Raw genomic sequence first — 109442 nt, 5'->3', positions numbered from 1 at the left:
TTTTGATAAGATGTCACCCATTCAGTTAAAGGTAGGTCTTAATCCTTTTACTGGACTTCTCTGTTAAGAGAATAAAAAGGCAGAAAACAAAGAGAGAGCCCAGAGCTGGCACAGAATGCTGAGTGTTTGGACAGATGGACACACAAAATGCACTGGTAAATGCTATGCTAAGATATGAAATCCAGAGTTTGCCCTGGAGAAGTTAAGAGAGGACTCAACAATGCTTAGAGAAGAAAAATACCCAAGGAGAGGTCAGAACAACCCACAGCAATTGAGAAGGCCATTTTGGGAACCAACCCAGGAGAGAAGGGCCAACAGAAGTTGCTATGTGCCTTCCCACATGACAGTGAAACCCCTGACACAAGTGGCCTATTTTGAGTGAAGGCATCCTTTTGTTGATGCCTTAATTTGGACATACCTTAGAACTGTAAATTTGTAACTTAATAAATCCCCTTTCTAAAAGCCAACCCATTTCTGGTATACTGCCTTCCGACAGCATTAGCAAACCAAACACAAGTATCAGCCTTTCTACTGCTTTGGGGCCACTGCCTGGGAAAGGAGGTGGCCCTTGTAGAGAGGGTGTCTCCAGCAGTCTCCATGCCGTGGGGGATGTAGAACCACAGGGGACTCTGATGAAGGTGCTTGAGGCCATGGACCCTTCCCTTACCAGCAAGAGAGCATTGGCCTCTGCCTGTGACACTCCAAGTGCTGGGGAGCTCACTGCTTCCTAGGTGGCTTGTTGTTATGGTACATCTCCCTGACCCTGACTTGGGGATGATACACCTGTATTATCCCATCTTATCCATTTAGGCTTCTCTCAGTCCCAGGTATATTTCTCTAGGGCTCTCAAGCTCAGGCCCCAGGGTCCAGGCCTTTTCTCAGAAATAGGCTCATGGTTACTCTTGGCTGAATCTTCATGGTCCTGACTCATTGGAGCGTTTAGTCCTGCTCCAGGCTATCAATAGACCATCTACCTGGGACATGCTCTTTTAGTTGCAAGGAATATGAGGGGAAGCAGCACCTGGCCGGACAAGGCCAAAGAGGTGTCTGGAGGCCCTATGTCCTCTTGCCCCCTCTCCTAAGCCTGGTATGGGCACAGGGCCTGGCTGGGTATGAGGTCACTGATAGGCTTCCCAGGGATGGCTCTCAGACGCCCTGTCCTCCTCCCATGTCTCCCCCCCCCTCCCCAAATCCTTTCCTTTTGCCCCTGGCCCTTCATGCAATAAATATTTCATGCAATAAAAAGCAGTGTCCAGACTTCACCCAAACAGTGAGAGCTCCATGAGGCTCCACGCAAACATTGTCATTTAGGGGCAGCTAGTTCCAGAGGAAGCCACCAGCAGGGCTCCAAGCACTGGGTCCCAGAGCACCATGGCTGCGCTATTCCAGGTTGAGATCGGATACACAGATTCTTCTCTAAGTGCTAGTAGAGCTTGAAAAATCAGGGATGGGAAGATACACCTACCTTGAGTTTGCTCTGTGGCTGCAAGTGGTAGTAAATAACCTCAGTGAGACAGTACCTGGGAGCAAAATGTTCCCCTGGATTTAGCACTTGCCAGAGCCTGGTGATGTGGCAGGAGGAAGAAGACCAAAGGAAGCCCAGAAGAAAGCCTGTCACTGTGCTCACAGCCTCCTCACTAGCATCAGGCCTTCTTCCAAATATTTCAGACCCAGCTCCAGCACCTTCTCCATGAAGACTTCCTTGATTTTTCCCCCATGATTTATTGACCGTTCGCACCTTTATTTACTCTGTCATTCATTTATTCATTTTATTTGCTAGCTTGATCATTCAGCAGAACTTCTTCCTTCTCCCTCAACTCAAGCCCCTGGGCAAGTTACTTAATTATACTGGGCCTCTGCTCCCTCATCTGTGAAACAATGCCTCATAGGGGAGGTTCTGAGGTGAAAAGAGATAATTCTTACAAAGCACATAGAACAGTGCCTGGCTCAATAATGTCAGCTCGCATCCCAAAGCCTTTCCCCATACCACTCACCACCTCCCCTGGGTCCCCTAACGACCTTGTGCCTGCCTCCTCCTCCTTTTCAAAGGAGCTTTCCTCCTCTTTTTGACTTCACCTCTGGTCTCGAAGCAACTTACTAAGAAGTCTCATTGGAGTTATGTTTGCTCAGAGCTCTTTGTACTCGGAGCGTGTAAAGTCTCCCTGGGCTGGAAGCTGGGGAGTCGGTCTACGCAGCTGCGCAGTCAGGCCTCCGGAAAGCTCGGCCACCAGCGACCCGGAGCGAGTCACGAGCAGCCACTACACGCCTAAGGCGTTGGGACTCTGGCCACAGAGCGGCTGCACGCTGTGGGCGGGGCTACAGTAGTGCAGTCCGGAAGCACCAACGAGCCGCAGCGGCGGCCTCCCGGCGTGTTAGAGAGGACACGGGCGGGATATCCGAAAGGACGCGTTTCCTGCTCTTCTACCTCCGCGGTGACAGCTGAAGGCTGGTGCGGTGGGGAGTCTTCTTTCTGGAGGCGCTCTGTGGCCTGTTTGTGGGTCTGTGCAACTTCGTATCATGGCGATGTGTGTCGTGCAGTTTGCGGAGCTATCAGTAAGCGAGTGGATCCGGGCCTAGGGAAGGAGGTGTAGCGAAAGCTGCCATCTTCCCTCCCGTGACCCTTATTGAGGCCCACGCCTCTGGAGTTCTCATCAAAGGCGTGGGCCGTAGGATGCTCCCGGCAGGAGCATCATGTCCTTATTCCTTCAACGTTTTTTGGCCGTCCTTTTAGGCGCACCTCATTCGCACATTCCATGGTGGACAGGGCTATAGGTTAACTTCCCCTCTGGGCAGGGCTCAGGTGGGTCTCTGGTCCCATCCGGTGCCATGTCTTCTCATTCCACTGATGGTTCAGAATTTTGGCAGAGCAACTGGGCCCTTACGTGATGGTTCTGTTTGCTTGCTCTGGTTCCTAGTTTGGGATTCTTCTCTTTGCATTCTGTAGTCCGAGTGCACCGGCTATCCCTTGAGTTTTTTTCCCCGCTTTTTCCAACTCGGATGGATGCCACTCCTTCCCTCTGCCTCACTTCCAGAAGTCAATAGCAATACAATTGAAATGAAGATGCGGGAAAGAAATTATTTCACTCTTACTCTAGATTAAAAAAAATTAACAACAAATGAACATAAACATTAACATATGATCATTCCTTCGTACATATATAATCATAATATAATTCATAATATCATCACATAGTTGCATATTCATCATTTCTTAGAACATCTGCATCAATTCAGAAAAAGAAATAAAACAAAAACAGAAAAAAAAGATTATACATACCAAACCCCTTACCCCTCACTTTCATTGATCACTAGTATTTCAAACTAAATTTATTTTAACATTCGTTTCCCCTATTATTTTTATTCCATATGTTCTACTCGTCCGTTGACAAGGTGGATAAAAGGAGCATCAGACACAAGGTTTTTAAAATTTTTTTTAATTTAATTTATTTTTTAACTTTTTTATTAATTAAAAAAATTAACAAACAAAACACTGATATCATTCCATTCTACATATACAATCAGTAATTCTTAATATCATCACATAGTTGCATATTCATTTCTTAGAACATTTGCATCGATTTAGAAAAAGAAATAAAAAGACAACAGAAAAAGAAATAAAACGATAACAAAGAAAAAAAAAGATTATACATACCATACCCCTTACCCCTCGCTTTCATTTACCACTAGCATTTCAAACTAAATTTATTTTAACATTCATTCCCCCTATTATTTATTTTTATTCCATATGTTCTACTCATCCATTGACAAGGTAGATAAAAGGAGCATCAGACATAAGGTTTTTACAATCACACAGTCACATTGTGAAAGCTATATGATTATTCAGTCATCATCAAGAAACATGGCTACTGGAACACAGCTCTACATTTTCAGGCAGTTCCCTCCAGCCTCTCCATTACATCTTGAATAACAAGGTGGTTTCTTCTTAATGCGTAAGAATAAGTTCCAGGATAACCTCTCGACTGTGAATCTCTCAGCCAGTGACACTATGTCTCATTTCACTCTTCCCCTTTTTGTCAAGAAGGTTTTCTCAATCCCTTGATGCTGAGTCTCAGCTCATTCTAGGGTTTTTCTCAATCCCTTGATGCTAAGTCTCAGCTCATTCTAGGATTTCTGTCCCACGTTGCCAGGAAGGTCCACACCCCTGGGAGTCATGTCCCATGTAGACAGGGGCAGGGTGGTGAGTTTGCTTGTTGTGTTGGCTGGAGAGAGAGACCACATCTGAGCAACAAAAGAGGCTCTCTTGGGGGTGACTCTTAAGTCTAATTTTAAGTAGGCTTGACCTATCCTTTGTGGGGTTAAGTTTCATATGAACAAACCCCAAGACTGGGGGCTCAGCCTATAGCTTTGGTTGTCCACACTGCTTGTGAGAATATCAGGAATTCAACTTGGGGAAGTTCAATTTCTCCCCATTCTCACCATTCCCGAAAGGGGACTTTGCAAACACTTTCCCACTCTCTGATCAAATCACTCTAGGATTCATCGGGGCATCACTCTTGACAAACCAACAAAATCTCATGTCCTACCCAAGATTACAAGTACTTATGGTGTTCAATCAAGCTATCTACATAAGTTATATTAGGAAATGCACTAGTCAAAATATAAATTTTGTACCAAATAAACATTTTCTACTTTAGTCTTACACATAAGTTGAAATTTTAAAATATTAATTACCATCTATTTTCAGCACCCTGCAGTAATGCCATTCCTTTGTTCTTCCTCATACAAAAACATTTTTTAAATTTGTGCGTTTAGTCACTATCATTATACACTCTAGGCATTCCTAGATTATACCATCTCAGTCTTTATTGTCTATCTTTCTTTGTGATTTCATTTATGCCCCCAGCCCTCCTCCCTCTATCATTCTCACATTCAGCTTCATTCAGTGTTTTAACATAATTGTATTACAGTTAGGTAGTATTGTGCTGTCCATTTCTAGGTTTTTATATTTAATCCTGTTGCACAATCTATATCCCTTCAGGTCCAATTACCCAATATCTTACCCTATTTCTATCTCCTGATGGTCCCTGCTACCAATGAAATATTCCAAGTTTATTCACCAATGTCAATTCACATCAGTGAGACCATACAGTATTTGTCCTTCTGTTTCTGGCCAATCTCACTCAGCATAATGTCCTCAAGGTCCATTCTTGTTGTTACATACTTCATAACTTTATTCTGTCTTACAGCTGCATAATATTCCATCGTTTGTATATGCCACAGTTTGTTTAGCCACCCGTCTGTTGATGGACATTTTGGCTGTTTCCATCTCTTGGTAACTGTAAATAATGCTGCTATAAACATTGGTGTGCAGATGTCCGTTTGTGTCCTTGCCCTCATGTCCTTTGAGTAGAGACTGCATATAGATGGGTCCTGTTTTTTAATCCATTCTGCCAGTCTATGTCTTTTGATTGGGGGGTTTAATCCATTAACATTTAGTGTTATTACTGCACGGGTAGTACTTTCTTCTACCATTTTGCCTTTTGAATTTTTTATGTCATGTCTAATTTTCCTTCTTTTTACCTTTACTCATAGTCTTCCTTTCTACACTCTTCTTCACACCTCTTTCTTCTCTCTTTTTGTATCTGTCTCTAGTGCTTTCTTTAGTATTTCTTGCAGAGCTGGTCTCTTAGTCACAAATTCTCTCAGTGATTTTTTGTCTGAAAATGTTTTAATTTCTCCCTCATTTTTGAAGGACAATTTTGCTGGATATAGAATTTTTGTTTGACAGTTTTTCTCTTTTAATAATTTAAATATATCATCCCACTGTCTTCTCGCCTCCATGGTTTCTGCTGAGAGATCTATGCATAGCCTTATTGGGCTTCCCTTGTATGTGATGGATTGCTTTTCTCTTGCTGCTTTCAAGATTCTCTCTTTCTCTTTGATCTCTGACATTCTGATTAGTAAATGTCTTGGAGTACATCTATTTGGATCTATTCTCTTTGGGGTACACTGCACTTCTTGGATCTGTAATTTTATGTCACTCATGAGAGTTTGGAAATTTTCAGTGATACTTTCCTCCATTAGTTTTTCTCCTCCTTTTCCCTTCCCTTCTCCTTCTGGGACACCCACAACATGTATATTCATGCGCTTCATATTGTCTTTCAATTCCCTGAGTCCCTGCTCATATTTTTCCATTTTTTCTCCCTATATTTTCTTTTTCTTATTGGATTTCAGATGTTCCGTCCTCCAGTTCACTAATCCTATGTTCTGCCTCTCAAAATCTACCATTGTAGGTTTCCATTGTTTTTTTTCATCTCTTCTACCATGCCTTTCATTCCCATAAGTTCTGTGATTTGTTTTTTTCAGACTTTCTATTTCTTCTTTTTGTTCATTCCTTGCCTTCTTTTTATCCTCTCTCAATTCATTGATTTATTTTTTGATAAGGTTTTCCATGTCTGTTCATATATTCTGAATTAATTGTTTCAGCTCCTGTATGTCATTTTAATTGTTGGTTTGTTCCTTTGACTGGGCCATATCTTCAGTTTTCCTAGTGTGATTTGTTATTTTTTGCTGGCATCTAGGCATTTAATTACCTTAATTAGTTTATTCTGGAGATTGCTTTCAGTTCTTTTACCTAGGGTTTTCTTGCTGGATGAATTTGTCATCTATCTGTTCTTTGACATTCAGTTCAGCTTTATCTGGACCTCTAGCTTAGGTTTTGTTTAGCAGAGGAGAATTTTTCAGTTCTTGTTTCTTGCCCTGCTTGTATGGCGCCTTCCCCCCCTCCCCCACACTTAGGAGGGTGTACTTAAGTATATTATATGAAAAATCCCAGCCGGATTTTCCCAGACCAAACTGGCCTCCTATCAGGAGGAAAGAGTCACCTGCATTAGTTTTCCCTGAGGGTGAGACCCAGCAGGTTGAAAGACTTTCCTGTGAAATCTCTGGGTTCTGTTTTTCTTGTCCTGCCCAGTATGTGGTGCTTGTCTGCCTGCAGGTCCCACCCGCATAAGATGATGCGGTACCAATAACTTTGGCAGACTCTCCCTGCTGATGACAGACAGAGGAGAGGTTGTAGGCTGGTTTTAATGGCTTCAAATTATGCAGCCCTGGTGTCTGAATTCCTTGAGGGAGGGATTCCACCTGAGTTGGGCTTCACCCCTCCCCTGGGGAAGGCACAGGCTCCAGAGAAGCCCTCAAACGAGCTTGTTTCTGCCTATGCCTGGGGCAGTTGCAGCCTGAGAAGCCCTGCCACTGTATGCAAAAGCAGTCAAGCCTTTGTAGAAACACAGCCACAAAAACCTATGTTTCCTTTTTTTTCTTTTTTCTTTTTCCGTCAGCCCTGCCCCCTTGGTGCCAGGCAAAAATGAGCCACCTCTGCTTTGACCAGGTTCACCTGAGCTGGGGGCCTATTTTTAGTAGTCAGAATTTGCTAATTAATTCCACAATTGGCGATTGGTTGGGCTCAGCCCCTGCTGCTGGGAAGCAGCCTGTGGGGGAGGGGCACCAGCTGCCACAACTTGGGGAACCCATGGTTCTGGGGGGGCTCACAGCTGGTCCAGACTGGGGTATGCTGTGTGTCCGGTTACTGACGTGGCCCGCAGGAGCTGTTTTGTATTGTTTCTGGTCATTTAGTAGTTGATCTGAAGGATGAACTAAAATGCACACATTGCTAAGCCACCATCTTGGCCTGGAACTCACTTTTTAGCATATTAACCTGTTTTAGTTTCTTCAAAACATTTATCAATATTTGAAATTATCTCATATCTATGTTTATCTTATTAAGGGTCTGTCTCCTTCATTGGTGTTCTGTTAATTGACACTCTGAAATAAAAAGCCCTGATTTTTTTGCTTGCCAAAAAATAAATCTCCCTTTCCAATTTCAAGCTACCAGAATGAGATCACAAAGGAGAGTTTGGAAAAGATGTACATATAACTGGTTTTCCTAAGCCAGTATGAGCTGATGGTATATCACCAAGCTCCTTAAAAGCAAGGACTAAGTCTCAGTCATTGCTGTATTCTCGAGACCTGGCATGTTGCCTGGCAAATAGTATGCTCTCTATAAATATTTTTTGAATGAAGGAATCATTCTGTATTTCCGTCTTCCTGAGTACTGTTATAAGCATTCAGTGTGGTCTCATTTTACAGATGAAGACATTCGAGCCCAGAGGAGAGAAGAGCTAGCTCTTCCATGGGCACATGTATACTAAGTGGACAGATCCAGGAATTGAATACAGCCAGTTTATTTATGTAAGACTGACTGCTGAGTAGGTCACAGGAATGTAAAGTAAGAGAAACTGAGGCTATGGAGATTAAGTTGTAGTGCACAGTTCCATGATCCATATCAATAAATCATTTATGGTTGAAGTTACTATCTTAGGCACTGTGTGGGAGACAAAGGTGGATTTAAAAAATTGTTCTTCTGATCAAGATGGCAGAGTGAGATGCTTCAGGGTTCATTTTGCCACAGAAACTTTGAAGAATCAGCAAGCACTTAGTAGAAACATCTTTCTCAACTTCAGAAAACAGTTAAAGGGCTGCAGTAACAGGGTGAGTACCAAATCAAGAAAAAGGCTAATAAGAAGCAGTAGATCCCTTTCCACCCTGGCTGGCCAGTGAGGGGTCACCTCACTGGCTCAGCACGGAGCCAGCCATGGTCCCAGTGCAGATCCATGGTCCTGATTCCAGAGGGAGCAGAAAGTGGCTCTTATGTACTTACTGGGAGCATGTATATCTGACCCAATCTCTCTGGTGGAAGTCTGAGGGACTGAAACAGAACACTAGTAAATATACTTACTGCTCCAGAAGTTGCCCTATGTATAAAAATCAGCTTACTAAATTTTCCTCCAGAATATTGTGGGAGAGCAGTCAAATAGTTGCCTCAGGTATTACTGGCTCTGGCATAGACTACAGTGACTAGTAGTCTAAGAAAACCATTTGTCTGGGAAGAGGGTACTCTCATATCTGTATAAGAAATTCCTAGGGCCATAAACACATGCCCAAGGCAATATGCAGATGCAGAAAGGATCAGGAAACTCTTACATTAAAGCCTTGAACTATTCTCTAAACTCATTTTATGCTTAAGCTCTAAGGAGAGAACTTGCATAGGTCAATATGCAATGACTGGGAAAGTGGTTGTGCAGGTTTGAAAGGATGTATGTACCCTAGAAAAGCCATGTTTTAATCGTAATACCATTTTGTAAAGCCAGCTATTTCTTCTAATCCCTATTCAGTACTGTGTGTTGGAAACTTTAATTATATTATCTCCATGTAGATGTGACTCAATCAGTGTGGGTATTAAACCTGATTAGCTGGAGATGTGTTGCCACCCTTTCTAGGTTGGTCCTTATTGGTTTACTGGAATCATTTAAAAGAAGAAGCACTTTGGAGAAAGCTAGAGAACAATAAGAGAGAAAGCCAGGAGATTCAGAGAGAGCAGAGAAGAATGACAGAGGCACAAGAAAGCCACAACAGAGAATGCTGCTGAACCACAAAGCAGAGAATCCACCAGCCAGTGACTTTTGGAGATGAAGAAGGAAAACACCTGCCAGGGAGCTGGAAAGGAAGATAGCAAATGACACCGTGTTTGCCATGTGCCCTTCCAGCCAAGAGAGAAACCCTGGCTTTGTTCGCCACATGCCTTTCCACTTAAGAGATAAACCCTGAACTTCATCGACCTTCTTGAATCAAGGTATCTTTTTCTGAATGCCTTAGATTGGAAATTTCTTATAGACTTCTTTAACTGAGACATTTCCACAGCCTAAAAACTGTTGACTTACAACTTACTAAATTCCCCCTTTAAAAAGTCATTCCATTTCTGGTATATTGCATTCTGGTAGTTAGCAAACTAGAACAGGGGTGTTTTCTTTTATCCTCTTCTTCCTCCTCTTTCTTCTTATGGCTACCTCTTAACATTCATGATCAACTCTGTCATAGCATAAGCTGCATGAACGGTTAAGGAACAGATGCCTCATAGTCTAAATTTCAGAAATAATACATTAAAATATCAAGATGTCCAGATTTCAACAAAAGATTGCAAAACATACAGGAAACAGGAAGTGGCGCTCATGGCAAAGGAGAATATTAAAGCATTAGAAACCATCAATGAAGAGAATGAGCCCCAGAACATTCCAGGTGAAGACTTTAAAAAATGGTCCTATATATGTTCAAAGAGCTACAGAAAAATGTAGACAAAAAACTACAGCAAGTCACGAAAACAATAGTTGAACACAAAGATAATAGCAGTAGAGAGGTGGAGATTATGAAAAGGAACCAAACAGAGCTGAAGACCATAGTAACAGAAATTAAAAATTCCCTAGAGTTCAACAGCAGACTGGAGATGGAAGAAGAAAGAATCAGAGAAGATTCTTGAAGATAAGACAATCAAAATCATCCAGTCTAAAGAGCAGAAGGTTAAAGAAAGAATAAAAGTGAACAGAGCCTGAGGAACCTGTAGGTCACCATCAGTGGTACCAGTATGTGCAGTATATGCATTGTAGGAGTCCCGGAAGGAGAAGAAAGGGAAAGAGAGGATATTCAAAGAAATAATGGCAGAAAACTTCCCAAATTAAAGGAAAGACTTTCATATATACATCCAAGATGCTTAAGAAACTCCAACCAGAATAAACCCAAATAGATCCACACCATGATGTATTATAATCAAATTGTCTAATACCAGAGATAAAAAGAGAATTCTTATAGCTCCACAGGAGAAGTAATGTATCACATACAAGGGAGCCTCAATATGATTAAGTGCCAATTTCTCATCAGAAACCATGGAAACAAGATGGCGGTGGGAAGACATAGTTAAAGCACAGAAAGCAAAAAATTGCCAACCAAGAATCCCATAACCAACAAAACTACATTTTGAAAATGAGGGAAAAATTAAACTTTCCAGTATAAAAGCCGAGGGACTTTGTCACCACTAGACTGGCCCTACAAGAGATGCTAAACAGAGTTCTGCAGGTTGAAAAGAAAGTATACTAGACACAGATTGAAGACACATAAAGAAATATCTCTAGTGAGGTTGATGACATGGGCAAGCTCATGGAGACAGAAATTCAAGTACAGGTTGCCATAGGCAGGGGACAAGTGGGATGGGGAGTTAATGCATAATGGGTGTGGGATTTCTGTTTGGGGAAATGGAAAAGTTTTAGTAATGGAAGGTGGTGAAGGTACTGTGATACTGTGAGTGTGATTAATTCCATTGAATGGTATGCTTGGGAATGGTTGAGATGGTAATGTTTCTGTTGCATATATGTTCCCATTCAAAAAAAAAAAAAAAGGAAGAGCAATTGAAGAGACAGTGACAATTAAATGTAGCACATGATCCTGGATGAGATCTAAGAATGAAGGAGAAAAGGCTAAAAGGGGTATTATTGGGACATATGAAGAAAATTGGAATACAGACAGTAAGCTTTATATCAATGTTAAATGTCTTGAATTTGATAAGTACACTTAAGGTGGCTATGTAAATGAATATCCTTGTTCTTAGGAAATGTATATAGCAATATTAGGTGTTCAAGGAATATGATGTGGACAACCTACACTTGAAGAGTTCGGAAAATTGTTTGATAGATGTACAGAATCATGGATAGATAGATGGATTAATTGATTGAAGTGTAGATAGAATGATACAGCAAATGTGGCAAAATGTTAAAAATGGTGGATCTGGGATTTTGAGGGCATGGGGTATGTTGGAGTACTCTTATGGGATTTGTGTTATTTTGTAACTGTCCTATAATTTTGAAAGTATTTAAAAATTAAAAAGCTCAAAACAAAATTTAAAAAAGATCTTGGTTTAAGCAGCCCATATTCTATAGAGAAAATGAAATAAGTACTTAAATATAAAATGCACAATGTTAAAAAAGATATGACCCAAAATGCCAGAGATTCTCACAGATTAGTGTCACATTCTGTTGGGGGCAAAGGAACAGAGTTAGAAAAGGTTTTATGAAAAATGAGGCATTTGAGGTGGGCTTAGAAGGATATATAGGGCAGGTTGTAGATGGAAAGGTAAGGTGCTTTAAACAAGGGGCCAGGTTGATGGCCTCACCAATGTAGATCTCTAGCAGTTAGATGCAAGCCTGGTAGTCTGACAGCAGGGCAGATGGCAGGGGCCGGGCTTTCAGTGGTTTGATCAGTGTGTGACAGGAACCTGGCTTGTCAATGGAGCACAAGACAGAATCCCAGTGCACATCACTGGGACTGAGCTGACCTGCGACGGCCGAGGCTGGCTCTAGATTCATGTCCAGCTGAACAGCCAGTAAGTGGAGCAGTATTTCTGGAACAAAGACAAGAGGAACAAAGAAGTGCAAGGGAGAGCACTGTGGCTCACAAAATGGGTGGGACGGGGCATGGAAGTGGGGAGGAAGGGGGCCTTTGACTTGGAGACCATGGCTGGGGCCCCTCCCGAGCACACCCACCCCTAGATTCGAGGCTCTGCTGGCCTACAAGTCCTCCTCCACCCAACCAAAGACCTTCTTCATCTCCGCCAGGAAGCCCCCACAATCACTGAGGAGTGGCTTTCCTTCTTGATGTAGGGGATCACTCACTGCAGCACCACCCCTGCGAGGCGGGTGATGAGGAACATCATCTTCAGGGCATTGTTCGAGAACATGTTTCATACATGAACACGTAGGTGCTGGTCTGGAAGACAGACTTGGGGTGCTGGTTGGCATTACTGTCAGATGTCTCAGGGGAAGGCATTGGGTTCCTTCACAGACATGCCTGGGGCCGCCTTGGCTGTGTTAGCAGGAGGAATTTGATCTGCTTTGCCTAGCTGTGGTTGCTCAGCTAGGCTGTTGCAGGGGCCTTTTGTTTCTATGTAATCAGAAAAGAAATAACAGTATCAAAGTGAAAACTAAGACCTTGAGAAGAATCAATGTTGATGACCCCCTAATAACATTGGCTGGGATAAAGGTGCTGCAGAGATTCAGTGGTGATTTTCCACAGGGTGTGTGGACTTGCTGCATGAGATTTCTTCCCTGCTATATCTCCAGAGATTCACATCCATCTTAAGTTTCCTGAAAAGCTTTTATGAATAGAAAATACAACGTGTGTGATATTTATATTGGTTATTATAAATTAAGTGCACCTTCTGAAACAAATTAACATGAATTCAGATAGTAGAAACTAGTTTTCTATGGCCTTATTTTTTCTTTTAGTAAATTATGTTAATAAACATACAACATAAAATTTCCCATTTGAACCACTCCCACGCATACAATTCAGTGGCATTAATCACATTCACAATGTTGTGCAACCATTACCACTATCCATTACCCAGGATAAACCTTCCATCACCATCAACACTGGACACATTATGCACTGACTCTCCATTCTCTCTGCCCCCTTCCCCTGGTAACCTGTACTCTACTGTCTGTCTCTGTGAATTTGCATTCCAGTTATATGTGGAATCATGCAAGATTCCTCCTTTGTATCTGGGTTATTTCACTCCATATGATGTTCTCGAGGTTTGTGCATGTTGTAGCAGGTATTAGAAATTCATTCTTTTTTTTAACAGCTGAATGATAATCCATTGTATGTATATATCATATTTGTTTACCCATTTATCTGTTGATGGAAACTTACTTCCACCCTTTGGGTACTGTGAATAAAGCTGCTATGAATATTGATGTACAAATATTTGTCTGGGTCCTCGCTTTCAGTTCTTTTGAGTATGTCCCTAGAAGTGGGATTGCCAGGTCATGGGGTAGTTTTATGGTTAACCTTTTTTGGAATGACCTATTTCCCACAGTGGCTGCCCCATGTTACAGTCTCACCAGCATCTTATGTGGGTTCCTACTTGTCAGCACTTGTTATTTTTGTTTGTTTTAAAATAATAACCATGGTAGTGGGTGTCAGTATCTCATTGTGGTTTTGATTTGCATTTTGTGAATTGCTAATGATGTTGAGCCTCTTTTAGTGTGCTTATTGGCCATTGTGGTAGTTAGGTTCAGGTGTCAACTTGGCCAGGTAACGGTGCCTAGTTCTGTTGCTGCTGACCTGAGCCAATGGCATGTGAAGCTCATCTGTTGCTGATTACATCTGCAGTTGGCTAGGAGGCGTGCCAGCTGCAAGGAAGGATGTTTGACGTAATTAGCTAGTGCTTAAATGAGAGAGCACAATGTAGCACAGCCCAAGCAGCTCGGTATTCCTCATCTCAGCACTCGCAGCTCAGCCCAGGCCTTTAGAGATGCAGAAAGAAATCACCCAGGGAAAGTTGTTGGAACTTTCACCCTGTGCCTTCCCGTGTAACAAAGAACCTCAGTTGAAAGTTAGCGGCCTTTCCTCTGAAGAACTATACGTTTTTAACTAAATAGATCCCATTTTTTTAAAGTCAGTCCATCTCTGGTGTGTTGCAGCCTGGCAGCTTTGGCAGATTAAAACAGCCATTTGTGTGTATCTTATTTGGAGAAATGTCAGTTCACATCTTTTGCCCATTTTTATTGTGTTTTTATTGTTGAGTAGTGAATGCTCTTTATAAATTCTTGAAATAAACCATTATTAGATAGATGGTTTCCAAATAGTTTCTACCATTCTGCTGGTCACCTTTTCACTTCGTTGATAATGTCTTTTGATGTACAAAAGTTTTTAACTTTAGTGAAGTCCTGTTTATCAATTTTTTTGTTGTTGTTGCTCATGCTTTTGGTGTAAAGTCTAAGAATCCATTGCCTATTTCAAGATTCTGAAGATACTTCCCTATGTTTTCTTCCAAGTATTTTTGGTTTAAGCTTTTGTATTTAGGTTATTGATCTATTTTGAGTTAAACTTTTTGTAAGGTTTGAGGTAGGGATCCACTTTCATTCTTTTGCATATGAGTATTCATTTGTCCAGCACCACTTGTTGAATAGACTAATCTTTCTCTATTACATGTACTTGGCATCCATACTGAAAATCAATTCTTCCTAAATGTGAGTTTTTTCTGAACTCTTAATTTTATTCTATTGGTCTATATCTGTCCATGTTCCAGTGCCACACTATTTTGATTAGTATGGCTTTATAATAAATGTTCAAGTAGTATGATGTTTGCAACATGTTCTCAAGCATTGTTGCGCAAAAGGTGACGTGATATTTGTGGTCACTTAATTATAGGTTCAGATTTGCAGATAACAGAGACTTCAGTGATATAAAAACAGATTTATTAGGAAAGTAGTTAAAAGAAAGTAATTAAAAGAGCTTTCAAAAATAAGGCACAGTTACATCAACAGATAAAATGGCACCAACACCTGAAGAGGAATGCTGGGAAGTCTTGGAAACAGCATTCCATATCTCATTAGTAAAAATCCACAGCAGGGCATTCTTTTCCCAGTTAAGATTCTGATGATGCTCTCTCATTCTCATAAGATTCTCCTTTCTCCTCCTTCTTTTTTCTACTATTTGCATACAGTTTTTATGATATCATTACACACAGTGGCCAAATTTCAGTTAGCTTATATGACTGGGCCTAGTTTCGTCCTCTGGGAAGTGGCTAGCGACCAATAGGAGCTTCCTGGGACCTAAATATCTTTATCAAAGTATCCTCCTACTGGGAGAACAGCCAGTCCTCCCAGCTAGAATGCACATTTCAAGTTTCTTACCTTGTTTCTTACCAAGGTCACACAATAGCAACATCAGTTGCACACAATGACAACATCAGTCAAACAGAACAGGCTCTACAAATTAATCTTTTCCTTGCAAAAGTTCAGAAAATAGTTAGCTAGCTAGATAGATAGATGAAAGGAAGAAAGAAAGGGTAAAGGTGGCAAAATAATAAAATTGGTGGATCTGCACATCTGGGCATTAGGGGTGTGTTGGAATTCTCTGTATGGGATTCATATTATTTTTGCAACTGTCCTGTAAGTTTGAAATCATTTCAAAATAAAGTAGAATCAAGTTTTGTTCATTTCTAATTCTTGAAATATGTTTCTTAAAATCTTCTTACGAATCTTAGTATAAAGTCCAAACTCCATTAACAACAAGCACAAAACGAAAACAAAAATCCATAGTGACTTAGCACATCCCACTCACAGGATGGCTATTATTTTAAAAGTGGAAAATAAGTGTTGGAGAGGATGCAGAGAAATTGGAACAGTAGTGCACTGTTGGTGGGAATGTAAAATAATGCAGCCACTGTGGAAAGCAGTATTATTAGAAGTTTCTCAAAAAGTTAAATATATAATTACCATCTGACCTGGCAAATCCAGTTCTAAGTTTTTACCCACAGGAATTGAAAGCAGATTCTCCAGCAGATACTTGTACATTATTGTTTATATCAGCATTATTCACAATAGTCAAAAGGTGGAAACACCCTAAAGCAGATTCTCCAGCAGATACTTGTACATTATTGTTTATATCAGCATTATTCACAATAGTCAAAAGGTGGAAACACCCTAAGTGTCCATCAATAGATGAATGGATAACATGTGGCACATGCATACAATAGATTATTATTCATGAATAAGAAGGAATAAACTTTTGAGACATGCTATAACATGGGTGAATCTTGAAAACATGCTGGGTGAAATAAGCAGGGCACATAGGAACAAATACTGTATGGTTTTTCTTATATGACGTATCTAGTAATAACCAATTTGTAGGGCCAGAGGTTATGAGGATATGGGAAAGAAGTGATAGGGGAGTTGTTGCTTGGTGGGTATTGAGAGTTTTTAAATTTTGGAAATTAAAAAATACAGTTAGATGGGTGTGCAAATGTCTGTTCGAGTTTCTGCTTTCAATTTCTTTTCGGTGTATGCCTGGAGGTGAAATTGGTGGGTCATATGGTATTTCTACACTTAACTTTCTGAACTGAGTTTCTGCTAGGCTGTTTTCTGCAGCGGCTGCACCATTTTAATTCCTCCCAAAAGTTAATGAATGCTACTATTTCTCCATGTCCTTGCCAGAGCTCGTTATTTTCTGTTACTTTGGTGGCCATTCTGGTGGGTGTGAAATGATATCTCGTGGTTTTGTTTTGCATTTCCCTGATGGCTAATGATGTTGACAGCTTTTCATGTGCTTATTGGCCATCTGTATATTTTTTTTGAAGAAATTCAATTAAAGTCTTTTGCCCATTAAAAAAAAAAGTTTTTAAGAGGAAATCCCCTTAATCACAATATCTTTCATGACCTGGGTAAGGAGCATAGTCAGTGGATGGATATTCCAATTATCGTAAAGCCAGTATAGCATGGTTTGCATATAAACCATATCAACCATTTTGTCTGAGAGAATTTCTTTGGTATTTCTATAAGGAGAAGGAAATACCCTTTCTCAGGGTCAATAAATTTCACAATGGATCTTATCTATTCTATCAGTCTAGCTGTCGCCCTAGGAATATCCTGCTATGTATTTGGGTCATGTGTAGCCTTCTGTGATTGTTTGGAAGTGAGCTGTGGGTCCTGCATTGACCCAGACATATTCTTTCATTCTGTAGCATTCAAAACCACAGTTACTGCCCTAAGCTAGTCATTCTCAGAATCCATTTTAGTAAAGCTCCTTCAGGAAGATTCATTCTCAGAATCCATTTTAGTAAAGCTCCTTCAGGAAGTTGATGATACTGTTCTACAAAATAAGACAACTCCTTCACAAAATAACCCCATGTTTTCAGTAGTTTCTTGGTTTTGTCCTTTCCCAACTTGAACTATCTTTTTGGTGACCAGAGATTGTATAGATGTTATTTGTTGTCACAGCATAATTTTTTCCTTTGGTAGAGGCCCTGAAGTTAGTGGCTGTAGCTCAGATGGGCTGAAATCTGAGCATGTTCCAGCATCAGTGCTGCTTCCAAACTGTTTTTAACTTTCATATTAGTTATTACAGATAACAACAACTTCTCTATGGTTGTATTGTATGTTTAACTCATTCCTTATTTTTTTGCATTTCCTTATATATCCAGTGAGCCAACTCCTTGGGAGTTGGATCTACCATTTCTAAACTCCATTGATAATTTTTTTCTCTTGTAACTGAATTGCAAGACATCTGCAGTTCCATACATGGTGACTACATAATCATCCAGGAATCAAAAGCTAGTCAGCCCCCTTCCTCCTAGCCTTCCTTTTCCCAAACCATATGTTTCAGTGAGTCAGGGCCAGGCCAATGAATCTCACTTCTGACACCAACTGCAAAGTTCAGAATCCCCAAGATCACCCTCACTTCTGACCAACTGCAAGTCTGAGGTTTCCCAAGACCATCCTTAAATTTAATAATTCACTAAAAGTCATCACAGAACTCACTGAAAGCTGTTATATTCTTGGTTACAGTTTATCACAATGTAAAGATAAAGATTAAAATTACCAGAAAGAAAAGGTATACAATTTAGAGTCCACAAAGTTCCAAGCAGGAGATTCTAGTGGTCATCTTCCAGTGGAGTCATATACAGCACCAACTTCTCCCAGTAACAGCGTGTCACAAATATGCATGGAGTTTTGCAACCAGGTATTCTGGTTTGTTAGAGCTGCTGGAATGCAATATACCAAACATGGAATGACTTTTTATTTATTTATTTATTTTTAGGTGCATGATCTGGGAATTGAACCCGGGTCTCCCACATGGAAGGCGAGCATAGAATGGCTTTCTAAAAAGGAATTTATTATAAGTTTATATTCTAAGGCCATAAAATGTTCCAAAGGTATCCAGAGAAAGATTTCTTGACTCAAGAAAGGGCCAATGACGTTCAGAGTTTCTCTGTCAGCTGGAAAGGTAAATGGCAATATCTGATATCTTTCTGCTTCTCATTTCAAATGGCTTCCCCAGGGGCTTTTTCTTTCTTCATCTCCAAAGGTTTCTGGCTGTGTGGAACCTGAAGCTTTTTCCAAAATGGCTCTCCCTTAAAGGATTACAGTAAGCAACCCCACCTTGAATGGGTAGAGACGCATCTCCATGGAAACCACCTAATCAGAAGGTCCCACCCATAACTGCATGGGTCACATCTCCATGGAAGCAACTTAATTAAAAAGATCCCACCCAACAATATTGGTTAAAGAGCGTGGCTTTGCTGGGTGTACACAACAATTTCAAATCAGCACACAAGGTAAGCTCAGTCAAGCTTGTTTGCAGAGTTTTTATTGGAGCACAATCACTTAGACCTGGTTAAATGTCCATACAGCTGTCACATTCTTCAGCTCCTCTAGAGGTCAAGATGGTACCACATGGTCCAAAACAGCCACCATAAATCAGATTGTTAACATAGACTATCTGGTATGATCCAAGGCTCACAGGCAAACAAAAACAGCATTATCACACATGAATTTCCAAGGTTTTAGAAGTTACATGGCAGGGGCTGAGGGCAAAGATCAGATCTCTCTTTGGCTAAGTGTAATTCTTTACTGCATGTGTCAGTACTTAAAATTATTTGCATACATGTTTATTGACTTTATTGTTTTATACATCTCCTCTCAATTATTTAGAATGTAGGCTCTTTGAGGGTAGGGGGTCAAATTTGTTTACTACTTTATCTCCAGTACCATGTTCAGTGTCTAGTCCTACCCTGATTAAAATATAGGCTAGTGCAAAAACATTGGATTAAACAAATGTTATTATGGAACAATTTAAACATGTATAGAAGTAGTAGTAGTAGTTTAATAAACCTCCATGTATCCCTTCATCTGGCTTCAGTCTTTATGAATCTTCTGTCTTCTATAATCCCACCCAGTCTTATTTCCCACATTTTTAAAATTTTTTTTAAAATTTTTTTATATTTATTAATTAAACTTAAAAACAAATGAACGAAAACGTTCTCAACATATGATCATTACATTCTACATATATAATCAGTAATTCAAAATATCATCACATAGTTGCATATTCATCCTCATGATCATTTCTTAGAACATTTGAATCAATTCAGTTAAAGAAATAAAAAAGACAACAGAAAAAGAAATAAAACGAAAACAGAAAAAAAAAGATTATATATATCATACCCCTTACCCCTCGCTTTCACTGATCACTAGCATTTCAAACTAAGTTTATTTTAACATTTGTTCCCCCTATTATTTATTTTTATTCCATATGTTCTACTCATTTGTTGACAAGGTAGATAAAAGGAGCATCAGACACAAGGTTTTCACAATCACACAGTCACATTGTGAAAGCTATATCATTATTCAATCATCCTCAAGAAACATGGCTACTGGAGCACAGCTCTACATTTTCAGGCAGTTCCCTCCAGGCTCTCCATTACATCTTGAAGAACAAGGTGATATCTACTTAATGCATAAGAATAACCTCCAGGATAACCTCTCCACTCTGTTTGGAATCTCTCAGCCATTGACACTTTGTCTCATCTCACTCTTCCCCCTTTGGTCGAGAAGGAAAAAACATGTTCTTAATTGTAATCCATTCTTTTGGATGTGAACCTTCCTGATGAGGTGACTTCAATTAAGATTGACCCAGCTGAATCAGGATGGGTCTTAGTCCTATTACTGGGTCCTTTTAGAGAAGGTCACAGAGAAAGAAGACACGAGGAGCCAGAAGCCAGAAGCTTGGTTCAAAATGGCCGATGATGTTCAGGGTTCCTCTCTCAACTGAAAAGGCACAGGGTGAACATAGCAATGTCTGCTAGCTTTCTCCCCAGGCTTCTCGGCTCATGAAGCAACTCTGGGGGCATTTTCCTTCTGCATCTCCAAAAGTCTCTGGCTTTGTGGGCTCTCCCCACATTTTAAAGTAGTCTCCATATCATTACCTAGAAATATTTCAGTAAAGAACACAATGTTAAATACAGACATCATTAATGAATTTTATTCAAAAGGGACAAAGTTGTACCCTAGTTCTAGGGGTATTGCCTGTAATAATAACTCATTTATTATAATAATATATAAGAATGTAAATAATAACTCATTATTGAAAATGAGTTACAAGTGGACTGTGGCATGATTAAGCATAAAATTTTGTTGGGTTAAGCCATTGAGATTTTGTAGTTGTTATAGTAGGTAGTCTATTTTATCTGAAAGTATCTTGACTTTTTATGCCCATTCTGTATATTGTGAAGGATCAGGAAGTGTGATCATGGAACATAATTAGCTTCTCAAGAATCCATACCAGACAGTTTAAATTTTGGAAAGCAGGGATTGCTTTATTCATCTTTGTATCCCAACAGTGCTTCAGTCAGTAACTGGCTGAGAGTAGGTGACAGGTAAATATAATGTGAATGAGTGAAAGGGTAGTTTTGAGTGCTGTATGTGTCAGGAGAGGAGGAAACGAGTGAGGAGTCCTAGCAGTCAAGAAATGACGTGGATCTTGAATGGAACCTAATAGGATCAATAGAACTCAGCACATGCTTGAGGAAATTAAAAGATGAATCTTGTATGAATTAGGTTGAAGTATAGTTCTTATTATGGAGATCCTAAATACTGGCTAAGTTATGTGGCAAAGGATTTGTTTCACATATTGGAGTAACAATGAGGTGCTCCTAATAACGTGAAATGAAGAAGAAGAACTCAACCTACTAGACTGAAAAAAAAAATAAAACGTTTGATAATATCAAGCTTTGGCATGCATATAGCAACCATCACTTATATACTGCTGATAAGAATGTAAATTTTACAATGACTTTGAAAATAATTTGTCATTATAATATAAACCTGAAGGTGCATATACTAAGACCTAGCATCCTAAAGGAAACTCTCACACAAATTCACTAGGAGACATGTAAAGGGTTCATAATAACACTATTTGCCAGGTAGGTTGTTTGGCTGCAATGATATCTTTCCCTATACTCGTGCTCTTTTGTGAGGGATGGTGTCTATTAACCTACCCTTTGAATCCAGGCCAACCACATTACTTGTTTGACCAGGAAAAGTGGCAGAAGGGATATGCCAGTTCTGAACCTAATGTTCAAGAGGCTTTGCCCACTTGTGCTCTCTTGAGAACTTGCCTATCTGCCTCATAATTAGGCAAGTTCTCTTGAGAACTTGCCTGTCTGCTAGCTTGTGGGAAGATGAGAGGCTGTATGTGAGAGCCGAACTAGTCCAGTTCCAGTTGAGGCCCCCGAAGTATGAGTAAGGACGACCAAGATCAGTAAATCCAACCCATAGCTGACTGAAGATACATGAAGGAGCCTAGCCAAGACCAGAACTACTCCTTAAATCCAGCCTGAATTGTGCGAATTTTGAGCTAAATAGACAGTTATTTCAAGCCAGTTTGTTTTGTGGTGGTTTGTTATACAGCACTGTAACAATAGAAAACCAGTTACATTAAATATTTTGTATCATATTTAAACAGTGGGACACTATTTAGCAGGTAAAATGAATGAACTACCCTTTATGCATTGTTTTAGTTTACCAAAGCTGATGAAATGCAATATATCAGAAATGGCTTGGCTTTTACAATGGGGGATGTATTAACTTAGAAGTTTACATTCCAAGGCTGTGAAAATATCCAAATCAAGGCATAAATAGGATGATAGCTGGACTCTGAAGACTAGCTACTAGCAAGCTTGGGTTCATCTGTTAGATAGCAAGGCACATGGAGGCTCTGGAGGCTGCCTGCATTCCTTGCCTTGTGGCCATATCACTCTGATCTCCACTTTCATAGTCACATCTCTGACTCTCCCCTCCTGCCTCCCTCTTTTAAGAACCCTTGTGATGACACTGGGCACACCCGGATAATCCAGGAAAACCTTCCCATCTAAGGATCCTTTACTTAATCACATAGAGTTCCTTCTGCCATCTATGGTAACATATTCACAGGTTTGGGGGATTAGGAGGTAGATATCTTCAGGGTCCATTATTCCTACACAGGGAGGCTGCATTTCCCAAGGAAGCACAATAGAGCTTTGGAGCACTAATGATGGAAACTTCAGCCTCCAGACCTGCCAGTGAGGGCAATCTCCTGAGCAAGCAAGACCTCCTGAGCCCAAATCACAACTGCCTTCTGTGCCCCTCTCAGGTAGCTCCTTTTAGTAACTACTGGGTGGGGTAGAGCAGAGGCCAAGATTGAGATGGGACAAGGGACAAGGCACCATGCCTGGAATCCAAAGACCTGGGTTTCAAATGCAGCTTGGTCAGTGACTCATTGTGTGACCTTGGAAAAGTTCCTTTGCTCCCAGGTTAAATGGGGCTGACAGCTCCTTCCTGGTTTGCCTTACAGGATTACCACAGTGGGGGTGAAAATGCCCAGTTGATGTAATGTGCATATGAGGTGCGCTGGTTGCTGTCATTGTTGATATTATTGATGAAAGTAATGGGAGGGGTTGGTGGCCTCAGAAGCTGGAAGGAACTGGAAAGATTTCCAGAGTGAAAGATCAGGGAGCTGGAAGCTCTGAGAGGGAGGGGGACAGAACGTTTCAGGTGGAGATAGCTCTTCAAAAGGGGCCTGACCTAGGTTGGTACATGCTGATCCTGCCCTCTGGCTTTGATCAAATCAATCAGACTCGGCTGTTTGCTAAAGTGAAAGTTTGGTCCAGGTCATGGTCAAGCTCAGTGCTGACAGTCCAGAAAAGGCAGGAGTCCAAATATCACCCCCCTGATTAATACACCCTAAATTATGACCAAGTGCAGAACCCCCTCCCCAGCAGCTCACAGACTCCCATCACCAGCCACATGTTGGGAGTGTCCTTATTGTTGCCCAGGAAAGGGAGGGGCTCAGGGACAGGAGAACCTCGATGCTCAGGAGGGGAATGGAGGAGCAAGAGAGAAGGGTGTGGTGCCAAGTTTCTGAGACCAGATAAGGGAAGAGCTGAGCCCTAGACAAAGCCACCCAGGCTGAGATCTCATGGTGAGACAAGACATGTGTGTTATTTTCATCAACATCTGGCCCAGATGCCATTTGACAGGAGCCCAAGTATGGGGCAGAGGCTTATGGAGTGGAAGGATTCTAGGACTCCTCTGGGAGAGGGTCCACCTCTAAAGTGTTGGATATTTCCATCAGTGTCATGGATACTAGAGGGTCAGCTGAGGGCCTGAGTCAATGTCTCCTTCCAAATTCTACCTAAAAAAAAGACAAAACTTCTACCAGGAAGGACTGGGGGAAATATTTGCAATAAATATGAAAAAAAGTCAAAATACTTACCATATAAAGACCCTATAAAATGAGAGTGCCACCCCATTAAAGCAATATAAAATTCACAGAAAAAAATTCAGTTAGGCATTGAACATATGAAAAAGTTCAACCTCACTTGAATAAAAAAATAAAAAAATAAAATTTAGAGATACAGGGCAGAGTTGATTGCATTTCTCGGTTATACCAGCTGTATTAGCTATGGTTCTTTAAAGAAACAGAATCAGCAGGAAATATCTGCAGATATAAAATTTATAAAAGTGCGTCACATAACCATGGGAATGTAGAGTCCAAAATCCGTAGGGTAGGCTGTGAAGCTGACGACTCCAATGGAGGGTCTGGATGAACTCCACAGGAGAGGCTGCAGGCCAAAGCAGGAAGAGAACCTATCTCTTCTGAATCCTCCTTAATATGTAGAATGGAATGATTTCTAAATGTTTTGTTTGTTATTTTTTTTAATTAATTAAAAAAAAGGGTTTCCAGTGATTAGATTAAGCAGCATCCCTCATTGCAGAAGACACTCCCCTTGGCTAATTACAAATGGAATCAGCTGTGGATGCAGCCGATGTGAACATGATTTAATTCTATGAAATGTCATCATAGTAATAGGCCAGCACTTGCCCAACCAGACAAATGGTTACCACCACCTGGCCAAGTTGACACATGAACCTGACCATGACACCGCCCATTGTCATCCTTGGGCCACAGACCCATCTCTGGTGTGGATGATTATCTGCTTGTACCACTTACTCCATGATCTCCTTCCTCTCACCACTCTAACCAATCCCCTCCCCAATGGTGAACATTTTAAAGTATCAGACAGGAAGAGGATAGATTATACTTCCTGATTGTGACAGACTTATGCCTGGTTCGTGTGATGTTCTCTTTTAAAAATTAATCCTTTTAAATAACTACCCAAGAAGCCATGCCCTCTGAGGAAACTAGGCCATTGACAGTAACCTACCCCATCTCTGTGGCCCATCCGTACCCCATGCCTCTGGCTTCTTCTGTCCAAGTAGCACCGTCTTAAATCCTGTTCTTGTCATTCTGCTGCTTTCCCTTTCATCTGTTTGTACTCCTTCTGAGTATATTTTTTGGTTTCATTTGTCTTAACTTTATTTACAAAGTTTCACATTGCACATATTCTTATGTGACTTGGAGATATGTGGACAGATGCAGGAGGCATTGAGGTAGAGACTGACTGGTTGGAAGTGAGGGGAGGAAGGGAGGAATCTGGGACGTGTCCCATGTTTTAGTCTTAGGTGAATGAGGAGTCAGTGGTACCATCTGCTTAGACAGACCCAGGAGAGGAGAGGCTGATGGGAGGATGGTGGACCCAGTTCCAAGCAATAATGTAAGCTAACATTTATTAGGTGCTTACTCTGTGCTAGGTAATCTTCATAGAGCTTGAAGTGCTGTACATGTATTGTCAGTAGTAAGAACCTCATGAGAACCCTACAACAGTGACACTATTATTATTCTCATTTGAAAGATGAGGAAACTGAGACATGGAAAGACTTAGTATGTTCTGAGTCTATTAACATGATGGATCATACTCCTTGCAACAAATGTAGAAATAAAGTATAAAATATTTTAAGAAATATTAATACACAGCTGAACTTGAAAGCAAGGGAAATCCCAACTTAATAGAAGTTAAAAGAACTGAAGGCCAGAGTGGACCCCTGGAGATTCATAGATAAAAGAAGCCCTCCTGAAGGTAAGCTCTTTATTTAAAAAAGTAATTATAAGCTTCACAAGGAAGAAGACATTATGTCTTTTTAAATGACGAGAAAGTAACTAAATAAGCAGAAGGATGATAAAATATTGGATACTATGCACAACTTATCCATGACTTGCCATGTCTGTCCTGCCAAACTCAGCCTAGAGCCTGGCACAGTTTCCTCAGGAGGAAACTTCTAGGTGAATGGAGCAAAGGGTAAGAGGACAGATGGGGTGAATGTAAGCTCCATGAGGGAAGGGACTTCACCATATGTAAAATCTTGCCCTCCTGTGCTTAGCCAGTGCCTGGCATATAGATAGTGCTCAGTAAATCATTTTTCAAGTAATGGTTAGGTGGATGGAGCATTGAGCAGGTGGTCAATTCTTCTCCTCCCCTGCAGTTCAGGTGGTTGGATAACTGCACATGTGTCTTGAGCAGGACTGTCCTTGGATGTTGTCCTCTCATTCTGTGCCTCCTATGCCACCTCTCTCCTTACCCTGGCCACCATATCTCTCAGCTCTGGTGCCTTAGTCCTCTCCTTTCATGACCCTAGATTCTCCACTCCCAGGAAGGACTGTTGAGCTCCCTTGGACCTCTAGGAAACCTCTACTTCTGGATCCAAAAGTGACAGTTTGTTTCATGTCAGGAAAGAGAGTTTTGATTTTACAGCGCCTGAAATTTTGCCCCACAAAGGACATCATCAGTCCTGCCTTCATGCCAGCTGGGCTGGTGAGACTCATCTTGAGCTGGATAAACAGGGTTTAGTGACTGAGAGTCTCTGCCTTTGTGCCCTTGTCTCACAGAATAGGGTGGGGAAATGTATGTCATGCAAGAGACACTTGGTAGGGCTTGTCAGCACTGGCAGATTGTGTGTATGTGTGTATGTGTATGTCTGTAAGTCTGCGGGCATGTGTCCATGTTGCTGTATGGGCTGTGCATAGTACGGATGTATAATGGTTAGGTTCTAGTGTCACCTTGACCAGGTGATGGTGCCCAGTTGTCTGATTAGGCAAGCACTGGCCTAACTTTTGCTGCAAGGATATTTCGTGGTTCCTTGATAAACCAGAAAGCTGATTTATTGAATCTTCAGTCAGTTGAGCAGCTGTGTCTGATTACATCTATAATCAACTAAGGGTGTGCCTTTCACAAGCAAGAGAATCCAGTCAGGTAGATAAGATCCAATTAGTTGAAGACTTCTGAGAGAAGAGAGAATTTTCACTCTTTCTCCAGCCTGTGGAGTTCTTCAAGACTCTTCATTGGAATTGCCAGCGTCACAGCCTGCCCTATGGATTTTGTTGTCATGGTTGTATGAGACACTTTTATAAATCTCATATTTGCAGATACCTCCGGTTGGTTCTGTTTCTCTAGAGAACCCTGATTAATACAATATGGTTATGGATGTAGATGTGATATGAATATGTCACTGTGTCCCTGTGGTCTGGGTATGTGCTGCAGGTTTTCTATTTGTTCCTATGTGTAAGCTCTCTATAAACAGACAGGTATACGATAAGAAGTGTCATGAGGCTCGTGCCCAAATGGAAGGGGGAAAGCTGATCACAGGTTGCCCACTGGTCTCTCTCATTGTCCTAGGTGTCATAAACTGTAGCTGACCACAGGGAGGACTTTGACCTCAGTGCTGTTTGCAAGAAAGCAAGCTTGTTACTGGTCAGGGTATGAACTGAATGTGAGCTTTCACTGCCCAGGCCAGGACAGAGAACTTCACCTACGCTTACCTCCCAGCCTGGACTTTGGTCTGTCCCACTCTCCTCTCTCTCTCTCTCTCTCTTTTATTAAAGAAGTTGTGGGTTTACAGAAAGAACAGGCATCAAATACAGTGTTCCCATATACCACCCTATTATTTATACCTTGCGTTGGTGTAGTATGTTTGTTACAATTGATGAAAGTGCATTTTTATAATTATACTATTATGGTTCACTATTGCATTGAGTAGTTCATTGGATTTCTTTAAAATTTTACTGTAGAAGCACATATACCCCACTGCCTCTTAGTCTGCCCAAAAGTCTGTCAAAGCCTGGCTCCCTCTCTGCGCTCCTAAACTTATCTCTAGGGATCTGGAAAGCCCTTTGAATTCCTTTGGCCATAGGGCTCTGAAACAAGGTGTGATTTTCCCCAGGCTGATGCACAGAGAAGTGCAGGAATGGCTTTGCCTGTGAGCAGGGCTGCTGCCTGACCTCATTCCGTGAAACATGATCATAGATGTGATCAGACATAGCTGCAATCAACTGACCGAAAGAAAATATCTCTTTTCTTTACCAGATGCCTGAAATCACACTACTGGAGGGTCATCCCTGATCTTGCTATGTTATAAGGTATCCTGAGAGGGCACACATTTGGTGGGCTTTCCTTGGAGGCCCTGATGAGGAAAATAGTGACAGGGAGAACAAATTTGGAGCCGAAATGAGGAATGGGGGCAGGACTGCTGGGTGAGGGCAGATAGAAACAAAACGCATCATTGTTCATTGTTCATTGTGCTGGTTTGAAAGTGTTATGTACCCAAGAACAGCCATGTTATTTTAATCTAATCTTGTGGGTGCAAATCTTTTGTGGGTGGGAGTTTTTTATTAGGTTGGTTCCATGGAGATGTCACCCACTCAATTTAAGGCGGGTTTTAATTCTTTTACTGGAGTCCTCTACTTAAAGAATAAAAGGCAGAAAACAGAGAGAGAGTTCAGAGCTGACATAGAAAGCTGAGTGTTTGGATGCTTGGAGACAGAAAATGCTCTGGGAAATGCTATGTTAAGATATAAGATCTAGAGTTTGGCCTGAAGAAACTAAGAGAGGACTCATTGATGCTTAGAGAGGGAAAATGCCCCAGGAGAGGTCAGAACGACCCGCAGCAGCTGAGAAGGTCATTTTGGGAACCAACCCAGGAGAGAAGGGCCAACAGAAGTTGCCATGTGCCTTCCCATGTGATAGTGAAACCCCTGACTCGAGCGGCCTATTTTTTTTTTAATTTTTTATTAATTAAAAAAAAATACAAGAAACACAAACATTCCCAACACATACACTCAGCAATTCACAATATCATCACATAGTTGCATATTCATCATCATGATCATTTCCCAGAACATTAGCATCAAAAAAATGTTTTTTTGAAAAAGACAACAGAAAAATATAACAAACAGAAAAAAAAATTTTACAGGCCATACCCCTTACTGATCCCTTTCATTGATCACTAGCATTTCAAACTAAATCCACTTTAACATTTGTTCCCCCTATTATTTATTTTTGTTCCATATGTTCCTCTCATCTGTTGACAAGGTAGATAAAAGGAGCATCAGACACAAGGTTTTCACAATCACACAGTCACATTGTGAAAGCTGTATCATTATACAATCATCATCAAGAAACATGGCTACTGGAACACAGCTCTACATTTTCAGGCAGTTCCCTCCAGCCTCTCCATTACATCTTGGATAACAAGGTGATATCTACTTAATGCATAAGAATAACCTCCAGGATAACCTCTCGACTCTGTTTGGAATCTCTCAGCCATTGACACTTTGTCTCATTTCCCTCTTCCCCCTTTTGGTCGAGAAGGTGTTCTCAATTCCTTGATGCTGGGTCTCAGCTCATTCTAGAGTTTTTATCGATCCCTTGATGCTGAGTCTCAGCTCATTCCAGGATTTCTGTCCCACGCTGCCAGGAAGATCCACACTCCTGGTAGTCATGTCCCACGTAGTCAGGGGGAGGGTGGTGAGTCTGCTTGCTGTGTTGGCTGGAGAGACAGGCCACATCTGAGCAACAAAAGAGGTTCTCTTGGGGGTGACTCTTAGGCTTCATTTTAAGTAGGCTTGACCTATCCCCTGTGGGGTTAAGTTTCATATGAACAAACCCCAAGACTGGGGGCTCAGCCTATAGCTTTGGTTGTCCACACTGCTTGTGAGAATATCAAGAATTCAACTTGGGGAAGTTAAGTTTTCCCCCATTCTCACCATTCCCCGAAGAGGACTTTGCAAATACTTTTCCACTCACTGATCAAATCACTCTGGGATTCATCAGGGCATCACCTGGACAAACCAACAAAATCTCATGTCCTATACAAAGTTCCATGTACTTAAGGTATTCAATCAACTATCTACATAAATTATATTAGGAGATGCACTAGTCAAAGTATAGATTTGTACCAAACATTTTTTGGCGAGCGGCCTATTTTGACAGAAGTATTCTTTTGTTGATGCCTGAATTTGGACATACCTTAGAACTGTAAATTTGTAACTTAATAAATCCCCTTTCTAAAAGCCAACCCATTTCTGGTAAATTGCCCTCCGACAGCGTTAGCAAACCAAACACAAGAATTAGCCTTTCTACTGCTTTGGGGCCCCTGCCTGGGAAAGGAGGTGGCCCTTGTAGACAGGGTGTCTCCAGCAGTCCCCATGCCACGGGGGACATAGAACCACAGGGGACTTTGATGAAGGGACTTGAGGCCATGGACCCTTCCCTTGCCAGTAAGTGAGCATTGGCCTCTGCCTGTGACACTCCAAATGCTGGGGAGCTCACTGCTGCCTGGGTGGCTTGTTGTTATGGTACAGCTTCCTGACCCTGACAGGGGATGATACACCTGTATTCTCCCACCTAATCCATTAAGGCTTCGTTCAGTCCCAGATAAATTCCTCTGGGGCTCTCAAGCTCAGGTCATAGGGTCCAGGCTGTTCCTCGGAGATAGGCTCATGGTCACTTTTGGCTGAAACCTCTTGGTCCTGACACGGTGGAGGCAGGCCTTTAGTCCTGCTCCAGCCTATCCATTAACCATTCTCCTGGCACATGCTTTTTAGGTGCAGAGAATATGAGGGAAGTAGCACCTGGGTGGGGCAAGGCCAAGGAGGTGTCTGGAGGCCCCATGTCCTCTTGCCCCCTCTCCTAAGCCTAGTCAGGGCACAGGGCCTGGCTGGGTGTGAGGTCGTTGGTTGACTTCCCAGGGATGGCTCTCAGACTCTTTGTCCTCCTCCCATGCCCCCACCTCCCCACCCACAAATCTTTTCCTTTTGCCCCCCCTCATGCAATAGGATGAGATGTCCTGGCTTCTCCCAACTAGTGAGAGTTCCATGAGTCTCTAGGCAAACATTGTCATTTAGGGGCAGCTAGATCCAGGGGAAGGCAAGCCCTAGCCCAGGGTCACATTGCTAATGAGGACAGACTCCTGCTCACAGCTCAGACCCCTGCCCACTGTGATAGTCTAAGATCCTGGCAAATCTCAGGGCAAAACAGGCAGCCTCAGGAGAAAGGAAAGTGCAGTTAGAGATGTGAGGTACAGGTAGAAAACAGAAACCCCACTGGGTGGTCCTTGCCTGGGAGTAGGGTCTTCCCTACTGCCTGGGCCTCTCTTCTCCAGGACCTTCCACCAGTGACCTCAATCATTCTCCCTTGTGTCCCAGCTCCTGCCAGGGCCCTGCCATTGGCAGTCTGCAGCTTGGCCAGCAGCATCTTATTCCCCTCTCTCAGCCCTGGTAAGCCTGCTAGCCATGGGAATTATCTCCATTTCATTTGCTGGAAAGCGGAGGCCAGAGGAAGGGGAAGGAAATGATTTGAGGACATGAAGAAAGTTAGCTGAGACTGAGAAGCAGGTTTTTATACTTAATCTACATTTAGGGGATTGGGGGTCAGAGATGAATGAGTAAGATACCAAGCCCTAGTGGACTTCAGTCTGGAGCCAGGGGCAGAGGAGGAAACCAGAATAGAGAAGGCCAGCAGCACATAAAAGAGGTGTTGTGATGCAAACAATGGTGGAGGAACCTAAGGGGACAGAGGCCATTTCTGGCAAGAGGACAGAATGTGTGAGATCCAAGAAGGCTTCCAGGTGTAGCCAGCACCAGGGTTGGTAGGAAAAGCAATGCCCCTCCTTTAGGGATGGCTCCATTACAAAAAGTTGGCAAAACTGCATTATACTGGAATGAGCAACTAGGAGGCAGATTGTGGCAAAGCATAAATGTCAGATGTGTGAGGGACGATGGGGGAACTGGGAGAGTAAAAGAGTGATAATCAGAGGTGCTTTGGGGAAAAGACCTATGGAATCTGTGAATAATGGGGTCAAGGTTGGTAGAAGTTGGAGTGGAAAGAAATGTGGAGGTCTGAGCTATGAGAATGGTGGTGGGAATGGGCAGGAGAGGACACATTTTGAAGGCATCACAGGGGATGGAGCTGACTGGGCTGACTGTAAGTGGGTGAGAGAGGGAGGAGAGGAGGGTGACTTCAAGTATCTGCCTTGGGGTAGAGGGTGTAAGGGAATGACCTGAGCAGAGAGAGGCAGGAAAATCAGAAGTGGATTGTTCAGGCAGAGCTGGGAGACAGCACTGAGCTCTGCGGTGGTTGTTGAAACCAAGGGAAGGGTTGAGGCCACCCCGAGGTGGGGTTCAGAGAGGAGATGAAGGTGCTGAGGAAGGACCTGGAATAACTCCTACCTCAAAGGCAGTGTTTCCCTGAACCCTGCTCCACTACAGCAGTCTCTAGTCACATGGGACTAGTGAGGGCTTGGGATGTGGCCATTCTGAACTGAGAACTGCTGCAAGTGCAAAGTACATACAGATTTTGAAGACAGTACAAAAAAAGGAATGTAACATATTTCATTGATATTCTTTATATTGATTACGTTGAAATAATATTTTTGATATATTGGGTTAAATGAAATATATGATAGAAATGAAATTTCCCTCTTTCTTTTTATTTTTTAAACTGTATGTACTAGGAAATTTAAAATTATACAGGTGGTTTGCCCTGTAGGTGGACAACACTACTCTACACCATGAATTCTATAAAATGTGGAACAATGTGGTGGAGGGGGGTTGTGAAGAGGGGTGGGAAGGGCAGAGGCTAACACTTGTAAAATGCTGTGTTATGCATGGAATAGTTATTGTACTACAGGAATCCTTAAGGTAGGTGTCATATCTCACGCTAATTTGCCAACAAATATTCCCCCCTTCCACTGGATTTCCTATAAAAGGAGGATTCTGCCAAACTCACTGTGACAGATGGTGCTTCAAAGAGAGAATGATAATTCTATGAGATGATTAGGAAGTGAGAGAGTGAGAAGTACAGCCAGGACAGAAGTAGGGGTATCCCAGGACCAGACAGAGGATTGGCCAGTGGGGCTAGGGCTGCAGAGGGGTGATCTCACTCAGTAGGCTTCAAGCGGTAGCGGAAGTGTATGTCATGGCTAGGCTGGGTGGTGCCAAAACCCCAGCGCAAGGGGTTGATGGGGGGCACAGGTGTGTCAGGGTCCACCAGCTCCATGTCAAAGTATGTGACCATAAGCAGGACAAAGAGCTTCATCTCGCTGAGGGCAAAGAACCTCCCAGGGCAGATGGAGACGCCAGAACCCCAAGGCATGTTGTAGTGGTGGATTTTCTTCCCTACTTTGTAGAAGTCCACTTTGCGGCTGCCATCAGGTTTGAGGAAGCGATTGTACTTGAAAGCAGTGGGCTCGGGGTGGATTTCAGGGTCCATGTGCACCGAGAGGTAGGGAAAGAGGGCCAGCTTGTCTCCATGTCGGAGCAGGTACTCCTGCCCACTGGCCATCTTCAAGACTTGGTCACCATGGACCACCCTGAGAAGGGTGGGTGAAGCTGCTAGGCGCAGAGTCTCCTCCATCACGCTGTCTAGCACTGGAGTGTGTTGTAGGACACTTAACTCAAAATGGAAGGACTTCCCAGCCTGCAGGTGGCCCTCACTTAAGATCTTAGTGGCCTCCTCCTTCACAGCCTGCATGGCTTCTGGGTTCTTCAGGAGGAACAAGAGGGCCCAGAAAGAGGCAGGCCCCGTGTTCCCCTGGGAGGCCCAGAGCATCATGAAGTTGAACTTGTCCTGCATGGCCGGGACCACTCCCTGCTCCTTCAGATGCTGAAGCATGTAGCACATCCAGGCACTTATGCCATCCTTCTCCAGGTTATGCTCCACAGACAGGGTCTTGTGGAAGTAACGCTGGAGCCAGCGAACTTCTAGCCATTCCCGGGGCCACAGCAAGGAGTAGACAAACCTGGGGAATAGGAGGTCAAACTTGCGGAACTCCATGAATATCTTCTCTGCTAGTAGCAGGTCCTGTTCCTTGTCCTTTGTGTAGCCGAACAAACTCAGATAACCAGCCTTGAACAAAGTATTGTAGCAGAAGTGAAAGAGGCCATCCTCACGCCAGCTACTGGCACCTGGGCTCCACCTGTTGGACCCCAACATTATCAAGGACAGGCTGTCCAGCATGGCTTTGTTGAGATCCTTCAAGCCATTCCCCATCAGGTACTTGGTGCTGGCTGAGTGTAGCATCTGGTAGTCATTCTGCCCTGAGTCGTACCCAAATACCTTTAGTACTAGTTCCCTGGCATACTGTTCGAAGTCTAGTTTTTTCTGCACATCCTTGATGATGGGTCCAAAGGAGAGGGGGTCCATAAGAAAGGTGAAGTACTGGCCACCCAGCTGCACTGTGAACACATCCCCGTGTTTCGCCCGCATGCGCTTCAGGAATTCAAACATATTCTTCCGGAAAGCAGGAGCGTGGCCCAGCCAAGGTATGGTGCCCTTGTCCAAAGGAGGTTCCTGGGGTCTGCGTTGCCGGAGCAGCCCCGGCAGAAATAGGTACCCCACGATGGCCACCAGCAGGGCTCCAAGCACTGGGCCCCAGAGCACCATGGCTGTGCTGTTCCAGGCTGAGATCAGACACACAGATTGTTTTCTGTGTGCCAGTAGAGCTTGACAAATCAGGGATGGAAAAAATATGCGTACCTGGACTTTGCCCTCTGGCTGCAAGTGGTAGTAAACAACCTCAGTGAGACAGTACCTGGGAGCAAAATCTGGATTTTTTTGCTCCCTGGGAGCCCCTGGATTTAGCACTTGCCAGAGCCTAGTGATGTGTCAGGAGGAAGAGGCCTAAGAGGAAGCCAAGAGGAAAGTCTGTCACTGTGCTCACAGCCTCCTCACCAGCATCAGGCCTTGTTCTGAACATTTCAAACTCAGCTACAGCACCTTCTCCATGAAGCCTCCTACTCCTCTTCCCCCATGACTTACTGACCAGTCACACCTTTATTTACTATCTCATTCATTTGTTCATTATATTTGCTAGCTTATTCAGCAGAACTTCTTCCTTCTTTCTCAACTCAAGCCCCTGGGCAAGGTGCTTAACCACACTGTGCCTCTGCTCCCTCATCTGTGAAATAGTGCTTCATAGATGCTGTTTTGAGGTGAAAAGAGATAATTACTGCAAAGCCTATAGAAAAGTGCTCTTATAGAAAAAGCTCAATAAATGTCAGCTTGTATCCCAAAGCCTTTCCCCATATCACTCAGCACCTCTCCTGGGTCCCCTAACATCCTTGTGCCTGCCTTCCCCAAGGAGCTTTCCTCCTCTTTTTGACCTCACCTCTGCTCTCAAAGCCACTTACTGAGGAGCCTTATTGGAACCACATTTGCTATCAGCTCTTTAAACTAGGAGGGCATACAGTCTATGTTATGTGTGCAGTGAATGTATGTCCTTCCACAGGGACTTTCGAAATCCTAACTCAGAGGAGTGGCACCCATACTGGGGCTTTAGGCTCTGAAAAGACTGAGCTGATGGAGGCAAGCCAATTTGATCTATAGGTACAGTATGAAAGAATCCAGCTGAGGAGGCCCGCAGATCTTGGCGGACTGAGGATCCTCCAAACAGAGGCTCAGATCTCAGAACCTGTGCTTCTCTCCAAGAGTCGTTTCCTCTACCACTGCCTATTTGGCTTGCTGTACATTTCTCTAACAAGAAGAACTGGTTGGTGAAGAATCCTGGAATTATGAAACATCAGAGACATTAGCGTCTCAAACTAATCACTTAGAGAGGAACTGAGGCTCAGTGCAGGGAAGACTTTCTGTAACGTCTTCTCTCACTTGGGGAACAGAGGTGAGCTAGTAATCTTCTGTGAAGTGTCAGGTCAGACTCCTGACAGGAGGTCCAAGGAGAAAACTGTGCTATTGACCCCAAGGCTTCAGTCAGTCAGTCTAGGCCATTGTTGCATAGGTGAATGCATTAGTGTCCTAGGGCTTCCCTAATAAACTACCACATCTGGCTAGCTGAAAACACAGAAATTTATTGTCTCACAGTTCTGGAGGATAGAAGTCCAACATCAAGTAGACTTCTGTTTTGAGGTGAAAAGATAATTACTGCAAAGCCTATAGAACTTGATGTTGAGATGCTCCATCTGAAGTCTCTAGTGAAGAATCTATTCCATACCTCTAGTTTCTGGTGGTTCCAGGAGTTCCTTGATTTGGGGCAGCATAACTCCAGTCTGCCTCCATCTTCAATGGCCACCTTCTCTCTGTCTTTTTCTGTCTCTTCTCTTCTTATGAGCATGTGAGTCATAGTGCATTAGATCACCCCTACTCCAGTGTAGCTTCATCTCTACTGTTCATCCTTTGCAACAATTCTGCTCCTAAATAAGGTCAATTCTGAGATACTGGGTGTTAGGACTACAAAATAATTATTTTGAGGGGTTACAATTCTACCCATAACAGTGAGGTTATTCAATTAGTTCTGATAACCCTCAAGTTACTCTTTAACATCCCACAACCTGCAAACAAGGACTTTGCCTCTTCAGCCCATCATAATATTTTATATCCTTTTTTCTTTTCCATCATAATATTTGACAGACCCTCCTCAGTAAGCTCCGCTTGTGCTGCTCCCCTTGGCAGAGAGCTTGAAACATCAACACTGCCTCCAGGAAGACCTCTTTGATTGTGCAGAATAACCACAACAAGTACTCAGTATCATCTCCTCTCCTCAGCCTTAGAATCCACACTCAGAAACTGTGGGTCAAATCCAATGAGGTGAACTTTGTCCCCCAGGTTTCAATGCCATCCCCCAGGATGGCAGCAACATTTTCCATTCATTCTCACCTTTGTTCATTCATTTGTACCCACTCAATAGTTCCTTCCTTCTCTCCTTGGAGTAGCCTCATCTATTCATTCAACAGACACTCTACACCAGAAACTTTAGTAGGAGCTGGGAATAAAGCCATGAATAAGATAGATATGGTCCCTGCCATCTGGAGTTTATGGTCTAACAGAGGGCAAAAGATGTTAAATCATTGCAGGAAGGAAACACACAATCACAATTGTGTTAAGAGCTGCAAAAAAACAGAGCTCTGAGGAAGCCGGGATTTAGGAAAACCATACTGATTACGTGGTAATTGAGCGGAGGCCTGAAGGAAGGCGACAAGGCCATCTCAATATATGTTGTGCATGGGGTGATGTTGGCACGGAAGGGGGTGAGAATTCTCAAGGCATGAGGTGGGCGTGTTTGATGCCGGGATAGGGTGGGGGATGCACCCTGGGGGTTAACGTGGCTAAAGCGATCTAATGAGAGAAGGGTCTTCGCCGGGTGCGGGCCCGGTAGGCCAGGTGCGAACTCAGGCTTTTACTTATTAGGTTGTACCGATTCCCTCCCAAGCCAGCCTGTCCAGCTACAGCTGTCACCCAGTTCAGCCCACCTGGGCCACTCAGGGGCAGCCGGAGGGGCGGGCAGCAGATAGAGATTCTCCCTCGGGTATAGCTGGGGAGTCGGTCCACGCAGCTGCGCAGTCAGGCCTCCGGAAAGGTCGGCCATAAGCGACCGAGAGCGAACCGCGAGAGCCCACTGCACGCTTAAGGCGTTGGGACTCTGGCCACAGAGCGGCTGCAGGCTGTGGGCGGGGCTACAGTACTGCAGTCCGGAAGCACCAACGAGGCGCAGCGGCGGCCTCCCGGCGTGTTAGAGAGGACACAGGCGGGATATCCGAAAGGACGCGTTTCCGGCTCTTCTACCTCCGCAGTGACAGAAGAAGGCTGGTGCGGTGGGGAGTCTTCTTTCTGGAGGCGCCACCTGTTTGTGGGTCTGCGCAACTTCGTATCATGGCGATGTGTGTCTTGCAGTTTGCGGAGCTATCAGTAAGCGAGTGGATCCGGGCCTAGGGAAGGAGGTGCCGAGGAAGCTGCCATCTTCCCTCCCGCCACCGTGTTTCCCAACACTTTTGCTGGGCGTGACCCCTTTTGAGGCCCACGCCTCTGGAGTTCTCATCAGAGGCGTGAGCCGTAGGATGCCCTTGGCAGGAGCATCATGTCCTTATTCCTTCATCGTTTTTTGGCGGTCCTTTTAGGCGCATCTCATTCGCACATTCCATGGTGGACAGGGCTGTAGGTTAACTTCCCCCTCTGGGCAGGGCTCAAGCAAGTCTCTGGTCTCATCCGGTGCCATGTCTTCTCATTCCACTGATGGTTCAGAATTTTGGCAGAGCAACTGGGCCCTTACCTGATGGTTCTATTTGCTTGCTCTGGTTCCTAGTTTGGGACTCTTCTCTTTGCATTCTGTAGTCCGAGTGCACCGGCTATCCCCTGAGTTTTTTCCCCCGCTTTTTCCAACTCTGATGAGATTGGCTGCTCTCCCAGTGTGTGCCAGTCCTGTCCTCTGCCTCACTTCCAGAAGTCAATAGCAATACTATTGAAATGAAGATACGGGAAAGAAATTATTTCACTCTTACTCTAGATCAGATAACAGTCATTTAAGTAAGGGCTGGGCTTATTTATGACTCCAATTTCCTTCCTAGCTTGCCAGTTTTCTTTTATTCCAGGAGAAGGAAACCCCTCCATGGCAACTGGGTTATAGACAGTCTGGCTCCAAATGAACTATGTTACTCCAAGCCTGCATCACATTTAACGGGTGACTTTGAAGCCAGTGTAGGATAGAAAGGGCAAACTGAGTTCTTGTCTCAACTCCACCAATTTAGAACTTTATTTGGGACAGTTCATTTCACTTCTTGAGCCTTGCTGTTCTGATATGTCAAAACAGGAGGCTGAACTTGAGAGATTTGCCAGCAGTGGGATGCTATTATAAATATATTGGGCTGTGCATTCATTAGGAGACTAAGATTTGAGGGGATTTAGAGAGAGAGGATGGAGGGGTAGGATGGGAGCTTGGAATGGTTGACATTGAGCTCCTCACCTCTGCATTACTCTATCCAGACCTCCCCATTGCCACCAAGACCATCACTGTTCTTAGAGCTACCTTATTTTACCATGAGCCAAGTGTTTATGCTAAATGCTTTATAAGTAGTATGACATTTAATCCTCATACCTACCTGGGTTGGGAGTCCCCCAGACCATCTTCACTTTGATAGATTCACTAGAGAAAATCATGGGACTAGGCATATAGCTGTACTCATGGTTTAGATTTATTACAGCCACGTAGTAAGGATACCTAGCCAGATCATAAGGGAAAAAGACAAGGCAGAGTCTGGAGGAATCCATGTGCAGTCTTACTAATGTTCTCTTCCTTTTACGCTTCTCCCAGCAATTGCAGCACAGAAATATTACAGTGCTTCTGCCCATTAAAGTGTCAGTACCCAAATGTTTTATTGGAGACTGGTCATATAGGCACACTCTGTTTAGCACGTACCAAAATTTCAGACTCCCAGAAGGAAAGCATGTGTTCAGCATTAATCATATTACTTGCACAACTAGTCTAGAAACAGTAAACTACCCTTATCTGTTATCTATTGACTGAGAACACTCCAAGAGGCAAGTTCCCAGATGCCAGCCAAGAGCCAATCACGCAAGGAAGACTTTCTAAGTATAATAGTTTTAGGCCTGTTAAATTTCCCTTTTATGCACGCAACTCTCATTTCACAGAGAAGACCATCAAGACTTCAAGGGGTTAGTAACTTGCCCTGAGTTTTACACTTAGCAAGTGTCAGAGAGAATTTCTCACAGTCTGCTTACTTCAGAAGTTGAGTTTTTCTCTATTCTCTGTACCATCCTGTCTGTACCAGAGTCTGGCTCAAGTCCTTTGTACTTGCTGTTTTTAATGCTTGAAATGTCTTTTCCTTATCTCCTTGTATAACTGGTTTTTTTCATCATTCAGGTCTCAGCTCAAATTTCACCTTACTAGAAAGGCCCTCCCTGACAACCCCATGCAAAGTAACGTGGTCTTCCTTAAGCCAGTTTGTAGCACATTAACCTATTTTATTTCTTCAAAACATTTATCAGTATTTGAAATTATCTCATATCTATGTTTATCTTATTAAGGGTCTGTCTCCTTCACTGGTGTTCTGTTAATTGACACTCTGAAATAAAAAGCCCTGATTTTTTGGCTTGCCAAAAAATAAATCTCTCTCTCCAATTTCAGGCTACCAGAATGAGATCACAAAGGAGAGTTTGGAAAAGATGTACATATAACTGGTTTTCCTAAGCCAGTATGAGCTGATGGTATATCACCAAGCTCCTTAAAACCAAGGACTAAGTCTCAGTCATTGCTGTATTCTCGAGACCCGGCATGTTGCCTGGCAAATAGTATGCTCTCTATAAATATTTTTTGAATGAAGGAATCATTCTGTATTTCTGTCTTTCTCAGTACTGTTATAAGCATTCAGTGTGGTCTTATTTTAAGATGAGAACACTGGGGCCCCCAGAATATAAGAGCTCTTCCATGGGCACATGTATACTAAGTGGGCAGATCCAGGAATTGAATACAGCCAGTTCATTTATGTAAGACTGACTGCTGAGTAGGTCACAGGAATGTAAAGTAAGAGAAACTGAGGCTAGGGAGATACATTGTGATTCTCAGTTCCATGATCCATATCAAGAAATCACTTACTGTGCAAGTTACTATTTTAGGCACTTTGGGGGAGACAAAGGTGGATTTAAAAAATTGTTCTTCTGATCAAGATGGCAGAGTGAGATGCTTCAGGGTTCGTTTTGCCACAAGCTTTGAAGAACCAGCAAGCACAAGCAGAAACATCTTTCTCAACTTCAGAAAACAGTTAAAGGGCTGCAGTAACAGGGTGAGTACCAAATGAAGAAAAAGGCTAACACAAGCAGTAGATCCCTTGTCACCCTGGCTGACCAGTGAGGGGTCACCTCACTGGCTTAGCATGGAGCCAGACATGCTCCCAGCGCAGATCCATGGTCCTGGTTCCAGAGGGAGCAGAGAGTGGCTCTCATGTACTTACTGGGAGCATGTATATCTGACCCAGTCTCTCTGGTGGAAGTCTGAGGGACTGAAACAGGACACTAGTATATATACTCACTGCTCTAGAAGTTGCGCTATGAATAAAAAGCAGTTACTAAGCTTTCCTACAGAATACTGTGGGACAGCAGTAAAGAGGTTGCCTGGGGGATTACTGGCTCTGGACATAGAGCATAGTGACTGGTACTCTTAAGAAAACTGTTTGCTAGGGAAGGTGGTACCTTCACATCTGTGTATAGGACATTCCTAGGGCCAGAAGTGCATACACAAAGCAATATGCAGCTGCAGAAAGGATCAGGAAACTCTTACACTGAAGCCTTGAACTATTCTCTAAACTCACTGTATGGTTAAGGTCTAAGGAGTGTACTTGCATAGGTCAATATGCAAAGACTGGGAAAGGGGTGTTTTTTTTTTCTTCCTCTTCCTCCTCCTGCTTCTTCTGGCTAGCTCTTAGCATTCAAGGATAACTGTGTCATAATATAAGCTGGATACAGGTTTAAGGAATAGATGCCTCAGAGCCTAATTTCCAGAAATAATACATTAAAATATCAAGATGTCCAGGTTTCAACAAAAGATTACAAAACATACAGGAAACAGGAAGTGTTGCTCAAGGTAAAGAAGAAGATTAAAGCATTGGAAGCCATCAATGAAGAGAATGAGACCTAGAGCATTCCACATAAAGACTTAAAAATGGTACTAAATATGTTCAAAGATCTAAGTGACAATGTGAACAAAGAACTAAAGTAAGTCATGAAAATGATAGTTGAACACAAAGATAAAAGCATTAGAGAGATGAAATTATGAAAGGGAAGTGAACAGAATTGAAGACCACAGTAACAGAAATTAAAAATTCCCTAGAGTTCAACAGGAGACTGGAGGTGGAAGAAGGAAGAATCAGAGAAGATTCTTGAAGATAAGACAATCAAAATCATCCAGTCTGAGAAGCAGAAATGGAAAGAATGAATAAAATTGAACAGAGCCTGAGGAACCTGTAGGTCACCATCAATGGTACCAATATAGACAGTATGCGCATTGTAGGAGTCCGAGAATGAGAAGAAAAGGACAGAGAAGATATTCAAAGAAATAATGGCAGAAAACTTCCCAAATTTAAGGAAAGACTTTCATAAATATATCCAAGATGCTTAAGAAACTCTGAACAGAATAAACCCAAATAGATCCACTCTATGATATATTATAATCAAATTGTCTAACACCAGAGATAAAAAGAGAATTCTTAAAGCTCCATGAGAGAAGTAATGTGTCACATGCAAGGGAGCCTCAATATGATTAAGTGCTGATTTCTCATTAGAAACCATGGAAACAAGATGGCAGTGGGAAGACATAGTTAAAGGGCAGAAAGCAAAAAATTGCCAACCAAGAATCCCATATCCAACAAAACTACGTTTTGAAAATGAGGGAAAAATTAAACATTCCAATATAAAAGCTGAGGGACTTTGTCACTCAACGTCACTAGACCGGCCCTACAAGAGATGATAAACAGAGTTCTGCAGGTTGAAAAGAAAGGATACTAGACATAGATCGAAGACATATAAAGAAATATCTCAAGTGAGGGTAATGACATGGGCAAGCTCATGGAGACAGAAATTCAAGTACAGGTTGCCAGAGGCAGGGGACAAGGGGGATGGGGAGTTATGCATAATGGGTGTGGGATTTCTGTTTGGGGAAATGGAAAAGATTTAGTAATTGAAGGTGGTGAAGGTACTGTAATATTGTGAGTGTGATTAATTCCATTGAATGGTATGCTTGGGAATGGTTGAGATGGGAATGTTTCTGTTGCATATATGTTCCCATTAGAAAAAAAAAAAAGGAAGAGCAACTAAAGAGACAGTGACAATTAAATGTAATACATGGTCCTGGATGAGATCTAAGAATGAAGGAGAAAAGGCTGAAAGGGGCATTATTGGGACATATGAAGAAAATTGGAATATAGACAGTAAGCTTTGTATCAATATTAAATGTCTTGAATTTGATAACTACACTTAAAGTGGCTGTGTAAATGAATACCCTTGTTCTTAGGAGATGTATATAGCAATATTAGATGTTCAAGGAACAGGATGTGTACAACCTACATTGAAGAGTACAGAAAATTGATTGATGGATAGTAAGAATGATACAGCAAATGTGGCAAAATGTTAAAAATGGTGGATCTGGGATTTTGAGGGCATGGGGTATGTTGGAGTACTCTTATGGGGTTTGTAACTGTCCTAAAATTTTGAAAGTATTTAAAAATTAAAAAGCTCAAAACAAAAATTAAAAAGGTATTGCTTTAAGGAGCCCATAATCCATAGAGAAAATGAAATAAGTACTTAAATATCAAAAAACACAATGTTAAAAAAGGTGCAGCCCAAATGCCAGAGATTCTCATTGATCAGTGTCACATCCTATTGGGGACAAAGGAAACAGTTAGAAAGGGGTTTATAAAAAATGAGGCATTTAAGATGGGCTAGGAAGTATATATAGGGTCATGTTGTGGATGGAAAAGTAAGGTACTTTAAACAAGAGGCCATGTTGATGGCTGCACCAGTGTAGGTGTCTAGGCAGTCAGATGCAGGCTCAGTGGTCTGACAGCAGGGCAGATGGCAGTGGCCGGGCTTTCGGTGGTTTGATCAATGTGTGACAGGAACCTGGCTTGTCAATAGAGTACAAGATGGAATCCCAGTGCACATGGGTGGGACTGAGCTGGCCTGAGAGGGCTGTGACTGGCTCTAGATCCAGGTCCAGCTGCAACAGCCAGGAAGTGGAGCACTATTTCTGGAACAAAGACAAGAGGAACAAAGAAGTGCAAGGGAGAGCACTGTGGCTGACAAAATGGGTGGGGCGGGGCATGGAAATGGGAGGGAGGGAGACTTCTCGGCAGAGACCAGGGCAGGGGCCCCTCCCAAGCACACCCACCCCCAGACCCAAGGATCTCCTAGCCTACAACTCTTCCTCCACCCAACCAAAGACCTTCATCTCGGCCAGGAAGCCCCTGTGGTCACTGAGGAGGGGCTCTCCTTCCTGATGGAGGGGATCACTCACTGCAGCACTGCCTCCGTGAGGTGGTTGATGAGGAACATCACCTTCAGGGCGTTCTTGGAGAGTATGTTCTCATTCATGAACATGTAGGAGCTGGTCTGGAAGATAGCCTTGGGGTGCCCATGAGTATTGCTCTCACATGTCTCGGGGGAAGGAACTGGGTTCTTTCACAGACGTGCCTAGGGCCGTCTGAGCTGTGTCAGCAGGAGGAACTTGATCTGCTTTGCCTGGCTGTGCTTGCTCAGCTAGGCTGTCTCAGGGGCCTTTTTCTTTCTTTCTTTCTTTTTAAGGTGTAATCAAAATGAAATAGCATCAAAGTGAAAACTCGACCTTGGGAAGAATCAATGTCGATAGGTCCCTAACAGCATTGGCTGGGGTAAGGGTGCTGCAGAGGTTCAGTGGTGATCCTCCACAGGGTGAGTGGACTTCCTACGTGAGATTTCCTGCTGTATTTCCAGAGAGTCACTCATCATCTTACGTTTCCTGAAAAGCCTTTATGAATAGAAAATACAATGGTCATCAGTGTGTGTGACATTTATATTGGTTACTATAAGTTTATTAAATGCGCCTTCTGAGGCAAATTAACATGAATTCAGATAGAAGAAACTAATTTTCTATGGCCTTATCATTTTTTCTTTTAGTAAATTGTGTTAACAAACATACGACATAAAATTTCCCGTTTGAACCACTCCCACGCATACAATTCAGTGGCATTAATCACATTCACAATGTTGTGCAACTGTCATCCTGTATAAACCTCCCATCGCCATAAACACTCAACACATTATGCATGAACTCTCCCTTCTCTCTGCCCCTTCCTGTGGTGACCTGTACCCTACTGTCTGTCTCTGTGAATTTGCACATTCTATTTGCATGTGAAATCATGCAAGATTTGTCCTTTTGTGTCTGGGTTATTTCACTCCATATGATGTTCTCCAGGTTTGTGCACGTTGTAACAGGTATTAGAAGTTCATTTTTTTTTTAAAGCTGAATGATAGTCCATTGTATATATATATCACATTTGTTTACCCCTTTATCTGTTGCTGGATACTTGGGTAGCTTCCACCATTTGGGTATTGTGAATAAATCTGCTATGAATATTGATATACAAATATTTGTTTGAATCCTTGCTTTCAGTTCTTTTGAGTATATACCTAGAAGTGGGATTGTCAGATACAGATATACAGGTAGCTGTATGATTGACCTTTTGGGGTTTGTGAAATGAAGATTTCAACCTACTAGCTTGAAAAAAAAATAAAATGTTTGATAATATCAAGCTTTGGCATGGATATAGCAACTGTCACTTATATACTGCTGATTAGAATGTACATTTTACATTGACTTTGAAAATAATTTGCCACTATAATATAAACCTGAAGGTGCATATACTAAGACCTAACATCCTAAAGGAAACTCTTACACAAGTTCACTAGGAGACATGTAGAAGAAGGTTCATAACAACACTATTTGCCAGGTAAGTTGTTTGGCTACAATGATTTCTTTCCCTATACTCATGCTCTTTTGTGAGAGATGGTGTCTATTAACCTACCCTTTGAATCCAGACCAAGCATATGACTTGTTTAACCAATAAATTGGCAGAAGGGATATGCCAGTTCTGAACCTAATGTTCAAGAGGCTTTGCCCACTTCTGCTCTCTTGAAAACTTGCCCATCTGCCACGTAATTAGTGTTCTGCTAGCTTGTGGGAAGATGAGAGGCCATATGTGAGAGCTGAACTAGTCCAGTTTCAGTGAAGGCTACAGAAGTGTGAGTAAGGACAACCAAGATCAGCAAACCCAACCCACAGCTGACTGAAGATATCTGAAGGAGCATAGCCAAGACCAGAAAAACTACCCCCTAAATCCAGCCTAAATTGTGTGAATTGTGAGCTAAATAAACAGTTGTTTCAAGCCACACTGTTTTATGGTGGTTTGTTACATTGCACTGTGACAATAGAAAACCACAGTTACATTAAATATTTTGCATCATATTAAAACAGTGGAATACTATTTAGCAGGTAAAATGAATAAACTACTGTTAATGCATTGTTTTAGTTTACCAAAGCTTATGAAATACAATTTATCAGAAATGGCTTGGCTTTTACAATGGGGAATATTAACTTACAAGTTTACATTCTGAGGCTGTGCAAATGTCCAAATCAAGGCATAAACAGGATGATACCTGGACTTCTGAGGACTGGCTACTGGCAAGCTGGGCTCCTCTGTCAGACAGCAAGGTACATGGAGACATCTGGTCCTTCTTTCCTGGGTTTCATTGCTTTCATCTTCTGGCTTCAGTGCTTACTCTCTGTGTTCTGTATGTCGTCTTTAAGTTTCTGTCCGTCTTAGCTTCTCTGGGCCCTTCTTGTCTTTCATCCGTTTATAAAGGACTCCAGAAAGAGGATTAAGACCCACCTTGAATGAGGTGAGTCACATCACAATTGAAGTAACCTAACCAAAGTTCCCACTCAGAATAAGTCTGCACCACAGGAATGGATTAAAAGAACATGATCTTTTCTGGGGTACATACAGCTTCAAGCCATCACTTGCATCAACCAAGAATAATTTTCAGATATAATGTTGAGGGACAAAACAAGTTTTGGAAAAATATATAACATAAATAGGTACATATAATGAAAATATAGAAAACAATGTATTTTTTAGGGATTTATACATAGGTGGTCGTGCTAGGTTAAGTAACTACCAGCCTCTTAGGAAAACCAGTAGTGACCATTCTACGTTAAAAGTAGGAGGTGTAAACAGTTTATTTGCATTTGCAGAGGCAAGGGTCCAACCCTTATCCAGAAGTCAGAACCCCCAAGCTATCCTATCCTTGGCTTATATTGTTTTGTGTTGCTTGGGGCCAGGTGTTTTACTAAAGCTAGAATTTGCATTTATAATTATCTGTTGACTACTAACTAATGCACAGGTCATTAGGGTTATATAATCCTATGTTGTCTATATACTGTTTCATAAATTGCATGTTCAAAAATGGAGGAAAGTCTCTACCTCTGGGTGTGTCTTTACTATGGCTAATGGCAGGGGTCACCTTATGGACATTTTTGGGGTTTCTGTCCCTGTGCTTGCAACTGCTTGACCAGAGAAGCAGGATGCAGTTAACCGCAAGTGCAGATTGTTTTCCATTACCTCAAACAGAAACTCCATACCAATTAAGCATTAACTTTCCATTCCTCACCCTGACCTGGCTCCCTAGTAACCTATATTCTAGCTGCTAACTCTATCAATTGCATATTCTAATTATTTCATATCAGTATGATTATACAGTATTTGTTTTTTTGTGTCTGGCTTATTTCACTCAACATTATTCATTCAAGGTTCATCCATGTTGTAGTATGCATCAGAGCTTCATTCGTTTTTATCGCCAAATAATATTCCCTTGTATGTATATACCACATTTTATTATCTATTCATCTGGATTGGATAATGGCTTACTTCCGCTTTTTGGCAATTGTGAATAATACCACTAGGAACACTGGCATGAAAATATCTGTTCAATCCCCTGCTTTCAATTCTTTTATATATATATAATATACATACATATATATATATATATGGGATTGCTGGGACATAGGTAATTCTATATTTAACTTTCTGAGGAGCTGCCTGTCTTCCACAGTGGCTGTACCATTTTACATACCCACTAACAATGAACCAGCATTCCTATTTCTCTATATCCTCTCTAGCACTTGTTAAATTGAACTGTAGCTAATCTGAGTTGTGGTAGATTGCCTTGTGATACTTCAGTAACACAAGAGGATAGGATGAGCTTTATGATTTTTATGAGACCATCTCCCATTCTCCTCTCTATCTCCTGTGGGAGGCTGTCATGAGGCAGTTTTTCATCACCTCCCAGGTTCTGATGAGGTATGAGTCTTTCTGCCCTGGCCCTCTCAGAATACGGGTGCAGAGTGTATTATGGCTTAGCAGCAGTCTGGAATTGGCTCCTAAACTAAGCAGTGGGGTATCCTACAACCTCACATTGCAGTCAGCCAAACCCTTTGTTTTGATGTTGTACTTTTTTTGGTGTACAGGAAAAGGACCTGGGGAGCTGGTACATTTGACTACTTTTCCTTTCGTTGTCTATATAAATAACAAATCATATGAATCTAAAAGTGGCTCATTGTATCCTTACTGGCCAAATCAGTCAGGCCTTGGCCTTGGCCTTGTTTGTGTTGTATGCTTGATAGAATAATAGTGGAAACAGTAAAAATGTGGGTAACTATAAGACTCTCTATCCGTTTTCTAAAAGTTTTGAACCAGAACACGGATCAGAGCTATAAGAGCCCTTCCTTCTGGTGGACTGAGACCTAAAATCTGGCATGTTCTGGGCTTTTTGTGTTAGAGGCGTCAAGGACGTAATCTCCCCTCTGAGAATGTAAAACCTAGTAAAGGGAGGCAGGGAGAGCCAACTGAAATCAGTGCTGCCATATATCAGTATCCATCCACACAAAGGCAGCAGGGACAGGAGAAAGAGACGGTCAGTGGAAGAAGGAGCACCGGGAAAGGCCGTCCCCGGGCGGTAGGTGTTTTGGAGAAATCTGGACCACGCTCCCCTTCCTCCTTTTCTGCCGGGTCGGGAGGGAGTATCACAGAGACGCGGCGGCCTCCACGCTGCTAGAGAAGCCGGAGCCGCGAGTGCAGCGGCCTCCGCCTCCCGGGCGCGGGGGTCTGGCATGCGCGTAGCACCGGGAGCTGGGCGTGGGGCTGGCTAGGCTGGTCGGGCTGACAGGGCGTGGAGCCTAGGTCTGGCTTGGGTGGGTCCCGTGCGCAGGTTGTGCTATTTCAAATCTTCCCCGGTCCGAAGGTTTCTTTCCCCACCCGGAACATGATACGGCGTTCCTTCGCTTCCCCGCAGGGAGGCCCGGCATGACCGCCGCGGCCCTGGCAAGTTGGGCCCGCCTTGACCTTGCCCTCGAGCTGCTTCGGGGACAACCCGCGCCAGCCCGGGCACGCCGGGTGAGTGCGGGGTAGGCGCCTCAAAGCGGGCTCGCCCCTGCCCCGGGCTTTAGGCCCAGATCAGGGGCGTAGAGGGGGTAGTGCTGCGTGCGGTAGGGAGGTCGGGTACAGCCCATAGGGAGGGTACAGAGTGGGTTCAGTACTTCCAGATGTAAGCCGGCAGGGGACGCACACGTGCAGCTACACCAGTATGAGCCAAATGTTGGGGCAGAGATGTTCACAGGGCGCTAGGACAGAATTTCAGTGAGGCTAGTTTTACCGAGCAGGTTATGTTTAAGGTGGGTTTTAAGATGAACAGGAGTTTGCAGGAACGGAATCTTCAGGCTGGAGGAACTGCATGTTCAGGAGCACTGAGCTGATGAGGAAAGGGTTTGGCTTCCTAACAGAATGGTGAGAGGCTAGGGATTGGGAGTGGTAGTGGCAGATGATCCTGGGTAGGTAAGCTGCATCCCTGCCTGATGAATAGAATTGTCTACGTGCAGAGAAATTTGGACTTTATTGCAGGCAAAGATGAGCCAGCTGAAGCCTTTGAGCCCTGCAGTAGAGGAACAAATCTCTGGGGACTTTATGTGGGGCAAGGGCTAAAGGGAAGTGGATCAGAATCAGCACCTCCTTTGTACAGAGACAGCTTGAAAGCCACAGAGAGCTGTAAGTTAGCCCTGGTTAGGAAGAGGGTGAGAGAGGAAGGAAAGAACGTGAAGCAGCAGGCTCCCAAAGACATGTAAAAAAGGGGACGTTGAGTTTGGGGCATGAGGAAGAAAGAGTGGGGTGGGATGTTTTTGAGGTGTGTTGGGCACATGGGGTGCAGAAAGTAAAGTCAGAGTTAGGATCTAACCTATTGAGTACTATTCCCAGGACAATCTGAGTGTTCTTAGCTGCCTTTTTGGCTGGTGGCAATGACTGGGAGGTAAAGAAAAGGAAGGGTTCTACATAGGGACAGGAAATGGCAGGAGTGAGGACAGAAGATAGTGTGGCATCATAGATAAGAGCCAGGGAGTCAAACAGGCCTGAGTTCTGTCTCAGTTCTGAACCTGAGGAAATTCATCTCTCTGAGCCTGGGATTCCTCTTCTGTAAAACAGATCTAATACCCTCCTTACGAGGTATGTATGCAAAGTAATATATGTAATGTATATGCAAAGTGATTGACACAGGCTCAATAAATGGTAGTTGCTCTTGTTATCAAGGGTTGATGACCTCTGAAGGAGGACATATTGTGAAGAAGGGAGAGGGTCTAGAAAACAGGCAGTTATTTTGGGTATTGAGATGGAAAGAGAAGACTTTTGCAGAGACTCATGAAAAAGATGAGAGGATATTTGCTAGATAAAGAAGAAACATGAGAAAATTGGTGACTAAATCCCTTGTATCTTCTCTGTAAGTAGGGGCAGAATCTTATGCTGAGCATTCCCTTAGATATTCAGAATCCAGAAACTCAGATGTCCCCCTTTAGTACCTCTTGGCTCCCTGTATGCCTCTTATTTAGGTTTGGGTCCGGGGATATTTCTAGGGCATTTAAACATCTGTTGTTTCAGGAGTCAGTGACCTTTGAGGATGTGGCTGTCTACTTCTCTGAGAATGAATGGACTGACCTGGCTCCTGCCCAGAGGGCTCTGTACAGGGATGTGATGCTGGAGAATTATGGGGTTGTGGCTTCCCTGGGTAAGGGTCTTTCCCTGTTGGCTTTGCCCTTTAGAGTTTACTGGCTCCTTCTTCAAAGGCTCTCTTGGATTCTTAATGGCCCAGCCTCAGCAGTTGCTGGGAAGTGGGAAGTTCTGGTGTCAGTTTGGCCCTTATACAAGACTTCCTTGCCCTAGGGTGAGAGCTTCCCACTCCCCAACCCTCTGCTGTGGGTGCAGTAAGAAGAAAGCAGGTTCCTGATGTCCCACTGAGCCATTTCCCAACCCCACAGTTCTGTAGGAGATCCTGGCCCTACACCAAATATCCTCATGCAGATGTCTGAACTTGAAAGCTCTAAGAGAGGGAAAGAACAAGAAAGCGTAATTCCTCAATGAATGAAATCATTCATATGCTCACTCAAACTTATTGAAACTTATTGAGCACCTTTCAATTTCTCTGTTAACTTCCCAACCTTTGTAAGCCTCCCGTGCCCCGGGGTCTCCTGCTCCTTACCCTAGGCATTTTCTCCCCCTTTTTCGCCTTAGTTATTTCCCTCATTTCCTCTCCTACCCCTGAAGACACAGGCTTGGGAGGAGCCTTGGGATTGCTCTTTGTGACCCCACTCACCTTCCTGTCCCATTTCCTTCCCCTCAAGCAGCATTTCCATTTCCTAAACCGGCTCTGATTTCCCAGCTGGAACGAGGGGAAGCACCCCGGTGCTCAGCTCCTCAGGGAGTTCTGGATAGAAAGGGCCTGAAGGGCATCTCCTCAGGTGAGTGAGGACACATGTTCCAGTCATTTGACCAGTCTTCTTGTCTCGAACTTTAAATGTAATAGGTATATGTTTGCTTAACCCAATGCTGTAGACACCAGTGAGGTTCCCTTTTTTCTTTTTGTTCCCATGATTTTCCATCTTCTTGAGTCTGATTTATCCTGCTTTCTCCTGGCTCTTATGTGTGCCATATTCATTCACCTGTTTTGCCTCCTCCTCTGCTATTCTCATCATGGCCACCATTTATCTTTATTCCCTGACTTTTCTGTTTACTTCCAGATTTGAAGTAGATTTTCTACTTCTTTGGCCTGCTTGTAAGTCTTGCAGCAGAAGATTCTGACTCTGTCCTTTGGGGTTCCATGGCCATCTTGATCATTAGGAATCAAGAAATATTGACAGCCCTCAGCCACATAATTCCTATTGCTCAGGGACTGTTGGTAGGGAAAGCCCTGGGATTCTTTTACGCCCAGCACAGGGCTTTCCTGGTCCTAGTTTCCTAGTGAAAATTGTGTCTCCCTACTGCCTCCCTGGCCCCATTTCACCTTCTTCCAACAGAGGCTCTTCTGTGGGTACAGTGGGACTTAAGCTATGCCCTCGGCTCTCCATTTTCACAGTTCCTTGTTGGGTCTGGAAGTCTTTCCATATTAGGATATTTTTAATTGCAAGTAACAAAAAAACCAAACTCAAACAGGTTTAAACAATAAAGAGGAATTTACTGTTTCATGTAACTGGGAAGTCCATCAGTAGAGTGGACTGCTGGTAAAGTCTGATCAGAATTCCAGTGTCTGCTGTTCTCTGTCTTCTAGTAAGTTGGCTTTGTCCACAGTCGGGCTCCTCTCGTGGCTGTAAGGTAGTTGGTAGTTGTACTCAGGACTTTCAGCTTCATTCTTCATATTTGGGAGGAGAAACTGGGCAGGCCTTCCTCAGCCTTTAACCTTTCCAAGCCAAAAGTCTCAAGTGTTGGTCTAATAGAACTATTTTGAGTCTTTTGCCAGCTCTAAATCAATGGATCACTGTGGCCAGAGAAATATTGTGCACTGATTGGCTTGGCCTGGATCCTCAAGCCAATCTTTATAGTGAGTGAGATGGGATTAATTAACTTGATTTGCTTAGACCAGTCAGGGCCTATCCAGGGGATTGGGGTCAGTTCCACCCAAAGGGTATGATTATCCACAATGAGGGAGGGTTAGAATGGATATAAGAAGACAACCACAACATGCTTTACACTCTCAGAATTTCAGTGCTTACTTCTTCTACTACACATGGGAATTTCTCATCTTTTCATTAGGCAGAAAACCAACAGCTAAGTAATTCGTTGAACAAAATCCCAGCTCTAGGACCTGCAGCAGATCTCCCTGGGGCACATCTTTCCCTATTCAAAGTGTACTTTTGTCTTAGAGAAGAGAATCCTCAGGGGATACACAGTGCCTGGATTCTACAACATAAAAGGTTTTATATGGAAGGAAGAGAATTGATCTAGGAGGCTTTAGATGGGAGTTACTAAGAGAAAACCTATTACCTCAGCTGAAGAAGAGTTTATTAGCAAAGACCTTTGTGACTAGAGGAGTCTGTCAGTAGAGTGAGGCTGTGATGCTATTTCTTATGGATGCCATAGAGAGAAACCCATCTTTGAACTGCCTCAAATCCTTTGTGGAATAAGAAGGCAATAGATAGGTGGACAGAAAGAAAGGAAACTAAGATTGTGGTTTTTCAACATAGACAGAGAAGGTTCTCAGGAACAGTTCTTTGTAATTCCATCTATCCTGATTCTTCTACTATGTCAACTGGCTTTCACTTCTTGGAGCTGGTAGAAAAGATGCCTTACTCTTTATAGCTGAAGGGGTCCAAGAAGCTTGTATTGGAGGATAAATTAAAGAGAACTTCCTTAAGTTTATTTCCCAATTCTCCTATTTCTACTTCTTGATAGTTTACATTTTTTTCTCTTTGGATATTGATGGAATTGCAACTTCCTTGGACCTCTGTTTCCTATCCTTTATATTACTGTCCCCTTCAAGTTTCAGATATTCTGTTACTGACACCCACCTTCATTCTCTCCCTGCCACTTCCATCTCTACTTTTTCCTAATTGGCCCCACTTCTCCAACTGAGCTGGCCTTATTTGTGTCTTGATTCTGACAGGATATCCGTTTCTAAAGCCTCCTAGAATCATCCAGTTTGAGCAGGTAGAAGAGCCATTGAACCTGAAAGTGCAAGGAGAGGGTCCAAGCCTAATTTGTGCTGGTAAGTAAGAGGGAAAAGAGCAATTTTTGTTTCCAGTTATACATTTTCCTGTTTTTCCTTTGTGAAATGTTATAAATCCACTTTAACATTCATTCTCTATAAAAGACCCTCCAGAAATCCTCAAATCAACCAGTTAATCAAGAGGAAACTAAAACTGAGGTTTCCGGCTTTCATGTGGACAAGCACAATTAATTAAATGAGGATGTTTCTTGGGTCCTAGGCTCAAACTGAACAGATAGCCTATTCATCTGGCCACTATAGTCAACCAACATTTTAAAAGTAAATGCTGTATTTTGCTTACTGTGTTATTTGCTAGGGATCAAGAAAAAAAAGGATAGATATGGTCCCTCTCTTGGAAGGGCTCATAGTCTAATGGGACAGACAGAGACATAAATATATAATTATAGCTGTATGATGATGTTATAACATAAGTGAAATAAGGCACTATGGTAATAAAGAGTAGGGAGTTTTTGCCCAACTTTGCCTGAATTAGTGTGGGTAAACATTTTTTCATGGTATACCTGGTGATTGGATTGAGTGAGACTACTCTTCCTTTTCTTCATGTTGAGGAAGAAGAAGGTTTTTTCGCTGCTGCCCCCTATGACAAGTTCAGGTTTCTTAGGTATACCACAAAGATCCTTTATTTCTGAACAGGTCCTCTGTCCTGAATCCTGGCCTGTTCTTCTGTTGTAAACTGGACTGGGGTATGTAGAAGGAATTCTAACTTGTTACATTTGGATCCTATTCAACTGTTTCTCTTGTTCTTGGTCTGGTGCTGGAAATCATAGCCCTCAGTAGCTCTCTGTCTAGTTTCTGGCTTTTGCTTTTGGTTCCTTTCTGTGTTTTAGCCTTGCTTTGCTAATTTCTGCTTAAGGCAGGGCTGCTGAGACCCAGGGGTGGCACTTGGAGTGAAATGGACATATGAATGCCACTGGTGACATTAGTCTTTCTCTGTCAGGGTATTGATGACATTTGCAGTCTGATTTCTTCTTTCAGAGGGTGAGTTGAAGAGTGAAAAGGAGGATTTTATTCCGAAACAGGAAATTTTTGAAGAGGCACAGGACCAAATAGTGCTATCACATGGATCTCAGTGGTATGGCTCCCAGGAATTCTGGTTTGGAAAAAACTGTGAAGAGGAGGAAAGAAGGCTAGGGAAGGGGATTGGCTATTCCAATGGGGAAAATGTGGAAAATACTACAAATGATATTATAGAAGTAACTGTCAAGGATGAGATGATCTCAGTAGATGAGAATTCAGAGAATACTGATGTCAATATCTACCTTACTAGACATCAAAAAATTCTAAGCGAGAAGGTATTCTATATTTGTAAAGAATGTGGCAAGTATTTTGATCAAAATGAAGACTTTGATCAACATCAGAGAATTCATAATGGAGAAAAGGTGTATGGATGTGAAGAATGTGGGAAGGCTTTCAGTTTTAGATCACATTGCATTGCACACCAGAGAATTCATACTGGAGTGAAACCTTATGAATGTCAAGAATGCGCTAAAGCCTTTGTTTGGAAGTCAAACCTAATTCGGCATCAGAGAATACATACTGGAGAGAAACCCTTTGAATGTAAGGAATGTGGGAAAGGCTTTAGTCAGAACACAAGCCTTATACAACATCAGCGAATTCACACTGGGGAGAAACCATATACTTGTAAGGAATGTGGGAAAAGCTTTACTCGAAATCCAGCCCTCCTTCGACATCAGAGAATCCACACTGGGGAGAAGCCTTATGAATGTAAGGACTGTGGGAAAGGCTTCATGTGGAACTCTGACCTTGCTCAGCACCAGAGAGTCCACACTGGGGAGAAGCCTCATGAATGTACTGACTGTGGGAAAAGCTTCATTTGCAAGGCACACCTTATCCGACATCAGAGAATCCATACTGGGGAAAGACCCTATAAATGTAATGACTGTGGGAAAGCCTTCAGTCAGAATTCTGTCTTGATTAAGCACCAGAGGCGCCATTCTAGAGAGAAACCCTATAACTGCCAGACCTCTTTCTTTCTTGAACATTAGAGAATGCATACTGGTGATACTTGTTTGTAAGTCTTACAGTATAGGAACTGCAAGAACAGAATGAGATGACCTTCATAATTTGTTCTTACCCTAATAACCAGTATTATCTTGCTTCTCCTGAACAGATACCCTCTACTCTAGCAAGTTTGGTTTTCCTGTTCCCCTGTATTTATACTAGCCACTATTTAGTTGATCATCTACTATGTATCAGGTACTATGTTAATCACATTACATGCATTATTTAATTTTCATAACAATCGATAACAATTCCTCATTTTATAATGCTCTGGAATCCGAGCTTGAAAACAGTTATAAAACACTCACTCAAGATCACTCAGCAGGTTAAGTGAGTTGAGACTGGAACCAGGCCTATCTGACTCCAGAGTCCACTGTTCTTTTTTTAACTATGCATTTCTGCCTCTACTCACTTTTATTTGCTCAAGTTTTCCTAGCGAAATGTTTCTCTTCATCATCTAATATCTAGCTCTCAACTAAACTGACTCTTTTGCTTTTCACCTTCTAGTCAAAGCCACCTTTGTTGTCTTGTTTAATTATCTGTTGTCTTGTATTTTTCTAATAGTCTCATGCCTGTTAGTCATGACTCCAGCTAAATTGCTCTTTGAGGACCTACATTGCTTTTTTGTTTGTCAAGTTTTGGAACTAATCTATTTTTGACCAGATATAACAGGATAAAAAAAATTGAAATAGTTCAAAAGGGTGTTCAGTGAAAATTAACACTGAACACTGAGAAGGAATAAGTTTCCTTCTCATTCCTCTCTCTCAGTCTTCCTCCTGAGGGGCAACACTTACTTGTTATGTATACTGGAGCTATTCTCTCTACAGATACGATCTATAATCTTGCTTTTCATAAGTCTGCCTTACTGAAAGACATTTGATGTAGATGATATTGAAGTTACATTGCTAACCCCAGAACTTTCTCTTCTCAGAATTTGTGGTCCTCCTTGGGGTCACCAAGGTAACTTAGGGAAAGTAGCAGAAGGTAATCTACATTGTGCAATCTTGGGGGAATTGATTAACCTTGTATTATAAGAAAGCATTCTGGGATTGGAAAATATGATGTCAACCAAGTTTGAGATTTCTTTTTTCTAAAAAATTTGTATAGCTACAACACATATCATTGCAACATTATCCAAAATCCTTTTCAATGGAGGAATGAACATTTGATTTATATGATCATAACTCTTGGTGCTAAGTAGAAAATGGTTTGTAATGGGACAAGAGTGAAAGGGGAGGTCATGTTGGAGACTGTAGTAGCAGTTCAAGTTGGAGGCAGCTGTGGCCTGGAGAACATGGTGATAATGATGGAGAGAAGTGGGTGGATTGAAGATATATTTTTGAAATAAAATTACTGACCTGTGAATGGATTGGATACAAGGGGTAACAGATAGGAAAGAATCAAGGATGTGTTTCTGCATTCTGGCTTGGGCAGCTGAGTGGACTGGTGCCATTTACTGGCATGGGTAGGACTGAAAAGGACATATGTTTGGTGAGCAACAAATCTACTTTGGATTAATATATTTGGAATGTGCAAGTGGAAATTTCAAATAGGCAATTGTATATACAGTTATGATTGGAGCTGTACATTGGAGAGCCATCAAATAAGCAGAATATATAAAAGCCATGAGAAGAAATGAGTATAATTCCTAGAGCATTTTGAGGAATGAATCAAATCCCCTAGAGCTGTACTGTCCAGTGCAGTAGCAACTAACCACATGTGGCTATTAAAATTAAAATTAATTAAATTAAAAATTTAGTCCCTCAGGCTCACTGGTCACATATCAAGAGCTCAATAACCATACATGGCAGTTAATCGCTATTTTGGATAGTGTAGATATAAAACATCTACATAATTCAGAAAGTACTATTGGACAGTATTGCCCTAGAGAGAGTGTAGAAAGATAAGAGGATCCAGGATTCAGTCCTGTGGGATACCAATTTGGTATTAAAGGAGTCAAAAGGAGAGGGGAAAAAGATGCTGAGAAAGAGAGCAAGTGAGGGGTTGGCATCATAACTAGTAGATACACATAGACAATAGTTGGAATTACAGGGTTGAAATTCCAACTGCTGCAAAGAGGTGCTCAGTAAAACCATAAATGTTCATAAACTTCAAGAGTGAGAATAATGTATATTCTGCAGGTGGTCATTATCTTAAAATAGGAGGGAGCCATACACTGAAAGTGGAATAATGAAGAAGGAGCAGTTTGGATTTATAGAGGAACATCATAGAAATTGATTGATCCCAGGAATTCTCAAAGATGTAAATGTGTATAAACAGGGTAGTAGAATGGCAAGAGTTTTAGAAGTACTATAATGAGGGAATTATCAAAATATGACAAAAGTTAGGCATTCTGGAAGGAGTGAATTATAGCATATGGAAATGGATGGCCCCCATCAAGAGAATTCCTCATTGTCTTTCCCTGAGTCCTGAGCCTGTGTCACAAACTCCGTATTTAAACACATTCATAAAGGTATCATCTGTAGAAAGAAATGGCATTTTGCTTGGCCTGCTACAGAAACTCATTAGTTCATTCAGAGATCCAACAGGCTTTCCCATTTAGGGTTAAGATCAATATCACGAGAAGGAATTGGATCAAAGGAAATATATGAAACACATGATCACAGGGATAGGAAATGAAACAATTGTAACATGGAAGACCTTTCAATTTGTAATGATACTTTCCAAACATCTAAAAATCAGAAGAGAAATAAAATTGCGACTTAATTTCTAAATTCTGGACAAATACAAAGAAAAATTTCAGGTATTTTCTGATAAATTACAATTAACAATATATTAAAATCAATAATTGGGCATGGTAAAAATTTATCTTGGAAATTTTCAGTAGTAAGATTGGAAATATGAAAATAGTAAATAGAGTCATTCACATAATGTAAGTGGCTTGCCTAGGTAGAATTTTTTGGGAAAACTATTAAGTTTCTTGTTTTGTAACCCAGAGCCGGCCACAAAATTGCCTATTTTAGAAGCAACTCAGTCACAAATCAGTTACTGCCATTTTGAGCATCTGTTTTTGTGGCTTTCAGTTTGGAGCTCTACAGTGATCATCTCTTATTTGGTTACTAGCATAAATTCCCATTCCCTCTGGGCACAGTAACCCAAATTAATCTTTGGACTATTCTCAGTTATGTTGTTTGGCTCTACATCCAGCTTTGAGTAGACTGTTTGGCTTGGGTCAATCCATTTATCCCATTCTGTTAGCCACAGTGAAGCGCAGAGAAGCTGGGCCTTCTGGAAATGAGACCCACTGAAGGAGCTGATCGCTGGACTTCCTGGTATGTAGGAAGATAGGCCTGGAATTGTAGCAACCATGTTTTTTCTATTTAATGTGGAGAGTCTGGAGCTTCTAGGTGCTACCAAGCAGAGCCCAAGGATGAAGCCTATACCAAAGAAGACAGTGGTAAAACAGAAACTGGGTCCTTGGTGACATCATTTGAGCCACTAGACCAAGCCTTACTTGAAGTAGATCTACCTCTGGACCTTATAGCTATGTGAGCCAATAAATATCTTTTGTTAAACTAGTTAGTTTTGGGTTTTCTGTCATTTATAACTTAATTAACCATAACTGATAGATTTGTATTTGAAAACACTTTTTTTTTATTTTTTAATATAGTGTCTTAACGTAGCATGCTTCTCTTGCTTGGTAGTAATACAAGGTCCTCATTTGTACCTCTTGTCAGCTGCTTGGATGCTGAGTATCTAGAGAGTTTCCTCTCTGCCCTAAAGTTAATTTCACCAGTACCACCTAACTGATGTATTAAGTTATAAATAACCAAAATGCCTTCCAAATTTGGTAAAAATATATTCTAAGTTCCAGCTTCTCTAGAATCTAGAGATCCTCAGATCCTATTTCTCTGAAGTAACTTCCAGGCTTCTACACCCTATCTAGGTGAATCCTGAGTTTGCCATGTCACCTATATTTTAAATCGGAACACTGTAGAATAATCAGGTGTTTGATTCAGATCTGCTAGAGACTTTGGTTTTTTTGGAACAATATGCCAATAATTGTTGAGAGGGACAGAGTTCAGACTAAAAGACAGATTCTGTGAAGCTGACAGTTATAGTCCTCTCTCTGTCCAGTGATTGTTACAGAGTGAAGTTACTTATTTTAGCAATAAAGAGAAAATAAAAAGCAATAACTTTGACCATTTTTACCCTCATTTTTCCCAATAAAGGGTAATAGTTGTCTGAAACAAGTTTAATACATGTTGGGGTTAAAGCAACTATATTTTTTCAGTCCTCACACCCATTTTTAGCATGCCTTGTCAATGGATTCAAGTATATTGCATGAATGAGGCTTGAGTCCTAATGCCCTCTGATTTTTGCCATATTGTATTTACTAAATTTGGCAACATTTATTCATTTATTTTCAAGTGATGTATTAAACAGAAACTTTTATTTAGTTGATAATAGAAAAAGCAGTGGTGTGAGAAGAAACTAAAAAAAATAAAATTTGCATACCAGACAATAAGATGGTATCTCTTATGGTATCTGATAGTGTCATGGACTGTCAGGTTTTTTCTTCCTTGGGATGAGTTCCTTTCCCACCAGGAGCACCCTGTGGAGAAGGTGACATAGGCCTTTGACTACCCCTTCTGTTTTGAGAGAATTCAGAATTAGTGAATGTGTGGAAACTAATGGCAAAGTTCCAAATACACTTTATTACTCTTCTTGGGAGACTTAAGGTATTCTCAGGCAAATGGAGCTAAGTTTCTCTGAAATGTCACTGACCTGGGGAGGGCAGGTCATATTCTCTGATATTGCCTTGAAAAATGCAAGCCTGTTTGAAGAAGAAACAAGAAAAGGAGGGAGTGATATATGCTGGAAACAGGTGGCAAATAAGATTTAAAAACAACAACCAGAATGCATAAAGTAAAAATATTTTGAAAAGTAACCTTAGGGAAGCCACAAATAATATAGTATAGAAACTGAAAATCAACTCAAAGCATACACAAGAGGTGGGCATGGTCCATCCACAGAGCTTTCATGCCAACTTGACCTGTAGCTGAGGTTGGAGGTTGTTGGCCAGGAAAGTAGGAGTTGTCTTTAAAGACTAATTGAAGTTCATGACACTCGCTGTATTTCCTGTCTGTCCTCTGCCCATAGCTATGGCTTCTGCTCCCACCAAACTCCTTGAGCAAGGTTACATATACCAATAACTGGCTTCTTTGGTATCATTCCCTACATCATATAACCTGCTTGACAAACTACACCTTGAAAATACCTATCTCTTGGCTCCTGGACACCACATTCTTCTGGTGTTCCTGACCTGTTAGGAACTGCTACCTTTGAGTTTCCTTCTCTTCCATCTGCCTTTAAAGATAAGCCATCCTCTAGAGATCCAATCTTGTCCCTCTTCTGACTCTATACGCTGTCACTAGGTGATAGGATTATTTGCCCATTTGGACTAATAATGGTGCAGTGTATACAAAACTGAATTTATTATCTTTATCTACAGATGTACATTCCTTCTGTTTTCCCCACCACCTATCCACTCGTCCAAGCCAGGAACTTTATGGGAATCCTCAGTTTCCTGGCCCTGCACTTTAATGAACAGTCTGTGGCCCCGTTTTGATAATTCTATCTCACAGATGCAGCAGATCTCCCACTTCTTTTCTACCTCCTCTACTTTATTTCATGTAGTTACTATCTCAAGAGTTGTATGATAGTTACTGTCTTTTCAATACTTTCTTACTTAAATAAAAAAATTTTCATTAAAAGAAAATTTAACCATATTACCCCTTTTTGAAAGTCCTTTAATGATTCTCTGTTACCTGTGAAACAAAATCCAAAATCCAAAATCCAAAATTTAAATTTCATTAATGATTTGTTTTAAGATATGGTTTGGTTCTATCTCCCCCCAAGCTCCTACTTAAGTCCCAATTGCAGCCATATTTGTCTACTTCTAATTCTCAACCATGTCTTATTCTTTCAAAGAATAAGTCAATTTATTTGTATAGGCCAGTGGTGCTTAACTGGTGGTAATTCCCACCCCTTGGGAGTTGTCAGAATTTAGAAACATTTTTTGCTGTCAGTTTGGGATGTGGGGGACTACTACTGGCATCTAGTGGGTAGAGGTTGGGGATGCTGCTAAATGTACTACAATGTACAGGACAGTCCCCTACAACAAAAAAATTATATGGCCTCAAACCCAATAGTGTTGCCACTGAGAAAACCTCACATCTGAAAGTGTCTTGGTTATTTCTTTGAGCCTTTAGAAACTTGCTATAGAGGAGAAACACGTTTCAGCATGAAGGGAATACCAGAATGGAAACAGATTTAGTGAAAGGAAGACTTTCTCCCTGCAGTATTGATCAAATCAGTTAAAAAGTGAATTGTATTCTGCCAACCTGCAAAGCACAGTTTTACCCAGGTCAAAGTGATTTCAAGAAAAAAAAAAAAAAAAAAATAGGTCCTGCCCGAGGCTGGCCATGGCGATGGACTGCGGAGGCGCTGGCGGCGGCGCCGTCCCGGAGCAGCAGGACTCGGTGCTGTTCCGGCGGGGCACGGGGCAGAGTGATGATTCTGACATTTGGGATGATACAGCATTGATAAAAGCCTATGATAAAGCTGTGGCTTCGTTTAAGCATGCTCTGAAGAACGGTGACATTTCTGAAGCTTCAGACAAACCAAAAGGCACACCTAAAAGAAAACCTGTTAAGAAGAATAAAAGCCAAAAAAAGAACACCACAACTCCAGTGAAACAGTGGAAAGTTGGTGACAAATGTTCTGCCATTTGGTCAGAAGATGGCTGCATTTATCCAGCTACCATTGCGTCAGTTGATTTCAAGAGAGAAACCTGCGTTGTGGTTTACACTGGGTATGGAAATAGAGAGGAGCAAAATCTGTCTGATTTACTTTTCCCGACCTTTGAAGGAGTTAATAATGTAGAACAGAATGCTCAGGAGAATGAAAATGAGAGTCAGCTTTCAACAGATGAAAGTGAAAACTCCTCTAGGTCTCCTGGAAATAAATCAAACAACGTAAAGTCAAAAGCTACTCCATGGAACTCTTTTCTGCCTCCACCTCCGCCCATGCCAGGATCAGGACTGGGGCCAGGAAAGTCTGGCCTAAAATTCAATGGCCCACCACCCCCACCACCACCCCCGTTCCTATCATGCTGGCTGCCTCCACCTCCTTCTGGACCACCAATCATTCCCCCTCCACCTCCCATATGTCCAGAGTCTCTGGATGATGCCGATGCTTTGGGAAGCATGTTAATCTCCTGGTACATGAGTGGCTATCATACTGGCTACTACCTGGGTTTCAAACAAAATAAAAAAGAAGGAAGATGCTCGCATTTCAATTAGGAGTAAGTCTGCATCACTGTGCAAATGATTCTCACGTTTGTGCCTGTTTTGTGGTTTGCAGAAAACAAATGTTTAAAATTGAAATGTTAATATAATAACAATATTAAAAACATTTTGGTGTCAAAACTGTTAGATGAAAAGTTGATCCTCATCCCCATTATAGTTTTCTCGTAGTGCCAAAATATCATCTCACCTTATACTTACGTTCTGTGGAGAAGACAGAAAACATATCTTTAAGATATTCCTAGAATCAGTGATGAAGTTTTACATCACGTTTTAGTTAGACAACTAGATGTGCTTTCTGATTTGTGATGCAATATGAAGTACAGTGCATTAAAAGTGCTGTGATCAAAAAAGATTAACTAGAATTCAATCAAGCATTCAGATCTAATTTCCCATTTATTGGGAACACAGGAGAGAGAGGAATTAGTTAAATGACGTCACAAAAGAGAAAATGAGATAAACCAGAATATGGAGTTGTTGCAGAAAATAACTGGTCTCATTTCTTCAAAAAATCAGTGTCGTGAAAGAAAAAAGGTGGTGGAGTAGGTAACTATTCTAGATTAAAAGAGACTTAAACGACATAATAGATAAATGGAATATGGCATTCTGTATTCGACCCAGGTTTGATAAACCATCTATAAAAGACTGGGGACCTTGAGCAAATTTGAATATGGACTGTATTTTAAATGAGATTAAATAATTATTGCTAATTTTATGTGTTGTGGTGAGTATTACAGTTTATAGGTAAATGTCTTTTTTTTTTTAATCCATTTTGCATGCTGAAATATTTAGGAGTGAAATGTTATAATGTCTCCAATGTAGTTTAAAATGGTTTGGCAAGATGTAGATGTGTGTTTGTGCCCATGAAGCATATATGGCAAAATGTTAATTGAATCTACATGGTATGTACATGAATGTTCATTGTACTGTTTTTTTCTATTTTCTGTATGTTTGAAAAATGCATAATAAAAATGTCTATTATTTTTAGCTAATTAAAAAAAGAAAAAAAAATAGGGATATTCAAAAGGAGCCAGACATATGAGAAAAGTGGATCTATCACATTTCCCCTAAATGTGTTGCTCTGTGCCCTCTGCCTGACAGAGGATATTGCTCTTATTGCAAAGCAAAGGTAAATGAGATACAGTCTGAAGGTATAGGACTCTGCCTTTTCTCACTAGTTTATATTTTCAACTTCTCTAAAGCCAATGCTAAAATAGAAATGATTAATGGAGACCTAGGAGGATGGGCCAGCCACCCCAGTCCTGTTGCTTAGAGACTAAAACGGCAAGGTTAGGAAGGCCAAATTTAAAGATCTTTGTTTGACACAATCCCAGGTAGTGCTCACTAGCTAATAGAAGCCTCCTCCTTTCCCTGCAGTTGATAGTAGGTCATGTAGTGGACTTGACTGGTTGCTTTTCCAACATCCATTCCCCCCTTTCCTCTTTTTAACAGGTACTCATATTTCATAGCCATAATGTGCGTGTTTAAGTACACTACCAGCTACCACGGTGGATCTGGCTTAATCCAATTGGAATAGTCCCATTTCTGTTGTTATATTTGTTGGTTTAGGGGTGGGCATATAACTTAGGTGGGTCCAACAGAGTGAAGCTCAGGACTTTAAAAACTAGTTGAAGGGGGGAGATGCCCTCTCTTTATTCCTCCGTTTAAGTTGAGAGGCATAGAGTCAGGGCCACCACTAATCTAAACACCAGAGGGGATAATGCTAGAAATTCTAGATCACCCAGTACCTACATGCATGACACATGCCTAGTTGGATTTCCCTTCTGAAAAATGATTAGTTAATTTGGACTTCTTTGATCAATTATTTTCAGAGGTCTCTGGGCACTAAACGCCACCGATGTTGGATGCATTACAAGTATCAACCTTATAAAAATACAAATTGATTCTTCCAAACTTTTACCTAAATTTTCCAAATATCCTATTAAGCCAGAAACAACAGATGGACTGATTCCAATGGTTGAAGAATTAATAAATAAGCATTTCATTATTCCTTGTACTAGTCCTTGCAATACCCTCATCTTCCCTGTCAAATAGCCCAATGAAAGAGAGGATTATGGGAAGACAGTGGCATACAAAACTCTAGGAATCAGTCCCTCTACCAAAACAATTATTGAACTAGCAGGAATTGTCTGAGTAAACTATTTTGGAACTCTGGAGTCTAGGGAACACTGTGCAATATCCAGGGAAATGCAGGAGGAATAGGCTGGTAAATTACAGTAAATAATTGGTGAGGTTCATCCTCCTTACCATGACTACCATTCCCCAGTCCCTAACACATGGTGGGAAGCACTGGAGACTGGTAGTTTTGGCTCCTAGTACAGTTTACTGGTGCCAGAGTAAGCTATGAGGAACTAGTCCCCATAACCCAGGGGAGTATGATCTGACTGCTGATTAGTGTTTTGGATCAGCTACTTCAGATCACTGAGAGGCCAGCTTTGAGGGTGCCATTGTTCTAACTCCCCCTCCCCCCAAGGGAAAAGCAACAGAGGATTCTTAAAGAGGCAGTACCTGTTCTTTTTTTTCCTTCTTTTAACACTATCCATTCCCTGTTTGGGAGGAAAAATATTTTGGAAAACTCACAGATTGACAGTTTCAGGCAACAGCAACAACAACAAATTCTTGTAATTCCAGAGAAGGTGGAGAACTAGATTTCAGTCTTACAACAACATAATACTCAGAATGTCCAGTTATTAACAAAAAAATTTATAAAAACACAAAGAAATAGAAAAGTATAGCATTCACATGAAAAAAGGAAACTGCCAGACACCATCCCTGAGAAAATTCAGACATTGAAACTATTAACCAAAGACTTTAAATCAATCATCTTAAATATTTTCAATGAGCTAACGGAGTCCATATACAAAGAACTAAAGGAAATTAGGAAAACATTGTCCAGACAAAATAAAGAGCTGGAAATTATAAAATGGAATCAAACAGAAAATTTGGAGCTGCAAAATACAGTAATTGCAATGAAAAACTCATGAGATGGATTAAACAGCTGATTTAAACAGGCACAAGAAAGGATCAGCAAACTTGAAGAAAAAGCAATAAAAACTGCCCAGTGTGAGGAGCAGAAAGGAAAAATAATAAAGAAAAATGAACAGAGCCTAAGAGACCTGTGGGACACCATCAAGCATACCCCAATCTGTATGGAATTTGGAGCATTGGAATCCGAGAAGAACAAGAAAGACAGAAAGGGAAGAAAAAGTATTTGAAGAAATAATGCTTGAAAACTTCCCCAATCTGATGAAAGATGAATATACACATCCAGGAGTCAGTGAACTCCAAGCAGGATAGACTCTAAGAGAGCTACACCAAGACACATTATAGTGAAAATGTCAAAATCCAAAGATAAAGAAAAGATTTTGAAAGCAGCAAGAGAGAAATGATTTGTCATGTACAAGAGATCCCCTTAAGATTAACAGAGAATTTCTCATCAGAAACTATGGAGACAAGAAGACAGTGATGGCATTTAAAATCCTTAAAGAAAAAAATCTGTCAACCAACAGTCTATGTCCATGAAGAGAAACTAATTCATTTATAGAGAAACAAAAGGTGAAAGAGTACATTACCAGAAGAGCTACCCTACAAGGAATGTTAAAGGAAGTCCTTTAGGCTGAAATAAAAGGACACTAGACAGCAATTCAAAGCCATAAGAAGAAATAAGGAACATTAGTAAAGGTAAATAAAAAATCCTGTATTGTACTTTTGGTTTGTAACTGCTTTTTTTCTCCTAGATGATTTAACAGGCAAATCTGCAAAATCTTTGTTAATTGGCAGACAATGTATACCGATGTAATCTGAGACAATGACAATATAAAGGGGAAGGATGGAAACATATAGAAGTGGAGAGTTTGTATACTATTGAAACTGAGTTGGTAGTAGTCAAATTTGGTTGTCATGTTTAAGATGTTCATTATATCTATAAGAGTAACCTCTAAGAAAGTAACTAAAAAGTATAGAAAAAAGGAAAGAAGGGAATCAAAATGCTACACTACATAAAATAACTAAATACAAAAAAGGAGTAAATGAAGAATAAAAAACACACAAGAGAGATAACAGAAAACAAAGAGTTAAATAGTAGATGTAAATTCTTCACATTTAATTACCTTAAATGTCAATGGATTAAACTCCCCTACGAAGAGACAGAATTTGGCAGATTGGATGAAAAATCATGATCCACCTATATGCTGTCTACAGGAGACTCATTTAGGTACAAAGACACAAAGAAGTTGAAAGTAAAAGGGTAGAAAAAGATATTCCATGCAAATAGTAATCAAAAGAAAGTTGGAGTGGCTATATCATTCTCATACAAATAGACTTTAAGTCAAAAAAGATTACAAGAGACAAAGAAGGATATTATGTATTGATAAAAGGTTCAATCCAGCAAGATGATAAAACAATTATAAGCATATATGCAACTCAAAACAGAACCCCAGAATAAATGAAGCAAAAATTGACAGAATCAGGAGAAATAGATAGTTCTACAATAATAGTTGAAGAATTCAGTACTTTCAATATTTGTTAGAACATCTAAGCAGAATACCAACAAGGAAATAGAGGACTTGAATAACACTATTAACAAATTAGACCTAATGGACATATATAAACTCTCCACCCAACAACAGCAGAAGGCACATTTTTCTCAAGTGCATGTCAACATTTTCCAGGGTAGACTACATGTTAGGCTACAAATAAAATCTTAATAAATTTTAAATATTGAAATCATATTCAGTATCTTCTCAGACCACAATGGAATAACACTAAAAATCAATAACAGAAGGAAAAATGGAAAATTTACAGACATGTGGAAATTAAACAACACACTTGAAAATGAAAATACAACAAACCAAAACTTATGGGATGCAGTGAAAGCAGTGCTCAGAGGTAAATTTAAAGCTCTAAAAGCCTACATTAAAATAGAAGAAATAATACAAATAATAACCTAACTTCACACTTAAAGAAAGACTAGAACATGAAGGGAAAACTAAACCCAAAATCAGTAGAAAGAAGGAAATAGTAAAAATTAAAACAGTGATAAAATAAAGCATAGAAAAATAATAGAGAGAATCAACAAACCAAAAGTTAGTCTTTTTGAAAAGAACAATCAAATTGACAAACCTTTAATCAGACTGACAAAAAGAGAGAAGACACAAATAACTAAGACCAGGAATGAAAGTGGGGACATTACTACCAACCTTACAGAAATAAAAAGGATTATACAAGGGTATGATGAACAATTATATGCCAACAAATTAGAAAACTCAGATAAAATGGACAAATTCTTAGAAACATACTCTGCCAATTTGAATATGTGGTGGACACCAGAAAAGCCATGTCCTTTAATCCTCATTCAGTATTGCTGGGTGGGAGGTTTTTTGATTATCCATGGAGATGTGACCCACCCAAATGTGGTTGGTAACTTCTGATTAGATGCTTTCCATGGAGATGTGTTTCCACGCATTCAAGGTGGAGCTGCTTCTGGAGCCCTTTAAGAGGGAACCATTTTGGAAAAAGCTACAGAGCCCACACAGCCAGAGTCCTTTGGAGATGAAGAAGGAAGATGCCACTGGGGAAGCTTCATGAAACAAGAAGCTTGGAGAGAAAGCTAGCAGACTTTGCCATGTTTGCCATGTGCTTTTCCAGTTGAGAGAGAAACCCTGAATGTCACTGGCCTTCTTGAACCATGGTATCTTTCCATGGATGCCTTAGATTGGACATTTCTATAGTCTTGCTTTAATTTGGACATTTTCATGGCCTTATAACATGTAAACTTGCAGACTAGAACACATACAAATTACCTAATATGATGCAAGAATAAATAGAAAATTTCAACAGACCTAAACAAGAAAGAGATTGAATTAGTAATCAAAAGCCGCCTAATGAAGAAAAATCCAGGACCAGATAGTTTCACTGCTGAATCCTACCAAACGTTTAAAGATGATTTAACACCAATCCTTTCAAACTTTGTCAAAAATAGAAGAGAAGGGATTACTTCCTAACTCATTACCAGATAATGGTAGTGAGGTCATCACCTCACTACCATTTATTTATAATGGTAGTTTACCCTAATACCAAAGCCAGATAAAGACAGTACAACAAAATCCTGGCAAACTGAATCCAACAGTATATTCAGAGGACTATACACCATGACCAAGTGGGATTTATTTCAGGAATGCAAGCATGGTTCAACATAAGAAAACTGATAAATATACCAGATTATTAGAATGAAGGTTAAAAAAAAACCACATGATCATCTCAATTGATGTGGAAAAGGCATCTCACAAAATTCAACATCCTTTCATGATAAAAACACTCTGAAAATTAGGAATAGAAGGGAACTTTCTCAATGCAATGAAGGCCAGTTATGGAAAATCCCACCACAAATATCATAATTAATAGCCCCCCTTATAAGACCAGGAACAAGGCAAGGATGCCAACTGTTACCACCATTACTTAACATTATACTGGAAGTTCTAGCCACATCAATCAAGCACAAGAAAGAAAAACCATCCAAATTGGAAAGGAAGAAGTTGACTAAGCCTATTCACAGATGACATAATCCTATATATAGAAAAATCCCAAAGAATCCACAAAAAGCTACTAGAATAAACAAATTCAGCAAAGTTGAAGGATACAGAATAAACACGCAGAAGTCAGTTGGGTTCATATAAACCAGTAATGAATAATCTGAAAAGGAAATCAAGAAAAAATTCCATTTACAATAGCATCTAAAAGAATAACATCACTGGAATAATTTAACAAAGGAAGAGAAAGACTTACACACTGAAAACTACAAAACATTGGTGAAAGAAATTAAAGACCTAAATAATTGGAAAGACATCCCATGTTCATGAATCAGAAGATTTAATATTGTTAAGATGTGTCATGGTCAGGTTCATGTGTCAGCTTGGCTAGGTGGTGGTACCCAGTTGTCTGGTTGGGCAAGCACTGGCCTGTCTGTTGCTATGAGGACATTTCATAGACTTAAATCATGACCATGTTGGCTGCATCCACAGCTGACTGCATTTGTAATCAGCTAAGGAGAGTGTCTCCTGCAATAAGTGATGCTTAATCTAATCACTCAAAGGCTCTTAAGGAGGATTCAAAAGAGACAGTCACTGTTCCTGCTTCACCCTGCAAGCCTCTCCTGTGGAGCTCATCCAGACCCATCATCAGAGTTGCCAGCTTCACAGCCTGCCCTATGGATTCTGGACTTTTCCATTCTCGTGATTGTCCAGCTAGTCTCTCCTGAGAGTTTGTAGAGGACCTTCATCGGCATTGCCAGCTTGCAGCCTGCACTACAGGCGTTGGACCCTCACATTCCCATGGTTGCCCAGCCAGCCTCTCCTGAGAGTTTGTTGAGGACCTTCATCAGCCTGCTCTACAGACTCTATGTTCCCATGGTTATATGAGACACCTTTATAAATTTTATATCTACAGATATCTCCCACTGATTTTGTAGCTCTACAGAGCCCTAGCTAATACAAGATGTCAGTTCTGCCTAAAGCAATATATAAAATAATCAAAATTCCAGCAACCCCCTTTTTTAATAGAGAAGTTGTAGGTTTAAAGAAAAATCATGCAGCAAATACAGAGTTTCTATATATCCACCCCCATTTTAAACATTTTTTGCATTAGTGTGGTGCATTTGTTCAACTGATGAGAGAATATTATTATAATTATACTATTAAATATAGATTATAGTCACATTAGACTTCACAGTTTGTGTTTTATAGTCCTATGGTTGTTACTTGTTTTTTTAAATTTTATTAATTTTGTCCTAGCAAAATATATACCACCACAAATTTCCCTTTAACCACATTCAGATGTGTAATTCAGTGCTATTCATTACCTTCAAAATGTTGGGCTACCATTACCACCATACATTACTAAAAGTTTTCCATTAACCCAAATAAAGACTCTATAATTTAGGCATAATTTAACCATTCCCTACCTTCACCCCAGAGTTAGTTACTTTATTTTGAAAGGAATTGTTTTCTTAATTTTCTCTTCAAATTGTTCATTACTTGTGTATAGAAATGCCACAGGTTTTTATGTATTGCTCTTGTACCCCATCATGTTGCTGAATTTGTTTATTAGCTCTAGTAGTTTTGTGGTAGAGTTTTTGTGCTTTTCTGTATATAGGATCAGATAATGTGAAAATAGGGTAAGTTTTATTTCTTAATTTCCCATCTGAATTCTTTTATTTCTTTTTTTGCCTATATGTTCTGGCTAGAACTTCTATTACAATATTGAATAACAGTGGTGAGAGTGGGCATCCTAGTTTTTTTCTGATCTTAGAGGGAAAGCTGCCAATCTTTGTAAGGACCCAGGTCTGGGCCCCACTCCTCCTCCATTTTCAGAGCAAGTCATCTAGCCTACATGACCAAGACAGACATTAAAGGTCAAATAATGTAAACCCCTCTGCCCTAATAACCAATCTCAAGAGAGTCTGCTGAAATTTCATTGTAACCAAATCTTGTGAGACTATTAAACTTTATAAGCATTTTCCTGGGCATGCCTCTTTCTCTTTTTTTCTCTTGGCTTTGTGTGGAGTGCAGACTTCATCTCCCAACTGGCCACAATTGGGGAAGACCATCCTCCTAACCATAAATCCCTAATTAAACTCATGGCTAATCGTCTGCCTAGCATATTCTTTTGTCCTGAGATTGTGCTGGGCTGGAACAATCTTTCACTATTGAGTATGATAGCAGTAAGTTTTTCATATATGCCCTTTATTCTGTTGAGGAAGTTTCCTTCTATTACTAGTTTATGTTTTTATCAAGAAAGGGTGCCAGATTTTGTCAAATGCCTTTTCTGCATTAATTGAGAGAAAGAACCAATTAAAAAAAATAGCGAAAAATAAAGAAAAGGGACTTTTAGTGCTAGCCCTGAATAAGTAGTTGGTGTTACTTATTCTCCCATGTTAGAGAAACAATAAATCCTAGAAAACATATGTAAAACAACTGTTTGCAGAGATTCAGTAGCAACCAAGGCAATGTGATGATGATAATGAGAGAGAGAGAGAGAGAGAGAGAGAGAGAGAGAGAGAGAGAAGGCCATAACATAAATTTTACCTTGACTCAAACTATCTCCCTAGAAATATTTGTTTAGTTGTGGCACAGAGAGTTAGAGCCTGAGCCGTGTAAGGCTTTCTCAGTGTGTAGAGGAGGCAGAGATCAGATCCCCTATATGTTTCTTTTTTTATTGGGGGGAGGGGTGCATGGTCCAGGAATCAAACCTGGATCTCCCACATGGAAGGCAAGCATTCTACCACTGAACTACCCGTGCACCCTCTATATGTTTTTTTTTTTTTTTTCATGGACAGGCTCCAGGAATTGAACCTGGGTCTCCAGCTCGGCAGGTGAGAATTCTTGCCACTGAGCCACTGTTGCACTGCCCTATATGTTTCTAAACCTAGAGCTGTGTCTCAGAGGTGCTAAGTGAAGGCCCACAGACGTCAAGTGAGGAACTGCCACAGGAAACAGAGGCTGAAAGCAACTGAGCCCAGGAGCAAGGGACCAGTAGATGCCAGCTGTGTACCTTCCCAGCTGACAGAGGTGTTTGGGATGGCATCAGCCTTCCTTGAGTGAAGGTAACCTCTTGTTGGTAACTTAGTTTGGACATTTTCTCAGCACTAGAACTGTAAACTTGTAGCTTACTAAATTCCCTTTTTAAAAGCTGTTCTATTTCTGGTATATTGCATTCTGGCAGCTTAGCAAACTAATACATACAGACTTTCTATTTTGGTTGAGGGAAAATTTCAGTAATGGATGGTGGTGATTTTAGCTCAAAATTGTGAATGCAATGAACAACAATGAATTATATTTAAATTTTAGGTTGTGTATGTATTACTAGAGTAAAAACTTATAAGAAAATAAACAACAAAAAAGGACTGTACAGCACAATGAACCCTAATGTAAACCAGACTATTGATAACAGTATAATTATAAAAAAGTTCTTTCATGAATTGTAACAAATATTCTACACTAATGCAAGGTGTTAATAATAGGGTAGTATGAGGGAACTCTGTATATCATGCATGATTTTTCTGTAAATTTACAAATTCTCTTAAAAAATGAGAGCATTAAAGGCAGTATGAGTATTTCAAAATGTAAAAATATATAAATAAAATAAATATTATACTAACACTTTTGATTTTGCTTTGCATTTGTGATGGTTAATTTTACGTGTCAACTTAGAAAATTATGCCAGTTGCTTGGTAGATGATGCTCTGTAGATATTGTGCAGTCGTAACATCTACAGTCATATCTGATTTACAGTGTTAATCACATGTACAGTCAGTTGACTTTAAAGAATACTCTTGATAATTTGGGTGGGACTCATACAATCAGTTGAAGGCCTTTCGAGCAAAAACTGAGGTTTCCTGGAGAAGAAAGCCTCCCTCAAAACTACAACCTCTACTTCTGAGTTTCCAGACTGCTGGCCTGCCCTCCAAAATTTCAGGCTTACAACTGCAAAATCAATTCCTGTCAGCCTCCACAATTTAGGAGCCAATTCTTTAAAATAAATCTCTTCATGCATATGTGTGTGCGCACACACCCATATATACACACACCATTGGTTCTGTATCTTTGGAGAAGCCTCAGTGATATGGCATACCTAGACAATCATGTACCTTGTAATGATTTGGTTTCCTCTCTACTCTCCTTATAATCAGGTAGTGAGATCTTTTTTCTTTTTTAAAGCAGTTTTGTTGAGATAAATCCACATACCTTACAATCCATATACAGTGTTCACAGAGAGGTAGTGAGATTTTAACCTGGGTTTTCCCATATTTGGGAGATGATCAGTGTCTTTATCTTGAAAATGGGTGACCTGGACTCCACACAAAGGCCTTGTGGATCCTGGAGTAGCACTGGCTTCAGTAGTGCTTGGCTGAAGGCTGGATGTTCCTTTCTAGACCCACCCTTCTTGGCAGAGTGGTTGTTTTGTGGGAAACAGTGGCTGACCCTGAGTATGAGATAAACAGTAGTAAACTTTAAGCCCACGTGGGGCATTACACTGGCCTGGGCACAAGTGAAGATGCAGTAGCGGGGTATAAATGAGGCTTTTTGAACAAGGCAGCAAAGTGTGCAGTCCCCAGTCCTGGCCTTTTTTCCTGCTTCTGATCTCCTTTCCTCATTTTTGGTAGCTCTCTCTACGGAGAAGCAGGGCCTTTTTAACATCCTAAGGGTCTTCTGAGTATACAATAAGATGGCTGTCTCTATTCCTCGACTTTTTTTCATTAAGCAAACGTTTCCAAGGCTCCTTTGTCCTGAGGTACCTCTACCCTACGGATAGCCCCTCAGCCGCGTTCAGATCTCTAGCTAGGCCCACTGTTTCCACTTCTGGTAGACATAAAAAGGAGAGACTCACTAGCAAGTGGGAAATCCGGAGGTGGGGGTGGGGGTGGGGTGGGTATCAAAGGCTGGGACCTGCTGCAGATGCCTGAGCCTATTCCGGCTCAAGGTGTGCGAGGGTCTATGCGCGTTTAGGGGCTCATTGTCCGAGATAGGCCCTGCCCCTCCACCTATATCCAGTGAAATTAGTGGCCTCACTTTTTGCTCCCGCCTTAGATACCCACCTGTTTTCTGAGGCGGTCATTTGGAGAATTAATTCTGATTCCCCGATTCAGAACGAGGCTACTAGGAGTGACATAGGCGCGCGTCTTGCCTGCTCACTCGCCCGCCCGCAGTCCATTTTCCGCAGGCTTGTCACAGAGATGTAAGGTCCTCCAGGATTCCTAGAGAATTCCAGGAAGCTGTGGCTTAGAGGGCCGGTGTGATGACGTACTTCCGGTGTGGCTATATTGTATTTAACTCGTGAGGGTTTGGCTTGTGAGGAGTGGTTGGTACCAATAAACTCTGTTCGCTGAAAAGAGCGAGGCCACCGGGCCCACGGTGAATGAGTCAGGTTTGGCCCGGGAAGAACGGGACAGGGCCTTGATGAGGGTGGTGGGCACAGCTTCTGCTGCCACCCACCTCCTGGCTCGACCTACAGCGTTGAGAGTGTGCGCGACCAGTCTTGGGGTGCTGGCCTGTGACAGCCTCCCGCTCCCTAGTCTTCTGTCACCTAGCCAGCCTACAATCTGTTTAGATTCCAAAAGTGGCATAGATATGAAAGATGATACCGAGGTCCTCATAGAATTTTAACTGTTTGTGCTTCAGGCCACGCTGGCTTCAACACGCCCCTCTGTCACCCCTACCCCCCTTATTGTTGCCTGAGCTGTGGACAACCCAGCCCCACCCCTCGGCTTATGCACACTCATCCCTCTTTTCCGTTTGAGGAAAGGATCACTTTATTCTCCTGGCATGGTATAAACCCAACCTGGAAGCTTGTTATTGACCTTTAGAACAGCCAAAGTTATCAGAATACTGAAATATTTGTTTTGTTCTTCCAGGATGGAGGTACTTAGTTTAAAAATTGGAGAATGTGGAGCCCTGGGATTTAGAATGGCTCACATGATGTTTAAAATTTCAGAATGGGTGGTATCTATCAAGTGCCTTATAGTGTGTGTCCAACGTTTACATATTCTCTGTACATTATTTGAGATAAGGAAAGAATTTGCCATCTACCTTTTCCTACATTCTTCAATTCACTTTTCTCATTACATTCTCTTTTATTTCTTGCGTTAACCTAATTCTCAAGATTCATGATCAATCAGACTAAACACGGGTCTGTGCTATTTGTGAAGTGTGCTAGGTTGTAACTGGTTCCCTACCTGGAATTGTTTCAACTCCATAGCTATGGCTTTCCCCATAGGAAAGAAAAAAGAATGTTTTGTAGGGCAGTATCTGCTGTTCTACTTCCAAGTGGTTTGCTTTTCGCACAGGTTATCAACTGTACAAATCAGACTTTTTAGCTTAAGCCCTTTCGTTTAATATTTCAATCTTGTTAAGTATGCTGTTCTACTTTGCTAGCTGCCAGAATGCAATATACGAAAAAGGAATGGCTTTTAAAAAGGGGAATTTAATCAGTTGCTAGTTTACAGTTCCAAGGCCAAGAAAATGTCACAATTAAACCAAGTCTATAGAAATGTCCACTCTAAGGCATCCAGGGAAAGATACCTTGGTTCAAGAAGGCCGATGAAGTTCAGGGTTTCTCTCTCAAATGAAAAGGCACATGGCAAACACAGAGTTACTCTCTCATCTGGAAAGGCACATGGTGAACATGGTCAGGGTTCCTCTCTCAGCTGGAAGGGCACATGGTGAACACAGTGTCATTTGCTAGCTTCTTCTCCTGGCTTCCTGTTTCATGAAGCTCCCTGGGAGACATTTTCCTTCTTCATTTACAAAGGTCGCTGGTTGGTGAGCTCTGCTTCTCATGGCTATGTCGTTCTGCTCTGCTCTCTCTGAATCTCTCATTCTCCAGAATGTTTCCTCTTTTATAGGACTTCAGAAACTAATCAAGAGCCACCCAAATGGGTGGAGATATGCCTCTACCTAATCCAGTTTAAAAAGCCACTCTTGATTAAATCACATCTCCAGGGAGATGATCTAATTACAGTTTCAAACATACAATATTGAATAGGGATTAGAAGAAACGGCTGCCTTTACAAAATGGGATTAGGATTAAACATGTCTTTTCCAGAGCATATACATCATTTCAAACCAGCACATATGCACTGTCAGGGATTTTTATTACCAAAATTTGACAGCATCAAGATTTAAGAGAAATAGAATACACAGCTACCAGGGGTGCCTATTTACTCAGTATGAATACCGCTTTTATTACTGTTGGACAGAAACCGTCCATTATATTTTCTTATAAAGTCCTGTTTACACTTGTAACTACTCTTACTTTTTATTGGAATACTTGGCACTGCCAGGTATTCTAGCCTCTCTTGACAGCTATGTTTCCCTGAGGCCCTCTCTTCCCTGGATGATTTCCTGGATTCACCAAGGAGGGTCAGTTGGGGGAAAGGCAGTGTATTGACTATAAAGTCTTTTGTCTGATGTTGTTTCAGTTCCCTAAGACTTACACCCATCTTTAGAAATGGAGTTAAAATGGAAGTTGTCTTTAAGGTCTATGAGTACATGTACTTTTATGCTGGCTAAGTACTTATCTCTGATCTAGTAAATGGCAGCTATTGTATTTGAGGTGTTGCCTTTAATGGGAATATCTTGCTGACTCGTGGTATTCAATGTGGAAGGTCTACTACCTAATGATTAACTATTAGCTGACCCAGAAGGGGAGTTTTCATTAGTTTAAAAATGAAATTGTTATGCTTTTACCCATATATGTACTTGTATGACCATCCTCTGGGTCAAGACATAGAACATTTTCAGCACCCCAGAAGCCCTGTTATGCTTCTTTTAGGTGATAACCCCCACGGTTGACCACTGTTCTGACCTCTATTATTATAGATTAGTTGTAATATTGGAACCTGGAAAGTTTGGGACATATTATGAAATTGGTGGATTTCTTTAATATGGTTGTGTTTTTCTTCTTACCACTATCCCCTAAGATTATAAAATTAAGCATCTTGTAATCAATCTGTATTTACCAGAATGAAAATAGTAGTAGGAAGATATAAAGATATTCTTAATAAACTATTTTCAAATTCTATTTTGTCTTTATTATTTGAATCACAGACACTGTCCTGTATAAATATCTTATGTAGCATAGGAGGAAAAACTGTACTGTGTGAATTCTTGGGATCTCTCATAACCTTTGGAACTCCAGATTTCTTTTCAGCCATAATTTTCACCCTAGTATCTTTTCCATCCTCTTTCCTTTGATGTATTTCCTGGGTAATCGAAAAAGTTTTCTTCATCTACCTTCTTAGCTTTTGCCAGATTCATTCCTGGGGTGATCTCTGCTTCCTTTGTACATTCCCCTTTATTCCTGGTATCTCACTTCTATAATTATAACTGATGAGTAGCAGATCACATAGCCTTCAAAATAGGATGGGTCAGAAGCTATTTGCAGGAGTTATGATCAGTGTTCTATTGTCACAAATGTTTCTTCATGTTCAGCTCCAGAGGATATTACTTTTCTCCAAGACAGGGATAAGAGAGATCAAATGATGGCAGGTGCTGGGCCCCAGGTGAGCTGAGTTTCTTCCGCTTTCTACAGAGTTGGGTTAAACCAGTGCAAACACCTAAGTGAATCAGTACCTAAAGCTAAAGATGCAGTGGTCTGTATTAACCAGCAGGAATTACCTATACACACACATGCTACACATGCATACATGTGTTTGTGTGTACACGAATGTAAATATAGATGCATAAATAACTATCTTATATATATAGTATAAAGCGTAAGTATATAGCTCATTTTTTTATAAATATGTATCTGTGTGACCAACCCTGTATCAAGACATAGTACATTATCAGCATTCCATAAGTCCTATTAAGCCCCTCATAGTTAATACTCTTCAAGGTTGGACACTGTTCTGACCTGTATCACTGTAGATTAGTTTTGCCTGTCCTGAACTTCATATACCAGCATGTACTCTTATATCTGCCTTCTTTTGCTCAACATTATGTCTGTGAACTACCATGTTGTTGCACCTAGCAGTATTTTGTTTTTTTCTTTGCTGAGTAATTTTCCATTAATTATTATACCTCATTTTATATTCATTCTACTGTAGATGGACATGTTGGTTGTTGTCAGTGTTAGACTAGTATGAGCAAGAATGCAGCGAACATACTTGTACATCTTGAATATGTCTTTAGTTGGACATACACACTCCTTTCTCTTGTATATACCTCTAGCAGTGAAATTGCTAGGTCATTGGTTATACATTTAATTAGTTTTAGTGGATGCTATCCAACAGTTTTCCAAACTGGTTGTCCCAATTCTACCCACAGTGTATGAGAGTTCCAGTTGTTCTATATCCTCACCAACACTTGTTATCATTAGTTCTTGGTATCTTATTGGGGTTTTAAAATTTCCTTTTCCAAGTAAGCAGTGGTGTTGAACAGTATTCCATATGTTTACTGGCTGTATGGAAGTTCTCTTACATGAAGTGCCTTTTCAGGTGTTTTCCCAATTTTTAAAATTATACTGTGTCTTTTTTTCCTGTTGTAGTAGTTCTTTATGTGCTACATACACATAAAATAAATACAAAGGATTTGAGTCCTTTGTCAGATACACACACACACACACACACACACACACATTATGAAATATCTTCTCCCAGTCTGAGGTTTGCTTTTCTACTCCCTTAATGCTGCCCTGTGATAATCAAAATTTCTTATTTTTAATGAAGTCTAGTACATGAATTTCTTCTATTTTGTCATTAATGTTTGTTTTATTTAAGAAATCTTTGTTTACTTCCAGGGTCATGAAGATATATTCTATATGTTCTTCTAGAGAATTTATGGTTTTAAATTTCTCATTTAAGAAATGAGAAATTAAGAATCATTTCTGTGATTTATCTCAAATTAAGAATATGAGATATGGGGGACAAAGTTCTTTTTAATTTTTTCCATATAGTTATCTAGTTGACTCAGGACTAGGACTATTTATTGAAAGTTCTGTCATTTCCCTTCTGGATTCACTGGTTACCTAATCATAAATTATGTTACTGTATAGGGGACAATGTATGTTTGGGTCTGTTTTTTTTTTTTTTAATGTTTTTATTTGTTTATGTGGTGAATACTGTTTCCTACTAAAAAACACAATAATGTTTGGCTCTCAATCTGTCAATCTTACCTAAAAAATTCATTCATCTTTTCTAAATAATGTTTTGACAGGAAAACTCAGTTTAACAAACATCACTAAATAATTTCACACATATACAGAATCTCCTATAAATGATTAAAATTCTAAAAGAACATGAAGTGTAGGTATATGGATATTCTGTGTACACCAGTGGGTTTAACAAAGAATGTGTTGTGTACTGATTCTGGTAACCAGCATGCTTTCTGTGAAGCTTTAAAGACCCCATTCCAAATCTTCTAAAAGAGAAGGGTTATCTCTTTTAGAATTTTCTCCAACTGATTTTTTTCTAGTTTTTTCCAGTTGCTGTTTGTTCTTTCATTTGTTCCAATGCTTCCAGTTCTTCTTTAGGTTCTTAGTTTTCTATCTGAGGGTCTCTAGAAGTTGACATGGTGTACTCAGTGGGGCAGGAGTAGGTGCCAAATATGGATTCTTGTTACTTCTTGCCTCCTGTTCTGAAGCTTTCTTAGCTTTTATGCTTCCTTTGATTTTGCTAATTGTTTATCATTTCATGCTTGTAGTTTCATTTGTCCATTGTTAGCTTGTAACCTGGAGGCAAGTGTTGTAGTTAAAATATGCTCAACATCAGGTACCAAGCAAAATATGTGAAATTAGAGGCCACTGGTTTGAAAATAAGTTTATAGGTTTTAATGTCCCATACTTTCATCTGTCCCTTCAGTTGTCCAAATCTAGCTAGTACTAATAATGTTCATGAGAGCTATAGTAGGCTGCATTATGAGGACCAGTTCCAAAGTCAAATATAGGGTTACATATTATGTTGAAAATTGTAACTTCAACAGGCACAAAACCATAAACAGCACAAAACTCAGTAGAACTAGAATTTTAAACTATGTCATAAATGGAACCATTTTTGGTAATTGCACTACAGCACTTTCTTCATTTGTTGCAATATAGTGCAGTGTATAGTAGGAAGATCCTGCTTGTCAACATCTGTACTAGCTATTGCTAAGCAGTAGCTTTTTTATTCCATAACATTGTCACCTAATCAGCCATAAAGAAACTTTTTTTTTTTTGCTAAAACCATGTGAAGTTCCTCAAAGTTAGGAAACTGACATAATCTAACAAAGGAAAGTATAATTTTATTCCAGCCAGACAGCCACCTTGTATAATTGGGGTCCAGGTGATAACTCACAATCATTAGTATTTTGCAAGTGCAATTTATTTGTATTTGTATTAAAATTGTTTTCAAAGAAGTGAGCGTCATTGTTAGCATTTAGGCACAAGTGCTTTCATCCTCTGACTAGGAATTTTGCATTACTTTCTGGATGAAAGACCTTGAACATGTCCCAGTTTTCACATCATGAAGCTTTGCCATATTTAGAAGCAGTGTAATGTTGCCATGTTGCTAGTATGGTTCTGGCGAGCAATCAAGGCAAACTGCCTTTGGGATGTTGAAGGAATACAGTAATCCCTTGTTAGTGACACCAATAATATGTACTTTTTCTCTGGTGTCCCAGAGAAACAAGGTCCTGTCCTTACTAAAGAAAATAGACTTTGCAGTTTTTCTTAGATTCCCTTGGAAACACCATGCTTTCTGTTAAATGTGGTGGCCCATTCAACATGTAGAGTCCTTCTGATCCTCACCAGGAATGGGTGGATTGTGCCTTTTGTCCTGGAGAGAGCTGCCTGCATCTGTTTTTAAACTCCCTTTCCAATTCTATCAGTGGGTTTGTCTGTCTTTGTGCTGGCATCCCATTGATGCTCATGGTTGGGGAATTAAAATAGGTTTGTAACAACATGGTTTAACACAAAGGCTTTCTTCCAAGGTCATTTAAAATATATCAAAAAGATAATTGATGAGATTTGTTTGGCACCTGGTTCATAGTTTCCCTAAACTCCATACTCTAATACCTCTTTCTCTAGAGCCTTTTTTTCTGAAATACAGTGCTGAGCTCCTGTTCTGGTATTTGAAAACTTTCAGTAGGCTTTTCAAGCTCATCTTGAGCCTTGTGTATTAAGTTGGTGTAGGCTCTAGCTTCTTCCCAAGTAAGCAGTATTTTCCTACATCTCTTTGATCTCATTACTTCTGCATGGGGAAGGGGTGCATGATGGGTGGAGGGAGGATGGTCACTGACCATCTGAGAGCTTTGTGCCTGGGGTATTAAGTGAGGAGACAACAATGAAGGAAAAATTGTAGTGGAAGTGTAATTGGGAAATGGTGGTAATATTAGCAATCCAAATCACCCAAAATGTATACAAAGTGGAGAGAATCTTAGATGTAAGGTGACAGCCATGTTGAAGGGTTGATTCTCCTTTTGTGTTTGTACTATTATGCTCTGGCGCAAGCCCAGCTCCTGTATAGTAGGTGGAAGTAACATGTGTTTGGGAGCTCATAGTGGAGATGCACTTGGTTCTAACTGGGAAAGTATGCTGAACTCTGGCTGGCCATCTTTAATTGTGTCCTTTCTTCCACACCTTTCATATTTCACATATAAACCCCTCATGCACATCAAGGATGCAGTACTAAATATATATCCTGTAGGTGCCCTTTCCAGGCCTTTCATTTGACAGTTTTTTCATCATCAAAGTCCTGAGGCCTGGGAGAGCAGGAACTTGTCGTTTCAGGAATCTGTAACTTTTGAGGATGTGGCCATGTACTTCACTGAGAATGAATGGACTAGCCTGATGCCTGCTCAGAAGGCCCTGTACAGGGATATGATGATGGAAAATTACGGGGCTGTGGCCTTTCTAAGTAAGCCTCTTTTTCTGGTCTCTGCCTGGGTCTTCAGAGGTTGAAGGAGTCTCATAACTAATTGCTAATCCCAAATGGCAGCCTCAGCGATTGTCAGGTATGAAGAGCCCTATGGTCTATTTGTCCTCCAAAAGGGCTTTCCTTCATAAAAGCTGTCCACTCTCTCCTCCCTCCTCCTTCCCTCCTGTAACCTTCCTTACAGTTTGTCGTCTGGGCGTGGGGCTTGATCTATATCTTATCACCTTCAACCTAATATTGAACTCCAAATTATCTTGAGGGAACCCAGCCCTTTTGTATGCCTTTGAGAGTTGTTCCTAGGAGACATGTCTGTTTCTCCACTATCACAATTTTCCATTCTCTAATAAAAAAGATTAGAGAACTTGTTTCCCTTTAAATAAAAATTTGTCTCCCAGTATGTCTTGGGCTTCCTTATGAACACAATCCTGAAGTTTTTTCCCCAGGATCCCTGTACCTCTCCAGGGTACCTTTTGCCAAGCTTACCCAGGAATTACCCTCCTTACCTCCTCTGCCTGCCATAGGTTGAAGCCAACCTCAGTAACTCTGCTGAAGAGTTGTGTTTTCATATTGTGTTTTTCAAGCAGCATCCTCTGCTTCCAAACCAGTTCTGATCTCTCACCTGGAGCAAAGAAAAGAGCCATGGTTTACCCAGCCGCAGGGAGTTTTGTGCAGGAAGGGGAGGACAACAGGCCTTACAGGTGAGTTAAGTAAGGGGTATCCTCTCTAACTTGTTCTCTTCCTTTGCCTTCATTTCATCAAAGTGAAAGATGTGTTCTCTATTAGCATCATGGAGTACATTGGAATCCTTGATCATACTCTTTCTGTCTGACCTGTAATTGGTCTATCATTCATTGCTTCCCATCCCTTTAAATTATAGTACACAACAGTCTGCTTTGATGTTTTCCACACCTGGATGCTTTTTATACCTGGAGATATGTGGAAATGATTCTTAAATACGTTATTGGTGATGTGTGATCACCTTTTTCATAGTTCCCCAGTTTTACAGAATTGTTAAATTTGGTACTCTATCATTTTGTACACTATCCAAAAGAACAAGTGGAAAAATTTATTTTTGCTTTTGATGGTAATAAACATATTACATTAATTTTTTTATACTGAAATGCTTTAAGGTACCTTACAGATATTATGTTCTTCCTCCCCTTTAGGATATATCTCAAAGCTAAGAAGATTTAGCTATTTAGCCAACATAATGTTATTCCATACAAAAAGATCAAAACTTCCTCAAAATCATCACTGTTGGGAAGACAGGACAAAAGTGTAATTCTTTAACTTCAAATACCAATTTTTAAAGTAAGGAGTCGATTTAAAAACTACATTAAACAATGTCTATTACACATTTTCTTTTTTTCTGTAACTAATGTATTGCCATAGATTTAATGTTTTTAGATGAATTAAAATTATTCCTTTTGAAGTATAAAGCAGACTCATGTGATTTTTATTTTTAGCAACTTGATTGAGATATAATTCATAAACCATACAAGTAACCCATTTAAAGTGTACAATTCAGTGGTGTTTACAGATTTATACATCACCATATTCTATGTTTAGAACATTTTTGTCAGCCAGAAAAGAAAATCCTGTATCCATTAGCATTACTTCCATTTTCCCCATACTCTAGACAATCATGTCTCTCCTTTCTGTTTCTATAGATTTGTCTTTTGTGGATATTTGATATTAACAGAATCATACAATATATGATCTTTTGTGAGTGGCCTTCCCTTAGGATAATATTTTCAGGGTTCCTTTCATAGCATGTTTCAGTACTTCATTCTTTTTTGTGGCTAAATATCATTCCTTTGGATGTATATACGACATTTTATTTATCCATTCATCAGTTGATGGACATTTGGGTTGTTTCCACTATTTGGACATAATGAATAATGTTGCTATGAATGTTTGTGTACAAGTTTTGGTGTGGATGTATATTTTCATTTCTCTTGATATATCTCTGCTGGTTTGAAAGGATGTATGTCCCATAGAAAAGCCATGTTTTAATCTAAATCCCATTTCATAAAGGCAGAATAATCCCTGTTCAATACTGTATGTTTGAAACTGTAATCAGATCATCTCCCTGGAGATGTGATTTAATTATGAGTGGTTGTTAAGCTGGATTAGGTGATGACATGTCTCCATCCATTTGGGTGGGTCTTGATAAGTTCTGGAGTCCTATAAAAGAGGAAACATTTTGGAGAATGAAAGAGATTCAGAGAGAGCAGAGCAGAATGACATAGCCACGAGAAGCAGAGTCCACCATCCAGCAACTTTTGGAGATGAAGAAGAAAAATGCCTCCCGGGGAGCTTCATGAAACAGGAAGCCAGGAGAAGAAGCTAGCAGATGATGCTGTGTTCGTCATGTGCCCTTCCAGATGGGAGAGGAACCCTGACTGTGTTCACCGTGTGCCTTTCCAGATGAGAGAGAAACTCTGACTTTGTTTACCATGTGCCCTTCCACTTGAGAAAGAAACCCTGAACTTCATCAGCCTTCTTGAACCAAGATATCTTTCCCTGGATGCCTTTAATTGTACATTTCTATAGACTTGTTTTAATTGGGACATTTTCTTGGTCTTAGAACTGTGAACTAGCAATTTATTAAATTCCCCTTTTTAAAAGCCATTCTGTTTCTGGTATATTGCATTCCAGCAGCTAGCAAACTAGAACAATATCCTCTAGATAAATATTTGCTAAGTCATATAGTACCTCTTTGTTTAACATTTTGAGGAAATGTCAGAATTTTTCCAAAGTGGCTTAATCATTTTTATATTGCCACAAGCAATGTATGAGCATCTGAGTTTCTTCAAATCCTTGCCAGTGTTTACTGTTGTCTGTTTTGTTGATTATAGCATTCATTGTCTACTTTCTTAAGGTTGGTATGAAGTGGTATCTCACTGTAGTTTTTTGTTTTGTTTTAAAATTTATGTATTTTTATTAGAGAAGTTGTAGGTTTATAGAAAAATCATGCAGAAATACAGAGTTCCCAAATATTGTCCATCACACATGCAGTTTTCTTTATTGTTAACCCTTTGTGTTAGTGTGGTACCTTTGTTACAATTATGAAATATAGTATCATAATTATAATTATGTAACCATATTAATAACTTAGTAACTATATTCCATAGATTAGGATTCACTGTGTTGTATAGTCCTATGGTGTTTTATTTTAATTTTTTTGCTAGTAATATGTATACAACCTAGAATTTCCCCTTTTAACCACAATCAAATGTATAATTCAGTGCTGTTAATTACATTCACAATGTTGTGCTAAAATCACTGCCATCCATTACTAAAACTTTTCCATCACCCCAAAGAAACACTGCTAGTTAAATCTTAATCTCCTGTTCCCTTCCTTTGCCCTGGCCCCGGTGACCTCTATCACTTTCTGACTCTGAATTTTCTTATTCTAATTTATTTCATATCAGTGAGATCATATAATATTTGTCCTTTTGAGTCTGTCTTATTTCACTCAACATGATATCTTTGAAGTTCAGTCATGTTGCTTGTATCAGAAGTTCATTTCTTTTTGTGACTGATTAAAAATTGTATGGATATACCACATTTTTTCCCCATCACTGTGGGTGTACACTTGGGTCCCTTCCACCTTTTGGCAATCATGAATAATACTGCCATGAACAGTGATGTACAAATATCTGCTTTCAGTTTTTTTTTTGGTATCTACCTAGAAGTGAGATTGCCAGTCATACTGTAATTCTGTGTTTAACTTTCTGAGGAACTGCCTGTTTTCCACAGCAGCTGCACTATTTTACATTGCCACGAACAATAAATGATGAGTGTTCCCTATTTCTCCACATCCAGTCCAAAACTGTTTATTTATTTATTTAAATGGTAGCCATTCTAGTGGATATGAAATGGTATCTCACTGTGGTTTTGATTTGCGTTTTCCTCATGGCTAAGGATGTTGAGCATCTTTTCATGTGATTGTTGGCCATTTGGATATCTCCTTTGGATACATGCTTTACCTGTTGCTGAATTGGATTGTTTGTCTTTTTATGGTTGAGTCACAGAATTTTTAAAATATATTCTGGATATTAAGCTTTTAGATCTGTTTTCCAAATGTTCTCTCAAATATTTGGTTATAGGTTGTCTTTTACTTTTGTGATAAAGTCTTTGCACAAAAGTTTTAAATTTTGATGAAGTTCATTTTACTTATTTTTTTTTCTTTTGCTGCTCCTGTTTCCTAAGGATGTTATGTTTTCTTCTAGAGGCAGTACAGTTTTGTTTTTTATCTGTAGGTCTTTGATCCATTTTGAGTTAATTTTTGTATGGTTTGAGATAAGTGACCACCTTCATTCTTTTGCGCATAGATATTGAGTTTCCCCAATATTATTTGTTGAAGAGACTATTCTTTCCCTATTAAATGGACTTAGCATGCTTACCAAAAATGAATTGGTCATAGATGTGAGGGTCTATTTTTGAACTCTCTGTTTGATTCCGTGGGTCTATATGTCTGTCCTTGTACCATTACCACTTCTGTTTTGATTACTGCACCTTTGAAATAAGTTTTTAGATCAGGAAGTATGAGTCCTCCAACTTTGTTCTTCTTTTTCAATATGGTTTTGGCTATTCAGGTCCCATTTCCCTTCCATATAAATTTGATGTTTGGCTGTTCCATTTCTGTGAAGAAGGTTGTTTGAATTTTGATTGGGATTGTGTTGAATATATAAGTTGGTTTGGGTAGGATTGATATCTTAATGGTATTTAGTTTTTCCAACCCATGGATATGGGATGTCTTTTCGTATATTTAGGTCTTTTTAAATTACTTTCAATGATGTTTTGTAGTTTTCAGTGTACAAGCCTTGCACTTCATTTGTTGAATTTATTTCTAAGTATTTTGTTATTATTGATGCTATTGTGAATGGAATTGTCCTCTTAATTTCATTTTCACATTTTTCATTGCTAGTGTATGAAATATATCTGAGTTTTTATTTTGATTTTGTATGTTGCAACTTTGTTGAACTCCTTTATTAATTCTATTAGTTATTTTGGTGAATTGGTTAGGAGTTTCTATATATAAGGTCCTGCCACTTATAAATAGAGATTGCTTTACTTCTTCCTTTACAAAGTGGATATCTTTTGTTTCTTTTTCTTCCCTGATTTCCCTAATGAGAATTTCTTGTACAGTGTAGAATGGAGTGGTGTGAGTGGACATCTTTGTCTTGCTCCCGATCTTGTGGGGAAAGCTGTCAGTCTCATTAAGTATGATGTTAGCTATGGTTTCTTCATAGATGTGCTTTATCAGATTGAAGAAGTTCCCTTCTATTCCTCATTTGTTGAGTGTTTTTATCATTGAAAGGGTGTTTGCATTTTCCAAATGATTTTCCATGACTATTAAGGTGATAGTGTAGTTTTTGTCCCTTATTTTTACAGTTTATTACATTGATTTTTACATGTTGAAGCGGCCTTGCATTCCTTGGATTAATCACTCATAGTCATGGTGTGTAATATTTTTTATATGTTGATGAATTTGCTTTGCTAGTATTTTGTTCCAGACTTTTGTGTTTATATTCATAAGAGATTTTTCTTGTGTTGCCTTTGTATGGAATTGGTATCAAGGAAACACTGACTTCATAGAATGAATTGGGAGGTGTTCTCTGCTCTTATGTTTTTGAGTTTGTGAACAATTTGTATTAATTTTTCTTTGAATGTTTGATAGAGTTCACAGTGAAGCCATCTGCCCTGGGCTTTTGTTTGTGGGAAGTTTTTAAACTGCTAATTCAATCTCTTCATTTATAGGTCTAGGCAGCTATTCTAGCTTTTCTAGAATCAGTTATGATTGCTCATGTCTCTTCAGGTATTTGTTCATTTCATGTAAGTTATCTAATTTGCTGGCATGTAGTTAATTGCACTGTTTTCTTACAGCCTTTTACTCTGTAATGATGTCCTCTTTATTTCTGATTTTAATATTTTGAGTCTTCTCTCCTTTTTTTCTTGGTCATTCTACCTAAAGGTTCTCCGTATGATTGATCCCTTTTCAATGAATCAACTTTTGATTTCATTTATTTTCCCTAGTATTTTTTTATTCTCCATTTCATTTATTTCCACTCCAATTGGTATATTTCCTTCTCTGCTTGCTTTGGTTTAATTTGTTCTTGTTTTTCTTTCTTTAGGTGGAAGTGTTAGTTTATTGATTTGAGATCTTTCTTCTTTTTTAACATAGGTGTTTACAGTTGTAAACTTCCTTCTAAGCACTGCTCTAGCTGAATCCCATAAACTTTGGTGTGCTTTGTTTCTGTGTTCATTCAGCACAAATTTCTAATTTTCCTTGTGGTTTCTTTGACCCATTGGTTATTTAGGAATATGTGAAAGTACTTCCTTTGAGGACTGCTCAAAGACTTTCATTATTCATCTTATTAGAATCTACTTAAGATTTATACTGGCTTAATTCTAAGATGTAGAAACTTTTCCCTTCTACCCTTTTCTTGTGCAATTATTGTTATACATATTATATCTGTAGGTGTTACAAATCCAGTAGTACATTTTTATAATTATTAGTTTGTATTATTTCATGTCTTTTAGAGATACTGAAAGAAGGAGAGCATGTATGTATTTCTAGAATTTATTATATTAGCCTTCTTATTTACTCCATTTTTCCCGTGGATTTGAATTACCGTCTGGTATCATTGCCTTACTCCAATATAGCTTTGTTTCTTCCTGCTTCTTTTGTGCTGTTGTTGTCAACTTTATTTCTAGACGTTATAGGCCAAATATCGCAGTAATATACATATTGTTTTATATAATTGCTTTTAAATATGTGATGTCCTTTTAACATGATTCTGTTAGCTTTTCAGCACTTTCTTTGTGACAGAAAAAGTTATACTTTTTTAAATTTTTCATAAATTTTTTAAAAAATCATTTTTATTTTCAAACACAGAGATATAAAGAAATATAAAACGTTGTCAAGAATTTGTATAATAAAACATTGGACCTCAAAGAAAGGTATTTTGGGGGGCGGGGAGAGGGTCTGTTGAGAGCCTTATCTCCTGTGCTCTCCTCTTCTTTCCTGGTTTCTGTGTATTAGGGACAAGGTTTGAGAAGCACAACTCTGTTCAACATAGTATCTCACAGGCACAGTAGTTAAGAGCATAGATCTGGGAGCTAAACTGCAGGTTATTATTTATGTGACTTCATTTCAGTTTTCTAATCTATAAAATGGGGACAATGATACTACTTGCCTCAGTAGTACTTGTGTCAATTAAAGAAGGTGACCCATGTATTTGTCACATTGTAAATGCTCAGTAATTATTAGCTGTTACCATTACTCATGTTAATTCCCAGCCAGTGTGCATCTGCTTTCTTTGTAATGGGCTCTGTTGTTTCTACTCTGTCTCTTTAGTTTGTATTCAGTCCCTGGTGGGGTTTCCATTTTCTAGAGCTGCTTCTGATTTCCAATTAGAGCAAGGGGGATTGCCTGGGGCTTGGATCTTCAGGGTAGTTTTTCCAAAAAAGAGTGTGAGGTACATTTGTTGCAGCATGGTGGTGAGTTCTGGGATACTGGTGACAGCCTCATTCTACCACAATCAGTCTTTATTGTAAGAGAACTTCTGTTATATATCTGAGACTTTTCACAGGAGCAAGGATCCTCTAGGGACTCACCGATTGCTCTTTAATTCACTGGAATTATGCTTCACTGTATCTTCATGGAGTAAGCTGCTCTTGGGCAACCTGAACCTGAGCAGCTCTTTTTAAATGATGGTGTGCATAAATCTCTTAACCCTTGGGTCTATGCCTTCGTAGTGCATAGCCCAGGAACCTTTATGTTTAACAGAATATTCTAGGTAGTTCTGTAGAAGTTATAAGGATCACATTCTGAAAAATACTGACCTGGTCAATCTGGGATGGCAAAGAATTGGTTATTACTTTTTGATCCACCACAGGTTTTGTGGATGGTGGGTGGGTAAGATCTGTGTCTTAATCCAATACTACGTTATCTAACTATTTTGTTTTTTATTATTTTTCCCATATAAATTGCAGGCTTCCCAATAGAAGGAATAATCGCATACTTTTTCTCATTTATGCCATAATTTTTAAAAACACAATTTACTTGATATCTTTTGCTGTTTTTTTCCCACTTGATTAATGAGATTCTACCCAACTTATTTGTCCTTATTTCTGTCTCCATAATTATCACTCTCTTTGCTTTTGCATTTCCTCCTACCCTTTTCTCCATTCTTTCCCTACCCTAGTTGAGTCCTGCTATTTCACTTTTCCATCCCCTTTTGTTCTCATGTTTTTCAAGTGTCATTCATTTCTGTATAACTTACATTACCTCCCCTTATTGATTACTCCTATCTTCTTATTTTCCTTTTCATTTTAAACTCTCTTTGGATCCCTAAGTCGTGATAGAACTTCTTCTTCCCTCTTGTGTTTCAGGACCTTTCCTTGCTTCTTCTAATTCCCCACATGCTATAAAAGTTCCTGTAAAAAGCTTTAGAATAATAGGAAATATTAACCTCAGTTAATGACTAACTTAGGCAAACTATAGTCCAAATCTGGCCTACCACCTGCCTTGTTCTGTATTTCCAAGAAGCTAAGAATGTTTGAATTTTAAAATATTTGAAGAACATCAAAAGAATAATATGTTGTTAATGAAAATTATATGAAATTCAAATTTCAATGTTCATAAATAAAGTTTTTTGAAATACATGATTATTGATTTATGTATTAATTTAAAGATGCTTTCTTACTGCAGTGACAGACTACACTTCACTAGCATAGTTGAGTGGTCTCATAGAAACCTTATAGCCTACAGAGCCTGAGATATTTGGTATCTAGCTCTTTACAGGAAAAGTTTTCTCACCACTAATCTGGTTCCCTCTAGCATTGCTGAGAGGTGATATTTTCATATATTTCTTCATCTCCTATCAGGTGGAAAAATCTGGGCTGAAAATGAACATTTGACTTCAAAACAAATAATTTCTTTTAAACCCAAATCCTGTGGCATGGGATCAGGTGAATATCTGAGAGGGGGACCTTATTTTCAAGATATCTGCATATCAGAGGGCAAGTTAAAAAGAGGCATAGAGAAAATTTCACAACAGATGGAATAAATAAAAAATGAGAGTAATTCTGTGATAGTTAATAATGAGAAAGTTCCTATAGAAAATAGAAACCACCCACAAAAAAATCAGAAAAAATATTAGCATTAGCTTTCATCATGAAACATATCTGCAAGTTCCAGGTATATGAGTTTCCTATAACTGTGATATGTGGGATATACATTACATTCACAATTCAGACTTTTTTCAGCATCAGAAAAGCCTGCTGGAGAAAAGCCACATCAGTGTAGGAAATGCAGCAAAACTTTTAGCCTTAACTCCACTTTTGTTCAACACCAAAGGATCCACAATGGAAAGCGACCCTATGTGTGCAAGGAGTGTGGCAAGGCATTCAAGGTCAACTCCTAGTACAAAGCACACCCGCGAATTCACACTGGAGAGAAGCCCTATCAGTATAAGGAGTGTGGCAAAGCCTTTAGCTTTAGCTCTAGTTTTATGCATCACTGACGGATCCGCGCAGGGGAACGACCCTGTGTGTGTAAAGATTGTGGTAAGGCTTTCCGATCCAGTTCCCACTGTACTAAATGTCAGGTTAGGGGAACGGGAAAGGGCACTGCAACTGGAGCTGTCACCCCTCCCAACCTGACTTCCGGAACTAATGAACTGCCCCTTCCGGATGTCACCTGAACTCCATCCTTAAAAGCTGCCCATGCCAAAGCCTGCGTGCACGTTCACCTCCCTCCATCTGGGGTTTGGTGAGTTCTACCCGGGAGCACAGAAATGAACACCCCCCTCCCACTTTAAATGTCCTGGTCTACCTTTCTTCTTTCTCATCCCTTTGCTTCCTAAACCTTTCATCTGGTGCCGGAAACCGGGAGAGGAGCACGGGTGCCGCCTGCTTGGCCAGAGGCACCCCGGCTTCCTCTCTCCTCCTTCCTCCCCAAAGCCAGCAACAGGGGATCCTTCGGTCCGCCGCTGCATCCACCATAGATTGGGTAAGTCCCTCCCCTCCTAGCCCTGCTGCCGGGTCTCACGGTTCCGAGAGAGCCTGTCCGCTAATTACTCTCCGAAAATCGCGAATTCACGTCAGGTTCTCTTCCGAGGGCTGAGGTGAACGGGACGCCTGCAAGCCTCACTCCCTTTCCCGGGACTCGAAAAGCCGTGGGGATACCCCGCTTCTCGTTTCCCTCCCGAATTCAGGTCTAGGACCTGAAAGGGCCTCAAACCAGGGTGAGACGTCCCCTTGGGAGACGAGCCCCCGCTCGTAAGAGCTCCGAGGACTCTCACAGGGTGTTGGGACGCTGACAGCCCCTGGGCCAGTCCTTTCTCCTTTTGAGACCCATCAGTATGGGCAGTAGGTCCTCTCTCATGGGCCTGAGGATGGGACTTTCGATGTTAATATCCTTACGAACCTCCGCAACTTTTGCCAGAGGAACGACAAATGGGCCGAAGTTCCTTATGTCCAGGCTTTTTTCCTTCTGCGCTCCTGCCCCTCCCTTTGTATCCTCCTCTCCTTCGCTCTCCCCTCCCCTCCCTCCAGTGGCGCTCCAGTCGCCATCTTGTCTTTCCCTCCCCGTTTCTGCTTCGGGGACATCTCAGTCGCCATCTTCTCCTTCTCTTCCGGTGACATTCCAGCCGCCATCTTGCCCTCCTCCCTCCCCTTCCACGCCGGCGGCACTCCTGCCGCCATCTTGCCTTTCTCTTCCTCCTCCAACTATCCAACTACCTATACTAAAGAATTCCAGTATCTAGCTAATGCTTACGACCTCACCTGGCATGACATGCATGTGATCTGCTCTTCTTCCCTCACTACAGATGAAATGGACCACATTTTCAATACAGCCAGGGCTCATACTAACCAGGTGCATATAACTGACCACACCATGCCAGTAGGGGCTGAGGCTGGGCCAGACCAAGAGCCAGGGTGGGAATATCAGGTTGATACTTCAGCAAGGAGGAACGGGAGGACTAAACGGGACAAAATGCTTACATGCCTCATAGTAGGCATGCGGAAAGCTTCACATAAAGTAGTAAACTTCCATAAGCTAAGGGAAATTGCCCAGGGTCCTGATGAAAACCCGGCCGCTTTTCTACACCAGCTCACAGAAGCCCTCTCCCAATATACCGGCCTAGATCCCGACTCGGAGGCTGGTAAAACTGTTTTAGCCACACACTTTGTATCCCAATTGGCTCCAGATATAAGGCATAAACTTAGAAAAATTGAGGATGGTTCTCAGGCTCCTATCCATGACCTGGTAAACACGGCCTTTAAAAGTTTTAATACTCGTGATGAACTCGAGAGGGCAGAAAAGGAATCCCGGGACTGCCAAAACGCAAATTTACAAACCCAATCCCTGATTGCGGCTCTGCAGCTCACTTCAATGGAGAAGAAGCTGGCTACGACTAATCCACCACCAGGAAAGTGCTTCAAATGTGGCCTCGATGGACACTGGTCATGCCAGTGCCCCAATCCTTGACCGCCCAAGGGACCATGCCTTCTCTGTGGTACAAAGGGACACTGGAAAAGTGGCTACCCCTCGGCGCCTGGCTGTGGAGGGGCCGTCCTTCCAACCCCTAACCCACCGGTAGCAGTCCTTGGCCTGGCACAGACGACTGACAACGCCTGGCCTCAGCGACACGAATCACCCTCGTCGAGCCCAGGGTAACAATCAAGGTAACAGGTAAGTCCACCTCCTTTTTAGTGGACACAGGGGCTACCTTTTCTGTCCTCCCCTCTAACTCAGGTCAACTTCTTCCTTCCCAGGTCAGGGTTATAGGCATAGATGGCCGTCCTTCGTGCCCCTTAACTACTGGACCGCTTACATGTTTAATAGAAGGGTGCCTCCATTATACATTCTTTCTTAGTAATGCCTTCTTGCCCCAGACTGCTAATGGGGTGAGATCTTCTTGCCAAATTAGAAGCCTCACAACACTGGATAAAAAACCCGCAAACAAAACTGCACAGCAAGTGCCAGACTAACGTCATTATCCACAACACCACCCATGCCCCCAAAGAACAATATTTCTGCTGTAATGAAACTCTTACCAAGTGCCTTAACTCCACTGCCCCAGGACCATGCTTCCTGGTAACTATTGTTCCTCAATTGACCCTCCATGGGGAGTCTGAACTAACTTGGCTAATGCCCTCTCCTCGCTCAAAAAGGGCTGCCTTTCTTCCTATCCTAGTAGGCATCAGCCTAACCGCTTCAGTCGCAGCCTCAGCCACAGCGAGAGGGGCGCTGGGACACAATATTTTAACCTCTCAAAACTTCGAGACTCGACTACAGGTAGCCCTGGAATCAACATCAGAATCCCTCTCCTCTCTACAACGCCAACTCACCTCACTAGCCCAGGTAACTCTTCAAAACGGACGGGCCTTAGACCTGCTGACAGCCAAAAGAGGAGGAATGTGTGTATTCCTCCAAGAGGAATGCTGCTATTATGTCAGCGAGTCAGGTCTGGTGGAACAAAATATTCAAACCCTAAACAAACTAAGAGATGATCTCTACCACAGGAAACAAGGAACCAACTCTGCCTTAAGCTGGTTTTCTTCTCCTCTGGAGACATGGCTCCTCCCGCTACTAGGACCAGTTATCCTAATCTGTCTCTTTTTTCTCCTAGCTCCCTGCCTCCTTAACTTCCTTCAGGGATGCATGAAGGAACTATCCTGTAGCAGCCAACCAAATGCCCCTGCATCATTATCATCACCTGCCTTCCTCACCAGATTCCTACAGCCAGCCTCCCCACTCCCCTGACCATGATGGTTCCAGCCTATAACCCCATGCCACCCCATTACAGCAGGAAGCAGCCAGAAAGATCTTGGTGCCCTATTATCACAAAAAGGCTGGAATGTTAGCTCGGGGGAACAGGGAAGGGCACTGCAACTGGAGCTGTGGAGGCTGTGTCACCCCTCCCAACCTGACTTCCGGAACTAATGCACTGCCCCTTCCGGACGTCACCTGAACTCCATCCTTAAAAACTGCCCATGCCAAAGCCCGCGTGCGTGCTCACCTCCCTCTATCTTGGGTTTGGTGAGTTCTGCCCGGGAGCGCAGAAATAACCACCCGCCCCCCACTTTAAATTTCCTGGTCTACCTTTCTTCTTTCTCACCCTTTTGCCTCCTAAACCTTTTCACTGAACACCGGCAAATCCACACTGGAAAGAGGCTCCATGAGTGTAAGGAGTGTGGCAAAGCCTTTGTCTTCTAGTCCACACTGGAGTACACATCGTTGGGGAGTACACACTGGGGAGAGACCCTTTAAATGCAAGAACTGTGGTAAGGCTTTCAGTGAGAAAAATACCTTCATTTTACACCAAAGAATTCATACTAGAGCGACACCATATGAAGGTACGGTGTGTGGCAAAACTTTTCGTGTGAACTCACAACTCATTCACAACCAGTTGTTACACACTGGAGAGAGACCCTATCATATACCCATATTTTTGTATCGAGTGTGGGAAAAGTTTCATTTGGAACTCAAACCTTGTCCAGCCGAGAAAATTCACTGTGGGGAGAAAGTCTTATCAGTGTAAGGAGTGTGGGAAGGCCTTCAGGCAGAAAGGCAATTTAAACCAAGATCAGCAAATCCGCACTAGCAGGGCAGATTTCAAAGAAAGTTCAGAATTGAAACAGCACCAGAGACTCCATGATGGAGAAGGATGTTATGAATATAAAGATGTTGGAAAAATCTTTATTCAGAATTCAATTTTTATTCATCATCAGAGTATGAAGCTGTTGGATTGTGTGTCCCCCAAGTGAAGATAGTCAGGCCTTCCTCTTGGCGCTGTGGTAGTAACCCAGCCCTATATCTTGCTCTTCCTCAGAGGGTTCCTGGTCTCCAGCCAGTTCTTTCTTCCCACTGTCTATACCACACCTCTTTTCAGTTCCTTCTTCAGAGCCCTTGCTCTTTGTTTCCCTAGTTGCCCTCCCTCTTCTCTTCCCATTTCTTTGATCCTCTCTGTACTTAAATAGGCCCTTGGAAATTTTCAACTTTAATAGTGCCTTTTACACTGAGTCTTACAAGTCCTCCATCTTGGATTGTTATTTTTACTGTAGATGGCCTCCTTACACTTGCTACTTTTTATATGCTGCTTTCTCCCTCCAGTGGACTCAAGTTTGTTTGTTTAATTGTTGTGGCCAATTTGTACCTTTTCTTCTCTAGGGCAAGTCACATGATTGGATGAAAAAAGGTCAGGAAGAATCGATAGATTTCCACTGTAAATTAATGTATGGTGTGACCATTTGAGTATAGATTATAGGAATGGTAGAAATGAGCAGTTTCACCCAATTTAGAAAGGGAAAGAGTCAAATAGAAACTGAGGTTATTGCTGTAAGAAATAGACCTTTTAGAGAGCTGTTTATGCCTGGGTCTCACTGTAACCTAGTAGTAAATGGGAACTTGTCCTTGGTTTTACTTTCTTCAAGGGATGATTTCATCAGGGTTGCCACATACAACTGACTGTTAGCCAACAGATTCATTTGGCATTTCACAGGGGACTGATTTATTAAATAAAAAGCTGCTTTGTTATTTTTCCATATGGGACATCTTTTCTGGATCCAAGGGAATTGTTTGCTTGTTTCCATTTGTCTATTTTTCCTTTCTTCCCTCCCTCCATAATTGGGTAAGTAGCCTCACGTATGAAAAAGTATAGGTCTTTGTAGGTTGTCTGCCTCTGTGTGACATATTCAGGAAATGGGATGATAGATTACCTCCTATTTTATGTTCCCCCTTGTATCTTGCACGTTATCTTTTATTATAATCAAAGGTTATGCTTGTGTTGGAAGGTGTGCTTTAGGAAAATACAAGTGAGCCAGAAATTGGTGACCTTGAGCAAGGACAGTCACAACTTATTTAGAAACTACTTTATCCAAGGGCAGAAAGTGTGAACTCAGAACAAGGTCCTGAAGTGAAAAGCAGCTTTGTCACTTTAAGAAGTGGCCTAGAGGAGAGAAATTGAGCTAAGAACAAAGATCCATAGTTAAGTGAGTTCCCAGGCTTATTCGAACAATGGAAAGGTTTCTCGGGAGAACAACAATCCCAAGGGCAGGGAGCAAACATCCTGAGGACCAGATTGCTGCCTCGAATGCGATATTTGTGGCTTGAGTGTATTATCTGGCAATAACATTGCAAGTGATAGGTGATCAGTAATTGAATACATAGACTGTTCATCAATTTCTGGTGAGAAGGAAGCTTTTCCTAGAGATATAGAGATTAGAAAGGAAATAACCAGGCTAAGGGGGAAATAAAAGGAGACAGGTCTCTCAACTTAAAACAGTACTATATCTTAAACTGGGACCAACTGGATTCTCTTAATCTCATGTGTTTGTAATTACCAACCTGCATGGAACTCCTTGTGTCTGGGGCATATTGGGCCACTGAACATGCTGGGAAACAAGATGTTTAGTGTGGTATCTGGGGTTGCTTTGAGGGTTAAGGTTGGAGAGGTGATCAACACTTAGATCATTAAGCAACAGTTATATGTGCTAAGGAGTTTGAACTTCATCATTTCCTGGGGGAGACAATCAGGGGTTTAAAGTAGGGTTATGTATATGATATATAACATGGGAAGAATTAAGAGTGGGTAAAATGGGAGTTAGGAAAACCAAATAGACCAGTGGTTGCTAAATGGGAGTATTATCCTGTGACAACATTTTCATTGGTCTGTGAAGTGAGGAAAAGGTAGTAAAAGTCTGCGTGTAAAGTTGAAGGGATATATGTCCACATTTGTTGGCACACAGTTCTTAGAAACATGCTGAAGTTGCCCTTTCTTTTTTTGGCATTAAAATGGCCTTTTATGAAACAGTCATGAGGATTGTAGGCTTTTGTTGTATTCTTTGTTTTTAAATGTCCTAACTAAAACATAAGTAGTTTGCCAAGCTATTTTTCCACCCCCCATTCATATTTTAAAAGTTGATTTGTGAAGTAAAAAATACCAGTAATTAGTATGGCATCAGCTTTGGATCAGCTCTGGAAAATTGAATTAAGAGGTTAAGCTAGTACATCTCAGACTTACCTGTAGTAAATGATTAGTCCCTTCACCCCCAATCTCTCATAGATAAATAGATGCTTCTATTGCACATGATTAATATGCTGCTCATACTACATATAACTTATCACAAAAGTTCAAAACCTTGAATCCATTTATACCCTATATAAGATGCGTTCACTGATCATAGGCTTGGATGTCCTGACAAAGTCAAACTGCTATATACATACTTAAACATTTATTCTCAATTTCTATACTTGTGGGCTAGTAACAGACATTCCACAGATGGGCCTAGTCCACAAACCACCCTTTGAATTGCAGGGTATTTGACTGTATCTTTATGGGTCAAGTCAGGAGCCTGCCAGGTAACAAGTGGGTTGAGTAGGTGAGGATCATTGTCAGCCCTGTAGTCATGGCATCTTAGGGTGACAGACACTACCTTTTCTGGAATCTTGGAGGCTAAAGAGAATTCCATTAGGTTTCAGAGAGAGAAGTATATGATGGGACAAGAGCATCAGGGGTTAGAGCTTGAACTTGGCTATAGTGTAGAATTCTCAGAGGGATCATGAGAACCATCAGAGTCCTTTTGCATACCAAAGATTGTATAATTGTGTTTTATGTCTGCTATATGTAATTTGCACCTCCAAGATTGTTGCACAGCAGTAGGGATGTACTCTTAACTTGACTCTGAATGTGTTGTGAAGGGGATGCTATGAGGAATGGATATTTTAGACAGCGAATCAAGGCAAAGGCTTAGAAACCTCCAGTTTGGGAGCTCCTCTGGGGTATCCAGTTTGCTACCTGACCAAAATCTTGGGTGTCTGTTTGTGATGGCATCAAACACTCTGCCTGCTACTGGGAGCCTTGTGGAACTGTTACGCATAACAGGCAAAGGAGAGGTGAGAGAGGAAATTGTGGAAAATGCTCAGAACAAATTGCTGACTTGGCTTTTTATTGCTACTGAAACCATGAGATGTTTTGAGGTGTCTCATAGTTAAGCAATGGTCCTGTTCCAGAGAACAGGACTTTTCCAGGAAGTCTTCTCTCAATAGTAGTGGTAATAACAATAATAAAACTCCTATTTATGGCCAGGTACTATGTTATAACTTTGTGTGCTGTAATTTCAATTTTGCAATAACTCTTGAGTTGTATATATACAGATGAATACACTGAAACTTATTGAGAGGTCAGAATTCAAACTTGGAAAGTGTGACTCCAGGACCCACAGGTGTGATCCCTATGGCACCATCTTCCTTATTTGTCTACTGTTATTCGAGCTTTGTGGCTCAAGCTAGGTTCATGGAGGCCAGGGATCCTAAGCACTTCTCTTCCCTATGCCTGTCCTTGTACCCTGAAAGATTTCCCATGATGTGAGTCCATGGCCCTGTTTGGAGAGTACAACCATAGCCTCTGCCTGCCTTCCCATACTCATGATGGGAAGCAGTTGAAGATCCTGCTCAATGGTCTCTCTGGTGAAGGGTCAGACACTTAAAGAAAACAGTGGAGGGGGTACAAGGTTAGTTCAGTGGTATTATTCTCACCTGCCATGTGAGATACCCTGGGCTTGATTCCCAGTCCATGCACTTCCCAAAAAAACACAAACAAAAATGTCAACAAATGGTGCTGCAATAACAGGATACTCACATGGAAAAATGATGAAATGTGACCCTACCATACAGCATACAAAGAAAGAAAGAGAGAGAGAGAGAAAGAAAGAGAGAGAGAAAGAAAGAAGGAAGGAAGGAAAGGAAAGAGGAAAGAAAGGAAGAAAGAAAAAGAAAGAAAGAAAAAAAAAACAATGGAAACGAGAGCAATGGCACCCTTGTTCATACCCTGGGCATGGGAAAGAGGGCTAAAGAGAACTGTGTTAGATCTAAAATTGTATGTAGCAGAACCAACCGTGAATATTTTCTGGTAGCCACTTAATGCATTTAAATCTCAGTTCATTTGATTATGACCCTGGTATTATGTAAGCTCAGCCTGCTTGATTCAGTTTGTTTATATGTTATGAATAATGTTATAGAGCAATTAAAATTACTTAATGCAATTTTAATGTAAAGAAAAACATATCTATCAATCCCACTACCTCAGGAGATCCCCATTTTTATTTCTCTGTCACTTTTACTCTTGTCTATGGATATACATAATCATTGTCATAAACATCTTTCTTCTTCCCTAATACCTGTTACTCTTTGTAATTATTGTTTGTCATTGAGTGTACGCGCCTTTCTTTATTCCCCTCCTGAAACTGATTTTTTTAAAGGAAAAAAAGACTATATTTTAATCATTTTTTTTTCCAGCATCCATCCAGTGAGTGTTAATTCAGTTTTGCTGCAATACATTGATGGGCATTAGGAGATTTCTGTTTGTGAGCTATTATAAATAATGCTGCTGTCAACAATATAATGAGTGACTTTTCTAACCCTCTTTTGAATGATTTCCTTGGAATATCCAGTAATGAGATGAACAAAATCCGAGAGTGTGATAGCTTTTGTGTTTTAAAAACATGCTGCCCAGTTGCCTGCTTAAAAGATTGTATCAGTTTATTCTACTACCAGAAATGTATGAATGCAGCTCTTGATTGCAGTCTTATCGGCAATAGGTATTAATAATTTTAAAAATATTTTTAATTTAGTAGGTGTAAAATGCTACTTGCTTGTTTTATTTATATTTCTTTAATTTTCTCATTTTAATTCCTACTGTAAAAATATTCTCTTCATTTTTTTCACCAGCAGTATGTCAAACTATTAGTTACCAGTTTTTTGGAGATTATTTTATTAATTTCTGATAAGGTGATTCTCTTCATTGAGACTATTTCAAATACATTTATTGTCATATTCTCCATACTTTTCTGTTTTTAAAATACTTAACAATTTAAAAATAATAGTAGGGTAATAGTAAATACCATGTAAGAAACAGATTTTCAAAAAAAAGTTAATCTGGTATGTGCCCATTCATTTTACCACACCTATTTTCATGATTATATTGAGTTCATCAGATATTAACATTAAGAAAGAGAGGAGGAAGATTATGTAAAACATGGATCTGAAGTATTATTACAAAGTTCCATTTCTCTCCATCTTACTGGCTGACTTCTTCAGCTCCTTGCCTTTTTTTTTTTTTTTTTTTTTTACTTTTTCTATTGTTTGGTATAACATATATACAAAGCAAAGAAATAAAAAAGCAATAGTTTTCAAAGCATTCCTCAACAAGTGGTTATAGGACAGATCCCAGAGTTTGTCATGGGCTACCATATGATCCTCTCATATTTTTCCTACTAGCTGCTCCAGAAGGCTAGAGGGCTTAAATACCTTTTTATCATCACAATTAACTTTTTTCCTTCTTTTTTTTTTGTGAACAATAACATATATACAAAAAAGCTATAAATTTCAAAGCACAGCACCACATTTTGTTGTAGAACATATTTCACACTTTGACATAGGTTACAGTTTCACAATTTTAGGTTTTACTTCTAGCTGCTCTAAAATACTGTAGACTAAAAGAGATTTCAATTTAATGATTCAGCATTTGTATTCATTTGTTAAGTCCTATCTTCTATGTATAATTCCACCATCACCTTTGATCTTTCCATACCTCTCTTTGGGGTTGTTTGGGCTATGGCAGTTCTAAACTTTTGATATTGCAAGGGTCTGTCTCTAATATGGAGTAGGGAGATGGGACTATTTGATGTTCTGGAGAGGCTGGACTAGGTTTCAGGACTTATCTGGACCAGGGACCCATTTGGAGGTTGTAGGTTTCTGGAAAGTTACTCTAGTGCCTAGAATCCTTGTGGAATCTTATATATTACCCTAGGTGTTCTTTAGGATTGGCTGGAATGGTTGTGGTTGGGGGTTGGCAGGTTATGATAGGTAGCAAGGTCTACCTGAAGCTTGTGTAAGAGCAATCTCCCGAGTAGCCTCTTGACTCTATTTGAATGCTGTCTGCCACTGATACTTTATTAATTATGCTTCTTTTCCCCCTTTTGGTCAGGATGGAATTGTTGATCCCATAATACCAGGTCTGAATTCATCATCTCCCACGTCACCAGGGAGACTTTCACCCCTAGATGTCATGTCCCACGTAGGGGGGAGGGCAATGATTTCACTTGCAGAGTTGGGCTTAGAGAGACTTAGGCCACATCTAAGCAACAACAGAGGTCCTCCAGAAGTAACTCTTAGGCATGCCGATAGGTAGTCATGCCCTCAGTGTCATGATTGAGGGCATGGCTTATGGATTTGGGTGTCCCTAAAGTTTGACACAGTATCAAGGGATTCCCTGAAGGTGAGATTTAATAGTTCCATATTCTTTCTCCTTTCCCTCATGGGACTTTGCCAATACTCTTTGATTATCTGCTTAATATACTCTAGGATTTTTCCAGGCATTATAATAATCTATATAGGATTGAAGGCCCTCTTTCTTACTCTGTGCTTTCTGTGTTTCAGTTGTTCAAATGAGCTATACAGATAGGTTGAATTAGATTATGCACCACAGAAAATTTCAGTTCCAGATCAAATAAACCTTTCTTCCATTGGTGTCAAAGAGTATGTATGGTTCTAAAATGTAGACACTGTCTTCCTTACCCCTATGTTCTGAATTACTTTAACCCCAACCTGTTCAGCTTTGTTCTTATCTCTAAATATCAGGTTATATATATAAAACAACCTCTCAAAATCCAGAAATAATAATCACCACTCCAGACTTAATGTTTCTGTTCTAAAAGCTTACAATCTAGGCCCCTGTTTTCTTATAAACATTTTCTAAAGGTGACCATACCATTGTTGTTTTATTGTTTCTGGCTTATTTTGTCTCACCAAGTGTCCCACATGTTCATTCACATTGTTGCATGCCTCACAGTTCTTCCTTTGTGTAGCAGCACAACCTTCATTTATAAGTAAACACCATTGTTCACCAATCTACTTCTCTGTTAGCGCATCCTTCAGCCACCAGTATTCACCAGACATTGTGTAGAAGGCCCAAAGTCCACAGTCCATCGACATTCTCAATTTTAGATAATTTCATTGTTCCCAAGAGACAGAAAACCAATAAACATGCCTTCACCAAATAGGAAATCTAAACCTCCTCTTAACTCTTGTTCCTCACCCCATTATTTACCTCTGCTGTTGCTGTGGTAGCACTGATGATTTCCTTTTGAACATAGCTGATAGCATGCAATAGCAGTTTTCCCCTGTACCTTGGACTTAAACACTCTTTATGCAAGAATCATATCTTTGAAGTAATTCTTATGAGAACTCATTCATATTTCTAGTATGTGTCAGTGGGACACATAGGTCTATAAAACTGCTTTCAATCTTGTTCATCTTCAGTATGGTAATATTACTTCTAGACCCATTAGAGAATCACCTTTGCTCCTATCTATTCCCTTACATTGGAATTCAACCTCTTTAGCTAACAGTTCGCCCATCTCTAGCTTCTATGTATCTCCAAATCCCCTATCTTCTGTGTTATAAGCCTCTGATTATACCTTTATGCTGGCATAAAAGTGGACTCATACAGTATCTATCCTTTTGTGTCTGGCTAACTTCATTCAGCATTATGTTCTCAAGGCTCATCCGTCTTGTCGTGTGCTTCAGGATGTCATTTTGTCTTACTGCTGAATAATATTCCATTGTATGTATATACCACATTTTGTTGATCCACTCTTCTGTTGATGGGCATTTTGTTTATTTCCATCTTTTGGCAATTGTAAATAATGCTTCTATGAACACCGGAGTGCAAATGTTTGTTTGTGTCATTGCTTGCAGCTCTTCTGGGTATATACCAAGTAGTTCTATTGCTGGGTCATAGGGCAACTCAATATTTAGTTTCCTAAGGAACTGCCAAACTGTCTTCCATAGTGGCTGCACCATTATACATTCCCCCCAGCAGTGCATAAGTGTCCCAATTTCTCCACATCCTCTCCAACGTTTATAGTTTCCCGTTTGTTTAATAGCAGCCATTATTATAGTGTGTGAAGTGGTTTCTCATTGTAGTTCTGATTTGCATGTCTCTTATAGCTCTTAAAGTGAAAATGAACATCTATTATTGTGCTTTTGAGCCATCTGTACTTGCTCTTCAGAAAAATGCCTAGTCATAGTTTTAGCCCATTTTATAATTGTATTGTTTGTTCTTTTGTTGTTGAGTTGTATGATTTCTTTGTATATACAGGAAATCAAACCTTTGTCTGATATGTGATTTCCAAATATTTTCTCCCATTGAGTTGGCTGCCTCTTCACTTTTTTGACAAAGTCTTTTGAGGTGCAGAAGCATTTGATTTTGAGGAGTTCTCACTTATCTATTTTTTCTTTTGTTCCTTGTGCTTTGGTCTTCTAGTTACTGGGTCTTGAAGATGCTTCCCTACATTTTCTTCTAGAAGCTATATGGTTCTACCTCTTATATTTAGGTGCTTGATCCACTTTGAGTTAATTTTTATGTAGAGTGTAAAATATGGGTCATCTTTAATTCTTTTGGCTATTGACATCCAGTTCTTCCATGCCCAATTATTGAAAAGACTATTTTGTCCCATTCCAGAAGATTTGGGGGCCTTGTCAAAAATCAGTTGACCATAGATTTGGTGGTCTATTTCTGCACTCTTGATTTGATTCCATTGGTCAATGCTTCTGTCTTTGTGCTAGTACCATGCTGTTTTGACCACTATGGCTTTATAATAGGTTTTAAAGTCTGGGACTGTTAATCCTCCCACTTCGTTCTTATTTTTTTAGAATGCTTTTAGCTATTCAGGGTCTCTTTCCCTTGCAGGTGAATTTGGTAGTAGCTTTTCCAACTCTTCAAAGTCGGAATTTTGATTGGTACTGTGTTTAATCTGTAGATCAACTTGGGGAGAATTGACATCTTAACTATATTCAGCTTTCCTATCCATGAGCAGGGAATGTCTTTCCACCTATTTAGATCTCCTTTAATTTCTTTTAGCAGTGTTATGTAGTTTTCTGTGTACAAGTCTTTCACATCCCTAGTTAGGTTCATTCCTAAGTATTTGATTATTTTAGTTGCTATTTTGAATGGAATTTTTTCCTTAACTGACTCCTCAGCTAGGTCATTGCTTGTGTATAGAAATGTTACTGATTTTTCACATTAATTTTATATCCTGCCCCCTTGCTGAATTTGTTATTAGCGCAAGTAACTTTGCTGTAGATTTCTCAGTATCTTCTAATATAGTATCATAATATCTGCAAATAATGAGAATTTTACCTTTTCCTTTCCAGTTTGGATGGCTTTTATTTCTTTGTCTTGCCTGATTTCTCTAGCTAGAACTTCTAGTACAGTGTTGAATAATAGTGGTGACAGTGGGCATCCTTGTCTTGTACCTGATCTTAGGGGGAAGGCTTTCAGTCTCTCTCCATTGAGTATGATGCTGGCTATTGGTTTTTCATATATTCCATTTATCATATTGAGGTAGTTACCTTAGATTCCTCTCTTTTGGAGTGATTTTGGAGATGAAATCGGAAAAGGATGCTGAATTTTGTTGAATGCTTTTTCAGCATCAATTGAGATGATCATGTGATTTTTTTGCTTTCAACATCTTAATGTGCTGTATTACATTAATTGATTTTCTTGTGTTGAACCATCCTTGCCTTCCTGGTATAAAGCCCATTTGGTCATGTGCTGACCAAATGTGCTTTTGGATTTGATTTGTTAATATTTTATTGAGAATTTTTGCATGTGTTCATTAGGGAGATTGGCCTGTAGTCTTCCTTTCTTATAGCATCTTTACCCCGTTTTGGTATTAAAATGATATTAACTTCATAAAATGAGTGAGGTAGAGTTCCTTTTTCCTCAATTTTTTGGAAAAGTTTGAGCAGGATTGGTGTTAGTTCTTTCTGGAATGTTTTATAAACATTGTGAAGCCATCTGTGAAGCCATCTGGCCCTGGGCTTTTCTTTGTAGGAAGATTTTTTGATGACTGATGGAAACTCTTTACTTGTGATTGGTTTGTTGAGATCTTCTATTGCTTCCTGAGTCAATGTAGCTTGTTTGTGTATCTCCAGGAATTTGTACATTTCATCTAAGGTGTCTAGTTTGTTGGCGTATAGTTGTTCATACTATCCTCTTATGATTTCTCTTATTTCTTCATGGTCTGTGGTAATGCACCCCTTCTCATTTCTGATTTTGTTTATTTTCATCCTCTCTCTTTTTTTCTTTGTCAGTCTTGCTAGTGGCCCATCGGTTTTATTGATTTTCTCAAAGAACCAACTTTTTGGTTTTATTGATTCTTTCTCTTATTCTTTTGTTCTCTCATTCATTTATCTCTGCTTTAATCTTTGTTATTTCTCTTCTTCTGTTTGCTTTAGGGTTAGTTTGCTATTCTCTCTCAAGTTCCTCCAGGCTTGCTATTAAGTCCTCGATTTTTTCTCTCTCTTGTTTTTTAATATAGGCATTTAAGGCAATAAATTTCCCTCTCACACAGCCTTTGCCACATCCCATAAATTCTGATAAGTTGTATTCTCATTTTCATTGATCTCCAGATAGCTACTGATTTCTCTAGCAATTTCTTCTTTGACCCACTGGTTGTTTAAGAGTATGTTTTTAATCTCCATATATTTGTGAATCTTCTTGTTTTTTGGTGGTAATTGAGATCCAGCTTCATCCCATTGTGATCAGCGAAAGTGCTTTGAATAATTTCAGTATTTTAAAATATATAAAGACCTCTTTTGTGACCCAGCATATGATCTAGCCTGGAGAATGTTCCATGAGTACTACAGAAAAATGTATAACCTTGTGCTTTGGGGTGCAATGACCTATATGTGTCTGTTAGGTCTAATTCATTTGTCAAGTTATTTAACTTCTCTATTTCCACTGTTTGTTCTATCTATAGAGGAGAGTGGTGTATTGAAGTCTCCTACTATTATTGTTGAAATGTCTATCACTCCTTTCAGTTTTGCCAATGTCTGTCTCATGTACTTTGGAGTGCCTTGATTGGGAGTGTAAACATTTATGATTGTTATATCTTCTTGGCAAATTGACCCTTTAATTAGTATATAGTGTCCCTCTTTGTCTCTTATGATGTCTTTATATTTAAAGTCTATTTTGTCCGATATTAGTATAGCTACTCCTGCTTTCTTGTGGTTACAACTTACGTGGAAAATCTTTTTCCATCCTTTCACTTTCAGTCTCTTTGTATCATTGTGTCTAGGATGAGTCTCTTGTAAGCAGCATATAGCTGGATTATGTTTCTTAATCCATTCTGCCAACCTGTATCTTTTAATTGGTAAGGTTAGCCCATTAACATTCAAAGTATTACTGAAAAGGCATTTTTTAAAGTTTTTTTATTAATTTAAAAAATTTAACAAACAGAACATTTAGATATCATTCCATTCTACATATACAATCAATAATTCTTAATATCATCATATAGTTGCATATTCATCATCTCTTAGTACATTTGCATCGATTTAGAAAAAGAAATAAAAAGACAACAGAAAAAGAAATAAAATGATAATAGGGAAAAAAGAGACTATACATACCATACCCCTTACCCCTCGCTTTCATTTACTACTATTTCAAACTGAATTTATTTTAACATTTGTTCCCCCTATTATTTATTTTTATTCCATATGTTCTACTCTTCTGTTGATAGAGTAGCTACAGGGAGTATCAGACATAAGGTTTTCACATTCACAGAATCTCATTGTGAAAGCTATATCATTGTTCAGTCATCATCAAGAAACATAGCTACTGGAACACAGCACTACATTTTCAGGCAATTCCCTCCAGCCTCTCCACTACATCTTGAACGGCAAGGTGATATCTACTTAATGCATAAGAATAACCTCCAAGATAACCTCTCGACTCTGTTTGGAATCTCTCAGCCATTGACACTTTGTCTCATTTTACTCTTCCCCCTTTTGGTTGAGAAGTTTCTCTCAATCCCTTGATGTTAATTCTCAGCTGATTCTAGGGTTTTTCTCAGTCCCTTGATGCTGAGTCTCAGCTCATTCCAGGATCTCTGTCCCACATTGCCAGGAAGGTCCACACCCCTGGGAGTCATGTCCCACACAGAGAGGGGGAGGGTGGTGAGACTGCTCGTCATGTTGGCTGGAGAGAGGGGCCACATCTGAGCAACAAAAGAGGCTCTCTTGGGGGTGACTCTTAGGCCTAAATTTTAAGTAGACTTGACCTATCCTTTGTGGGGTTAAGTTTCATGTGAACAAACCCCAAGACTGGGGGCTCAGCCTATAGCTTTGGTTGTCCACACTGCTTGTGAGAATATCAAGAATATTGGGGAAGTTGAATTTCTCCCCACTCTCACCATTCCCTGAAGGGGGCTTGCAAATACTTTTCCAGTCACTGATCAAATCATTCTGGGATTCATCGGGGGATCACTCTGGACAAACCAACAAAATCTCATGTGCTACCTGAGATTGCAAGTACTTATGACATTCAATCAAACTATCTACATGAGTTATATTAGGAAATGCTCTAGTCGAAATCTAAATTTTGTAACAAATAAATATTTTTTGCTTTAGTCTCACACATAAGGTGACATTTTAAAGTATTAATTATCATCTATTTTCAGCACCCTGCAATAATGACATTCCTTTGTTCTTCCTCATGCAAAAACATTTTTAAAATTTGTACATTGTACATTTCACTATTATTATACACTCTAGGTATTCCTAGATTATACCATCTCGATCTTTAACATCTATCTTTCTTTCTGATTTCATTTATGTCCCCAGCCCTCCTCCCTCTATCATTCTCACATGCAGCTTCATTCAGCATTTTAACATAATTACATTACAGTTCGGTAGTATTGTGCTGTCCATTTCTGAGTTTTTGTATCCAGTCCTATTGCACAGTCTGTATCCCTTCAGTTCCAATTACCCACTTTCTTACCCTATTTCTATCTCCTGATGGTCTCTGTTACCAACGACATATTCCAAGTTTATTTACCAATGTCAGTTCATATCTATGAGACCATACAGTATTTGTCCTTTAGTTTTTGGCTGTCTCACTCAGCATAATGTTCTCAAGGTCCATCCATGTTGTTACATACTTCATAAGTTTATTCTGTCTTAGAGCTGCATAATATTCCATCGTATGTATATACCACAGTTTGTTTAGCCACTCTTCTGTTGATGGACATTTTGGCTGTTTCCATCTCCTTGCAATTGTAAATAATGCTGCTATAAGCATTGGTGTGAAAATGTCTGTTTGTCTTTGCCCTTAAGTCCTCTGAGTAGATACCTAGCAATGGTATTGCTGGGTCATATAGCAATTCTATTTTCATCTTTTTGAGGAACCGCCAAACTGCCTTCCACAGTGGTTGCACAATTTGACATTCCCACCAACAGTGAATAAGTGTGCTTTTTCTCCACATCCTCTCCAGCACCTATCATTTTCTGTTTTGTTGATAATGG

General features: G+C 40.5%; 2 protein-coding genes, 1 long non-coding RNA gene and 2 pseudogenes across 11 annotated transcripts; 3 read left to right on the top strand and 2 right to left on the bottom strand.

Moving 5' to 3' along the window:
• Nucleotides 1-18619: 18619 nt before the first annotated feature.
• On the bottom strand, nt 18620-74400 carry CYP8B1 (cytochrome P450 family 8 subfamily B member 1). 8 transcript variants are annotated; one of them, XM_077129646.1, is made up of 5 exons: nt 74234-74400; nt 73383-73620; nt 60041-60089; nt 59771-59867; nt 28188-38084 (listed from the first exon to the last, which is right to left on the bottom strand). In XM_077129646.1, exon 5 carries the CDS (start codon nt 34280-34282, stop codon nt 32777-32779), a length of 1506 nt encoding a protein of 501 aa, XP_076985761.1. In that variant the 5' UTR covers nt 34283-38084; nt 59771-59867; nt 60041-60089; nt 73383-73620; nt 74234-74400; the 3' UTR covers nt 28188-32776. The 8 variants fall into 8 exon arrangements, 3 of the variants coding, with proteins under 3 accessions (XP_076985761.1, XP_076985760.1, XP_076985762.1); XR_013162821.1 differs by lacking the exons at nt 28188-38084; nt 60041-60089 and adding an exon at nt 18620-20614; XM_077129645.1 differs by lacking the exon at nt 60041-60089.
• On the top strand, nt 31103-46973 carry LOC143657355 (uncharacterized). The gene is made up of 3 exons (XR_013162825.1): nt 31103-31483; nt 40310-40425; nt 43937-46973. It is a non-coding gene; the product is annotated as an uncharacterized LOC143657355 (long non-coding RNA).
• Nucleotides 48310-60761, top strand: ZNF662 (zinc finger protein 662). Of its 2 annotated transcripts, XM_077129644.1 has the most exons (5): nt 48310-48621; nt 50152-50278; nt 50895-51008; nt 53147-53248; nt 54245-60761. In XM_077129644.1, the coding sequence occupies exons 1-5, from the start codon at nt 48532-48534 to the stop codon at nt 55273-55275; spliced, it is 1464 nt and encodes a 487-aa protein (XP_076985759.1). In that variant the 5' UTR covers nt 48310-48531; the 3' UTR covers nt 55276-60761. The 2 variants fall into 2 exon arrangements, with proteins under 2 accessions (XP_076985759.1, XP_076985758.1); XM_077129643.1 differs by lacking the exon at nt 48310-48621 and having other exon boundaries at nt 49730-50278; nt 50892-51008.
• Nucleotides 61727-63340, top strand: LOC143657354 (survival motor neuron protein pseudogene; annotated as a pseudogene).
• A 5426-nt stretch (nt 74401-79826) lies between the features above and the next one.
• LOC143657750 (eukaryotic translation initiation factor 2A pseudogene) lies at nt 79827-82567 on the bottom strand (annotated as a pseudogene).
• Nucleotides 82568-109442: the final 26875 nt, after the last annotated feature.

The sequence above is a fragment of the Tamandua tetradactyla genome, chromosome 15 (assembly GCF_023851605.1).
Source record: "Tamandua tetradactyla isolate mTamTet1 chromosome 15, mTamTet1.pri, whole genome shotgun sequence".
Classification (NCBI taxonomy): Eukaryota; Metazoa; Chordata; class Mammalia; order Pilosa; family Myrmecophagidae; genus Tamandua; species Tamandua tetradactyla.
This window is presented reverse-complemented; position numbering and strand designations above follow the sequence as displayed.

Coding starts and splice junctions, on each gene's coding strand:
- CYP8B1 (XM_077129646.1), bottom strand. CDS start 34,282: ATGGTGCTCTGGGGCCCAGTGCTTGGAGCCCTGCTGGTGGCCATCGTG.
- ZNF662 (XM_077129643.1), top strand. CDS start 50,014: ATGCTGAGCATTCCCTTAGATATTCAGAATCCAGAAACTCAGATGTCC. Junction 50,279..50,891: donor TGGGGTTGTGGCTTCCCTGG/GTAAGGGTCTTT, acceptor CTTCCCCTCAAG/CAGCATTTCCATTTCCTAAA. Junction 51,009..53,146: donor CCTGAAGGGCATCTCCTCAG/GTGAGTGAGGAC, acceptor TGATTCTGACAG/GATATCCGTTTCTAAAGCCT.